Below are 139,801 nucleotides of genomic sequence, written 5' to 3' on the forward strand. Positions count from 1 at the left end.
TTGAGTTGCAGGTCAACTCTCTGCCTCATTAATTTGTGGACTAATTTGTGGATCAGGTTTCCTGGTCTCAGGCAGCTCGAGTTTCCTTCCAGGGCTTCTGGGCAGCCAGTACCCCTCACTGTCCTGAAGGAGCCCAAGGAGAGGCAACTTGCCAAAAATGCCTGCCCTGTCTGAGCTGATCCCCCCCACACCCAAGGTGATGCCCCCTGTCTGAGGTGATACCCGTGTTCAAGGTGATCCTCCACGTCCGAGGCGTCTCTTCCTTCCCAGGTGGAGGGTCTCTCATCGGTCAGGGTGTCATCCTGCTGGCCTTCTGGGCCATGGACCTTACCCGGGCAGGCCCCTGCAGCAGGCTCCCTGGCTCTGTCCCTCTCTGTCTAGTGTGCATCCTGCAAGGCTGTTGCCTCAGTGTGGTTCTGCCAGCATTCCTGGGGGTGTCACTGAGGGGTAGCCCAGTTGGCACCTGCAACCATGGACATCTTGGAGTCAGGAACGGGGGCCTTGCATGCTCTGGGGACCAACAAGGCCTGCTGTCATTAGGGTCCTTGATCCTGGGTGACACTAACAAGAATGCAGGAGCCCGAGTTTGGGGCTTCACATTCATACTTGAGTATGGCCGTCTGGCCCCCCGTGGCCTGTAAACAAGCTGTGATGGAGCACGTGCTTGCTGTGTTCAGGCATCACGCTTGGCGCTTGGCACACATTCTCTTCTTTCATCCTCACCATTCTATAGGACATGCGCCTGCATTCCATTGCCCCTTTGCAAAAGACATTCTCGACACCACGACGCCAAAGGAATCCTGTGTGTCTGTGTTGTATGTCATCAAGGAGAAACCACCTTTGTCTGCAGAAAGATCTCATGGCCACCCTCACCACCCTGCCCCTATGAAGCCTGAGAACCAGCTGGCTCAGCAGGGAAGGCCGCAAAGGCAGGAGCGACCAAAGTCCAAGCTCCAACGTGCCTCTCGTTCTCCAAACATTCTCCCCACCCAAAAGCTCCTCTGTGACTTGGCGAATGCAGGTGCTCCCTGCGTTCTATTAATATAACTCCGCTCTGAGTCCACAAGGACTCACAGGTGGGGATGGCTGGGGTGCAGGTCCATCTTGGGGATCACCAGCCCACCAGCGATGCCAGCTCACAGTGCCCTCCTTGGGAGGGTGAAGGCTCAGGCCTGTGCACCTGCCTTGCCCTCTGCCTGCAACAAGCACTGCTTCTGTGGCGCACAGAGTGTTTCCTTTGGTGTTTGGGTGTCTGTTCTCTCCTGCTGGCTTCTCCCTGGTGCCCAACATGGAAAAACATCACTTGTCCCTAAACGGAGTCTTGTTGGTTGGAAGCAACAAAGTTGTTGTTGTTGTTGTTCTTCTTCTTCTTCTTCTTCTTTCTTGTTCTTCTTCTCCTCCTTCTTTCTTCTTCTTCTCCTTCTTCTTCTTTCTCCTTCTCCTTCTTCTTCCTCTCCTTCTCCTCCTTCTCCTTCCCCTCCTTCTTCTACTTCTTCTCTTTCTCCTCCTTCTTCTTCTTCTTTTAGAGATGAGGCCTTGCTGGAGTGCATTGGTGCAATCATAGCTCAGTGAAGCCTCGAGTCCCTGGCCTCAAATCGTCCCCCTGCCTCAGCCTCCCAAAGCTCTGGGATTACAGGGATGAGACAGGCAAAGGGGTCTGATTGGGTTACCTCAGGGTGGAGGCATCCCCTCGAGCGGTGAGTGACCGCTTTCCTGGCTGAGGGCAGAGGCAGGAGCCCGAGTGACTTAGACCTGCGACGGCAGTGATTGTGGGGCCTGAACTGTGGTGGTTCCATTGTGAAGAGCAGCTGGGAGCGAAGACTGCCCGTGTACTCATCTTCTCGCTCCTCCTCAACAGATGGAGTCCTGCAATGAGGAGGAAGGGAAATTGGGAGACACCCTACCCACTTCCCAGGCCACCACTGAAGCTGGGGAGCTTTGCTACAGGGAGGAAGCCATGTGTAGGTGGACTGTTGGGGTGCACAGAGGAAAAACGGGCTCCCTCTGGCCCTGCTGCCACCCACACCTGGGGAACTCTTTGCAAGCATGGATGGTTTGTTTGCATGATGAGGGGTGACACGTGCTGCTGAATGAAGCAAATGGTGGGTCAGGGGATCCACACAGCACCCCTGCTGCAGAGTCAGTTGTGTGCCCTCCTGCTGCAGAGTCAGTCGTGTGCCCTGTGACCACGGACACAGGCAGACATTCTCGGGCACTTCTCGCAGTGGGTGCTTGATGACCACGGTGTGGCGGCCCCAGGGGGGGTTCCCTGAGACCTTGAGCATAAACCCAGGCATCCCCACCGAGGCTGCAGCCACCATGGAAGAGCTTGCTGGGCTCACGTGGTCGATGAGAACGCAGAGAGAATCCCTGCCAGCACCACACTCTGGGCTCAGAAAGTGCTGAGCGGTTCATGGCAGGCAGGGCCCTCCTCGCGGGGGACATCTTCAGCTTGATTCCTCTGGGCACTGCCGGGCTGGAGCAGTTTTTCCAGGCTGGTGTGTGACTGGCCTCAAAGGAAGAGTCACAAATAACCCCCAAAAGGGGTTCAGATCTCTACTTGAGACAGGAACGAGGAGCAAAGAACAGGGAGGACCTGAGGCTGCACTGCCAATGCAGACCTTCCACCACATCCACCCCGCACATCCACCCCGCACGCTCTGCGGCTGGCCAAACCCTAAACCAAAGAAGGCGAGAGGACCAGGAGAAATGACAAAGGAAAGGGGCTCTCGGGAGGAAAGGCATTGTATGGAGAAGGTGCTGGAAGAATAGTGTGAAAACTGGAGAAGCTATCAAGAGGAGGAGCACAGGCAGGAGCCTGGGGCCAGGAGTCCCCCAGGCAGGGAGCTTTGAGACCAGAGCCTTGCATTGTCACCTCCTGGTCCACCCGGCAGGGCCTCTGAATCCTCTGAGAAGGGACTCAGAGAGTGAGTGAAGACACGATTGAAATGGGATTCCTAAAGAGCACTCTTGTAACGCTAGGGTCCACCCTGTGAGGTTCGCCTGGATCTGGGCTTCCCCACACCCTGTTTGAGTCTTTCAAACCACAGGAAGATGAGGAATGGGACCCTGTTCCCCGAGCTACCTGCAGGGCAGTGGCAGACTGTGTGCCCTGGACCACATATGCTGGAAACAGAAGGGGGCCCAGATAGTCCCGGGCTTGTTAGACACGGTAGCCTGGGTGGCTGTCACTGCTGGCCCAAGAAAGGCCACTGCCATAGGTGCTGCCAGGGCTCTTCCCAAAACCTTTCAGTGGGAGGCAGGAGAGAGCCAGTGGATAATACCCTTACCCTTTGCCCTCTGTTGGGCCAAAATCCAAGGCATGGTTTCCCAATGGGCCAGGGCATTGGCGTTCACAAGCTGCATGAGGACATGCCGAGTGTCTGGCTTGCCTCGTGTGGCTCATCAGGAAGCAGCAGCCAGCATGGGGATGCCTCACCTTGCCTTTTCTTCCTTTTTTCTCCACTCTCCCTGCCGTGGGATTGTGCCTCCCAATAAAGCTTTTGTTCTTTTTTTTGTGTGTGTGATACGGAGTCTCGCTCTATCCCCCAGGCTCTAGAGTGCAGTGGCATGATCTCGGCTCACTGCAAGCTCCGCCTCCCGGGTTCACCCCATTCTCCTGCCTCAGCCTCCAGAGTAGCTGGGACTACAGGCGCCTGCCACCACACCCGGCTAATTTTTTGTATTTTTAGTAGAGACGGGGTTTCACCATGTTAGCCAGGATGGTCTCGATCTCCTGACCTCGTGATCTGCCTGACTCATCCCCCCAGAGTGCTGGGATTACAGGCGTAAGCCACCGTGCCCAGCCAAAGCTTTTGTTCTTAAGCCTGTTCCCTGGCTCTGTTTTCTAGGGAACCTAAACTAAGACACTGGATACTGAAAATGGTTTGACAAAGCAGACCCTCACTCAAGGCTTCACGTTGGAATCTATCTTCCCACCTGTTTCAGAGTCACAGGGTCTCCATACCTCTGGTAAGTGGGATTGTAATGACCAGGGGTCAGCAAACTATGGCCTGTTCTTCCATGGCTTGTGGGCTAAAGGGAAAGGGAGGGGGAAAAGTCAGAGAATATGCTGCAGATATCACACAAGGCCCACGAAGCCTGAATTACTTACTATCTGTCCTTTTACAGAAAAAGTTTGCTGACCGCTGGTGACCGTTCATCACACAGTGGCGTTATGGTGAAAACTGGAGTTTTCACCTGTGGTCAGTTATGATGGGTGCAGCCAGAGAGCAAGGCATTGGGTGGTGCTTCCTGAGTGGGAGACAATGATAATGATCATGATTATGCAGAAGGGTGGTGCCTTCTTATGTTGGAGCTGAACACTCAGAAGAAAGGAAACGGTGGGCTTGGGAGAGTTCATTGCCAACCTAAGACAAACTTTGAATGCCCAAGGGCCTCACTGGCAGCTCAGGAGATTTACATCTCCTACAGCCACTGGGAAGGAGAAATCACTGTTGCAAATCGGCCAGGCACAGTGGCTCACGCCTGTAATCCCAGCACTTTGGGAGGCCAAGGCAGGGGGATTACCTGAGGTCAGGAGTTCGAGACCAGCCTGGCCAGCATAGTGAAAATTAAAAATTAGCCATCTCTACTAAAAATACAAAAATTAGCCGGCCGTGGCAGCGTGCGCCTATAATCCCAGCTACTCGGGAGGCTGAGACAGGAGAATCGCTTGAACGCGGGAGGCAGAGGTTGCAGTGAGCGAAAAAGAAAAAAGAAAATCAGACCTTGAGGCTGGGCGCAGTGGCTCACATCTGTAATCCCAGCACTTTGGGAGGCCGATGGGGGCAGATCACTTGAGGTCAGGAGTTCGAGACCAGCCTGGCTAACATGGGCAAAATCCCCCTCTCTACTAAAAATACAAAAGCTAGCCAGGCGTGGTAGTGCATGCTTGTAATCCCAGCTACTCAGGATGCTGAGGCAGGAGAATCGCTTGAACCCAGGGGGCGGAGGTTGCAGTGAGTCGAGATCACGCCACTGCACTCCAGCCTGGGCAACAAAGTGAGACTCCGTCTCAAAAAAAAAGAAAAAAAAGAAAAGAAGACCTCAAATTTGATAAGGGTTGAAGGCTACAAAGGAGACTAAAGTCACAGCCTTGACAGGCCTGCTGCATCAGTCAGGAGCCAGATAGTGAATGGTCCTGAGACCATGGCTATGGACAATTGAGTAGATAAGCTGAGAATCTCAAACCCCCAAATTCTCAGAAGCCTCCAAGCCAACAGAAGCAATTACTTCCTCCTTGCCAGAGAACAGGTTGTTCTTACGGAATACCTTACCTGTGGTAGGTGTCCTGCAAGGTGTTTGTTCTCAAGACCTGCCCTCACCACTGCTCCTTGATGCCAACATCCGGGGCAGGCTTCACCATAGCTAGAGCAGAGAGGCATATGCTCAGCTCTGGTCAGAACTGTCCTATTCTCCAAAGGAATTGCAAAGCTAATGTGTGCCAGCAGGAGCTGAAGGAACACAGGTGACGCTGGTTCTTCGCAGTGTGGTGGCGGAGGAGCATAACGCTAGATGGGTGGCTGGAGAAGAATTCATTGGCACAGGGGCAGTCATCTGTGATTTAAAACTCGATGCTTTGGCAAGGACACCAGGAACTGATTCCAATCATTTGTTGGGCTGACTCCAGTGGTGTGCTAGTTAATGTGTAACAATTGGCTCTCTGGAAAAATAAAAAAAAAGAAAGAAAAAATATGTAGCATTTATCTATTTCTGTGACACAGATACGCCCACATGGCCAATTTCAAGCTCCCACCACGACCCCCGGTGAAAGTGGTGATGCATGTAGGGCCACATGCATGGAGGGAAGAAGCCTGCCCTGCTTGCCCTGGGTTCAGGTCAACGTGGCCAACCTAAGCGATTCCTTAGAAAATAGAGTTTTGATCTGCCCAGTTACAAGGAGAAATGGAGTTCTCAAAGTTCGACATCTAGAAGACTATTTTTCTAAACTCTTTGTTAGAGGATTTTAAAAGGGGCTGTTCTTACCAAATCTCAATAAAGTGTCCATTGTAAGATATTTCTCAAGGTTATTAAGGCTTCTTATAAACTCCTTTTGCTATAAGTCAGTTCATGTTGGAAGCCAGCCACAAAAATTATAATTTTGGATTTGTAATCATTGCCATTGAGACATTGTTTGTGGTAGGGACTGGCCTTTCTGTGTTAAGCCACTCCTCCTCTTCGTGGCCTTAAAATCTACCATCAATACAAAGGAGGCTGTTGTCTGCTGAGCGAGGGCCTGGGTAGGGCAGCGTAGCTCTCCCACATATTGATGTAAATCATTAGGGTTCCAGTGGAAGATGCAGGTTCTGTCTGAGTGAGGAGAGCCAGAAGTCCGGGCTGACATATTGATGTAAATCATTAGGGTTCCAGTGGAAGATGCAGGTTCTGTCTGAGTGAGGAGAGCCAGAAGTCCGGGCTGACATATTGATGTAAATCATTAGGGTTCCAGTGGAAGATGCAGGTTCTGTCTGAGTGAGGAGAGCCAGAAGTCCGGGCTGACATATTGATGTAAATCATTAGGGTTCCAGTGGAAGATGCAGGTTCTGTCTGAGTGAGGAGAGCCAGAAGTCCGGGCTGACATATTGATGTAAATCATTAGGGTTCCAGTGGAAGATGCAGGTTCTGTCTGAGTGAGGAGAGCCAGAAGTCCGGGCTGACATATTGATGTAAATCATTAGGGTTCCAGTGGAAGATGCAGGTTCTGTCTGAGTGAGGAGAGCCAGAAGTCCGGGCTGACATATTGATGTAAATCATTAGGGTTCCAGTGGAAGATGCAGGTTCTGTCTGAGTGAGGAGAGCCAGAAGTCCGGGCTGACATATTGATGTAAATCATTAGGGTTCCAGTGGAAGATGCAGGTTCTGTCTGAGTGAGGAGAGCCAGAAGTCCGGGCTGACATATTGATGTAAATCATTAGGGTTCCAGTGGAAGATGCAGGTTCTGTCTGAGTGAGGAGAGCCAGAAGTCCGGGCTGACATATTGATGTAAATCATTAGGGTTCCAGTGGAAGATGCAGGTTCTGTCTGAGTGAGGAGAGCCAGAAGTCCGGGCTGACATATTGATGTAAATCATTAGGGTTCCAGTGGAAGATGCAGGTTCTGTCTGAGTGAGGAGAGCCAGAAGTCCGGGCTGACATATTGATGTAAATCATTAGGGTTCCAGTGGAAGATGCAGGTTCTGTCTGAGTGAGGAGAGCCAGAAGTCCGGGCTGACATATTGATGTAAATCATTAGGGTTCCAGTGGAAGATGCAGGTTCTGTCTGAGTGAGGAGAGCCAGAAGTCCGGGCTGACATATTGATGTAAATCATTAGGGTTCCAGTGGAAGATGCAGGTTCTGTCTGAGTGAGGAGAGCCAGAAGTCCGGGCTGACATATTGATGTAAATCATTAGGGTTCCAGTGGAAGATGCAGGTTCTGTCTGAGTGAGGAGAGCCAGAAGTCCGGGCTGACATATTGATGTAAATCATTAGGGTTCCAGTGGAAGATGCAGGTTCTGTCTGAGTGAGGAGAGCCAGAAGTCCGGGCTGACATATTGATGTAAATCATTAGGGTTCCAGTGGAAGATGCAGGTTCTGTCTGAGTGAGGAGAGCCAGAAGTCCGGGCTGACATATTGATGTAAATCATTAGGGTTCCAGTGGAAGATGCAGGTTCTGTCTGAGTGAGGAGAGCCAGAAGTCCGGGCTGACATATTGATGTAAATCATTAGGGTTCCAGTGGAAGATGCAGGTTCTGTCTGAGTGAGGAGAGCCAGAAGTCCGGGCTGACATATTGATGTAAATCATTAGGGTTCCAGTGGAAGATGCAGGTTCTGTCTGAGTGAGGAGAGCCAGAAGTCCGGGCTGACATATTGATGTAAATCATTAGGGTTCCAGTGGAAGATGCAGGTTCTGTCTGAGTGAGGAGAGCCAGAAGTCCGGGCTGACATATTGATGTAAATCATTAGGGTTCCAGTGGAAGATGCAGGTTCTGTCTGAGTGAGGAGAGCCAGAAGTCCGGGCTGACATATTGATGTAAATCATTAGGGTTCCAGTGGAAGATGCAGGTTCTGTCTGAGTGAGGAGAGCCAGAAGTCCGGGCTGACATATTGATGTAAATCATTAGGGTTCCAGTGGAAGATGCAGGTTCTGTCTGAGTGAGGAGAGCCAGAAGTCCGGGCTGACATATTGATGTAAATCATTAGGGTTCCAGTGGAAGATGCAGGTTCTGTCTGAGTGAGGAGAGCCAGAAGTCCGGGCTGACATATTGATGTAAATCATTAGGGTTCCAGTGGAAGATGCAGGTTCTGTCTGAGTGAGGAGAGCCAGAAGTCCGGGCTGACATATTGATGTAAATCATTAGGGTTCCAGTGGAAGATGCAGGTTCTGTCTGAGTGAGGAGAGCCAGAAGTCCGGGCTGACATATTGATGTAAATCATTAGGGTTCCAGTGGAAGATGCAGGTTCTGTCTGAGTGAGGAGAGCCAGAAGTCCGGGCTGACATATTGATGTAAATCATTAGGGTTCCAGTGGAAGATGCAGGTTCTGTCTGAGTGAGGAGAGCCAGAAGTCCGGGCTGACATATTGATGTAAATCATTAGGGTTCCAGTGGAAGATGCAGGTTCTGTCTGAGTGAGGAGAGCCAGAAGTCCGGGCTGACATATTGATGTAAATCATTAGGGTTCCAGTGGAAGATGCAGGTTCTGTCTGAGTGAGGAGAGCCAGAAGTCCGGGCTGACATATTGATGTAAATCATTAGGGTTCCAGTGGAAGATGCAGGTTCTGTCTGAGTGAGGAGAGCCAGAAGTCCGGGCTGACATATTGATGTAAATCATTAGGGTTCCAGTGGAAGATGCAGGTTCTGTCTGAGTGAGGAGAGCCAGAAGTCCGGGCTGACATATTGATGTAAATCATTAGGGTTCCAGTGGAAGATGCAGGTTCTGTCTGAGTGAGGAGAGCCAGAAGTCCGGGCTGACATATTGATGTAAATCATTAGGGTTCCAGTGGAAGATGCAGGTTCTGTCTGAGTGAGGAGAGCCAGAAGTCCAGGCTGACATATTGATGTAAATCATTAGGGTTCCAGTGGAAGATGCAGGTTCTGTCTGAGTGAGGAGAGCCAGAAGTCCGGGCTGACATATTGATGTAAATCATTAGGGTTCCAGTGGAAGATGCAGGTTCTGTCTGAGTGAGGAGAGCCAGAAGTCCGGGCTGACATATTGATGTAAATCATTAGGGTTCCAGTGGAAGATGCAGGTTCTGTCTGAGTGAGGAGAGCCAGAAGTCCAGGCTGACATATTGATGTAAATCATTAGGGTTCCAGTGGAAGATGCAGGTTCTGTCTGAGTGAGGAGAGCCAGAAGTCCAGGCTGACATATTGATGTAAATCATTAGGGTTCCAGTGGAAGATGCAGGTTCTGTCTGAGTGAGGAGAGCCAGAAGTCCGGGCTGACATATTGATGTAAATCATTAGGGTTCCAGTGGAAGATGCAGGTTCTGTCTGAGTGAGGAGAGCCAGAAGTCCGGGCTGACATATTGATGTAAATCATTAGGGTTCCAGTGGAAGATGCAGGTTCTGTCTGAGTGAGGAGAGCCAGAAGTCCGGGCTGACATATTGATGTAAATCATTAGGGTTCCAGTGGAAGATGCAGGTTCTGTCTGAGTGAGGAGAGCCAGAAGTCCGGGCTGACATATTGATGTAAATCATTAGGGTTCCAGTGGAAGATGCAGGTTCTGTCTGAGTGAGGAGAGCCAGAAGTCCGGGCTGACATATTGATGTAAATCATTAGGGTTCCAGTGGAAGATGCAGGTTCTGTCTGAGTGAGGAGAGCCAGAAGTCCGGGCTGACATATTGATGTAAATCATTAGGGTTCCAGTGGAAGATGCAGGTTCTGTCTGAGTGAGGAGAGCCAGAAGTCCGGGCTGACATATTGATGTAAATCATTAGGGTTCCAGTGGAAGATGCAGGTTCTGTCTGAGTGAGGAGAGCCAGAAGTCCGGGCTGACATATTGATGTAAATCATTAGGGTTCCAGTGGAAGATGCAGGTTCTGTCTGAGTGAGGAGAGCCAGAAGTCCGGGCTGACATATTGATGTAAATCATTAGGGTTCCAGTGGAAGATGCAGGTTCTGTCTGAGTGAGGAGAGCCAGAAGTCCAGGCTGACATATTGATGTAAATCATTAGGGTTCCAGTGGAAGATGCAGGTTCTGTCTGAGTGAGGAGAGCCAGAAGTCCGGGCTGACATATTGATGTAAATCATTAGGGTTCCAGTGGAAGATGCAGGTTCTGTCTGAGTGAGGAGAGCCAGAAGTCCGGGCTGACATATTGATGTAAATCATTAGGGTTCCAGTGGAAGATGCAGGTTCTGTCTGAGTGAGGAGAGCCAGAAGTCCGGGCTGACATATTGATGTAAATCATTAGGGTTCCAGTGGAAGATGCAGGTTCTGTCTGAGTGAGGAGAGCCAGAAGTCCAGGCTGACATATTGATGTAAATCATTAGGGTTCCAGTGGAAGATGCAGGTTCTGTCTGAGTGAGGAGAGCCAGAAGTCCGGGCTGACATATTGATGTAAATCATTAGGGTTCCAGTGGAAGATGCAGGTTCTGTCTGAGTGAGGAGAGCCAGAAGTCCAGGCTGACATATTGATGTAAATCATTAGGGTTCCAGTGGAAGATGCAGGTTCTGTCTGAGTGAGGAGAGCCAGAAGTCCAGGCTGACATATTGATGTAAATCATTAGGGTTCCAGTGGAAGATGCAGGTTCTGTCTGAGTGAGGAGAGCCAGAAGTCCGGGCTGACATATTGATGTAAATCATTAGGGTTCCAGTGGAAGATGCAGGTTCTGTCTGAGTGAGGAGAGCCAGAAGTCCGGGCTGACATATTGATGTAAATCATTAGGGTTCCAGTGGAAGATGCAGGTTCTGTCTGAGTGAGGAGAGCCAGAAGTCCGGGCTGACATATTGATGTAAATCATTAGGGTTCCAGTGGAAGATGCAGGTTCTGTCTGAGTGAGGAGAGCCAGAAGTCCAGGCTGACATATTGATGTAAATCATTAGGGTTCCAGTGGAAGATGCAGGTTCTGTCTGAGTGAGGAGAGCCAGAAGTCCAGGCTGACATATTGATGTAAATCATTAGGGTTCCAGTGGAAGATGCAGGTTCTGTCTGAGTGAGGAGAGCCAGAAGTCCGGGCTGACATATTGATGTAAATCATTAGGGTTCCAGTGGAAGATGCAGGTTCTGTCTGAGTGAGGAGAGCCAGAAGTCCGGGCTGACATATTGATGTAAATCATTAGGGTTCCAGTGGAAGATGCAGGTTCTGTCTGAGTGAGGAGAGCCAGAAGTCCGGGCTGACATATTGATGTAAATCATTAGGGTTCCAGTGGAAGATGCAGGTTCTGTCTGAGTGAGGAGAGCCAGAAGTCCGGGCTGACATATTGATGTAAATCATTAGGGTTCCAGTGGAAGATGCAGGTTCTGTCTGAGTGAGGAGAGCCAGAAGTCCAGGCTGACATATTGATGTAAATCATTAGGGTTCCAGTGGAAGATGCAGGTTCTGTCTGAGTGAGGAGAGCCAGAAGTCCGGGCTGACATATTGATGTAAATCATTAGGGTTCCAGTGGAAGATGCAGGTTCTGTCTGAGTGAGGAGAGCCAGAAGTCCAGGCTGACATATTGATGTAAATCATTAGGGTTCCAGTGGAAGATGCAGGTTCTGTCTGAGTGAGGAGAGCCAGAAGTCCGGGCTGACATATTGATGTAAATCATTAGGGTTCCAGTGGAAGATGCAGGTTCTGTCTGAGTGAGGAGAGCCAGAAGTCCGGGCTGACATATTGATGTAAATCATTAGGGTTCCAGTGGAAGATGCAGGTTCTGTCTGAGTGAGGAGAGCCAGAAGTCCGGGCTGACATATTGATGTAAATCATTAGGGTTCCAGTGGAAGATGCAGGTTCTGTCTGAGTGAGGAGAGCCAGAAGTCCGGGCTGACATATTGATGTAAATCATTAGGGTTCCAGTGGAAGATGCAGGTTCTGTCTGAGTGAGGAGAGCCAGAAGTCCGGGCTGACATATTGATGTAAATCATTAGGGTTCCAGTGGAAGATGCAGGTTCTGTCTGAGTGAGGAGAGCCAGAAGTCCGGGCTGACATATTGATGTAAATCATTAGGGTTCCAGTGGAAGATGCAGGTTCTGTCTGAGTGAGGAGAGCCAGAAGTCCGGGCTGACATATTGATGTAAATCATTAGGGTTCCAGTGGAAGATGCAGGTTCTGTCTGAGTGAGGAGAGCCAGAAGTCCGGGCTGACATATTGATGTAAATCATTAGGGTTCCAGTGGAAGATGCAGGTTCTGTCTGAGTGAGGAGAGCCAGAAGTCCGGGCTGACATATTGATGTAAATCATTAGGGTTCCAGTGGAAGATGCAGGTTCTGTCTGAGTGAGGAGAGCCAGAAGTCCGGGCTGACATATTGATGTAAATCATTAGGGTTCCAGTGGAAGATGCAGGTTCTGTCTGAGTGAGGAGAGCCAGAAGTCCGGGCTGACATATTGATGTAAATCATTAGGGTTCCAGTGGAAGATGCAGGTTCTGTCTGAGTGAGGAGAGCCAGAAGTCCGGGCTGACATATTGATGTAAATCATTAGGGTTCCAGTGGAAGATGCAGGTTCTGTCTGAGTGAGGAGAGCCAGAAGTCCGGGCTGACATATTGATGTAAATCATTAGGGTTCCAGTGGAAGATGCAGGTTCTGTCTGAGTGAGGAGAGCCAGAAGTCCGGGCTGACATATTGATGTAAATCATTAGGGTTCCAGTGGAAGATGCAGGTTCTGTCTGAGTGAGGAGAGCCAGAAGTCCGGGCTGACATATTGATGTAAATCATTAGGGTTCCAGTGGAAGATGCAGGTTCTGTCTGAGTGAGGAGAGCCAGAAGTCCGGGCTGACATATTGATGTAAATCATTAGGGTTCCAGTGGAAGATGCAGGTTCTGTCTGAGTGAGGAGAGCCAGAAGTCCGGGCTGACATATTGATGTAAATCATTAGGGTTCCAGTGGAAGATGCAGGTTCTGTCTGAGTGAGGAGAGCCAGAAGTCCGGGCTGACATATTGATGTAAATCATTAGGGTTCCAGTGGAAGATGCAGGTTCTGTCTGAGTGAGGAGAGCCAGAAGTCCGGGCTGACATATTGATGTAAATCATTAGGGTTCCAGTGGAAGATGCAGGTTCTGTCTGAGTGAGGAGAGCCAGAAGTCCGGGCTGACATATTGATGTAAATCATTAGGGTTCCAGTGGAAGATGCAGGTTCTGTCTGAGTGAGGAGAGCCAGAAGTCCGGGCTGACATATTGATGTAAATCATTAGGGTTCCAGTGGAAGATGCAGGTTCTGTCTGAGTGAGGAGAGCCAGAAGTCCGGGCTGACATATTGATGTAAATCATTAGGGTTCCAGTGGAAGATGCAGGTTCTGTCTGAGTGAGGAGAGCCAGAAGTCCGGGCTGACATATTGATGTAAATCATTAGGGTTCCAGTGGAAGATGCAGGTTCTGTCTGAGTGAGGAGAGCCAGAAGTCCGGGCTGACCTCAGCATTTTAGTCCTGAACTTATTCCAACTCTTGAGGTCAAAGGTCAAGAGGAGGTCCCAGGAAATCTGGGAAGAGTTTGCAGTGTTCCCGATTGTTTCCTGGATGCAGGAAGGGTGAGCGTTGTCAGCCACGGACTTGGTGGGCATGAGACCCTGCTGATCTTTGTGCCTCATGTTGGCCTGAGAAACCAAGATTTGCAATTTGGTTTGAAAAATATGAACTTACCAGCCAGGCACGGTGGCTCACGCCTGTAATCCCAGCACTTTGAGAGGCTGAGGTGGGCGGGTCACCTGGGGTCAGGAGTTCGAGAACAGCCTGGCTAACATGGTGAAACACCATGTCTACTAAAAATACAAAAAATTAGCCGGGCGTGGTGGTGCACACCTGTAATCCCAGCTACTTGGGAGGCTGAGGCAGGAGAATCACTTGAACTCGGGAGGCGGAGGTTGCAGTGAGCCAAGGTCGCGCCATTGCACTGCAGCTTGGGCAATAACAGCAAAACTCTGTCTCAAAAAAAAAATGAACTTACCTTATAGAGGAGGTGTATGAATTAACAGATAGGTTTTTAGGGGTGTGCCTTCATGTCAGTGTATATCTGGAAGAAAAACCTGAAGGAATGCCTAAACTTTCATAGTGCTTTCCTCTGGGTGGTAGAATATGGGTGACATTAGTTTTCCTCTTTATATATTTCAGTATCCTTCATATTCTATAATAAGCATTTACAATAATTTACATAAATTATAAATTATATGTAATATACTTTTATATATTATAAGCATTTGATAATTAGAAAGCATAAATATGGTAATGCTATAGACTATTAAATGTAAAATAAGAAACCTATTTTGAGCAGGATATTCGGCTTAAAATGGCTTGCTTTGTTAATAGAGATGGAGAACCTGCATAGTAAAAAGCAAAAGCATTAAATTTTTTGTATTGTGAAGTTATTTTTATTTGACTTCTATTCATTTCCAGTCTTTGTCTTTAGTAATTAGATATGAGTTTCATGCTATTTTGAGCAACTGTTGCTGGAGGTTTACCAAGCTTATGTTTATCATCCAAACCTCTGTAGAGATTATAAACAAATAAAGTAGTCTATAGAGCAAAATTCAGATGATGAAAACAAATAAACCACAGAAAGCAATTCAACAGATACAGACCAGGCATGACTGTGAGGGCAACAAATAGCTAACATAGGAGCCGTGAGCACTCAGATGGGATTGAAGATATTCAATATTTGAGGGCTTTTCAGTCAAATCGGCACAAAAATGCTACAGAAAAGTAAAACATAAAATAATGGGCATGGGCATATCTGTGAAGCAAAACAAGGCAGAGGTGGCAATGTTGCTAAAAGACAAAGCAAAACATGTGCTTTTCTCGGCCAATATCCTATTCTGACAGCCAGAGAAAAGAATGTGCCAATGGAAAGCCCCAGAAGGGGAAATGTAAAAGTGTCTATTTCCATTGGGGTGGAAGGAGGAATGTGTCTTCCTTGCTTGTTTTCTCAGCTCTCCACATGGTCTTCCCGCTTTGCTCAGGTGGACTCCCGTGTTCTTTCTCACTTGGATTAAAAACAATAACAACAACAACTGTTTTTTTTTTTTTTTTTTGAGATGGAGTCTCGCTCTGCTGCCAGGTTGGAGTGCAGTGGCATGATCTCAGCTCACTGCAACCTCCGCCTCCCGGGTTCAAGTGATTCTCCTGCCTCAGCCTTTCAAATAGCTGGGACTACAGGTGTGTGCCACCACATCCAGCTAATTTTTGTAGTTTTAGTAGAGACGGGGTTTCACTATGTTGGCCAGGATGGTCTTGATCTCTTGACCTTGTGATCTGCCCACCTCGGCCTCCCAAAGTGCTGGGATTACAGGCGTGAGCCACTGCACCCGGTCACAACTACTTTCTAGGAGTGTCTGCTTAAAGGCCATGTATCTCTGAGATGTGGCGGTGAGGGTCTTCCCAGAACCGTTGGGGCAGTGTGGAGGGGTGGAGGGGGCCCTGCTCCTGCTCAGGACTCTGGATGTCGCCCCCAGCCAGGTCACTGTGCCCTCTGGGGCAAGCGCTTGTTCAGGTGGTTTGGGCCCTTCCTCCTCTGATGCCCAGAGGCGCCCAGGTTTGAATGTGGGGCTGCCCTACCAGAGCTCATGTTTTCCTATTGATGAAGATGAGGCTGGGCCCTGTGTGTCACCCGGTGCAGACACTGAGTCCTGCCACCAGGACGTCCATCTGTGCTGGACTCATTAGAGTCCTGGCCCTCATGGGATGAGAAATGACTTCCCCTGTCCCCAGCGTTCACTTCCTGCGTCCCCAGCATTCACTTCCTGCTAGCACCTGAGACCAGCGACTTGGGTCTCATGGTGCCTCCCACTCTAGTTTTCCAGCTCCCATTCTTCTTCGTCGTCTCCATGCGCCCGCTCAGGACTCCTGAGTTCTCAAAAACTCAAAACTCATCACACAACTGTCCCTCCCAGGCAACTTTTGATGGCATCCCATGACAGGGATAGTGGAGGCTTTTTTATTTCTAGGAATTAAGTTCTTGTCATCTTGGGCTACAGGTTTAGGGCTTCTCCCCAAAGCAGTTCGGAACTCACTCAAAGTAAGAATCATTTCCCCCTTCTCCCAAGGATGCACTTCACCTGATCCTGTCCAGGGCTTCTCATGGTTGTTTTTACTCTTTTCTCCCCATTTCTCCTCCCTCTCCCCAATATTCAGGACATAAAGGTTTCAGGCCATATTTATCTAACTCCAGAGATGACTTTCCTTTAGGACATCTTATGTCGGCCAACAGAGTGCAGCGGCATTTGCTGCCTCATCTGGGGAGGGCTCCCTGCAGACCTGTGGGCGGAGCTTCTCCTACTGGGAATTGCCCCTCCAGGGCATTGGAGGGGAGGCCAAGGCCTATGACACCCAGAAAAGCCGTTTCTAGCCCTGGCAGCTCTGTACCAACAGCTGCATGGCCCAGTGTGGGGTGTGTGTGTGTGTGTGTGTGTGTGCTATCAGCAGGGACCAGCATCTTTCACTGGCGTCAAAAGACTGACCCATTTTCAGCAACAATATTTTTGCAGCCGACGAAGCCTTTGTTGGGTTTGTATAGGCGACCAGTTGAGCCGGGTTTGTGTTTTAGAGAAGTGGTGAAGTCTTAGCAGGTGGGAAGGAAGCTCGGCCATGGCTCTCCAGTGAACTCCCCCGTCCTTTCTTCCTGGAAAATTTCCAGGACCCCATCTGAAGCGTCCCCTCCCAGGACTGACTCTGGTTTGTCTCTTTGCTGGGTTAGGTAGGAGGAAGGCTAGTGGGATGACCATAGCTGATTTTTGTCATCTACTGCTCAGTCTGGATTCCCCACTTCCTCTGCTAGCACCTCTGCTGCGCTTGGGCACCCACCTGGCAGGAGGACACAAACCCTCATCCCAGCCACTACACGCTCTTCAGGCTGCAACTGCTGTGCTTGTCCATTTCCCACCAAAACTGGGCAGGAGCATGCCAAGTGATGCCCCAGAAGCCAGCTGTGTGCCAGGGTGATTCTCCTCCACCCCGGTTCCAGCAGCCCTTCCTGCTCTTGAGGATCAGGGCCAGTCACCCCTGCTGGGACACCGACTCCTTTCCTTGCTTGCTGGTCTTTTGGCACAGAGCCTGAGTGACCAGTGACAGCCATCGCTTATTGTCCACTGGATCCCCTGGTGGCAGTGTTCCCCCTCTGGAGAACAGGCCTCTAGACCTGCAAAGCACAACATGGAGGGGACGAGAAGTTCAAATTCACCAACTGGATCCCTGGAGGTCATGGTTAGGGGGCTGTTCCTGCTTCTGCTCCTGGGTTCCCAGACCCATGCCTTTCATCAGTTGGAGATGGCAATTTATGATGGTCACTGATTTAGGGTATATTTTGTGTCTTAAAGGATGGAATCCCATCCTCAAAGGGTATTTTCTCCTCAGCAGAGCTAACAAGAGGACCACTCCATCACTCACCCAGATGGGCAGCATCTGAACGGCATGGTAAGGAATGGGCCCAGTGGAGCCCACGGTCATGTACCCAACACCGTAGCTCCTTTGCTGCAAAGTGAGTCTTTTTGGTCCAAAGCAATGTTATGTGGTATTCTATATCCATCGATCAAACATTTTATAAACCTCCAGATAGTGTTCGTAAGGGCAGGAAAGACAAATCCACACTTGGGATATCCAAATCCACACTTTGGGTCAGTCAAAATGAATCACTGCCTCACCTTTAGGGCAATATAATTGAGTTTAAGTCCAATGTAATCAACCTTCCACCTAGTGGCCAGTTGAGTTCCTCCCGGTGGCACTCTGCTGGGAGCTCAGCTTTGGTGTCTTGCTGTTAAGCTGGATGTTTAGCAGTTGCTGGAACTAACTCAGCCTTGGTGAGTTGGAGGCCATACTGTCAGGCCCACACCATCCTGCCTCCCTGCCACTACTGCTACTCACTGAATGGCCTATGACAGAGGCAGGCTGACTCCGAACGGTCAAAGCATCTTCCTACATGGCTGCTGGGTGCCTTTTCTGTGGTGGTGCTCTCTGGTGGCTGCGAGCAGGGATACAGAGACCTTCACATGCATGTCCACTCCCATGGTCCTAGCTGCATGCATGACCCTTCCACTAAACTCCTGGTCCCCAACCTTTGAATTTTCCAGGCCCAGAGCAGCAACAGCCGAGTCTTTTGCCGCTGTCCATGGGTCTGAACATATTCTTATGCCAAGCCACTTCTCTTTCTACACAAAATGGAGAGCTACATGTACTGCCTAAGCATGGTGGGCAGAACGGTGGGCCCCTACACACGCCCATGTCTGGAACCTGTATGTCTGTTTTGGTACAGGGTAAAAGGGACTTTGCGGATGTCATTACATTGAGGATCTTGAGATGGGAACATTATCCTGCATTATCTGGGTGGCCCAATGTAATCATAAATGTCCTTATAAGTGAAAGAGGGAGGCCGGGTGTGGTGGCTCACGCCTGTAACCCTAGCACTTTCAGAGGCTGAGGCGGGTGGATCACCTGAGGTCAGGAGTTCGAGACCAGCCTGACCAACATGGTGAAACCCTCTCTCTACTAAAAATACAAAAAAAATTAGCTGGGCGTGGTGGCGGGCACCTGTAATCCCAGCTGCTCGGGAGGCTGAGACAAGAGAATCACTTGAACCCGGGAGGTGGAGGTTGCAGTGAGCCAAGATGGCACAATCGCACTCCAGCCTGGGCAACAGAGCGAAATTCCCTCTCAAAAAAAAAAGTGGAAGAGGGAGCCAGGAGGGCCAAAGTCCGAGAAGGAGGCGTGGCCATAGAAACAGACGTTAAAATGGTGTCGTTTCTGGAAAGGGTGCATGAGCCAGAGAATGCAGGTAGCTTCTAGAAGCTGAAAAAGGAGAGGAAATGGATTCTCCCCTAGAGCCTCCAGAAGGATTACAGCCCTGACCACACCTTGACTTCAGCCCAGTAACACCCAGTTTCAGCTCTGACCTCCAGAATTGTAAGAGATTCCATTTGTGTTGTTTTAAACTCCCAAGTTTTTGGAAATTGGTTACAGCAGCAACAATGAACTAATACACCAAGTTTCTGTCCATGGAGAGATTGGGAGAGGCAGTCTGTCAGCACTGCCTTTCAGGGAGGCCCCGGGGTGAGGCTGCAGTGCAGCAGCTATCTATTTTTAGGCATTTTTTGCATCCCACACTGAGCCAACCCATGCATGAACCAAGCTCGGCCTATTTCTTCCTCCACTAGGTGGTCATAAGTGACACCGCCACCCAACACAGCAGTGATGAAGCTGAGGGACCTCCAGTGGTGCAAAAGAGGCAGATGATAGGAGGGTCTTGTGCAGTTTATCTGTGGCTCTGGCCCTGCATAAGCCCAGTGCTGGATGTGCCCTTTCATCTTATCATAGATTTCTGTCGAGCATGCCTGACCTATGCCCTGGAGGCCCTGGCAGAGCCCGGCTCAAGGCAGGCAGCTCTAGTGGTGTGATCACCGCTTGGTGTCTCCCGCTCTGCTAGGGTGCAGAGGCATACCAGCATCTGTCTTCCTTTGCTGCAGATAGTGTGGCCTTGCTCCAGAACCCCCAGGGTCCAGGTTGTGATTCTCCCACTGGGGCTTTGCCATGAAGTTATCACACACTCAGAGATTTAAAGCAACAAGGCATCTTTTCCACCATAGGTATCTCTAGAACCATAGAATCTTCCAGATCATTTGGCCTAATTTGCTGGGCTGCTAGCACCATAGCCTGTGCCTGCTGCAGCGTTCTTCCCCATGCTGGCAGCCTTTCACACCACCTGGTAAATGTGACCACACAGTATTCCCAAGTGTGGCACGTGCTGCCTCCAGAACCCACAGAGGCGACCAGTCCTCGTGGTCCTTCTTAGTGGTGGGAAGTACACAATGTAGTCCTTCCTTCACTGTGGAGATGCCTGTTAAGCTCCAACCACTGGGCCCCTAAAAACTTCACCGATGCAGCAGACGCCTGGAACTTCACAGGGTTTCTCTCCCACCCTCTGCAGCACACGCACCTTAATAAGGCCTCTGAGGTTTCTCCTCGTCAATCTGGTCATCCAGTTTAATTAATAGGATATCAGTATACTGAACCAATGCAGCATTGTGCAGAGTGTCTGGTCCATCCAGACTATATTAGGAAAGAGGGAAGAAAGTTAATATGGCCCTGGGGTGAGACAATCAGTGTGTATTCTTCTTCTTCTTCTTCTTTTTTTTTTTTTTTAAGATGGAGTCTCAATCTGTTGCCCAGGCTGGAGTGCAGTGGTGCAATCTCGGCTCACTGCAACCTCCACCTCCCAGGTTCAAGCGATTCTCCTGCCTCGGCCTCCTGAATAGCTGGGATTACAAGCGCCCACTGCACCCGGCTAATTTTTTGTATTTTTAGTAGAGATGGGGTTTCACCATGTTGGCCAGGCTGGTCTCAAACTCATGACCTCAGGTGATCTGATGATCTGCCCACCTCAGATCCAAAGTGCTGGGATTATAGGTGTGAGCCACCGCGCCCGGCCAGTGTGTACTCTTATCCATCCTAAATGAATGTAAGCGGCTTCTGGTTCTCCTCTTAAGTAGGGATGGAAATGAATGTATTGGCTTCCTACCATGGACTTGAGATTGTGTTGACCTGCTATAGCAAAGATACCACAATTGGGGCTCCTATTTGTTTGGGTTTGCAGTATTCCACTGTCAATCCCCAGGATCCATGTGGTTTTTGCAGGGGTTTGACTAATTAAATGACTCTATAATGGGGAGAAAGTATACCTGCATCCTTCAGGTTTTAACAGTGGAATCTATTCGTCCCTTATAATTGCTGTAACTCTCTTCAGCATGCAATATTGGTTTTTATTTACTGTCTTGGCTGGGGGAGGGGCAGTGTCAGGGATTCCCACTCAGCTTCCCAGGTCTATAGCTCTTATTCCACAATCCCAAGTATCTGGCCAACATGGGGTTACCCCATATGCCAAGTGTGTCCACTTCAATCATTGCATTTGAGGGCTTGGGAAATGACCACCAGGTGGCTCCATGGACCCTGTGGACCTACCAAAATCCAAAGTGGGGCTAGGGCTCTATCACCTGACCCCGTATGCCCTCCCTTTAACAGGAGTCAAGATGATGCTCCATGTCCCCAGGATTCTGTGTGCAATAGTCCTTGAAATGGTTCTGTATTCCCCCTCCCTGTGTATAGTTACTTGAATGAGTGGCCTTAGGTTTCTTTGGGGAAGGACTGTGGGGGAGATTTTGGCTCCCTGCACCGGCAGTGATGTTGGGAACCTGGCCTTTCAATGAGTTCTAGGTCCAAAACCAGGCAAGGGATTGTAGCGGGGGACTGGGGCAGCCACTCTCAGCCTCCTGCTCATCCATGTTTGATTTATTTTAGTTTCGAAAGCTCAGCCACACCCTTGCTGACTGCTCATTCCCCTGGTCCCTAGGAACATTTTGTTGTATTATCCAGCCGCATAGCTCTCTGCATGTCAGGTCTTCCTGGCTACCACTCTGACCTTGCCACTCTTGGCTATAAAAACCAATATTACATGCCAAATATTGTCACTTTGGTAAATGAAGTGACCTCTGAGCCCTCTCACAGGACACAGTGGGCTGGTAGGTTTGCTGGCCCAACATCACGTATGTGCTCTAGTAGGCTCATTTCCCTACCATCCTCCATGGTGGGGCTGGAAGTTTTCCTTCACTTAGTGAAGGCCATAGCTCTTTGCAGGTGTCCAAGAGCCATTCTAACAGCCCATTAGCACTGTCTCCCTGGGACCCAGCCAGGGTCACAAGCTTCTATCACGGAAAGTCCTCCCACATTCATCAACTCTTGTCTTATCCGTCTTTATATTCTGTCCCCTGCTGGGTCCAGCACTCTTGGGATGCAGTCCTGGATGTGCTCTCCTGGATCTTGCTGGTCCATGCTAGGCAGATCCTGCAGTTCCTTCGGAATAGAGTCCCTTCCTCCCTTAGCAGGCCAGCACGTCCTAGCTAGGTTATGTTGTTGTTTGACCCTCATGATTGGTCTGGTGTCAGGAGGGGGATATTGGCATAGATCCTGAAAAACGCATGCGTTGTCTTGCAAGGCAGACATCTCTCTCTCTCTCTCCCCCCTGCCCCCCAACTATAACACACACATTCTCTCTATATAAAACACTTCAAGAAAGGGGGTGCTAGCCTTAACAGGAGCAGTGGGCCTCCTCTGTAGGTCCAGATGATTCAGGAGAATCTGGGGATTCTAGTTTGTTTGTTTGTTTGTTTGTTTGTTTGTTTGTTTGTTTTTGAGACATTGGTCTCTCACGCCCACCCTGGGGGCTTCAGTTGAGCTGGTCAGTGGTGATTCAGCTCCGAAATCTCAATTTAGGGTCCATTTCCTCAGACCACTTCTGAGAGCAACTCTCTTGGGTAGAGATCTCTGGGAAACTGGGTTTGCACCCCCAACTCCATCAGTCCTTGAATGCGGGTGCCCATAGGGAGCAGGAGGCACAGTAGGTCCCTTTGGCTAAGTCTCCCCAGAAGGGAACCTGGCTGTGAGCCCACAGGGATCACTGCTTCTGGCAGCTGGGGCAGTGTGGGCCTCAGCCCTGAGTGGCACAGCACCTACCACAGGGGCCAAGGCAGCCATAGCTGAGAGGGCCACGCCTTTTTTTTTTTGAGACGGAGTCTCGCTCTGTCACCCAGGCTGGAGTGCAGTGGCATGATCTCAGCTCACTGCAAGCTCCGCCTCCCGGGTTCATGCCATTCTCCTGCCTCAGCCTCCTGCGTAGCTGGGACTACAAGCGCCCGCCACCACACCCGTCTAATTTTTTGTATTTTTAGTAGAGATGCGGTTTCACCGCGTTAGCCAGGATGGTCTCGATCTCCTGACCGCATGATCTGCCCGCCTCGTCCCCCAAGAGTGCTGGGATTACAGGCGTGAGCCACCGCGCCTGGCCAGGTTTTGTTTCTGGCGCCTGGCTGCGCCGCTCCTTTTTAAAGACTTCCTCCTTCCTCCTTCAGGCACCCACACGTTCATGCAGCCAGTATTCATGGGGTGCCCTGAGGAGACATATGGACCCTGTCCCAGCCTTCCTGGACCTTGTGCACTAGCTGGGGAAAGCCATGCCCTTGTTTAAGCATGGGCCAGGGGGAGCTGGACAGCACCGCTGGAGCTTGGAGGAGGACTCCTGGGGTCAGTGGGAGTCAACTGCAGGCTTTCAGGGAGTGGCAGGTGGGATATTTCAGGTTGGAGGGCTCAGTCAATTAACCTTCAACAAAAGTGCCAAGAGGCCAGACGTGGTGGCTCACACCTGTAATTTTGGTATTTTAGGAGGCTGAGGTGGGAGGATAGCTTGACCCCAGGAGTTCAAGAGCAGCTTAGACAATATAGCAACATCCTATCTCTACAAAAAAAATTAAAAATTAGCTGATGGCCGGGCGCAGTGGCTCACGCTTGTAATCCCAGCATTTTGGGAGGCTGAGGCAGGTGGATCATTTGAGGTCAGGAGTTTGAGACCAGCTTGACCAATGTGGCGAAACCCCGCCTCTACGAAAAACACAAAAAAATTAGCCGGGCGTGGTGGCGCATGCCTGTAGTCCCAGCTACTCGGGGAGGCTGAGGCAGGAGAATCGCTTGAACACAGGAAGTGGAGGTTGCAGTGAGCCGAGATCGCACTACTGCACTCCAGCCTGTGCAACAGAGCGAGACTTCATCTCAAAAACAAACAGACAAAAAATTAGCTGAGCATGGTGGCACACGCCTGTAATCCCAGCTACTTCGGAGGCTGAGGTAGGAGGATTGCTTGAGCCCAGGAACTGGGGGTTACAGTGAACTATGGTTGTGTCATTGCACTCCAGTCTTGGACGCAGGGCAAGTGACACTCTGCCTCAGAAAAAAAAAATGCCAAGAACACACACTGGGGAAATGATGATTTCTTCAATAAATGGTGTTGGGAGAACTAGATCCATATGCAAAAGAATGAAACCAGACCCTCATCTTGCACCATATACAAAAATCAGCTCAAGATGGATTAAAGACTTAAATTTCAGACCCCAAACTATAAAACCATAGAAGAAAACATTGGGAAAAACCTTCTTGACAGTGGTCTGGGCAATGACTCTTTGAATAGGACCCCAAAAGTACAGGCAGTGGAAGCAGAAATAGGCAAATGGGATAATATCAAACTAAAATGCTTCTGTACAGCAAAGGATACAATCAGCAGAGTGAAGAGACAATGAGCAGAATGGGAGAAAATATTTGCAAACTATACATCTGATAAAGGGTTAATATCCAAAATATATAAAGAACTCAAACAAGTCCATGGCGAGGAGAACAAATAACCCAATTCAGAAATGGGCAAAGGACCCAAATAGGCATTTCTCAAAAGAAGGCACACAGATAAATGGCCAACAGGCATATGAAAAAATGCTCAATATTACCAATCATCAGGAAAAGGCAAATTAAAACCACAAGTCATTATCATCTCACACTTGGGAGAAAGTTATGATCAAAGAGACAAAGGATAACAATGTCAGTGAGGATATGGAGAAAGGGAACCCCATACACTGTTGGTGGGGATGGGAATTAGTGCAGCCATTATTGAAAACAAGATAAAGATTCCTCAAAGAACTACCAATAGAACTACCTTATTTTATTTATGTATTTATTTACTTTTGAGACTGAGTCTCACTCTGTTGCCCAGGCTAGAATGCAGTGGCATGATCTCAGATCACTGCAACCTCCACCTCCTGAGTTCGAGTGATTCTCGTGCCTCAGCCTCCCGAGTAGCTGGGACTACAGGCGCATGCCACCATGGCTGGCTAATTTTTGTATTTTTAGTAGAGACGGGGTTTCACTCCATTGGCCAGGCTGGTCTCGAACTCCTGACCTCAAGTGATCCACCTGCCTTGGCCTCCCAAAGTGCTGGGATTATAGGCATGAGCCACTGTGCCTGGCCAAAAAATAGAACTACCTTATGATCCAGCAGTCCTACTTCTGGGTAGATGCCTGAAGGATATGAAATCAGTATGTCAAAGAGGTAATTGTACTCCCCTGGTCATCCCAGCATTATTCACAATGGCCAAGACATGGTATGAACCTAAGTGTCCATTAGCAAATAAATGGAATACAGAAAATGTGGGATTTACACACCATGGAATACGAGTCAGCCTTAAAGAGGGAAATTCTGTCCTTTTCTTGGATGTTTGAACATAGAGGACATTATGTTAAATGAAATAAGCTGGCCAGGTGCAGTGGCTCATGCCTGTAATCCCAGCACTTTGGGAGGCTGAGGCAGGCAGATCACTTGAGGTCAGGAGTTCAAGACCAGCCTGGCCAACATGGTGAAACCCCGTCTCTACTAAAAATACAAAAATTAGCCAGGCGTGGTGGCGGGCACCTGTAATCCAAGCTACTTGGGAGGCTGAGGCAGGAGAATCACTTAAACCCAGGAGGCAGAAGTTGCAGTGAACTGAGATCACACCACTGTACTCCAGCCTGGGCGACAGAGCGAGACTCCATGTTAAAAAAAAGAAAGAAAGAAAGAAGCCAGAAACAAAAAGACAAATATTGCATGATCTCAACTCATATGTGGAATCCAAAGTTGAACTCATAGAAGCAGAGAGTAGAATGGTGGTTGTCAGGGACTGGGGAGTGTTTGTGTGTATGAAATGCGGATATGTTGGTTAAAGGGTACAACATTTCAGTTGGACAGGCTGAGTAAATCCTGGAGATTAATGTATAGCATGGTAACTCTAGTTAGTAATAATGCATTAATTATATACTTGAAAATTCCTGAGAGAGATCTTACACGGTCTCACTGCAAAAAAAGATGAGAGGAAATGGATATATGAATTTGCTTATTTTAATCATTTCCCAATATATACATAAATCAAAACATCATTTTGTACACTGTAAATATATACAATTTTTATTTGCCAATTATACCTTTGTAAAGCTGCAGGGAAGGGGAAGAAAAAATAAATAACATGGCAAAAATATAAAACTAAATTACAAAAATAATAAAACGTGCTCTGTGTAACTTAATCAGAGTGGAGAGTATCTGCCAGGAGTATAAGTAGGGGCTCCCTTGAGACACCTGAAAACTTCTTACTCATGGTGGTCTCTCTTCTCAGATGTGGTTGGGGCCTGTGGCGTGCAGGATCCCCCAGCTCCACCCTCCTGGTGTCATCTTTACATTGACTGGGGCAAAGGAAGGGTGTCTTGGGCTGCCTGGGGAGGCAGAATCTTACACCCCTCACCCAAGAGTGGCCACTTACCAGCAGAGCTTAAGATTGTTGGGAAATTGGCATGGGTGGCTCAGAGGCCTTTGGTGGATGATGGGACCCAGGCCCCTGCCCCTTCAAAGTCATGGGACCCTCCTGGAAGGGCCTGAGGGCCTGTGAGAGGGAGGGTAGTGAATCTTTCCCTCAGACTGCCCATGGGGGAAAGCTCCAAGTATTATGGCCTGCTCGCTATGTATTGCACCCCCATACTCTTTGTGGGACCCAGAGGGCCGTCCAGCTTGCACAAGGCAGACATAAAGATTCAGTGGCGGGGGTGGGGGGGGTGAGAATATCTGAGCTGGATTTCAGAAAGGTGGGGGACCTTCTTTTGTACCCCAAGCTGGGGAAGCAGATGCGACAGTCACAGCAAACACTTCCTGCTTGTGATGGAAATGTGTTTCTGCTGGGCCTCTTGGGCCTAGTTCCCCTGTCTCTGCCCAGTGGACATGCATTTGCTCCATAGTGACCCCCCACCCCACTCCCTTGTGGATCCAGGGCTGGTGAGCCCATCTGCAGCTCTGCACTTCTCTGACCTGGTATCTGCTCCCCAGCCCTTCCCAAAGCCTGACCCACATCTTGGGCTCTTGGTAGAAATGGAGTTCAGGGTGGGGCCAAGTCAGCCTCCCCAGGCCTTTGTCTCTGGGAATGTCTGCCTCCCGGTGAGGGGAGGCAGGGCCTGGAAGACACATTGGAAGCTTTGTGGCTTCTCTCTCCTGGAGCGAGTCAGGGCCATGGTTATCATTCATTCAGAAACTGTTCATTTCAAAACAGCTCCTGCCAGCCTTTTATGTTTCCAACACTTTCTTTGCTGTGATTTTCTATAGTTGTTTAATCAATTATCTTTTTTTTTTTTTTTTATGAATGACTCTTTTTTATGTTCTCTGCCTTTCCCTCTGATGCTTTTAGGACTCTGAGAAGCTTAGGGGTAATTTAGGGTACATCGTCCCTCCTACCTGGTACCTGGCTTGGAGCCGTTAGAACTGGAGGCTTCAGGCTGCCCTCTGCACCCTCCTGCCCTGGGAGGCCCTGGTTGCAGGTCTCTTTCTTGGAGTCAGGAATCCTTAGCTGCCTCTTCTTAGGCCTGCTTTCCAAGCACCCCGGATGCCCATCCGCCCTCCCGCTCTGTGCGGAGGGTGAGGACTCACCTCGAGGCAGTGTTGGGGCCTCATGAGACACAGTGGGTGGCATGGAAGACAGTCCATGCTCCTCAAGCACTGCACTGTCCAGGGACGCATGTCCACTCCCTGGCCACCTCCCCGCCTCCGTAAGGATCTCGGTGGGAGTGGGTGACTCTGCTCCCTTGTCCCAGATCTTCTCAGAGCTCCTGATGCCCAGGTGGGCAGGAGGCTCTCTGATGGCTCACAGTTCCAAACAGCCAGGCCCTGTGCCCTCAAGGCCTCCACAAGGCCTTGGCCCACACGGCTCCTGCTCTCCATAGGCTGGGGGAGAGATAGGAACCAGCTTCCCCTTTGGGCAGCACTGGTTCAGGGTCCCTGGCAGAACCTCAGGGGCCCAAGTGTTCTCCAGGCCACACCTACCTCTCCCACCACTCAGGCTGGCCACTGTCAGACAAGCGGGTTTCTGGCTATCAGGCCCAGAGGAGGATACTGCCCCGATGGGACTTTCTGGGGCGGGGGCCGGGGAGCTCTGCTCTTGGGAACATTGTTCCGAAGGCAGGGCGCTTGTGGTCTCTGTGCTCCTTCCACCGCTGCTCAGGCTGATCCCAGCCAGCTCAGAGCTCAGAGACGGATGGGCCCTTGCAGGAGCCTCTTGGCTCCCAGCTTGGCCATGGTGGGCAGATCAGGGAAGGCGGCCCAGCCGGGCTTCCTCCAGTTTGGGAAGACGCTCCCGCTTTCAGCCACCACAGCATCACCTGCATCTGGTGCAGCACCCCTGAGGGCCCTGTCGTCCTGTGAAGATGACCGCCCTCTCTCTAACACCTGGGAGCAGGAGGCTGCTGCAGTCTTGTCTAAGGGCTTCATCGTTTCAGAGCTTTAGGCCAGCCTCTGCGAAATGAGGGCCCAGCCACGAAGAAGTACAGTCTCACCATGCTCCTCCCCTATAAAGACTTTCAGGGAGGCCTGAGGAGAGGTTGGGTGGTGGGCAGGAAAGGTGAAATGCAGGAATGAAGGGAGCTAACAGCATTCTCCATGTTCATGGGAAGTGTTAGTTTCACTGGGTGGGGGATGTTGGCAAATGACAGGTCAGTATGGAAACTGTTTATTTTTCTTTATGGGGTTTGATGAACTGTGTAATTAATGCTTGTTCTTGGGAAGGAGGTACGTGTGTGATAAGGACATGTGTGGACAATCAGGAGAAGAACGGGAATTTGGGAGCCCTAGAAGGAGCGTGATTCAGTGATTCAGTGTCCACCGTCATCCTGGACTGTTCCAAGGGACTGCAGTGCCAAATGTCACAGTGGACTGTCCTGCAGAGGTCCTTGGGATGGTGTGAGTCTGCACTGGAGACCATATACTCTGGGAAGTGTAGTGCTGAGAGAAAGGGGATGGATGGAAGATCACAAAAGCTTCTGTGGGTTGGGAGTGGAGTTTCCAGAGTCAGGAAGATTTCATGAGGCAGGAGTCAGAGGCTGGTGGTGCTCTGGCCAAGGAGTAGGGTTATAAACGGAGAGCAGCCAAGATGGAATCCCTCTGAGGGTGCAACTCTTTGGGGGCTTGTTTTCCCCACGGAGCATGGGATGGTTCTATATGGTGAGTGTCGTTAAATTCCCTCTATCATGGGCTGTCTCTCTCTTAGGTGTCTCCCAGCCTTTTGACCGAGTCTCACACAGCCAGCCCACCTGCAAGGTGCAGTGTAGGAGGAAGCAAGGCCAACAGTTAAAAGGAGATGAGCCCTGGCCCCTTTCATCTGGCCTCTGTCTAGGTGACCAAAGCTCACTTGGTCCTGGATATAGTTAGCAGCATGAGGAGTGATGTTCCTAGGACCAGCGGACAGCATGGACGCTGCCTTCTAGAAGGTCTTAACTCCCCATTAAATCCCCAGCACTCAGACAGTAATCCATACATAGCAGTGATTCAGTAAATGCTTGAATGATACTTGATGTGGTATCTTCACTAGAGATATATGAATATTTAGCAAGGGCAGGGAAATATGCTCAAAATCACTAATCACTACAGAAATGTAAATAGGAACCATAACAAGACACCATTCCACACCCGTAGAAAGTTGAACATTAAAAAAGACTGACAGGGGCCGGGCGCGGTGGCTCACGCCTGTAATCCCAGCATTTTGGGAGGCTGAGGTGGGTAGATCTTGAGGTCAGGAGATTGAGACCATCCTGGCCGACATGGTGAAACCCTGTCTCTACTAAAAAATACAAAAAATATCTGGGCGTGGTGGCAGGCACCTGTAGTCCCAGCTACTCAGGAGGCTGAGGCAGGAGAATGGCATGAACACGGGAGGCGGAGCTTGCAGTGAGCCAAGACGGTGCCACTGCACTCCAGCCTGGGCGACAGAGCAAGACTCTGTCTGCGGGGTGGCGGGGGGGGGGGGTGCAGGTGGGAAGACTGACAGGCTGGGCACAATGGCTCACACCTGTAATCCCAGCACTTTGGGAGGCCAAGGCGGGCAGATCACCTGAGGTCAGGAGTTCGAGACCAGTCTGGCCAACATGGTGAAACCCCATCTCTACTGACAATACAAAAATTAGCTGGGTATGGTGGCGGGTGCCTGTAATCCCAGTTACTCAGGAGGCTGAAGCAGGAGAATCACTTGAACCCAGGAAACAGAGGTTGCAGTAAGCCGAGATCATGCCATTGCACTCCAGCCTGGGCAACAGAGCAACACTCCATCTCAAAAACAAACAAACAAACAAACAAACAAAAAAACAAACCAAAAACAAAAAGAAGAAGAAAAACAAAAAGACTGACAATACCAGATGTTGGCAGGGATATGGAGTAACTTGGGATTCAATATATTGCTGGTGGGAATGAATGATGATGCAGCCACTTTAGAAACAGCATGGTAGTATTTGTAGAGTTAAACATATTCTTACCCTACAACCCAACAATTCCAATACAAGAGAAATGAAAACTTTCACAAAGACTTGTAAGTGAATGGTTATAGCAGCATTTTTTTTTTTTTTGAGACAGAGTCTCACTCTGTCACCCAAGCTGGAGTTCAGTAACACGATCTCAGCTCACTGCAACCTCTGCCTCCCAGATTCAAACATTTCTTGTGCCTCAGCCTCCTGAGTAGCTGGAATTACAGATGCACCCCACCACGATTGGCTAATTTTTGTATTTTTAGTAGAGACAGGGTTTCACCACGTTGGCCAGGCTGGTCCTGAATCCCTGACCTCAAGTGATCTGCCCACCTTGGCCTCCTGAAGTGCTGGGATTACAGGTGTGAGCCACCATGCCTGGCCAGAAGCATTATTCATAAAAAATAAAAAACTGAAAGCAACCCAAATGTCTATCAACTGATGGATAAACAAATTACACTATGAAATACCATTCAGCCACAAAAAGGAATGGCATATTAATATACGTGTAACAATATGAATGAATCTCAAAAATATTATAAGAGAAATAATGAAATACAAAAGACTATGTACTGCATGATTCCATTTATATGAAACTCTAGAAGAGGCAAAATTATAATGACAGAAACCAGATTAGTGGCTGCCTGGGGCCAGGGTGGGGAAGGAGATGGGCTGCAAATAAGCAGTAAGAAATGTTTTAGGGTGCAGGGACTGTTCTATATTTTGATTGTTGTGGTGGTAACATAATTGTATATAATTACCAAAATGTATCAACCTGCACACTTAAAATGTGTGAATTTTATTGTATGTAAATAATAAAATATAAATTTTAAGTAGAAGAGACCCCCACATCTAGATATACCATGTGCAAACTTCTGGCAAACCAATAATAAAAATAAAATCTTGAAGGCAGCCAGAAACAATAGACAGAAGAACAAAGAATTACGGAAGACTTTTATTCAGAAACTATGCAAGCCAGAAGTCAACGGAGTAACATCCTTAAAGTACTGAAAAACAAAAACAGTCAGTCTAAAATGCTACACTTCTCTTTTTGTTTGTTTTTGTTTTTTAAAGACAGAGTCTTGCTCTGTTGCCCAGGCAGGAGTGCAGTGGTGCCATCTTGGCTCACTGCAACCTCCAACCCCTGGGTTCAAGCGATTCTTGTGCCTTAGCCTTCCAAGCAGCTGGGGTTACAGGCACACACCACTACGCCCAGCTAATTTTTATATTTTTAGTAGAGACAGGCTTTCACCATTTTGGCCAGGCTGGTCTCAAACTCCTGACCTTAAGTGATCTGCCTGCCTCAGCCTCCCAAAGTGCTGGGATTACAGGCGTGAGCCACTGTACCCCTAGAATTCTTTTTTTTTTTTTTTTGAGACGGAGTCTCACTCTGTCACCCAGGCTGGATTGCAGTGGCATGACCTCGACTCACTGCAAGCTCTGTCTCCTGGGTTCAGGTGATTCTCTTGCCTCAGCCTTCCTAGTAGCTGGGATTACAGGCGCCCGCCTCTGCACCCAGCTAATATTTTGTATTTTAAGTAGAGACGGGGTTTCACCATGTTGGTCAGGCTGGTCTCAAACTCCTGACCTCCCAACCCTAGAATTCTATACTTCTATGCTTAATAAATATTTGTGGCTGAATTTATTGGAGGTGGTTATAGTGGGACATGGAAGGAAAACTATAAAAATGCAATTTAGTATTTGTTGATAAACCATACAGCCTGACTGGCATTGAAATTGGTTGTCTGTATAACTTTTCCATTACCAACTGAACTGTGCTAGAAGAAATATTAAAGGAAGTTCTTCAGACAGGAGGGATATGACACCAGATGGCGATTTAGATCTCCACAAAAAATGAGGAGGCCTGAAAATGGTAAAAATGAAGGTCAATTTAAAAGTTATAATGGGGGCGGGCGCGCACGCCTGTAATACCAGCACTTTGGGAGGCCGATGCGGACGGATTGCCTGAAGTCAGGAGTTTCAGACCAGCCTGGCCAACATGGTGAAACCCCGTCTCTACTAATAATACAAAAGCGAGGCTGGTGTGGTGTCGGGGGCCTGAAGTCCCAGCTACTCATGAGGCTGAGGCAGGAGAATCACTTGAACCTGGGAGGTGGAGGTTGCAGTGAGCCAAGATCGCGCCACTGCACTCCAGCCTGGGCGACAGAGTCAGACTTCGTCTCAAAAAAAAAAAAAAAAAAAAAGGTTATAATGATGTGCTCATTAGAAGAACTACAGACCCCAGAGCTCTCAAATCGCCAGAAGGATTTCTGCGGTAGGCCTGTGCATGATGGACAGAGGACAGGTGGGAAAGAATCACGGACACCTAGTAGGACAACTAGGCATGGCTTTGTCCCGGTTTCAGAGCACCGACACAGCATTTAGTCACCATTTACCTTCCTGGGAGGTGGGTTAGGCAGCGGGCACACTAGTCCTGCTTTGTGGGAACAGAAGTGAAGTCTCAGAGAAAACAGGTGACTTGCCCAAGAAGCCTTATTAATTACCAGCCAGGACAGCGTATTTTCTATTCCGTGTGTTTTGGGATAACTTAGTGCCGTCCCCTCCGATGAACCAGTGCCTTCGAAAGCCCTTGAGATTTGGGAAACAGGCGGCACAGATCTTGGAAGTTACCTTGTTCTTAATCAGTCCTCAGGCAGTCGCCTCTAACGCGAGCGAACACCCGCTTCCCGAGGCCGTCGCTCGGCAGAGGAGGGGCCAGGCGCCCGATCCCAGATCCCCTTTCCCCGTCCCGCCGCGCCCCGCCTGCGCTGGCACAGCCGCACTCCCGCAAATCCCTCCCGCGGAACCCCCAGTCCTGCCTGCGCGGGTGCTGGAAGGCGGGCAGGGGGCGGGGCGCCGCGGCGCGTCCGTTGCTAAGGCCGCGCAGCCCTAGTGACCGAACGCCCGGCGGCGGCCGCGCAGGCGCTGTGGTGGGCTCCGGTGCACTGTGGGATGGAAACCGGAGCGGCGCGTCCTGGCGGGACCGGGCGGCGGCGGCGGGGCCGGCGGCGGCCAGGGACCCGGGCTTAGGCTCGGCCGGGCCGGCTGAGGGGCGCGGGCGGCCAGCGGGCGGCGGACGCCGTCATGAACGCGGCGGTGGTGAGGCGGACGCAGGAGGCGCTGGGGAAAGTGATTCGAAGGCCGCCGCTGACAGAGAAGCTGCTGAGCAAGCCCCCGTTCCGCTACCTGCACGACATCATCACGGAGGTGGGCGCCGGGGGCCGGGCCCGGCCAGGTGCGGGTCGGGATTCCGGTGGGCGCCGAGGTCAGGGCCCGGGCCGGGTGGCGCCGGGTGCGAGCCGGGCTCGGACTCGGGTGCGGGTCGGGGGCCGGGGCTGGGCCGGAGTCGGGGCCCGGGCCGGGTGTGAACCGGGTGTGGGCCGGGCTTGGGGTGCAGGTCGGGGGCCGGGTTAGGGCCGAGTGTGGACCGGGTGTGGGCCGGGCTCGGGGTGCAGGTCGGGGACCTGTTCAGGGCCGGGTGTGGGCCGGGCACAGGGTGCGGGTCGGGGGCCGGGGTCAGTTCCGGGGTCGGGGCGAGAGTTCTGTGCGGCCCCTGCCTGGGAGCCCGGCCTGTAGGCCCAATTCCGCGGCGCCCTCGGTGAGGAGGTCCTGCCCCTCCCCCGGCTCCGGGCCGCCGCTTACAAGGAGGCTCCGGGCCTTCAGGAGCATTCTTACTTCGTCCCTGCCTGCCCGTGTATTTCCTTAGAGTGCATCTTCCATTATTCCTGGCAGAGCTGCTTCTGTGACTCCTGCCTCGTCTAACCTTGCAGAATCCCTCTCGCTTGCCCTCAAGTATGTAGCACGTGGAAGGCACTCCCTAAATCCTGGGAGAATGGAAATAATATTTTTTATACAACCCTTCTGCCCCAAAGTTTCCCTGCATACCACATTTTGGGTGCTTAATAAATGCCTGCGGGTGAATTTAGTGGAGGTGGTTGTAGGGAGACTTGGCAGGAAAAACTGTAGCAGAGCTGCACACCCTGCCCTAAATTGAGATTGGTGGTCTCTGTAGCTTTTCCCACTTGCGGATGGTGTGCTTCTCCGTGACGGAGACCCTGGCTTGCTTCTTAGCATGGCTCTGGTGATCTGCACTGGGTAAGGTACATAGAAATTGCACAACAAACATCCCCTGTTGAGTGGGACCTGTCAAGGCTCGTGGTAACTCCCTGGTAACTCTCAGGAGCGTCACTGCAGCGGGCGCAGCACCCATTTCCATGGTGGACCCAAGGGCACGTGGGAACTCAGAGGTGTGTTTTGGGATTTAGGATTCAGGTTGGACTTGCAGACTTCCAGGGCCTCATGACCTCACCTGGTGATGGTCCTCAAGCTCTGTTTCTCACTCTTTTCAACAGGTTGGGTGCCTTATTCTTGCACAGACTTTGCTTTACTGGTTCTGCCCTCCTACCTTAGCTTATAACGTGTGGTCTCCTGGAGCGTGTGCCTCTGTGTTAAAACAGTGCCTAAAAATGCTCTCGAATCCACCCACATCCCAGGGCCTCGCCAGCCCTGGTCATGTCCTCCCAGCTGGTGCAGCACTTACAGCCTGTCCTGGACAGTGTGTGGGGAGAGGACCTGCTGTGTGGATAGCCCGGTGGGAGGGGGACAATGTGCCGCATCACCACCGTCCCGTGAAGTAGGCGGGTACCCGTCCTCTGACCCAGAGGGAACAAGAGCCAGTGTGAGCCCAGCCCACTCTAGCTGTGGCTGCCAAAACCTTTATTCTCCCAGTCCTGTCTGTCCCACTGAAATGCAGAGCCCAGGAGGGAGGCGCAGGGAGTGTGCCTTATCCTTGTGGGGCAGTGATGGCGCTCAGCTCACGGTGGCTGTCCAGTCACTACCGCATAGTTGGTCAGAGGAATCCTAATGGGAGAGGAGGAGGAACGTGGCTGTGGCTCACGCCTGTAATCCCAGCACTCTGGGAGGCCAAGGCGGGCAGATCACTTGAGCCCAGATGTTCAAGACCAGCCTGGCCAACATGGTAAAACTACATCTCTACTGAAAATACAAAAATTAGCTGAGTGTGGTGGTGCACCTGTAATCCCAGCTACTCAGGAGGCCGAATAGGGAAGATTGCTTGAGCCGGGAAGGTTGAGGATGCAGTGAGCCGTGATTGTACCACTGCACTCTAGCCTGGGTGACAGAGTAAGACCCTGTCTCAAAAAAAAAAAAAAAAAAAAAGAATTGCCTTCTTGGCCAGGTAGATAGGGTGTGTGGAACGAGTTGCATGTTCCCAATTAGGAACGACTGGTCTGCTCTTCTCCCATAGACTTCCTCATCTAATGCCAAAGTTGATTTCTCTCCCTGTGTAAAGATAAATAAATTATGACCTACTTGATAAAGATGTTAGAATGACTGACATATTGGAAAGGATTTTCAGATAATAGGTGGAGAGCCTCTTATGAAAATGGTTTACTGTACTGAATATTATACACACATTACTATATTAGTATTTTAGCTATAGCTAAACTAACCACCCCGTTTCATTAAGCTAAGTGTGGATACTGTGACGTTAATGTCTCTTGTCACTTACAGTTATTGCTCACAATTTTTTTTTTTTTTTTTTTTTAGAGGGATTCTTGCTCTGTCGCCCAGGCTGGAGTGCAGTGACACAGTCTCCACTCACTGCAACTTACGCCTCCCAGGTTCAAGCAATTCTCCTGTTTCAGCCTTCTGAGTAGCTGGGACTACAGGCACATGCCACCATGTCCAGCTAATTTTTGTATTTTTAGTAGAGATGGGGTTTCGCCATGTTGGCCGGCCTGATCTCGAACTCCTGACCTCAGGTGATCCGCCTGCCTCGGCCTCCCAAAGTGCCGGGATTACAGGTGTGAGCTACTGTACCCAGCCTATTGCTCACAATTTTAACTGCCAGCATCCTGGGAAAACCTCAGCAGGGACAAAATGAAAATGTTCCAGGAATGTTAAATGCAGGATGCTCTTAATATTCTACCTGTCATCTCAAGAAAAACAGTAGCATAGCTCTTACATAGTGTGGTGTGGAATGAAAACTCCTAGATTCATTAATACCTAACTTGATGCAAATTAAGGACTTGTGGCTTGATTCCAGAGGAGGCTCTCATTAGGGTGGGACTGTCTTGTTTTTAAAACATGTCTCCCCGTAATCAATATGCTTTATTAGCTGACCTAGGATATGTGGCTATGAGCATACCTGTCCTTACCACATACCATGCAGCCTGCTGGTAAGGGTCCCAGCTATTCAAAATGCTTGTTGCTACAAATTGTATTGATTTTACAGTAACCTACCACATTTCAAAAAACTGCAGTCTGAGACAACCCAGGACCCTGGCTGGGTGTGGTGGTTGAGGGGAACAGGAAAAATAATTGTCCTAAAAGCTGGTTTTAGGGCTAATTAGGAGGTACAGGTTACCTGAGGGAAGGGATGATTAGGGAGAGAACCAAAGCATGAGGTGTGGAGCCTGCCACCGTCTTAAGAAGTGAGTAGTGACACGTGGTGAGGAGAAAGACCCTTGCAGAACTTCTAGTCTTAGAAAACTAGGCTGAGAAATTCCTTTTCTTTTCTTTCTTTCTTTTTTTTTGAGGCAGAGTCTCATTCCGTTGCCCAGGCTGGAGTCCTGTGGCGTGATTCCGACTCACTCCAACCTCCACCTCCCAGGTTCAAGCAATTCTGTTGCCTCAGCCTCCTGAGTAGCTGGGATTACAGGCACCCACCACCATGCCCGGCTAATTTTTGTATTTTTAGTAGAGACGGGGTTTCACCTTGTTGGCCAGGCTGGTCTTGAACTGCTGACCTCAAGTGATCCACCCACCTCGGCCTCCCAAAGTGCTGGGATTACAGGTGTGAGCCACTGTGCCCAGCCAAAGTTCCTTTTCTTTTTGGAATCTGTTCCCTCCATTGCACCTGAAGGACTCTTGTAAAATGCCGTTCCAGGTCCTCCTCGTGGTCCTTCGGCTCAGTTCATGTCCCTGAGTGGCTTCACAGGGCCTCTGCACCAGGCCCCGAGTGTCTCTCTGGCCTCAGGCTCCTGCCGTCCTACATTTCTTTTGATCCCTTGCACGGGACTCTGTGGGTCCTGGACCTTGTGTGGACTTTCATTTTCTTTTTTTCTTTTTTTTGAGATGGAGTCTGGCTCTGTCGCCAGGCTGGAGTGCAGTGGTACGATCTCGGCTCACTGCAATCTCTGTTTCCTGCTTCAAGTGATTCTCCTGCCTCAGCCTCCCGAGTAGTTGGGACTATAGGCAAGCACCACCACACCCAGCTAATTTTTGTAGTTTTAGTGGAGACAGGGTTTCACCATGTTGGCCAGGATGGTCTCGATCTCCTGACCTCGCGATTTGTCCGCCTCAGCCTCCCAAAGTGCTGGGATTACAGGTGTGAGCCACCACACCCAGCCGTGTGGACTTTCTTATGTTTGGCATGTGCATCCGAAATGTCCCCTTGCCCAACTCTTCTGTAAGCCTGGTCCCCATCTAGGTATGATTCCTCCAGGAAGGGTTCCCTGCCACTCCTGCTCCCTCCCGGATTGTGGATTAGGTACCAAGCCTGAGTGCTTCCTTAGTACCTGCATGGTGTCATCTTTACCCATCTGTCCACACAGCCAGACTAAGTTCTGAGAGGATCTGGCTGGCTTCTGCCCTGCACAGCACGTGTAGTAGACATCAAATATTTCTTAAGTGGATGATTCAAATCTGGGCTGCTAGTCAATTCGGACATCTCCCAAGTGTGGAGTTGAGTGGATGAGGCTGATGAGGAGGCTGTCTGTGAGGTGACATGGTGGCCTTTCTTTCTCTCTTGAAGGTGATTAGAATGACCGGTTTCATGAAGGGCCTCTACACAGACGCCGAGATGAAGTCTGATAATGTGAAGGTGGGTTTGAGTCGGGCTTCTCCTGTTGACTCCTCGCCTTAACGGATGGGATTTTTTGTAGGCCTGGTAGTGTGGCGTGTGTCATTTCTCTGCCACATGTGGTTGGAATACAAGGTCAGTGAATTCGTAAATTGGTATATATACCCTTTCTCATTTCATTTTCTCACTGTGGCAACTGGATGTCATACTAGTTTTATTCACTGAAAAATGGGATTAGTATTTCAAAGGTTAATGCTAGCCCATCAACTAAATTAAAGGCTTTAATGAATTGTTTTTGTTTTGTCAGTAAAAGGTCAGTATTTCTAGATTTGTTATATATCTAAAAACAGCTTTGTATGTAAACAAAAACTATCCTATGCCTGGTAAACATACTGAAGATAATGCACACTCTTCAAAGTATTGTAATATTTGTATTTTCAATGGAAATGTTTCAGGATAAAGATGCAAAAATTAGCTTCCTACAAAAGGCCATAGACGTGGTTGTAATGGTGTCGGGAGAGCCACTGTTGGCCAAACCAGCCCGAATCGTGGCGGGGCATGAGCCTGAAAGAACAAATGAGCTGCTCCAGATAATTGGAAAATGCTGTCTCAACAAGGTACTACTGCTGTCCTGGCATTTTGAACTTACTTAGTACTTGAGTAAAAAGTAGTCGGGGGTGAGGGACTCACATGTGCGGGCGGTTTAGGGAAGGAGTTTCAGTGGTGTCTGTCAAACACTGTGCTTTGAATCTGATCCCACCCCTTCTGGAGCCCCAGACATACAGGAGGAGTAATTTAATACTGAATGATAAAACAAATAAGGGTATGTAATACGCAAGTTCTGCAAGCTTTCAATAGAAAATTGGGAACCCTTCAGGCACACTGTGCCTGGCTGGAGGCTGGAGGCTGCAGGCCCAGGCTTCCATGCCCTCTGGCTTTCTCCTTTCTGAGGCTCCCTTGAGGACAGGTGGCTGCTTCCAGCCAGGGCTGCAGTGGCTGCAGGAGCTGCTTTTCTTCTTCCCTGGGTCTTAATGGGGAGTCTCTGTTCTCTTCCTCCATCTTCAGCCTCTGGTGTCTGCTTGCCTGTCGCCCTTCCTCTCTCTCTTCCACCTTTTCTCTCTCTCTCGGTTGCTGTTTCAGTTGTACGGGGAGTAGATTTTTTCCTTCTTGAGCTTTTCACTGTGGGCTAGAAACTTGGGTGTCAGGCCTCAGGCTTCTCTGGTTAGGTCCAGCCTGGGCCATGTTTGCCCAAATGTTGGAGAAGGTCTTTCCCCAGGGTCTTCCTTCTTTTGAAGGCTGAGTAGTGCCCTGTGGAGGAGCAGGTTGGACTTGTATTGAGAGTGTAATTAATATAGTTTTTCACATACCTAGTGGGTGGTTGGCTGGGGGCTAACCTTAAACGTGACCCAAATGGGAAGAGGTAGGTTTCAGCCCCCTCAACAGCAGTGGGTCGTGGAGGTGCATAGTGGTATCAGGCCGACTCCTAGGAGGCCCCCCACCCCATTGCAGGTCCAGCATGCAAACTTAGAGACTTGGAAGCAGATCTTGCCAGTACACTGGCCTCTGTCCCTAGGCTCCCCAGCTCCCCTTCCCGGGTCCTTTATGTTTCTCATCTTTCTAAAAAGCACATCTGGCTCCTGTCTCCTCTGCTGAATCATCTCCGGCTTCCAGTAGCCTCGGGGCTGGGCCAGCTCCATGGCACAGCTTGTGAGGCTCCTAGAGACCTGCTGCTACTTCTCTCCCTTCAGATCCTTCTCTCGTTTCCCATACCTGAGCCCTCCATTCCAGTCGCCACGCACCCCTGCATTCGGCCCTGGCCGGCTGTCTCCCGTCAGCCACTTGCCCTGGTGCCTGCTGGCTTCTTGGTGCCTGAGCTGCCTTCCTCCTCCAGCCTCACCCAGCAGCAGTGTGGCGTCTGTGAGTGCTTCCTTGAGCCTGGGCCTCTCCTCCCTCCCAGGCTGACTTAGGTGCCCCTGTAGGCTTCCTATAGGCTGTTGTTTAATTGTTGTGTTTATCTGTATCCCCAGTACACGGTGTGTCTTTGGCCTAAATGGAGCCTGGCACGCGGCAATCACGCAGCATGTGCTTGTGGAATGAGTGTGTGAGTCAGTGGGACTCCTGACTGAGGTGTCCTACACTCTGGATGGCTGTCAGGGATGCTGGAGAAGGAATTTTTGCGTTTGATGGGGCTTGAATCAGATCAGTGGTTTTTTCCGCATAATTTTATTATTGTGTTAAAGTCCATAAAACATAAAATTTGCCATCTTAACCATGTTGAAGTGTACACTTCAGTGCTGGTAAATTCATTCATGTGCAGCCATCGCCACCTTCCATCTCCAGGACTCTTCTCCTTGCAAAACAGACTCTGTCCCCATGAAACACTAACTTCCTCTTCTCCCGTACCCCGGCCCCTGGCATCCTCCATTCTACTTTCTGTCTCTATGAATCTGACTACTCTAGGGACCTCGGATAAGTGGGGTCATAGAGTATTTGTCATTTTTTTGACTGGCTTATTTCACTTAATATAATGTTCTCAAGGTTTATCCATGTTGTGGCATGTATCAGAATTTCATCGCTTTTTAGGGCTGAATAATATTCCATTGTAATGGATATACCATATTTTGTTTATCCACTCAACTGTCAATGGTACAGTTTGCTCCCACATTTTAGCTATTATGAATAATACTGCTATGAACATGAGTATACAAATATCTCTTCAAGACCCCGTTTTCTATTTTTTTGGATAAATACCCAGAAGGGGAATTATTGGGTCATATGGTAAATCTGTGCCTAATTTTTTGAGGAGCTGTTATACTATTTTCCATAATGGCTGCATCATTTTACATTTCCACCAACAGTGCATGAGAGTTTCAGTTTCTCCTTATCCTTGCCAATGCTTGTTGTTTTGTGTTTTTTTTTTTTTAGGAGCAGCCATCCTAATGGGTGTGAGGTGGTTAGATAAAATCTTAAGGCACTTATGGCTGGGGTTCTATGATCCCATTAGAAGTTTAAGGTATTTGTAGTAGAGTTGCATGGGTCAGCTTTATTAACCTTGAACACACACATTCACATTTGACAGCTTGGGTAGACTTGAACCAGGATTCATTTAGCTTGGGTGGACGCTACTGTTAGTGACCAAAGTGCTGAAAGTAATAGTTATCAAGATATGCTGTGCTTTGTATGTGATAATAACATATTCAAAAAATATTTTATCCTTTGAATTTCATTGTAGACAGAGAATCTGTCTCATGAGCTATCTTTGAATGGCGATGTTCTATTTGTTACGTGTGCGGATCTCATTTCACCTAACACCTCATTTCCTTCCATTTGGACGACAAGCTCTCTAGTGACGATGCGGTGCGGAGGGTTTTAGCTGGAGAGAAAGGAGAAGTGAAAGGCCGGGCCTCACTGACCTCAAGATCTCAGGAATTGGATAATAAGAATGTGCGAGAAGAAGAGTCCAGAGTTCACAAAAATACAGAGGTGAATTCCAAGTCGCACATCTTTGAAAATGAAATAGTGAGTCTTTTTGTAGTTTAGGTAAAAACATTCATAAATGATTTTATTTTTATTGCGTAGGATAGAGGAGACGCTGAAATAAAAGAGAGAAGTACAAGCAGAGATCGAAAACAGAAGGAAGAATTGAAAGAAGACCGCAAGCCAAGAGAAAAGGACAAGGACAAGGAGAAGGCCAAGGAGAATGGCGGAAACAGACACAGAGAAGGGGAGAGAGAGAGAGCCAAAGCCCGGGCCAGGCCAGACAGCGAGCGACAGAAAGACAGAGGCAACAGGGAGCGGGACAGAGACTCCGAGCGCGAGAAGGAGACAGAGAGAAAGAGTGAGGGGGGGAAAGAGAAGGAGAGACTGAGAGACAGGGACCGAGAGCGCGACCGGGACAAAGGGAAGGACAGGGACAGACGGAGAGTGAAAAACGGGGAGCACTCCCGGGACCCGGACAGGGAGAAGAACAGAGAGCATGACAAACCCGAGAAAAAGGTAAAGTCTTGCTGAGAACCTCGCCTTTTGCTTAGCAAGAGTTTGTGGTGGTCTCAAACATGATTTTTATCTTTCTTACAATATGACTAGGAAACTGGTTTTCTTTTATGCCTATTTAAAATGATGACAATCTTGGATTCTCAATAGAAACCCAAAGAGATACTTATTTCTTGTCAGTTGTGTTTTGGGTTTTTTTGTTCATCCCCTAATAGAAGTTTATTGTTCAGCCAATCATTTATTAAGGCATTATTCAGTGAGTTTTTAACCATTTCCTACTTCATGTCCAGGGAGAATTCTGTTGGATTGTAAGCTCCCTAAGAGCAAAAGCCAGAGATTTCACTCGTGTTCACTGTTGGATGCCCAGTCTGATGGAGTGTCTGACACATAGCAGCTTTGCAGTAAATATTTGGTGGTGGAATGGATTGAGCATCCAGGCAAGGGGTGATGGGCTTTTCAGATCATGAAACACTGGATGGAATTGATCAATTGATGGTGGTTTCTGAGGTCTCCCTTTATGGAATTTTGATCTGGGAGTGGTAGAAGATAATTTGAAGGGGGATGTCAGGAAAATATTAAATGCTTGCTCTTTTTAGGGTTTAATGATTCCCCACCAGGCATGTAGAGAAATCAGTGTTTTTCAGAATTTGAGCTGATTTGCCAAGTTGCTCTTGTCCTTGTCTTGCAGGCGTTTTAAGATGTGTTGCTTCTCCCGTGCGTGTCGTTTGTGTCATTTGTGTCACTCTCAGTATTGCTCTGAAGGCTTTGGAGCAGCCTCCACCTTAGCATTGCAAGCAGTGTTTATGCGCAGTCTGAGTTGTGCATGTGGTGTCTTTAGGAGCATGGACATTGCTCAGTTATTAAGGATTAGGGCTGCTTTCAAGGGCTTTTAGGCATCAGCAGATAAGTACAATAAGACCTGAGTTTACTGTAATTATTGTTTAATTAAATTTTCAGGTAAATTTAGGGTTTGCCAGAAAATCCTGTTGGTTTCAAACTGTTTTCTAAATGTGTGAATTCTTTCTGGACCCACCATGTGTGTTGGGGACGTTTTCCCAGACACACATTCTTTGGGGGATGTCAAATTGTAAAGCATCCCGCGAAGATATTGGAAATCATCTTGTCTCCAGCTGCTAGGAAGGAGGACGCTGAGGTCGGGAAGGGATCCAGATCTGCCCAGTTGATCCGGCCGGGCAGTGAGGGGCAGGGCCTGAGCTGGTGCCATGGCCTCTTCCTCCCGGGACAGCCATCTTGTCTTGTGGCACTGCGTCTCAGGGTGTGCCTGCCCAGGGGAGGTGGGTGGGCGCCACAGGACTGACCCTGAGGGAATCCTGTAAACCAGGCTTTCCTGTGGGGGTCAGTACAAGCCCGTTTTGCGATCTGTGGGTCACAGTGGGATGGGGGGTGCCTATTGGGCAAGATTGTGGTTTTGTTAGTAATTGAACGTAGTGTTCTACAAGGCACTTTGGAGTTTTACTATTTAAAATGTCACTCTTTCCCCCTCCACTGCACATCCTGGAGTAATGTACCCAAAGATATGTGTCATACCTGGCTTTCCTTATGAGTCTTAGAAATTACAAAGACATTCCCCATCTTTTGCTCCTTTTTAGAGGTGTAAGAAAAAGTATTTTTCATGGACCTGATTTTTCTGAGGCACTAGTATATTCGGGTGTATTTTGCTGTGCATGAGGCATCCTAGGAAGGGGTCAACCTTCCTCAGCTCACAAGGCCTTGGGATTGAGGGTCCCTACGTTATGTTCCCTAAAACTGCTAATGAGGTGACTGGCTTTTTAAGTAGAGAGAAACCATTCCAAAGAAATTCTTAGAGGCTCGGCCGGGCATGGTGGCTCACGCTTGTAATCCCAGCACTTTGGGAGGCCGAGGCAGGTGGATCATGAGGTCAAGAGATCGAGACCATCCTGGCCAACACGGTGATGAAACCCCATCTCTACTAAACAAAACAAAACAAAACAAAACAAAACAAAACAAAAACAAAAATTAGCTGGGTGTGGTGGCACGTGCCTGTAGTCCCAGCTACTCAGGAGGCTGAGGCAGGAGAATCATTTGAACTCGGGAGGCGGAGGTGGCAGTGAGCTGACATCACGCCACTGCACTCCATCCTGGGTGACAGAGCGAGACTCCGTCTCAAACAACAACAACAACAAAAAGAAATTCTTAGAGGCTGATATTTGGGAACATATCAGAGCCAAGTATAATGGTGGTTTTGTTTAAAAGCGTCTGAGACCATGGCAAAGTGATTTTTTCCTACTCGAGGCTGTTGCTTACTTGGCTGCCGTGAGATTTGCGTGGATCTCGCATGGTGGTTTTGCTTGCCAGGCTCTTCTGTGGATGATCTGGGGGCTTCTTCATTGAGCCGCATAGGTCTGGGAGGCAGCTGCGTCCTTTCCTCTGGTAAAAAGCGCCAGGCAGGTGTGAGCTGCTGTGAGGCATCTCCCGAGGAACCCCTGTTCCCAGGGACCTTACTCACATCTACGCTGGGGAGGCAAGAGACTCAAGTTCTAACCCCGGTTCTGCCTCAGTCATTCTTTATCCTCTTCCCCATTTTATTTCTGTCTAGTAGAGAGGCTGATGAGATCCTAGGCTACCTCATGGGCTTTTGCGAAGAAGAGGTGAAATAGTAGATATGAAAACACTTGGAAAATTAAGAGTGCAGTTGAGAGGCCAGGTGCTAAGTTAGACTGGCCATGTGGGGGTCCCAGGCCCCCCCTTTACTGCCTCTTTTATGGATAGCACGTGTGCAGTGCCCAGCTTGCAGTCATGGGTAATTACTGCTGATACAATCTGATACCTTCATAATTAACTTATGAGGACACTGAATTGTTGAAATATTGAACAGGCATTCTTTGCTTTTCAGTCTTCCTAGAGGAAAATCTCAGTGAAGATAATTGTTCTACTCCTTCTACTCTGAGATATGTCTTCTGGAGAAGTGGTTTAAGGCGTGAGATGAGATGGTGTTTACGGTTTTCATGCAGTTTATGTTATGAGAGTGCTTTCCTCACTTAAAGTCTGAAGCCTTTGCATAAAAAGAATTGCCCCATTCTATAAATAAAGTTAGCCCGTGATCAGCAGAGGCGGCTAGGAGCAGTTTCTCCGTGGGTGTTGGAGGTTTATATTGTTCATTCCCTCCCTCACTTCCAGATCCCCGGGTTTCACCGCGATATGTTTCCAGGAAGTTCGGTGTGGTGTAGGGATTTGTGTTCCGTGTAGCTTCCTGAGAGGCAGGAGTATTTGAAGTCCTTGCCCACCTACTCTGCCCTTATGGGAAGAGATCTATCTCCCTGCCATTGGCTCGGAAGACTCTTGGGGAACGCAGGCAGCAGTAACAATTGTGGCAATCAGAGCTGGACTGGCGATGTGGTGTTCTCATGGGAAGAATGATTTCACTGTTGGTCAGTGTTATAGAAAATAACTTGGCATATTTTTAGATATTATGGATTGGAATAATTCTAAAGTTTGAATTTTTTTTTTTTAATAGTCAGCAAGCTCAGGGGAGATGTCTAAAAAGTTGTCAGATGGAACTTTTAAAGACTCCAAGGCTGAAACAGAGGTAAACTTTAAAAAATAACTTTAAGAGATGTCAACTTGTAGCTGTGTTGAAATAGTGAATGCTGTGCGCTCCCCGGGTCCACTGAGGCGTGGAAGGAGCACATGGTCTGGGCCTATCTGTAACAGGTCCATTTTATTTGGTTGTAAAATTAATCAGTTAAATGCTTTACCTCCTGGTAAAATAGATGGGTGTGTGTATTCTCTGATTTTCTGTGGGGCACTCCTGGGTTTACTTATGCCTTTATATGACAAGTGTGATGTGTGGTGTGATAGGGTTGTCATTTCGGGGAGAAGGGGGAGGTGGCACTCAGGATGAGTCTGGAAGAGGCAGGCGTAAGTCACCAGACAGACGGGGCCAGTGGGAGGGACCCCTCCAACCTCTGGTTGGCCTGTTCAGGACTCCGCGATGCATTTCCTGGGGCTGGGTGTGGTAGAAGCTCATCATCCCCACGTGGGCCATCTTGTGGAGGTTACACTCATCCCAAGCAGTAGGGGCCACTGAGAGGTTGAAGCCAACTTTCGTAATCCAATTCGCATTTCAGGAGGTATTCAGGAGGTTGCAGGGAGATGGGTTAGGCATAGAGTAGAGGCTGGGAGGCCAGTTAGGGGAGAGAGGTGGTGAGACTGGAACTGTGCCAGTGGAGGGAGGAATAGGATGTGCTGTTTCCTTTGATTTGTGTTCTGTTTAAATATATGTAAATTTTTACCTTCCGAGTTGCTTACAAGTGCATTTAAGTAATTAAATATATAGCAACAGAAGTGGAGTCCTCATAAGCACATCCAATAAGACAGTGTTTCTCCAAGTGTGGGGAGCAGATTGTTGACCTTTTTAGGGCTGTACAGAATGATGGAATTCTAAATATAGTGTGAAAAGGGTTTTGGCCTCCGTGTAATTCACAGTCTCAGGTCTTGAGTCCTTAGTGGTATTGAGTTTTTAAAGCATATGGGCACTATTGCTGGATTTCATACTTGTTCTTCCTCAAGAAGAGCTTGAAAAATAAACCTGCTTATGATACTGCTGTGTAATACATCAATTAATTTCTTTTCATTCTTTTTTCTTTAAGACTGAGATTTCCACTAGAGCTTCCAAGTCATTGACAACAAAAACATCAAAACGGCGATCCAAAAATTCAGTGGAAGGTACTGCAAAACTTATATATGTAGCTGAAAATATGGATATTAGTTTTTTTTTTTTTTTGTCTTAATCTCAATGTCTAGTAGGAAAGAACTCCTATGGCTGGAAAACAGACTTGCTGTGTCTGGGAGTGAACAGCGTGTGGAAATACTGAAGATTTGTGGCTGTTACATACACATGCATGTGTGCACAAGTGTGTGAGCTGATGACATCAGGGCAGAGTAGCCCCTCTTTGCTGGAGATCTGTGTTGAAATCTAAAAGTTGTGATCAAATTTTCATTTTCCAGAAATACTTATCAGCCATCTTCATTTCAGTAGTTCTGTCCTTTGCGTTGGCAGTCTGCATTTAATCCTCATGCAGGTTGGATATAGAGCATGTAGGCAGATAATGTTTATGTGTTTAAAAACTGCAGAAATTATGATTGGAAGCCACGCTAAAAGCCGAACGTACAGGCCTGGCCTGCGGTCCACTGAAGGATAGTACCTCATCATCTTGCCTAACATAAGAGTGTCAGGCAAATGCAGGGAAGCCCTGTTGGAGGCCACTGGCATTGGAGGCTTATTTTTCATTGAAGTATGAAGTTACTTTGAATGAGCAGTGCTAGTTTCTGAAAAATCATCCTTTTCCTAAAGTGTGTAAGTTAAAGAAGGGTGGCAAGACGTAGTAGTGGGAATTTTTGCCTTAGAAAGGAGGCTTAGATGGTAGGTTCCACGTGTGCACAATAATTAGTAATGCGTTTGTGACCAGCTTAGTGCCAGAAGCCTTTGCTGTCTTTTGGTTGACCGCTGTGGGGTGGGTTTCCAGAAGCGCAGTGGCTGGCACAAAGGGTGTGGCATTATGGCTACTGCGTGCCCTTAATGGCCCTTCACTCCACACCTTCTCCAGTGTTGTTAAGGCATGCTGATTTTGATGGACGAAAAACAAAAACGTTGATGACCAGTGAAATGGTCCTTGTCATCGCATGTGAGTGTTTTGGGCGTCTCTGACCTGCCTGTTCTTTGGTTTCTCTGGGTTCTTACTGATTTGCTTGCACGTGCTGTATGTTAAGGACATCTGCCAATTTGCCAGTTTTTGCATGAGTGTTTCTTTTTCAGTTTGTTTCTACTAATTATATTTGGTTTGGTTTCTGATTTGCCTAAGTGTTAAACTGTTATGTGCTTGAGGCCTCTAATCTTTTTTTTGGTAATCTGTCCAGAGATTTGAGAGGTGAAGATTTGTGCTTTATCATACATTTTTTTTTACTTAATTTCTTATGTTATCTCTTACTTTAATTCATGGTATAAGGTGAGGCTCTGAATCTATTTTGTCAGAATAATTCATCCGTGGTTCCAGGATCACTTATTCATTGAATGCTTCTCTCCTGCTCTGTGATGCCTTTTGTAGTCTGGGTTACGGGCTTTTTTGTGTGTGGTGTTTTTTACTTCCACTTTTTTATTTTTACTATTAGTTTTCTATCATTGTTCTTTTCCAAAAAGTTTTAAGCCATCGTATTTGCTTATTCTTCCGGATGAATTTTAAAAACTCTTCATGACTCAAGAATTCCACTCTTGCAAAATAAACAAACCAACGTCTCAGAATTTGATAGGACTTGTGTTAAATATATGCTTTCATTAGTTTAGGAAGATTAGGCACCTCTAACTTCAGCTTAGTGAAGGTGTCCCCCTCTTCCGAGAACACGTTGCGTGTACTTGGTTGCGTATGTTGGTCACAGTGGTTGCTCGCTGGTTTATTTTTTTTATTTATTTATTTATTTATTTATTTATTTATTTATTTATTTATTTTGAGACGGAGTCTCACTCTGTTGCCAGACTGGAGTGCAGTGGCGCAATCGTGGCTCACTGCAACCTCCGCCCCCCAAGTTCAAGTGATTCTTCTGCTTCAGCCTCCTGAGTAGCTGGGATTACATGTGTATGCCACCACGCCCAGCTAATTTTTTGTATTTTTAGTAGAGACAGGGTTTTACCATGTTGGCCAGGCTGGTCTCGAACTCTTGACCTCAAGTGATCTGCCCGCCTCAGCCTCCCAAAGTGCTGGGATTACAGCCGTAAGCCACTGTGCCTGGCCTGTTGTTGCCTCTTCATCCAGTAGTTCTTCTGTTGATTCTTTTGGCTTTCCTAAGCAGACAGTTGTATCATCTGCTCTTCTTTTCTAATTGCTTCCGATATGTGCATCTGTGTTTACTGGTGAGCTTGTGCTCTAGGGTTCTTTTGTATGGTCTTAAGAGATTTTATTAGCAGACATTTATGGGCTTTTTGACACTGAGCTTCCCTGAGCTATCAACAGCTCAGTGGACTCTTGTCTTCCCCTCCTGCTAGCCGGGCACACCTCCCTGTGGGTTCCCCAGCAAAGCTGGCACTCTGCCGGAACATTCTGCCTCGCTTAAGTAGGTTCTCATTTGGGCAAATGCCCAGTACCCAGAGGTGTGTGACACACTGGACCTCTGTGTCTTGCTCAAGGGGATGAATGAGACTTTACTACAGGGTGTGAGGGTATCACATTGTTAAACATATTTAGACTCTTAAAGTCATTCTGGAATCCCTGCAGAATCCAGAAAGCATTCTGCCTGAGAATATTATAATTTTTGCTTATTTCTAAGTAGTGCATACAGAGCTGATCACTTTGACTTAATGAGTACATTTTAATTTCATTTGTTTGTTAACTGCTTTACATTACATTACAGATTAAGTTTAATATATATTTTCATTGTGCAATTTTATGTCAGGAAGAAGGGACCCTAAAACCAGTGAAAATAGTCTTTCCCCTGAAAAAGAACATAACTTTTCCTACTATAAAGCTAAGAAGGAACATAGCATGAAACAGCTTGGTAAGCTAAGTGAACCATAGTGGAGGCTGTGAGTGAATGTTGAGAGTTGAAAGCTTTACTGCCTGGTCCTGTGCTTCTGCTTGGTCATTGAACATGTGGAAGTTTGTAGGGGTGGTTGGCATAGGTGTGGCCCTGCTTGACCTGGGGCCTGAGCTCTAGAACACTGCCTTCTGGCCAGGGTGGAGAGGGGGCAGAGGGACATGTTGGCCCCATGCAGGGCTGCCCCTGGCCAGGTGAGGATTTCCTACCCTGAGTCAATCACAGGCTTAAATTGTCCATTTGAGCCTTCCTTCACTGATTCTGCAGACATTTATGATAATAAAGAGAACACAGGGGTACATATGTGCATGTTAGTTTGTGATGAATCTTCAAGGAAAATGAAGCCAAGAGGAGCAGGAATGAGGGGCGTGAGCAGGGAGGGCCTCTCCGAGGGAGGACATCTGGACAGAGAGCTGACTTGGGTGAAGGAGGACATGCAGGTGTGTGAGTGGTGAGGTGGGTGGAGAGAGGAACAGTGATAGGGGAAAGGGCCGGGCCAGGAAGCAGGGCCTGGAGCTGCTGGTCCTGGAGCTGCTGTTCCCGGTCCACAGCAGCTGCGTGGTTTACAGTGAGTGCACGCAGAAGTCCTTGAAGAGTTTGAAGCAGCACCGAGGCAAGATTTGACTTAGGTTTTAGAAGGCCTCCTTTTAAAACTGGAGTGGCAGGAGTAAAGGCTGCAGCGCAGCGAGGAGGGGGCCATGGCATCTGGATAAGAGGAGGTGATGGTTCGGACCAGAGTGCCAGTGGTGACAGCAGAGTGGGTTTACTGTGCTGGCAGGTTGGATGCCACTTGTTTGAATGGAAAGGAATCAAAGATGAGATTCATTGTGGGAGGGGTCTGGGCTCCTAGGGGGTGGCCTTTATTGACATAGACGGTTCTGGGAGACACTGGTTGGTGGAATGGGTGGCAGTGTTAGGAACTCTGTGTTGGACAACAAATTTGAGATGGCTATGGACCAACCAAGTAGAAACATCTAGTTGACAGCTGGATATATTGACTTGGAGATCAGGAGAGAGCTGGAGAAACCAAAGGGAAAAACAAAAAATGGAGAGTTCTAGCATACAAGTGATGTTTACGGACATGGACCTTTGCGCAGTAATTAGTCCAGGGGCGTGTGTAGGTAGGAAAGGACGTGGTGAACTCCAGAGCTTGCTGTGGTCCCCCAGGTCAGAAGAGGAAGAGGAGGAGGAGGAAGAGGTGGAGGGAGGATCATCCTTGCAAAGGAAACAGAAGGCCAACAAGTTGGAGGAAAACTTGGAGAGGAAGAAAGTGTTAGGGAAGGAGAGGGGGCTTCTTGTCAAGCTCTAATGAGGGGAGTCATGTGGAGGCTGAGAATTGACCATTTAGTTGACAAGACAGTTTGCTGGTGACCTTGGTGTAACCCTTATAAATCCCAGCTAAAACAACCAAACACAAAATCTTTTATAATATTTTAATCTGTTGTTAACTATTTTATGTCAGGAAGGAAGGAGGATAATATTTCAGCTAAAAGTTTAGACTCCATAGTGTCTGGAATAAATAATGAGCCAAATCAGGAAACGACAACTTCAGAAATAGGTAAGAAAAATATATTCTTTAGTTTAAATTCCTCACCACTTTAATGTGAATGGTTATATCTCAATGTGGTTATACATTGTTAAAAAATTATTCTAACTACTTTAACGTTCATGAGACTTTTTCATCATGTATTGAAGACTGGACATAACTTGAGGTTTTATTTGCTTTAATATGCTAAGTTATGTAACTTTATTAACTCAGCTTTTAGTTAATTTTATGCCTTTTTATACATAGATTATTTTTACATTTCAGTCAAAATGCTTTCTTAATCTTGCTGTTGGGATCTCACAGTGGTGTGGCTGATGACACAGAGAAACGGTTTTTATGTCTTCATCCTGCTCTGCTTTATTCTACTCAGAAAATGCTCGCAGTAGAGATGTTTAAAGTGCTAGTTAGGCACGTTGGGGAAGTTGGCCTGTCACAGCCAATCACATTCAGTCCAGCCGTGTGGTGGGTGTGCCCAGCCCTCGTCCTGCTGCCTCAGAGGGGGTGGTCCTTGGTTCAGTATCAGTAACCACTGTCATCTGTGACTTCAGATGGAATTGTTCAAAATGCTAGAATTCTTCATTTGCACTTAAGGTAAAAATAGTGTAAAATTAGACTTTAGGGGAAGAGGAAATTTTTGCTGGGCCCAACTTGCCTTGTATCTGTCTGACTTTTACACGTTCTGGAGCGTAGCTGGAATACCGATGAGCACATCCTTCTCTCTCTGTGTGCGTTCCCCTCAGAGCTGGCATTTCCAGGAGTGGGCGCACTTGGTACAGCAGCCGCAGTGTGAAAGATGATCTGTGGTTATTTTATTCCAAGTAGGGTGACTATATGGGAGTTGTCTGGGTCTTCAGTAGCATGGGATGGCGGAGTAAAAGGTGACTGAGCTGGAGCAGGGTGTTTCCACTGAAGAGAGCCCCTGCCATACAGGCATGCATGTTACCATTCAACCACATCTTGGTGATGTATGTTTTCTTTTTGTGGGAGCTTTCCTCATCCCCAGGCGCCTGGGGGGAAACACCCAGGCACACTGCAATCCTGCACTGCAGGAGAGGGCAGCAGGCAGTGGCGAAAGCCTGAGGGGTGGACTCCTGGTAGCCCCCACCCAGATAGCTAGGACCTCATCTCTGAGGCCACAGGGATGACTCCCCACCTCCTGCTTACCTGCCTCATGGCCTTGAGCCAGCCACGTGAGTGAGTTCTCTGAGCCACAGTTTCCTCGTCATAAATGGGCATAAAGATACCTGCCTTGAGGGTGAACGAGGTGTCCATTAAGTGGTGGCTTGCCCCAGGCACGCCGCGGTCTAACCCGCTTTATCACGAATCACCTCTGCTGAACTGCCAGCCCTGGATCAGGGCAAGACAGTGCTCATCCTGAGATGGGCAATGGATTTAGAACAAATTGAAATCATTCTCCAGACACGTAGTGAGGACTGTATAGGTAATATCGACAAGTGTGAAGATAACACAAGCCCAGGCAGTAAGAAGCACAAACTGCAAACGTGGTTTCTGGGTTGAGCTTTTTGCAGAGATTGGGATGGAGCCTGATGCCACCTGCTGGGGAGCAGAGTCTCCTGCTGTCCTTGGGTGGCAGTGTGGGGTGGGTGGCGGGGCGGGGGGTTGGGAACAGTGGCCAGGAGCAGAGTCTGGGCTCTGGAGAGACTCCCGGTCCCTTGTCTTTCTCCTCCCCCCGACCCTGGCCCTGCTCCCCTAGGGTCCTGCCACAGCACGGACCTGGGGTCTCTGTCCTCGCAGTTGCAGGTGTTACCTTGCACTGGTCATGGTTTAACATTTGGAATTCAGAGTTTGCTGGCAGTTGTTACAGTTCCTTAATTTCTTCATTGAGGGTGCACTGCTATTGGGTCTGGTTAATGAGCTGGTCCTCACAGTACCTTTCCTTCTTAGTGCTTCAAAGAAAAGTCCATGTTGTCAAAGCCAGCCTTTGTTGCACTGACTGACCCGGCCCTCGTGAGCCCTGTGCCCATAGCCTGGGTCATCATCAGAGAATTTGTGGGTTTTATTGTTACCATTTTGATTTTTTGGGTGGATTAAAGAGTTCAACAAGGAATTTATCCATTTCTTTTTCAAAACATGAACAATTTCTTCCTGTACTCCAGTTGTTATGCAAGCTGTAAGGCGTGCTTTGTTCGCTTTACAATTGTGTGACAGTTCCAGGTTTTTCTGGAACATTAAGTCAGGTCTTTATTTTGCTTAGTTTCCCTCATTTCATTTTTGCTTACTTCTCTAACTGTTTCTATTGTGAAAAATATGGAAAAGTAGAAAGAATAGTACAACTAGTGCCCATATACCTCTCACCCAGATTCACTAGTTTTACGTTTGCCATTTTGCTTAATGTACAGTTATGCATGTGTGTGTGTGTGTATATATATAGAGAGAGAGAGAGAGAGAGACAGAGACAGAGTCTCACTCTGTTGCTCAGGCTGGGGTACAGTGGCGTGATCTCAGCTCACTGCAACCTCCGCCTCCCAGGTTCAAGCGATTCTTCTGCCTCAGCCTCCTGAGTAGCTGGGACTACAGGTGTGTGCCACGATACCCGGCTTCTTATGTGTATTTTTGAGACAGGGCTTTGCTCTGTCACTCAGCCTGGAGTGCAGTGGTATGATCATAGCTCACTGCAGTCTTGAACTTCTTGGCTCAAGTGATCCTCCTGCCTCAGCCTCTTGACTAGCTAGGACTACAGGCATGTGTCACCATGCCCAGCTAATTTTTTTTTTTTTTTGTAGAGAGAGCATCTCACTTTGTTGCCTAGGCTGGTTTGAACTCCTGGGCTCAAGTGATCCTTTCACCTCAGACTCCCAAAGTGCTGGGATTACAGGCATAAGCCAGCACACCCAGCATATAGTTACATATTTTAATGAACTGTTTCAAAGTATGTTAAAAAATATCCTAACACTTTATCTCTAAATACTTCGACATGCAGCTTTAAAAAAAAGTACATTTTCCTACATAGCCAGAAAAGTATTGTCTATCTGAACTCAGTTATTGCTTCCTGATAGCATCTAAAACCCAAGTTATATTCTAATTGTCCCAGAAATGTTTTTCTATTCTTTAAAAAAAAAAAAAAACTGGCTATTTGATGACATTTAACTTAGTGTAGCTAAAATTTGCGCAGAACACTGGCCGAATGATGGACCTCTTTCAATTGTATTTATGGACCGTACGTCTGATTAGTTTCAATAACAGTGACTGATAGGGACTGGCCCCTCCCAGCCGGGCACAGTGCTCCTTGCTGTATGCACAAGATCTCATTTGACTCAGGATGGCTCTGTGAGGCGGGGCAAACTGGGCAAACTGCGGCTCAGGAAGGCTGAGGGACCTGACCAAAGCATAGCCCATGGAGAGAGGAAGCGCCAGTGTTCTACCCTAGGGTGTCTTGAGCCAGGGCTCACATTCTCACCTACAAGGTTCATTGGTTACCAGGTAGCTCTAGACAACAGATTGTGCTTATGCTGTGACTCTTTTTTTTTTTTATTTTGCCTATTCATTTTTATTTTATTTTATTTCTTTTTTGAGATGGAGTCTCACTCTATTGCCAGGTTGGAGTGCAGTAGCATGATCTTGGCTCACTGCAACCTCCACCTCCTAGGTTCAGGGGATTCTCATGTCTCAGCCTCCTGAGTAGCTGGGATTACAGGCGTGTGCCACTAGGTTCAGCTAATTTTTGTGTTTTCAGTAGAGATGGGGTTTCACCATGTTGGCCAGACTGGTCTCAAACTCCTGAGCTCAGGTGATCCACCTGTCTGGGCCTCTCAAAGTGCTGGGATTACAGGTGTGAGCCACCGCTCCCGGCCATCATTTTCATTTTATAAGTGCATTATTTATTTGTTTAAAGCTATTATTTGACAAATTGGTTAGTCCCTTCTCTGTGATTATGAATTGATTCTACAGTGTGGTATAATTAGTGAGCTATAGTCTGTTTTCATGTTCTTTCTCTCGGTGTGAACTTGGGGTTTAGTAAAGCTTACATAAGAATACCACTAGAACTTTGAAAAGGTAAAATTGTGAAAGTGTCATTGGTCTCTGAACTACAGAATGAAGATAATGCATTTATAATTTGCTTACTGTGATGGTGAATATGGTAGAGTATGGAAAACATTTGACACTTTGAAATCAAGTACACAACTTAAAACGATTAGAGTGTTTTCTTCTAAAGTTGAGCATCTGCAACCGCCAAACTTATGTTTATTTTTAGATTTTTTTTTGTTAAGAACTTAATATTTCATGTTTATTCTCTGGTTACCCTGAGTAAAATATAAATAACTATTTGAATCAGACTATTTAAGTCAGTATCATTTTCACATATTGATAAAAATGTCTTTGCAAAATTATGTGTCATCTATTTTATGTAGTTCTATTGCATTATAAATAAAACAGTTATATGATAGTTAATGTCAGGTTGATTCTGATGTAAGCTGTTTTGAATAGTTTTAAGAATTATAAGATTGTGTTTCAGGAAAGGGAACATTTTACAATTTTATTTTTGTCTCTCAGTTTCGTTTTAGAGTGGTAGGTCCTTTGACTGAAGCTAGTTTTCCAGCTCTGGGTCCTGCTGTAATATAGAACCTATTCCTCTAGCCCCTCATCTGGGCCCCCTATCTTTTTTTTTTTTTTTTTTTTTTTTTTGAGACAGAGTCTGGCTCTGTCACCAGGCTGGAGTGCAGTGGCACGATCTCGCTCACTGCAACCTCTGCTTCCCGGGTCCAAGAGATTCTCCTGCCTTAGTCTCCCGAGTGTCTGGGACTACAGGCATGTGCCACCACACCTGGCTAAATTTTCTATTTTTAGTAGAGATGGAGTTTCACCATGTTGGCCAGGATGGTCTCGCTCTCTTGAGCTCGTGATCCACCGGCCTCAGCCTCCCAAAGTGCTGGGATTATAGGCGTGAGCCACCACACCCGGCTCCTACCCTTTTTTTTTCAGACATGATCTCGCTCTTACACGCAGGCTGGAGAGCGGTGGCACGATCATGGCTCACTGCAGCCTCAACCTCCTGGGCTCACGTGATTCTCCTGCCTCAGCCTCCTGGGTAGCTGGGACTACAGGCACCTGCCACCATGCCTAGCTAATTTTTGTAGATATGAGGTTTCGCCATGTTGCCCAGGCTGGTGCCTGCCTTGGCCTCCCAAAGTGTTGAGACTTCAGGCATGAGCCACTGTGCTTGGCCTTTTTTTTTTTTTTTTCCCCGAGATAGGGTCTTACTCTTTGCCCTGGGCTGGAGTGCAGTGGCATGATCACAGCTTATTGCAGCCTCAAACTCCTGGACTCAAGTGATCCTCCCATCTCAGCCTCCTGAGTAGCTGGGACTACGGGTGTGTGTAACCATGCCTGGCTAGCTTTTTAAATTTTATATTTTTTTGTGTAGACGAGTTCTCTCTGTGTTACCTAGGTTGTCTTTACTCCTGGGTTCAAGTGATCCTCCCACCTAGGCCTCCCAAATTGCGGGGATTATAGGTGTGAGCCACTGTGCCCAGCCTGTTTTTTTTTCACAGCAAAAATATTTTCTCAGGTATTTGATATTTGTTCTATCTTCATAAACTTTGGAACATCAGTCAGTAATTAGTAGACAATATGTGGAAGTTTTCAATATGGCCAGGACTGTGCACTGTGTCCAAAATATTTTTCTTTTCTTCCTGCATTCCTGAAACAGCCGCCTACTTGCAGCCTCTCAGCTGCTGGGTCTGGCTCTAGTGGGGAGGTGAGTGGAGACTGGCAGTGTCAGGTAGCTCCAGAAATGGGGGGCGGGGGCAGTCTGCTCCTCCTGGCCTGAGTAGACCAAGGATCCACTCATAGTCTGGGGTGTCCTTTCCCTTTCACCCCAGAGCCGCCCATGGGGGAGGAACATTCTAGATGCATGTTTTCTAAAAGCTGCCTTTGGTCAGTCCTTTGTCAGTCCAAACTTGCAGTGTGGGAAAACATAGATAAGTAAGTGTGCTCTATGTTAATGAAGCCACTGATCACTGGCCCTTTGGTATACAGTCTTAATGACTAATTTTAAACTGTTTTATGTCAGGAACAAAAGAAGCTAATATTAACTCAACTAGTATTTCAGATGATAATTCAGCTAGTCTGCGGTGTGAGAATATTCAGCCCAACCCTACAGAGAAGCAGAAAGGTAAGAATGGTCCCGTTTCGCCCTTTCCTGGCAAGAGCAGAGTGAGCCCTCCAGAACCTTCTTCCCAAAGGGCCGCAGCCCAGAGCCCGAGGTTTTCCTCTTGGGTCTGAACGTGGCAAGTGATTCACTTCTGCCTTTTTGCGTAAACTAGAATCGAACATGGTGGTTTCTTGGTAGCATGGGACCCACTCGTGTGCTCCCCCGTGCTTTGTAAGTGAGAGGAGGTGGCATGTTTCATCACTTGGGGGGTGTCATGAGTGGTCCCTGAAAAGTTTTGGGGTCACTACTTGGAGAGCCCCACCAGTCAAGAGGTGTACCCCCCAGACTTCATGGTCACCGTGCTGTGGCCACCATGATTTTTCTGTCTGTCATTTTCTTTGAGTGTTGAATTATACCTCAGTGAGATTTTACTTTCACCATAAATTTTCTCAGCCTTAAAAAAAACTTTGGTAAAATAGCCATTCAATGTTTGTGTTTTGAGGCCTTGGAGCTCCTAACAGGCCTGCAAGGGTACCAGTGCCCAGGTAACCAAGGCTTGTGCAGGTGGCAGCGGCAGGGTGGGGTGTGGCCAGGGGAGGGCTGATGTTTGTTGATTCGTTCAAACAGAAAATTATCTGTTGAAGGCCTACTGCATGTCAGCCCTGAGGCTGGGAGCGCATGAGCCAGTGAAGTCAGGCTGGCCTCCTGCCTTCCTGGTGCAGATGAGGCTCGAAGATCAACCGAAATCGTTTGATGGGGTGGCAGTCTGGGACGGGAGGGGCCTTGGTTGGTGAGGGTGGCCCAGAAAGCCTGCAGGGCAGAAGGGGCTGTGTAAACCAAGATCCCAGCTGGGATGCGACTGCAGCAGGGCTGGCTCAGCCCAGAGGAAGGGCCAGAGCCAGGTCCCTGTGCCAGCTTATGGAGTTTAGCCTTTATTGGAAGAGCAGCGGGAGGCTAATTATATCTTTAGGAGGAGCAGTATAATGATATTTAGATTTTAAAGAGTGGCCATGTTAATTAGGGAGGGTTAAAGATTGTGCAGAGAAGAGAGAGAGGCCTGGACTGTGGAGGCGCCCTGGGAGGGGAGAAGTGGTGGGATTCCAGGGCTGCTGGCACGTGCTGGGGGAGCTGGCATGGAGCGTAGAGGGAAGGCCCAGGCTAGAGAGGAGCTGTGAGAGTTGCTGGCGCTGGGTGATGGCAGGAGCCTGGGTGGGGACTAGGTCACCTAGGACGAGATTGTGAGTGCAGGAGCTGGCAGAGCACTGGCACCGTGGAAGCACAGGCGTCGGGGAGGATGGTGTGGGCCATGTGGCAGGTGCCTTGGGTTCTGGGTAACGGGGACTGGATGTATCCATTGAAAGGTAGAGAGTTCACTGTGCTGACTTTCCTTCTGGGTATCGGCCTTGTGGTTGAATAACTGCACCTCTCAGGCACCTTTTTGAGTGCTGTGTTAATCCAGGGTCTGTTCCCAACACCCTGGTGTTTTGAAGAAAGAGCCGGGGATTTGAAACTGTGTCTGCTGCCTGCCCCCAGGTCGCACGAGGACTCTCAGTGCTGGTTTCTGCTAAGCACACGCTCCAGGCCGCACAGCCATGAGGAAAAGATCTTCTGCCACCTGCTCTTGGTCCCCAGCAGTCCCATCCCAGGGTTGAGCTGAGTCCTCTGCCCCCATTGGCCCAAAGTGCTGGGGTCTCTGAAACTGCCCTTGTAGTGGCACTATCTGGAACCACATTCTCCCAGCCCCTGCTAACCACTGTGCCCTCCAGTCCCCTAGGCCCTGGTGGGTGCCAGGCTACCCCCTGTGCTGTGGTACTTTGTGGGGTGTGACCTCTGGAGGTTCCCAGGCCCATACTAATAGAGTCCTCTAGAGCCTCCCGGTTCCCCTTGATCCACAAGCTTGGCCCCCTCTCTCCCTGCCAGAGCCACCCTCTTAGGGCAGCATTTATGAGCTCTTGGCTGTTATGCTCACAGAAAGTCCTCCTGTGAATAAACGAGCTAGAGGTGTCTGTAGAGTGCTCCTCACTCTGCTCGGTGTGGACCCTCACAATAACCCAGGCTGATTTCTCGAGGCTGCGTGAACTGTTCCTGTCTGAGGCGGGGCCGTGTTAAATGAGGCGCTGCATCAGGCCCTGCTGCCTCCTCTCTGCCCGTATAGTGTGCTGGGCTGTCATGTGAATCCATGCGCTTTCCGCTCTTCTGCAAATGCGTTCGTGCATCTTAAGAGTGTGAAACAGAGATTTCCCACCTGTGGTTTTGAATCCACCCCACCCCTGTGGTGCCACTGCTCATTTACTTTGACCGTTTAGGTCACATTTGTCCTCAAGACAACACTTGAAGAAAAAGGATCCTGGGTGAAGGTGCAGAGGTGGGCCTGTGTTGAGCTGGAATTTTCTTCTGCTTTCAGGAGCTGATGGAAAAATGCTTACCAATCATGTCTATAAGATGGGCTGTTGTTGACTGTCTCCCAGTCTTTGGAACGGCCCGGGATTTGGTTGGCCAGGTTCAGACTGTTGCGTCGTTCCCTCACATTTGGATGCGCTTTTTCTGTGGCTCTGGCTTTGTCGATTCTTGTCTCATGAACTTGTTTACTTCCTCTCCGATGTGCTTTCTCCACATCCCTGTGTCCTGTTTCTATTTAGTACCATTTTATGATGCACAGTTTGTTTGCTCTTTGTTTTTCTATCTTTGAAAATAAAACAAAATGGCAATAGGGACATTAGAAAAGCGGCTATGAGGAAATGATCTTTTTTTCTTAGCAGACATCCAAAATTATGTACAGTGTGTTTTTTCTCCAATTCTGTTCTCATCATTTAATGTATTGAGGTTGACTTACACAAAAGCTAATTTTCTGATGTGCTTTTTCTTTAGGTGACTCCACCAGTGATGCAGGTGAGGAATGGCCTTAGATACCTGTGTGTCATATCAATTGTATGCATGTGTATGAATGTAAATGTGGACTCTCAGATTCATGCTTTATAAAGTGCATTAGTGAAAGTAACTTATTTTATGGAAAAAGATCATAACTACCCTAATTTATTTATTTATTTATTTATTTTTTGAGATGGAGTTTCACTCTTGTTGCCCAGGCTGGAGGGCAATGGCATGATCTCGGTTCACCGCAACCTCTGCCTCCCGGGTTCAAGCAATTCTCCTGCCTCAGCCTCCTGAGTAGCTGGGATTACAGGCATGTTCCACCACGCCCAGCTAATTTTGTATTTTTAGTAGAGACGGGGTTTCTCCATGTTGGTCAAGCTGGTCTTGAACTCCTGACCTCAGGTGATCCACCCGCCTCGGCCTCCCAAAGTTCTGGGATTATAAGTGTGAGCCACTGCGCCTGGCCAACTACCCTAATTTAATTTGAAATTTAATTTATATGTTTTAAGTTTGAAAACAATACATTTCAGGATTTTTTCCAGAATATAAAGTATATTTCTAATATTCAAATTCTGACTATTTTCTGAAGTGTTAATTCCTTTTACTTTAAATAGTGGAGTAAACTTGTCTTAATAGTTTAGGCCTTGTTATTTACTGATTAATTCTTTTTATCAAAATGAAGAAAACTTTGTTCAGATTATAAACATAATATGGTATACCAATGTAGAAAAATTTAAAAATGCAAAAAAAAAAGAACAAAAATTAAAAGCACTGGTAATTCTACTGCTTATAACTTAAATGAATATTCTTCTAGAACCCTGTATATATATATATGCATATGTATATAATTGTTAGCTATATTACTGTACTGGATTGTTTCACACAAAAGGGGGCTGACATGTGACTGTACCATAATCTACTTAGTTACTGATTGATTGTCAGTATTACCAGTGACGATGGGTGAACATCTTGACATGTGTCCATTTCTCCTCTTGGGTTGTATTTCCTTTAAGTGTTGAGTTGATCGGCCTGCCTTTTGAATTTTATTTCTGAAGTAGTTGAACCAGTTTGTATTCCCTGGGTTTGAGTGTGCCCATTTTCCCAAATCTTCACCGAGTTTAGATATCAGACATCGATTTTCTCTTCATCAACATGATTGATGGAAAAATTGCTCATTTGTATTTGCAGTTACAAATGTATTTGATTGCAAATAACTGCAAATACAGATGCAAATAGTATTTTCAAATAGTTATCTATGTGTGTTTTCCTTTGTGAATTGCTAATTGATTGTCATTTGTTTAGAAGGAGATGCTGGACCTGCTGGCCAAGATAAGTCTGAGGTGCCAGAGACTCCAGAAATTCCTAATGAGCTTTCATCCAACATCAGGTCTGTGTGCTTTGAATCCCTTTCCCTCAGCAGAGTGATCACACGTAGGACACTGCTGTGCTTCTCTTTCTGGCTGCTGCTATTTATTTAGTGCTTGAGCTAACTTATGAGGAATTACTTATACAAAGAATACAAGAAGTATATCAGTTTTCTGTACTGGAGTTCTCACTATATAGTGATATAATATTTTGGAGATTTAGGGGAATTCAAAATTATAGCTGAATTATGTGATGTTTTGATTAGTGACAGTTGTTGGTATTTTGAAATTACTGAAAATACAAGTGGAAAGATGGACACTTTCTGGTTGGTCGGGTTACTGGGACGTTCCTCCTCTTCTGCAGAGTAGCGCGTCCTAACCAGCACATTGATTATGGCCTGGAGATGAGAGTTAACATTCACCTGGGCTTTCTTTTCCAGTTTGAAATGTATAAGCCTTTCATACTTCTTTTTTGGTTTTCCAATATTTGGGTTTAGAAGAATTCCTCGGCCTGGGAGTGCAAGACCAGCCCCTCCCCGGGTCAAACGGCAAGACAGCACGGAGGCGCTACCAATGGATAGGTAAGGCTGGCTCAGCAGGGCAGTTCCAGCCACACAGTGTGTTCTCCAGTGGGCATGGTGCCTCCGCTAAGAGAAGGGGGAGGGAAGCAGCACATGGTGCTGGAAACGTGCTATTGAGGAACAAAAAGTGAGGGTAGGCCCTCGCCTCACACCATAGGCCAACAGACATGTCAGATGGATGAAAGAGAAAAACCATGCATACATGTAAAATACATCTTCACATCTATGGGAAAATGTTGGACTGCATTTCTCTGACCCCTAGATTGAAGACTTTCTAAGCATGAAAACAATAGGGGAATTAGGAAAAAATAGGGGAAAAAAATTAGGGGCTTAATTGCAGAAAAATTAAAAATAGAAGGTGATCAAAATGTTATAAGCAGGCTGGGCCTGGTGGTTCACGCCTGTAATCCCAACATTTTGGGAGGCCGAGGCGGGTGGATCGCTTGAGGTCAGGAGTTTGAGACCAGCCTGGCCAATGTGGTGAAACCCCCGTCTCTACTAAAAATACAAAAGTTAGCCGGGCGTGGTGGCATGTGCCTGTAGTCCCAGCTACTCAGGAGGCTGAGGCAGGAGAATCACTTGAACCTGGGAGGTGGAGGTTATAATGAGCTGAGATTGCACTGCTGTACTCCAACCTGGGCGACAGAGTGAGACTATCTCAAAAAAAAAAAAAAAAAAGTCATAAGCAATATAAAGACAAACAACAGATAGGATGGATCAGAGTGGGTTTCAGATCAAATAAGAGGCAGGAATTGGAGGCAGGAGTAGATGTGTTTTTCTAGGAGTTTTGCCACAAAGAGAAGGGAAGGAATAAGACTAGAAAGTGGGAAAGGTGGTGTCAAGGGGAGTTACTATTTTTCTAATGATGGGAATGATCCAGTGGAAAGGGGAAATTGATGACGTAGGCGACGTGGGACAGGGGTTTGGTGGAGCAGAGTCCCCGTGTGGGTGTGGGAACGGGCGTGGAGGTGGAGTCGGCACATGGTGTGATGCAGATTCTTAAGGTGATTTTCTGGTACTTATTTTTCTCATGAGTCATAAGAGGGTCTGGGGGAAGAGGAGTGTCAGAGGAGAGAGGGGCTGGGTGAAGTCGCTGTGCACGAGAGTGGGCTAGTGAAGAGACTGGAGCAGAGGTTTTCCTCTAGGGGTGATCCTACTTTGGGGACACTGGGCCATGATCTGGAGACATTTTCTGGTGTTCTGATGAAGGGGAGGGGTTAGGGCAGGGCAATTGCTGAACCTCCTGCAATGCATGGGACAGTCTCCACCACAAAGGAGGATGGGCTGCCTGTCCATAGTGCCTGGGCGGAGGCCGTGGCTGACAGCTGACTTCAGGGCAGCATCTGGTGGACTTGGGCGTAAAGAGACAGAAGATGATGTGGCGGGGCCTGTTCTGCAGCTGCAGTTGGCTACACCTACAGGCACTGGGGGGCACAGGCTGTATTAAACAGGGCTCGGCTCTGCCAAGCAAGTGCACCGAGAGAGAAGGGAAGGAGTAGGAGTATGTGGAAGCGCCACGGTCATGACCAATGTGGGATTTATGCCAGTGAGTGAGGGAGGAGCCCTCGGGGTGAAGGTCAGGAGGAGGCATTAGGATTGAGAGGCTGAAGGTGCCGGATGGATAGAAGGATTGTTGGAGTCAGGCCCTAGGGCGGTGAGCTGGGAATATAGATAGTGGTGGTAAAGGAGTGGGGCGCTTGGATTTGAGGTTGGGGCTTGCTGTTAGTGGTAGTGACAGGGGTGCCCCTGGGAGTGGGCGTCGAGTGTGGGAGGTGGGATCATCCCAGCAGGGTTCAGGGACCCAAGGCCAGGATTTTGGAAGGATCATTTCTCAACACTTGAAATCACAAGTTAAGACAGGAGCACTGTTGGCGAGAGTGGCGGGTCCAGGAGGACTGGGTTGGCAGCTGATGGCAGCAATGATGGGGTCGAGGGTGACAAGATTTAAAGTTGGCAGTTTTTAGGGAGAGTGATCTGGAAGCCGAAGCAAGCATAAGGAAATTACTGACCTTCCCTCAGGGCCTGTGACAAGAGGCCGGTGGGAGGAGCAGCAGCTGCAGCTGAGGGCTATGGGGAAGCTGTGTCCTGGAGAGCAAGGCGGGACAGAGAGGGCCTGCCGATCACGGCAGGCACAGGGGCGCAGGTGTTGGGGAGGTGGAACGTGGGCCACAGTGAGGGTGTGCTGGGAGCGTGAGAGACGAGGGACAGGAGCCTGGACTTCCTGGTACTGACAGAGCAGCGGGTATGAAGTGAGGTTGGTCCTGGCGGAGCCACACGGATGGTTGTTGTCTCAAGGACCCAGTTGAGGAAGTCGAGGATGTCTGGGGCAATGGATGTTATTTTCAGAGGTCGTTCCCAAGTGTCTACATTCCCTCTGGACCTTGTGCATGGCACTGAAGCAAGGGAGGGTTTTGGGGGGTGTGTGTGTGTGTATGTGTGTGTGCGTGTGCGTGCTTGTGCTTGTGTGTATGCGTGTGTGTGTGTGTGTATGCATGTGCACGCATGCAGCACTGCGATAACGGGGCAGGGGAGTTAAGTGATTGCTTAAAGCACGAGTGTGTAGGGAAGAAACAAAGGCAGGAGGGGCCATTAAGGAGCCGGTAGAGTGTTTGGGTCGGGGGCTCACATTTGTACAGAGTGAGCTGACAGTGGCCTGAGTGAGGAGGAGTGGGGCAGCTGTAGGTGGGGCAGTTCTAGTGGGTGGCCCTGGAGAGCATGAGAGAGCCCTTGGGTGAAGGCTGTCACCAAGGAGGACAAGGTCTGGGGCTGGAGGGCCAGGCTATTGGACGCTGACTTGCCCAGAATGATGTGGACTTGGGTGGAGCGCAGTGTGTACGTGGTGCTGAGCGGGACATAGGGCAGCCACTGTGACTAGGAGTTGAATGAGGGGCCTCCAGCTGGCTGTGTGAAGAGAGGTCTGGGGTCAGCCCTGGTCAGTGGGACCCCAATGTGGCCCCTGCCCTGAGGTTTGTGACCCGGGGCAATAAGCGCCTCCAGGTAGAAAGCAGCAGGTGAAGGGCTGGTGTCACTGAGAGCGCAGTCAGGGGAGAGGCGGAGGCCCTGAGGGTCTTTGTGCAGTAGAGGGCATGGCGAGGCTGTGGGGACGGGAGGCCAGGTGTGGACCAGGAGGCCTGGGCAGCACAGGGACGTGGGGAAGCTGGGTGGGGGTGGAGGGTGAGGCTCACAGGGACTCAGGCCTGGAGGGCTTGCAGAGGACACTGTTTGCAGACAGTCCATCTTAGCTTCAGCGGGTAGCTTGAGATGCAGTTCTAGCTAGAGATGGTTGGTGATTAGATTCCTCTCTGCCGACCTCTGACACAGTTTCAGATGCTTGGGACTGATGAAAATGTGTAATTCTAATTTAATCTAATTTCTTTTTATTTAGGTCAGGGAGTGGTAAAACCGTTTCAAATGTGATTACAGAGTCCCACAATTCTGACAATGAAGAGGATGATCAATTTGTGGTGGAAGCTGCCCCTCAGCTCTCTGAAATGTCAGAAATTGAAATGGTTAGTTAACCGAAATATGGTGTTTTTTAATAATAATGTTTTACCTTCATTGAGATTAATAGTCTAGCTTTTAGATTTATGTAGACAAAAATGTCCTGTAATTTTTCAGTTAGTTTTCTACCTTCGTTAATTTTGTTGTTCTTTTTTTGAGATCCACAGAAGCATGATCTTTAGAATTCAACAAGCCTGAATCTTCTTTTTCCCCCTTCCTTTCCTGCTCAGGTAACAGCAGTGGAACTAGAAGAAGAGGAGAAGCATGGTGAGTCCTGGGCACGAGTGTGCATGTATGTCCATGTGTGTGTGCTCATGCACCTTCTCCACGTGTGCCTGGAAGGATCCAGTGCAAGGGACTGTTGTGTGCCAGGTTCTGGTCTGGGTCACACTGGCAGGATCACACTGGTGGTACATAGGACCCTGCGGGCATGGATTACTCTTAAGGCGATGGCTGCTGCTCCCCATCCTTAGAGGAGCGGGAGGGCACTGTTGGAAGCTGGAAACTCACTGGCAACTGTCCTGCAGATGACATCTCGTCTCTTCTGTACGATTAAATTGTGGAAGTAGATGATCTCTGAGGCCCTTTGCAAGTCTAGTTCTGGAATGTTATTGTTGGTTTTCTAGCTGGACAACTCAGTAGTGCAAACCCCGTTCCCCACACCAGGGTTTGAGTATCCTGGAACACAGTTTCTGCAGAAGAGGCAGGCTGAGTACTTTCCTTTATAGATCTGTTCTCACAATATGACTTTGTTTCCTGGCACCTATCACAGGTGAGTAACGAGGGCTTGTTGGTTTTGGGGGTTTGGGGTTTTTTTTGGTATCTATATGAAGCCACCCTTTTTTATTTGAGGCGGAGTCTTGCCCTGTCACCCAGGCTGGAGTTCAGTGGTGCGATCTTAACTTACTGCAACCTCTGCCTCCCGGGTTGAAGCGATTCTTGTGCCTCAGCCTCACAAGTAGCTGGGACTACAGGCGTGCACCACTATGCCTGGCCAATTTTTGTATTTTTAGTAGAGACAGGTTTTCGCTACGTTGGCCAGGCTGGTCTCCAATTTCTAACCTCAAGTGATCCACCCGCCTTGGCCTCGCAAAGTGCTGGGATTACAGGCATGGGCCACTGTGCCCAGCCTAGTCACGGATTTTTAACATAGTGGATGTGTTTCATTTCAGCCCATCTCAGTTTTTCTTATTAATGTTCAGATTGCCCAGTATTTGACCAGGGGAACCTATTGGAGTTATTTTCTGGGGGCCTTTAGACACATCCCAGTACACTCTTTAGCTTTCTTGTTTTCTGATACGACAAGGTGTTTCCGGCTTATTTTGTGTACTTCCTGCCCCATAACTGCCTCATTTCTTCAAGGCACCTGGCCGCTTACTGCTCTGGGTTGCTTCTTGTTTCCGGGCATTTTCACTGCAAAAGCAGGGATATACTTTTTTAAAATAAGAAAGTATATTCTGACTTCGTGATGATATTTCCAATTCCGATTTAGGATTGTAGGGTTTTGCCTGCATTCTTTGGTTTTATATATGCATCTCTTCCATCTCATGCCAAAAAGCCTGGCTCCCAGCAACAGCGGCTGTCCCCACCATGCTTTATGATCCTTCATATGCTCACACAGCAATTTTAGAACACCACCACTGGTTTTTAACAACAATAGGATTACTGGAAACGCTGAAGGATTTTATTTTATTTTATTTTATTTTATTTATTTTTATTTATGTATTTATTTTTGACATGGAGTCTCGCCCTGTCGCCCAGGCTGGAGTGCAGTGGCGCAATCTTGGCTCACTGCAACCTCTGCCTCCTGGGGTCAAAAGATTCTCCTGCCTCAGCCTCCCGAGTAACTGGGATTACAGGCGCCCACCACCACACCCAGTTATTTTTTTGTATTTTTAGTAGAGATGGGGTTTCACCATGTTGGCCAGGCTGGTCTCGAACTCCTGACCTTGTGATCCGCCCCCTTGGCCTCCCAAAGTGCTGGTATTACAGGTGTGAGCCACCAAGCCCAGCCCAAGGACTTTTTTTTTTTTTTGGTAGGTATGTCTGCCTGTTTGTTGGGTATATCCTATTAGGGATGTACAGTCAGTTACCCTGTTTTAAAGTTGTGAAACAATTATTCTGTAGTGGCGCATGCTTGCCAATTGGATATCACTAAGTTTATTTCATTTTGCATTCAACCTTTAGGCATTAGTGTTGTTTACCTTTTTAATGTAAGATAATTCACATGATTTTAAGGTCAGATGTACAAAACCAGGTAGAATCAGAAATGTGGGGCTTTGACCCGTCTTCTCTACCCTCTACTCTCCCTGTCTCCTGTACCCTCTACTCTCCCTCTCCCTGTAGGTAACAGTAAAATAGGGCTTATACTTCCATTTGAAAAACAAACAAATAAATAAATGCATATGCATGTGCATGTGTATTTACTGATACCTGCACTTATTTGCATCTTGCTCTTTTTGATTTGACAGCAGATGCAGGCTTTCATTTTGCAGCAATGCAGAGAAACCATCCTCATTTCCTTCATAGCCGCGTCGTCCTCCACCGTGTGGACGTACCCTCGTTTATTCAGTCAGCCTCGGGCCGATGTATGCTTGGGTGAAACACTATTCCAAAAAACTTCACATGATATTTATCCCATGAGGAAATTCTGAAAGAAGTGGAATAGTCTTGCCCCAGTGTAAAAGAAGTATCCGTACTTAGAAGCATTTCTTGTTATTTCTGTTTGTAATAAATGGCTATATTTTTGGATGTCAATCTGCACTCCTTCTTAATCTTTGAAAATAGAAAATCTATTATATTTCTAAAGCTTTTTACTTTTCAAGGAGCTGATTTCCCTGAAACACTTTGAAATGTGATAATTTCCACTACCAGCTCTCTATCACTCTTGTGTACTATCTCCTTAACAAATAAAGATTATTTGAAACTGTTTCAGCATAAAAAGAGGATAAAAACTTAGTGTTTTTCCCACCATCCCACCCATTTAGAATAGGTTTTTGGGATAGAGAATAAACTTTTAACATAAAATCACTGATTTTTCAACAGGTGGACTTGTGAAAAAAATTTTGGAGACGAAGAAAGATTATGAGAAATTGCAGCAGTCACCCAAACCTGGGGAGAAGGTAATGGAATGATTTCCATAAACACTGGCATTTTAGCAGTCTGTTTCATTCATTTACAGACTTTTACACGTTGGAGCATCTTTCAAATATTACCATTATCAGTGATGTCTGTTTGCATATTTAAATGCCATTCCTGGCCAGGCATGGTGGCTCACGCCTGCAATCCCAGCACCTTGGGAGGCCAGCGCAGACAGATTACCTGAGCCCAGGAGTTCGAGACCAGCCTGGGCAACATGGTGAAACACTGTCTTTACAAAAAATACAAAAATTACCCGGGCGTGGTGGCGCATGCCTGTAGTCCCAGCTACTTGGGGGGCTGAGGCAGGAGAATCGCTTGAACCCGGGAGGTGGAGGTTGTAGTGGATTGAGATTGTGCCACGGCACTCCAGCCTGGGCGACGGAGTGAGACCCTGCCTCAGAAAGAAAAAGAAAAGCCATTCCTCCCTCCTCCCGGTTGGGAGGATATCAAGTGTGGGACTTCCTCTGTGGGGCTACTTCCCTGGCCTGGTATCCAGCCCCGTCTTGGGAGGGGGCAGCGGCTTACTTGGGGAGCTCAGGAGCCAAGAGCCAAAGGCCTGTTGGGCTCTGACTCCCTGACTCTCCCCTTCTGGCCTTGCCCATCCCTTCTCCCAGGTCCTATTTGCAGACTGGGAGGCTGGCTGCCTGATCCTGGCTGATTGCAAAGTAAGAGACTGGGAATTTTTTTTTTTTTTTTGAGGTGGAGTCTCACCCTGTCGCCCAGGCTGGAGAGCAGTGGCGCGATCTCGGCTCACTGCAAGCTCCGCCTCCCGGGTTCACGCCATTCTCCTGCCTCAGCCTCCCGTGTAGCTGGGACTACAGGTGCTTGCCCCTGCTCCTAGCTAATATTTTGTATTTTTAGTAGAGATGGGGTTTTACCGTGTTAGCCAGGATGGTCTCGATCTCCTGACCTTGTGATCCACCCACCTTGGCCTCCCAAAGTGCTGGGATTACAGGCGTGAGCCACCGCGCCCGGCCGGGAATGTTTTTAAGTCTTTTTTTAAAATACGTGTTCTATTGTACCTGGTTCCCCGCAGTCTCCCTCACACATGTGTGATTGATGTGCTTTTGTTGGGACCTGTGGCCTCTTGCCAGCCACTACCCTTTCCTTGGGCACATGACCACTAGGGCGGGCACCTGTGGGCCAACAGGGTGTGTCTCAAATGCCACAGCCAGGTTTCTCTTACAGTCACTTTAAAGAGGAAGAAGAATTTTTTTTTCTTTTAAACAGAAGTTTCTTGGATAGTTAGCCTAATAACTCAACAATTTAAAAAAGTTTTATATGTAGGGATGTGTGCACACATAATGTACACACACATGCACACCTATATGTATTTCTCCCCAGCTGAATTAATGGTTGTTTTAGATAATTCTGCTTAACATGTCCTAGTTTGTCACAAAGCTAGGGCCTGAAATAGCCAATGAGAACTGTGCAATTGAGACTAACAGTAGAGGGAGCCCTTTTAACAATAATAACTGGAGAATGTTGTCGGTGGAGGCTTTGCTGACAGCACCACTGTTTGCCTTGCTGAAAGGAGAAATGCCTTCTGCAGTTTGTTTTTTCATTGATGGAATGTTAATACATTATAGTCCTTTCTGTATGCATGAGGGGTTGTCCTGGTGTCCCTGGTGGTATTTCTGAGACCCAGTCGAAAACCCTGAATGTGTCCCTCCAGGCTCCTAGTGGAGGTCACCTTTGAAGCCTCCATTGGTTTCAATTTTATAGCTATGATTTTTACGCAAAGCATGTTAGGATTGTGTTTCAAAGTCTCCTCGGAAGAGTAAATTATTTCAGATTGGTAAATCTTTGGGCTTCAGAAGATAAAAGGAAAAGTGTCCTTTTTTGGTGAACATCTGCTGTTTTGAAAAAGAGTGGTCAGTGAGAACTTCAAAGTCAGGAGTGATGTATGTTACAGTTAGGGGAAAATCAGCAAGTGTCTGTATGATTTTCTTTAGGATATTGATAAACATCAGGCTTAAATTTAACTTGTTGGTCTTCTTAAAACATTTTTGTTACTTTTTTTTTTTTTTTTTTGAGTCAGAATCTCGCTCTGTTGCCCAGGCTGGAGTGCGGTGGTGCGATCTCGGCTCACTGCAAGCTCCGCCTCCCGGATTCACGCCATTCTCCTGCTACATTTTTTTTTTTAATAAATAAAAATGTGGCCAGGCGCAGTGACTTACACCTGTAATCCCAGCACTTTAGGAAGCCAAGGTATAGCTATGATTGCTTGAGGCCATGAGTTTGAGATCAGCCTGGCCAACATGGCCAGTCCCCTTTCTACCAAGAATGCAAACATTAGCTGGGCATGGTGGTGCACACTTGTAGTCCCAGCTACTCAGGAGGCTGAAGCACAAGAATCGCTTGAGCCCAGGAAGCAGAGGTTGCAGTGAGCTGTGATTGCACTGCTGCACTCCAGCCTGGATGACAGAGCAAGCCTGTCTCAAAAAAAACATGTAGGAAGAGCCAAAGTCCTTTTTCCCCCTGCCCCAGTCCTGTTCCCCCGAGGGCAGTCCCCAGGATGAACTTGGTGTGTATCTCTACTTTGGATGTGCCTCGTGTTGTTTTGCGAGTTTCTAATGTCACCCTAGTGTTGATCTGTTATGCAGGTTGCTTTCTTCATGCAGCAGGTTTCTCTCTCTCATGTTTTGATACATGTAGATGTAGTTTATTCATTTTAATTGAAGCCTTATAGTCCATTATTTGCTTATTAATTACTCTATTGATGGACATTTAGGTTTTTCAGCCATTTCCTTTCATAGACAATGCTTCCATGGCTCCTCTCCATGCCTCCTAGCATTCAAGAGCCAGTGTCTCTTCCAGCAAGAATCAGGCCGCTTTCTGTAAAGGGCCAGATAAAAATACTTCAGGCTTTTTGAGCCAGATGGTCTCTTGCAACTATTGAATTCTGCCGATGTGGCATGAATGCAGCCGCAGCATTAGACCATGTAAATGAGCATGTGTGGCTGTATTCAATAAAACGTACTTTACAAAAACAAGGTCCAGGCTGTGGGCTATAGTTTACTGATTTCAGCTTTGGGGGTATGCCCAGGCTTAGAAGTGCTGTGCCAGGAAGTACACAGATCTTTAGTTTCACCAGATAGGCCACTTTCCTCCTCAAAGTGGCTGTACCAATTTATTCTCCCAGTACAATGAACATCTGTTTCCATACATCCATGCCAACGACAGTCAAGATAGTGAACACACTCATCACCCTCCACAGTGTCATGTGCCCTTGGTGAGCCCATCCTCCAGCCCATCTCCATGTTCCCCTTTCCCCACACCCCACCCCCAGCAGCCACCCCTCTGCTCTGGTTCACTGTGCTTTAGTTTGCATTTCCTAGAATTGTGTTTAAATGGAATCATGTGATGTGCACTCTTTTGAGGTTTTTTTTTCAGTCTGGCCGTTTTTATTCAGCATAATTATTCTGAGATTTATCCATGTTGTTGCAGCATGTATCCATAGTTTATTCGTTTTTATTGCTGAGTAGTATTCCATCGTATGGATATACCACAGTGTGTTCATCCGTGTATCAGTTGATGAACATTTGAGTTGCTTCTAGTTTGGACTATTATAAATAAAGCTGCTGTGAACATTAATGTTCAAGTCTTTGTTTTGACAGATACTTTCATTATGTTGTGTTAATACAGTAGAACCCCTCTTATTTGCAGGGGATATGTTCCATGACCCCTAGCGGATGCCTGAGACTGTGGATAGTACCAAACCCTGTATATACCATGTTTTTTCATGATACGTTCCGATGATAAAGTTTACTTTATGAATTAGGTTCAGTAAGAGATGGACAATAACTGATATTAAACAGAACAATTTTAACAATATGTCAGCACCACTCCCGTGTACTTAGGGGCCATTGTTAAATAAAATAAGGGTTACTTTAACACAAGCACTAGGATACTGCCACAGTCTAGACTATCTGATAACTGAGAGGGCTACTAAGTGACTAACAGGTGGATGGTGTGTACAGTGTGTATATATACTGGACAGAGGGATGATTTATGTCCTCAGCAGAACTGTGCAAGATTTGATCACCCTACTCAGAATGGCATGCAATTGAAAACTTATGAATGAATTGTTTATTTCTGGAATGTTCCATTTAATATTTTCAGATTGCAGGTAACTGAAACTGCAGAAAGTGAAACTATGGGTGGGGATAGGACTGTTGTACCTAGAAGTGGGACTGCTGAGGCATATGGTAAGTGTGTGCTTAACTTTTTAAGAAACTGCCAGACCATAGGGCTGGGTGCTATGGCTCACACCTGTAATCCCAGCCCTCTGGGAGGCCGAAGTGTGAGGATCACTTGAAGCCAGGATTTTAAGACCAGCCTGTGCAACATAGGGAGACCCTGTCTCTACAAAAAAACAAAAACAAAGATTGCCAAACTGTGTTGCAAAGTGGTTGTATCATTTTGCATTCCTACCAGCAGTGTATAAGAGTTTCAGTTCCTTCACATCCTCGTCAGCACTAGGTACGGTCAAACTTTAAAATTTTTCAGCCGGGTGTGGTGGCTCACACCTGTAATCCCAGCACTTTGGGAGGCCGAGGCAGGCAGATCACGAGGTCAGGAGATTGAGACCATCCTGGCTAATGGTGAAACTTTGTCTCTACTAAAAATACAAAAAATTAGCTGGGCATAGTGGCACAGGGCTGTAGTCCCAGCACTCAGGAGGCTGAGGCAGGAGAATCGCTTGAACCCGGGAGGCGGAGGTTGCAGTGAGCCGAGATTGTGCCACTGCACTCCAGCCTGGGGGACAAAGTGAGATTCCGTCTCAAAAAAATTTTTTTTCATAGTTGTAATTTGCATTTCCTTAATGGCTAATGATGTTGAATATCTATCCTATGGTTGTATACATAATATATAATGACACCCTTGTGTCTCATATGTTGTAAATATTTTTCCAATCTATCGCTTGTCTGACTTTGCCTTTTTATTTAAAAAACTTTTTTTTTTTTTGAAACAGAGTCTGGCTCTGTTGCCCAGGCTGGAGTGCAGTGGTCTGAATCTCGGCTCACTGCAACCTCTGCCTCCCAGGCTCAAGTGATCCTCCCACCTCAGTCTCCCGAGTAGCTGGGACTACAGGCACACGCTACCACACCTGGCTAATTTTTGTATTTTTTGTAGGGGGATTTTGCTATGTTAGCCAGGCTGGTCTTGATCTCCTAGGCTCCAAGCGATCCTTCTGCCTTGGCCTCCCATAGTGAACCACTGCACCTGGCCAGACTTTTCTATTTTGATGTAAAATTTAAACAGCCTTTTTCTTTATACATTATTTATTTTTTTTCTTTTTGTTTTGGCCAAGAGTTTAAGGTGCAGTTATACTTTATTTTTGATTTTGTCTGAAGAAGCTGTCCTATCCTGGTTGTAAAGGTAGTCTCTAGTTTAGTCTTCTTTTTCACGTCTAGGTCTCTGCGTGGTCTGGAAGTGTGATTTTCTGCTGTGTGGTAGCCAGCCGAGGCTTCCTTACCCCGCCTTTGTACCTCCACCTCTCTAGGGAGCCCAGGCACTACGTGTTTCCGGGCTCTGCTGTGTCTCTCCTTGTTTCAGCACTATGGTTTTACGTCTGGGAAAGCCTTTCTAAATGTTCCTCCACTCCTCCCCCACTCTCCAGGTTGTCTTGATTGTGAGTAAGTCTTTATGGCTTTATATAATTGTGGGATCAGTTTGTGTGGTTCCATGAAAAACCTTGTTGTGATTTTGACTGGAATCGTATTGATCTTTGCTTGACTTGACTTTTACCACTAACTTCCACTCCATTGCCTTGCCTGTCTTTGTAGCAAAACACCTTAAAATAAACGCTTATCTTTTGCTGTCTACAATCTACCTCTTCCCACTCTCTCCTAACCCCATTCCAGGGAGGCCGCTGGCTCTCCACCTTCGTCCGAGTTGCCTGAGTTGCCCTCGGCAGGGTCACCTGACCTCTCAGTTGTTCTATCTGCTGGTTATGTCTGTGTCCTGCGACAGCGTTTTGATGCTGTTGGCCACTCTCTCCGTCCTTGGCATGGCCTCCAGCTACAGCACTCTCCTCTGGCGCCCCTCCTGCCAGGCCAGTCCCCCTTCTCTCTGTCCTTTGCTAGTTCCTTCTCTTTTCATTCTTTTCTTAGTATCACCATCTTAATGTTATTAGCTGTCCTTTCAAACTAATTTTTTTTTTTTACTAAGTCAGTTTCCTTAGTGGTTATATTCCATTTTTCTGCTTTTTCTTTCTTATTTTGGTAATTAATGTTTGAATCTGTTAGGTTTAGATTTACCTGCAAGCAAAAGAAAGCTAAAACCTTAGTGGCGTAAATGAAGTGTTTTATCTCATGGGTCAGTCTAGAGGTAGCCATCCAGGTGGCAGTGACCCTGACGCCTTCTGCCTCATTCCTCCACAGCATGATGTGACCTCCCTTCCTCAGGGTGCCTCACAGGCCAGGATAGCTTCAGCTTCCAGCCAGCAAGAGGGAGAAAAGGGAGGAAGGAGAAGGCCTGCCCTCCTCCTTCAGGATATTTACTGGAAGTTGGACAGCACTTCCACTTACATTATGTTGGCTAGAACTTAGTCACAAAGGAGACCATGAAGTGAAATCTCTATTGTAGGCATCCATTTGCATAGCCAGAAATCAGGAATTCCATTATCACAAACTAGAACGTGTCAAATTTTCTCAGTGCCTGCCATGCTCAGAAAATGGTAGTGCTTGCAAGGCACATGGGTAAGTGGAAGAGGCTGCCTCCCTGGCTAGAGGCCGAGGGTTCCTGGACCCAGCACACGTCTCACATGTGGGCCGCACACAGTGGCGGGAAGCTTTGCCAAAGCGGAGATCAGAAACAGGGTCGACCAGCTGTCTCTTCCACAATGTTTCTCTAGGAAATTGTTTATTTCATTCATGTCTTACAGTCATGGCATAAAGATGTTTGAAGTAGCCTTTATGATTTTAAAATATCTTATCTATACTTAGTTTTTCTTTTCTTCCCAAAATTTTGTGTCTTTTTATTTCTTGGTGAGACTTTGAAAAAACTATTCAAATAAACACTCTCTAGCAAAGAATCAACTTTCAGTTTTATAGATACTCACTTTTGTTTTATTTGATTAATTTCTACTCTGTTATTCCTTTTAATTTCTTTGGGCATTGACTTTTCCTAGTCTCTTGAATAAAGCACACAGCTCCTTTATTTTGAGTCGTTGTCGTTTTAAACCTACATATATTTCCGATTGCACAGCTCCTTTTAAGCATGGTTTATCCTTGACTTCTAAATTCCTTGAATATTGAATTTGATATTGAATATTAAAAATTCCTTGAATTTTAATATGAAGTACTTTGTTACAATTTTAACATATGGGCAGTTGGGATTCTTTTTTTAGTTTTTTACACATAAAGATTTTTAAAAGTCTTTTTAATGATAACATCTAATGTAATGAAATTGATTATTTGGAATTGATGAGACTTTTAATGTGGCCTATTTGGTGGTCAGTTTTGTGTTTCGAAGTGCTTGCAAAGCTGCTTACTTCTAGACATACTTCAGGTCCAGGCTTCCACATACCGTTGTTGATTTCACAGAGAGGCAAATGTAAGACTGTATCCTCAGGCCAGGTGTGGTGGCTCACACCTGTAATCCCAGCACTTTGGGAGGCCGAGGTGGGCGGATCACGAGGTCAGGAGTTCAAGACTAGCCTGGCCAACATAGTAAAACCCCGTCTCTACTAAAAATACAGAAATTAGCCGGACATGGTGGTGTGTGCCTGTAGTTTCAGCTACTCAGGAGGCTGAGGCAACATAATTGCTTGAACCCAGGAGGTGGAAGTTGCAGCGAGCCGAGACTGCACCACTGCATTCCAGCCTGGGCAACAGAGCGAGACTCTGTCTCAAAAAAAATAAATAAATAAAAATAAAAATATATCCTCAAAGCATGTATGCTGAATCTATCATCATTATCGATTTATACATATTATCATAATAATTGCTTATTTTCTCTCTGTCTCATTAAAAAATACAAAACAGGTGTTTTCTGTGCTTTTTCACATAAATTGTGGTGTGCCCTTCCTTAGTCTTGATACTTTTTATTTTTTTGGAGGATTTTTTCAATGCTAAAGACATGCATATTTATAATTTGGGCCTCTCTCCAGCCTGTCTTTGAAGTTGCATTGGAAGTAAAGCCATTTCTTATTGTACTAATGGACTTGAATAATACATTATAGAATAAATATGTGAATCAGATTGCTTTAAGCGTTTTCTTCATTATCCTGACTTGTTTGCTCTCTTTTCAAGAGGAAATATAAACTTTGTTAATAGTAAGATATTAGCTCCTGCCAGCGTTTTTTTTTTCTTTCTTCAGGTTTATGAAGAAGTTTTTGAAAAACCATCAAAAGAACCATTTTATTACAGTGTTTCTTACGCTTTCTAAAGGTTTATATATGAAGATGCTTTAGGCTAATGGCCAACAGTTTCGAAGACTGTTCACTCACTTTAAAGTATTTAAATATTTCTCACTCCTAATTTTTCAGTCTCCTTTTACATGATCTTCCCTTTGTTTCTCTTTTTCATTTTATATCTAATTATTAATAAGTATGATTTTTAGATGCTTTTTCTTTGCATTTAAATTTTTTATTTTGAAATAGCTATTGGAGTACTTCTTTTTGTAGATTTCCTTCTTTCTTCATTTTAAGGTTTTGTGACTGCTCTCTTCTCTACTTTCTTGATCTTGTAAACCGTGCCTTGTTCTGGGACTGCTAGACGTCACGCCCATATCTTGTCCTGGTGAGAGCAGGTGGGCATGTATTGAATTTGACCTGCATGTATGTTTTTTGTTGCCATTCTGAAAGAAAGTTGTAATAAGCAAGCAAATATTTCTAGAATGACTAGCATGGATGACTGTCTTAAAGAGGCATTTATTTGGGAATGTGAGAACTTCTTGTATCTTGAAATGCCTCTTGATGGATACAGTGACCTTATCGTGAACAAGTTATGTTTTAATTAAAGTCAATGGCATATAACAAATAGTATTTAGCTAAATTGTTGATGAAAGTCAGGGATTTGAGTCTTAAATTATTTCACTTTGGTGATAGGAATAGATCCTCAAATTTCTCTTTTTGGTAGGTAGATGGTGCAGTTTCATCACAAATACTATAACTCTTTCAGAAAAATGCTATTCAGAATCTCTCCTTACCTGAAATTCTACACCTGACAACAGTATTTTTAGTTTGGATATTTTTGGTCCTAGTATTATTGGATTTTTCCTTTGCTAGGAATATTGTTTCCATTGAAATTGTTGTTAAAGAAATAAAAATGGGCCAGGCGCGGTGGCCCACGTCTGTAATCCTAGCACTTGGGAGGCCAAGTCAAGCAGATCACTTGAGCTTAGGAGTTAGATACCAGCCTGGGCAACATAGCGAGACACCATCTCTACAAAAATTAAAAACAATCAGACGTGGTGGTGCATACCTGTGTTTCCAGCCACTCGGGAGGCTGAGGCAGAAGGATGGCTTGAGCCCACAAGTTTGAGGCTGCAGTGAGCCAAGCTCGCGCCACTGCACTCCAGACTGGGTGATAGTGTGAGACCTGTCTCAAAAAAATAAAATAAAAATAAAAATAAATAAATAAAAATAAAAAGAGACATACTCTGTTGGTAAGACTTTAATAGTTAAATTGGGAACTACTGAAATTGATTCTAATCATGAAGGGTTATATGGTGGGGTTTTTTGTTTGTTTCTTAGAGGTTTTGTTTTTGTTTTTAAAGAAATAAGGTGATAGTTTTATGTTCCCAAGTAAAATCTCTGAATGCAGTATCTTACAATATGCAGGCTGGAGATTTTAAGTTTTGGATATAAAATTTGTTACCACCCTATTATCTTATAAAAAATCAGACACCGGCTGGGCGCAGTGGCTCACGCCTGTAATCCTAGCACTTTGGGAGGCCGAGGCGGGCAGATCACAAGGTCACGAGATCGAGACCATCCTGGCTAATATGGTGAAATCCCATCTCTACCAGAAATACAAAGTGGTGGCAGGCGCCTGTAGTCCCAGCTACTCGGGAGGCTGAGGCAGGAGAATGGCATGAACCTGGGAGGCGGAGCTTGCAGTGAGCAGAGATCGCGCCACTGCACTCCAGCCTGGGCGACAAAGCAAGACTCCGTCTCAAAAAAAAGAAAAATCAGGCACCAGCTATATCATTTAAAATATTTATAAACATATGCCATGGGTGTATTATAGACCACAAAAATGGTTTGGAAGCCATTAAAATATTACATGTATATGAACTTTATAAAGATAATTAGGAGGAGATAGGCCTTTTCTCTATAGACAAATAAAGTTCATGATAAGGATAAAATATGAGTTATTTAACTGAAAAAAAAATAGATACACATATAAATGACTTAAGAAAACTGTATTATAAAAATGTGTTTGGCTGTATTGTCACAAACATTTCCAAATTGATATGCCCATTATCTTCTGGTTCATGATTACTCAGCGAATGATAATATAATCAATAAAGATTTTATTTTTACTGAAAATGTCACTGAAATTCATAGTATGTCCTCGGTTTTTTAGATTTTAGTCAGTTGTGGCCTGATAGGTTATTTCTGGTCTTAATTTTGCCAGTACCCTTTTCTGTGCTTTGCATAAAAAAAATCTTTATTTTGATTGGTTTTGACAGCCTGCCTTGGATGTCAATTCAGTTTCTAAGTAGTGTAGACCCTGGTGTTTAAATACACTCACTGTGACACATTAATGGATATATGAGGGAATGATGTTGTGTTAGCCCCAGGATGAAAATTAGTGGAGGCTGGGTGCGGTGGCTCACACCTGTAATCCCAGCCCTTTGGGAGGCCGAGGCGGGCAGATCACGAGGTCAGGAGATCGAGACCATCCTGGCTAACAAGGTGAAACCCCGTCTCTACTAAATATACACAAAAATTAGCCAGGCGTGGTGGCACGTGCCTGTAATCCCAGCTACTCAGGAGGCTGAGGCAGGAGAATCGCTTGAACCTGGGAGGCAGAAGTTACAGTGAGCCGAGATCGCACCACTGCACTCCAGCCTGGGTGACAAAGCAAGACTCTGTCTCAAAAAAAAAAAAAAAAAAAGAAAAGAAAATTAGTGGATAAGGATTAGAATTAAATAGAATTTAGTCACATTGACTACTAAACAATGCCCCAGCTCAGTGGAGAGAAGTGTAGGAGGTATCTGGAGAGCAGTAAGTAGAGAAATCAAAGGGGATGTGGCACAAGTTCCAGAAGCCTCAGCGCCCTGCAACAGAAGACTGAAGATGTGGATCTCACTAGTTTGAAGAGGTGTGAAGACTTTAGAAGCTACCCAGTGAGACATCATGAAATTGTTAAAATCTGTTAGTCATTAGGCCTTGAAAGGAATGGTTTAGAAACGACCTAGCTGAGCGAGTGGGCTTGGGCCTTTGGTGCACGCTTGGCATGGGCTGGGGTCCCCTTAGCATGTGGTGGTGGCTGTGACAGCTCTTGCTCCTCGTGGGACTGAGCTTTCTCAGAGAGACTGTGGGACACGGGAGAGACCGCGGTGGGACCGAGAGCCTGGGCCACCGAGCCCTCTCTGTGCAGGGCTTCCCACGCATGGCCTCCTGCACCTGCACCACAACTCACTGCTGAGGAAATTGAGGCTTAGGAGAGCCTGAGTCCCTTGCCCAAGGCCTTGCACTCCAGAGCCTGGATCCAAACTCTTATCTAGCCCCAAAGTACAGGTTCTGACCACAGGAGGGAGCAGCACCGCGGCTCCAGCATGCCCCAGGCCCGGAGTGTGTGCCTCCCTGTCTCAGTGCGGGGTGGGCGCGTTGAGCTGCTTTTTTTGGAGCAACTTATTTCGAGAATTATTTTAATCCTTAAATTCCATATTTATTCAGCTTCCCTTTGAAAAAAAAGGGAAATTTGTGTTTTTAAAAAGTGTTAGTTAGTATTTTTGTCCTTTCCAAAACATATTCACTTGTGCTTACTGTTGTGAGACACACATGTATTTTTCTAGTTCCCATCTATTATTCCTTGCTGTCTGTTTCTGACCTGAAAAGCAGCTTCCAGTGAAGAGCTATCACTAGAGGAACAGGACTTGGCTGAATGAATTAGGTTTTATTGAGTTTTTAATTTAATGTGGGTAAAGCAGGCTCAGGAGGGCTGAAATGGACGAAGCAATGGCACAACTTTATTACTTTTCTCCAGGGTATGGATTATAGGGGATATTTTAGAGTAAAGAAAAACTAAGATTCTTGGCATTAAAATGCTTCGATTTCCTATTTATAGCAGTGATGCACATATAATTTTTCATATTGGACTGTTATTAAGGTTTTTCTGATTGAAATCTCCGTACAGTTTCTTCTGGCCAGTAGACTTCCTCCATCCCCAGATGTGACCCCTTTTAGACTAATAAAACCTCTTGATAATACTTATAATACTTGTCACAGAGGGCAGGACTGACATTCACTTAGTGAAGGGCTTGTATTATACCAGGCTTTGCTCTATGTAAGTTTTGTATTTTCAGGAATATTCTTAAATCCCTTAAAGAAAAAAAATGAAAATAAAGTAGAAATACATTTATTTTAGGTATTGTTACTAATAATTTTTTTTTGAGACGGAGTTTCACTCTTGTTGCCCAGGCTGGAGTGCAATGGCGTGATCTCGGCTCACTGCACCCTCTGCCTCCCAGGTTCAAGTGATTTTCCTGCCTCAGCCTCCCTAGTAGCTGAGATTACAGGCGCCTGCCACCATGTCCAGCTAATTTTTTTTTATTTTTAGTAGAGACAGAGTTTCACCATGTTGGCCAGGTTGGTCTTGAACTCCTGACCTCAGGCGATCCACCCGCCTCGGCCTCCCAAAGTGCTGGGATTACAAGCGTGAGCCACTGCGCCTGGCCATTGATAAATACTTTGTAAATAAAATACACTGTGTCTATACTCTTACATGATGCACCATGTTAGTTTTTAAAACTTGGGAGTAATTTCTGTATATTAGTATTTTGGGTTCTGACTAGGTTTCTAGGTAGCTTAACAAAGCTTTTATTGTACTACAATAAAAGTACTTTGTACAAGTAGAGTTCATTTACAGTAAAAAATGATAGAAAATAATGCTGTTATTTTAATAGTAATAACCAAGCAATTAAAGTAAATATATATTTTTAACAATTTTGAAATTAGCTTTCTAAGAAAAGCGGGTTTAGAAGCAGGCAAAGCATTCACTTGTGAAAGACACTTTTGGGAACTTCAGAGCCTTCAGAGATTAATGGTAGTGATATTAAAAGTGGAGCGCGTTCCACTGTCTTCCATGCGGGAGCTTTCTGGCTCTGCTGCTTTTTGTTGCAGAAGCATCCAGTCCAGAATGAGTTAGGTGTTTTGTAAGTTTCTTTCAGTCTCAAACAGTCTGTGCTCTTCCCTTGATTTGGCCTTGACAGTTTTGAACAGTACAGCTATTTTCCTGACTGGCCCCCGGTTTGGGTTTGTGTGGTGTTTCCTTGTGATGAGAGTCAGACTTTGCATCCTGGGCCAAAACCTTCCAGAAACGAGGCTGTGCTGCCTTTGCTGCGTCCTGCTGAGTGGTTCAAGGTTTCAGATTGTTCCTGACTGCAGACGCTCTCCGTGGCCTCTCGAAGAGGATGCTGTCTGCCAGCTTCTCTGCAGTCAAGCTGCTCCTTTTCTCTTTGTAATTACTAGCATTTTGGAGGAAGTACTTTGTACAATCGAAGTACCCTGTGCTTCACTAAGTTTAATCCTTTGTTGGTATCATTATGGGCTTGTGCCTTCCACTTGGACTCTGTGGGCTGTAATCTCTTACTGCCATGATTTTCATGCGCAGATGGCCTCAGATTTGGCTCTGGAGAGCTCCTTCAAGCTGGCTTTGTGTCCTTTCAGCCTGCGCCCGGCATTCTTTGAGCTGTTCCTTGCTTTCTGGCTCATCCTGTTCTTTCCCTGCTCCAGCCCCAGAATCAGCCATTTCCCCAGGAGACCTGGGTCCTTTGATTGGAGAATGGAGTGTTTGCCACTTTTGGAGGTTCAGCTCTCAGGTCATCTCAGTGAACAGAGCTAGAGGGGGAAAATGTACATGTCTGTGTTTGTGTATATATGCGTGTGTGCATGTCTGTCTGTATGTGTGTGTATATGTGAATGTGTGTGTGTGTCTGTAAGTGTGCATGTGTATATATGTGTGTGCATGTCTATATATGTGAATGTCTATGTGTGTGCATGTGTGTTTATGTCTGTATTGTGCATGTCTGTGTATGCATATGTGTGCGTGTCTGAGTGTATACATGTATACGTGTGCATGTCTGCATGCATGTGTACATGTGCATATATGCATGGCTATGTCTGTGATATATGTGTATGTGCATGTCTATGTATGTGTGTGTACATGTGTATGTGCAAATGTCTATGCCCTCCCTACCTGGTCTCCCTGGCCGTGTGGGTGCCCTCTCCTTCCTGTGCTGGGCTCCTGCCTCCATTCTCCCTACCCCGGGCTCTCCCACCCCCAGCCTAGTGTACATGCTTCCCTGGCATTGTGGCATTGCCCACTTCATGGCTTCAGGACCAAATGGCTCAGGAGGGAAGATCAGTTACTGACTTTCCCCTGGAATGGGCATTTCATAAGGTGAAGACCAGTGCCTCTCATCTCCCTCTCGTGGCTAGCATAGCAGTGGACATTAAGTGCATGTCATCAACTGTTGAAGAGATGAATTTCATCGCCAGTTGAACAGAAGTTAGAAGAGAAAGGGGGAAGTGGAAGGGAATGAATGATAAAATGTGGGGAAGCACTTGCCAGAGGTGAAAAACGAAGCTATGTGCATTTAGGGGAATTACGGACATTTTTCGTGCTGTAGCCTCTGGTGAGCCCCATGCTAACACCAGGGGGTGCTTTAAACCCATCATGAGGCCTCTGAGTGCTAGGGAGCGGGCATAGTTCTCTTGTAATGTGGTTTTCTGCCACAATTTGGACATTTGTCGTTTGGACAGTAATATAGATTTCTGAGTAAAATGTGATAAGAACGAAGTTTACTAGCTTTCTGATCTCAGTTAATGCGACATTGAAAGTATGTTTTTTAGAGGTGCTTTGTACTTTTCGTAAAGAGCGTGAAGCTTGACCTTCTATGAGTCTGCACTTGAAAAGGGCTTTCATGTGCCAGGTAAAAAGGGAACTCACAATATTGGCAGTATTGTTGAGATCAGGTGTTTTTTTCGGTTTGTTTTTGTTTTTTTTGGTGGGGGGAACAACCAAAAACAATCCTACAAGTATATTGTACATCAAGAAAAAATAGGTTCTTTTGAAAAGAACCAAAGTCAGATTTGCTGTAGACTTCTCTGTGGCCCTAAATGCCAGAAGAAAAAGGAACAGTTGCTTCAACATTTGGAGAGAAAGAAACTGACCCAAGATTCTTACTATTTAGCTAGATTGTCATTTCATACATAAAAACAGTGGAAGACACATCCAGATAATGCAAGAGCTCAAAAAAAGATTGTTCTTATATTCTTCCAAACCTAAGCCTAAGGAAAGCCTGGGTGTGGGCCTGGGATGACCAGCACAGTGGCCACTCGCCCATGTGGTGGGGGTATTGGAAAACTGACGAATCCTAACTGAAATATATCCTAAGTATAAAACACACACCAGATTTCAAATATGATGTTGGAAAAGAAGAATATAAACTATCTCATTAGAAATTATTATATTGATTACATGTTGAAATGATTTTGTATATATCACATTAAATAAAATTTATTGAAACTAATTTCATCTGTTTCTTTTTACTTTTAAAGTGAAACTAGTAGAAAATATTAAATTACGTATATGGCTAGCATATTTCTATTGGGCAGCATTGGTATAGGTGAAATGAATTAAAATTGATTATTGAAACTGATAAAGCATATAGAATTGAGTATAACTACAGAATTGAATGCAAAATCCCTAAACTAGTTCTTGAAAAAATAGTTCTGTGGAAGAATAACATAATAATAATAGATGGTAGGGTTGAGGGAGTCAAGGGAAGTAAAATCACATTAAAGTAACATTCATTTAAAAGTTTTTTTCTCCACTTTCTTTTTCATTTTTATTATACTTTAAGTTCTAGGGTACATGTGCACAATGTGCAGGTTTGTTACATAGGTATACATGTGCCATGTTGGTTTGCTGCACCCATCAACTCGTCATTTACATTAGGTGTTTCTCCTAATGCTATCCCTCCCCCCAGCCCCCTGCCCCCCGACAGGCCCCGGTGTGTGATGTTCCCTGCCCTGTGTCCATGTGTTCTCATTGTTCAACTCCCACGTATGAGTGAGACCATGTGGTGTTTGGTTTTCTGTCCTTGTGATAGTTTGCTTAGAATGATGGTTTCCAGCTTCATCCATGTCCCTGCAAAGGACATGAACTCATCCCTTTTTTATAGCTGCGTAGTATTCCATGGTGTATATGTGCCACATTTTCTTTACCCAGTCTATCATTGATGGACATTTGGGTTGGTTCCAAGTCTTTGCTATTGTGAGTAGTGCCATAATAAACGTACATGTCCATGTGTCTTTATAGCAGAATGATTTATAATCCTTTGGGTATATACCCAGTAATGGGATTGCTGGGTCAAATGGTAATTCTAGTTCTAGATCCTTGAGGAATCACCACACTGTCTTCCACAACGGCTGAACTAATTTACATTCTCACCAACAGTGTAAAAGCATTCCTATTTCTCCACATCCTCTCCAGCATCTGTTGTTTCCTGACTTTTTAATGACTGCCATTCTAACTGGCGTGAGATGGTATCTCATGGTGGTTTTGATTTGCATTTCTCTGATGACCAGTGATGATGAGCATTTTTTCACGTGTCTGTTGGCTGCATAGATGTCTTCTTTTGAGAAGTGTCTGTTCATATCGTTTGCCCACTTTTTGATGGGGTTGTTTTTTTCTTGTAAATTTGTTTAAGTTCTTTGTAGATTCTGGATATTAGCCCTTTGTCAGATGGGTACATTGTAAAAATTTTCTCCCATTCTGTAGGTTGCCTGTTCACTCTGATGGTAGTTTCTTTTGCCATGCAGAAACTCTTTCGTTTAATTAGATCCCGTTTGTGTATTTTTGGCTTTTGTTGCCATTGCTTTTGGTGTTTTAGTCATGAAGTCCTTGCCCATGCCTATGTCCTGAATGGTATTGCCTAGGTTTTCTTCTAGGGTTTTTATGGTGTTAGGTCTAACATTTAAGTCTTTAATCCATCTTGAATTAATTTTTGTATATGGTATAAGGAAGGGATCCAGTTTCAGCTTTCTACATATGGCTAGCCAGTTTTCCCAGCACCATTTATTAAATAGTGAATCCTTTCCCCATTTCTTGTTTTTGTCAGGTTTGTCAAAGATCAGATGGTTGTAGATGTGTGGTGTTATTTCTGAGGCCTCTGTTCTGTTCCATTGGTCTACATCTCTGTTGTGGTACCAGTACCATGCTGTTTTGGTTACTGTAGCCTTGTAGTATAGTTTGAAGTCAGGTAGCGTGATGCCTCCAGCTTTGTTCTTTTGGCTTAGGATTCTCTTGGCAATGCGGGCTCTTTCTTGGTTCCATATGAACTTTAGAGTAGTTTTTTCCAATTCTGTGAAGAAAGTCATTGGTAGCTTGATGGGGATGGCATTGAATCTGTAAATTACTTTGGGCAGTATGGCCATTTTCATGATATTGATTCTTCCTGTCCATGAGCATGGAATATTCTTCCATTTGTTTGTGTCTTCTTTTATTTAGTTGAGCAGTGGTTTGTAGTTCTCCTTGAAGAGGTCCTTCGCATCCTTTGTAAGTTGGATTCCTAGGTATTTTATTCTCTTTGTAGCAATTGTGAATGGGAGTTCACTCATGATTTGGCTCTCTGTCTGTTAATGGTGTATAGGAATTCTTCTGATTTTTGCACATTGATTTTGTATCCTGAGACTTTGCTGAAATTGCTTAATCAGCTTAAGGATATTTTGGGCTGAGACAATGGGGTTTTCTAAATATACCATCATGTCATCTGCAAACAGGGACAATTTGACTTCCTCATTTCCTAATTGAATACCCTTTATTTCTTTCTCTTGCCTGATTGCCCTGGCCGGAACTTCCAACACTATGTTGAATAGGAGTGGTGAGAGAGGGCATCCTTGTCTTGTGCTGGTTTTCAAAGGGAATGCTTCCAGTTTTTGCCCATTCAGTATGATATTGGCTGTGGGTTTGTCATAAATAGCTCTAATTATTTTGAGATACGTTCCATCAATACCTAGTTTATTGAGAGTTTTTAGCATGAAGGGCTGTCGAGTTTGGTCGAAGGCCTTTTCTGCATTTATTGAGATAATCATGTGGTTTTTGTCGGTTCTGTTTATGTGATGGATTACGTTTATTGATTTGTGTGTGTTGAACCAGCCTTGCATCCCAGGGATGAAGCCAATTTGACCATGGTGGATAAGCTTTTTTTGATGTGCTGCTGGATTTGGTTTGCCAGTATTTTATTGAGGATTTTCACATCAATGTTCATCACGGATATTGGTCTAAAACTCTCTTTTTTTGTTGTGTCTCTACCAGACTTTGGTATCAGGATGATGTTGGCCTCATAAAATTAGTTAGGGAGGATTCCCTCTTTTTCTATTGATTGGAATAGTTTCAGAAGGAACGGTACCAGCTCCTCTTTGTACCTCTGGTAGAATTTGGCTCTGAATCCGTCTGGTCCTGGACTGTTTTTGGTTGGTAGGCTATTAATTATTGCCTTAATTTCAGAGCCTGTTATTGGTCTCTTCATATATTCAGCTTCTTTCTGGTTTAGTCTTGGGAGGGTGTATGTGTCCTGGAATTTATCTATTTTTTCTAGATTTTCTAGTTTATTTGTGTAGAGGTGTTTATAGTATTCTCTGATGGTAGTTTGTATTTCTGTGGGATTGGTGGCGATATCTCCTTTATCATTTTTTATTGCATCTATTTGATTCTTCTCTCTTTTCTTCTTTATTAGTCTTGCTAGCGGTCTATCAGTTTTGTTGATCTTTTCAAAAAACCAGCTCCTGGATTCATTGATTTTCTGAAGGTCTTTTTGTGTCTCTATCTCCTTCGGTTCTGCTCTGATCTTAGTTATTTCTTGCCTCCTTCTAGCTTTTGAATTTGTTTGCTCTTGCTTCTCTCATTCTTTTAGTTGTGATGTTAGGGTGTTGATTTTAAATCTTTCCTGCTTTCTCTTGTGGGCATTTAGTGCTATAAATTTCCCTCTACACACTGCTTTAAATGTGTCCCAGAGATTCCGGTATGTTGTGTCTTTGTTCTCATTGGTTTCAAAGAACATCTTTATTTCTGCCTTCATTTTGTTATGTACCCAGTAGTCATTCCGGAGCAGGTTGTTCAGTTGCCATGTAGTTGTTCGGTTTTGAGTGAGTTTGTTAATCCTGAGTTCTAATTTGATTGCACTATGGTCTGAGAGACAGCTTGTCGTGATTTCTGTTCTTTTACATTTGCTGAGGAGTGTTTTACTACCAATTATGTGGTCAATTTTGGAGTAAGTGCGATGTGGTGCTGAGAAGAATGTATATCTGTTGATTTGTGGTATAGAATTCTGTAGATGTCTATTAGTTCTGCTTGGTCCAGAGCTGAGTTCATCTTCACTTTCTTTATGGTGTCTTTCAATGACATTTTAAAGACATTTTTAATTTTAATCAAACTTTTCAATCTTTTCTCTTATGGTTAATGCTTTTGGCGAGTCGGTTAAGAAATCCTTCTGTATTCCAAGGTCAGAAAGATATTTACTCTTTTTAAAAAAGTAAAGCTTTGTTTTGACATGTACATGCTTAATCCACCTGGAGTTGATTTTCCTGTATTCTGTGGGACAGAAGTGTAGTTTTTTTCTCTCCTCATATGGATAACCAAGTTTTCCTCCTTTCCCCATTGATCTGCAATGCTGTCTCTGCTGAATATGAAAGTTCCATATGCGTGGAACTCTTTCTGTGTTCTCTGCCCCAGAGGTTAGCAAACTTTTTCCGTAAAAGGTCAGGTAGTAAATATTTTCAGCCATGAGAACCATGTAATCTCTGTTGCCACTACTCAACTTTGTTATTGTAGTGTAAAAGCAACCACAGGCAATATATAAATGCATGAGCGTGGCTGGTTTCCAATAGGGCTTTATTTATTTATGGACACTGAAACGTGAATTTTGTATAACTTTCATGTGCTGCAAAATATTATCCTTTAACTGGGTTTTTCAACTATTTATAAATAAAAAATCATTCTTAGCTCATGGGCTATAGAGAAATCCAGGTGGTGGGCCGGTCCACAGGCTGTAGTTTATACTGCTCCACTGGCCCGCGCTGATACCACCCTGCTATAATGACTGTAGCTTCAGAACAAGGCCTTGTGTCTGGTAGCAAAGCCCCTGCCGCCTTATGCCTCTTCCTCAGCTATGTTTTGGCAATTATTGGTCTTGTCCACTTCCATCTACATATTATAACCTGCTTATTGAGTGCCGTGAAAAACCCTCTTGGGATTTCAGTTGGAGTATTTATGAACAAAACTATCTCTCCATTTATTTAGACTTGCTTTAAAGTCTTTTAGTGAATGTTTATAATTTGATTTGTTAAGGTTGTTCATATCTTTTGTTAGATTTATATGTGGGTATTTATAGTTTATCTGCTATTATAAATACTGTATATTTATTTAAAATTGTTTTCTAGTTGTTGATTGCTGGTAGATAGTAGTGCTGTTGACTTATAACCAGCTTCATTTAAAACTGTTTGCTTTAAACATGTGTCTGTTGAGTCTTTTCTGTTTTCTTCGCTGTAATAGCGGCAAACACCTAATAGTGCACGGTGTGCAGGCTCTGTTCTAAGACAGCTAATAACATAGGTCATAGTGAGACTCGGGCACTGTTGTTACCCATTTTGAAACTGGGGCATTTGGAGGTTAAGGAACGTGTCCGGGGCCGTATGAGTGGTGAGTGGCAGAGGAGGGATTCAAGCCCAGGCAATCGCACCCAGAGTCCATGCCTTTAGCCCAAGCTCCGCACCATTGTCTGTGTCATCTGAAAGTCCTGATGGCTTCATTTCCTTCTTTCCAGTCTTAGGCATTTAATTCCCTCTTACTGTTGCGTTTCTGTGGCTAGGCCCTCTGCTAGAGTAGGAATAGTAATGGTGATTGTGGGTAACCTCGTTTCCTTCCTTCCTGATTTTCTTTTTCTTTTTTTTTTTTTTTTTGAGACAGGGCCTCCCTGTCACCCAGGCTGGAGTGCAGTGGTGCAGTCATGGCTCACTGCAGCCTTGCTTTCCTAGGCTCAGGTGATCCTTCCTCCTCCCAAGTAGCTGGGACTGCAGGCGAGTGCCACTCTGCCTGGCTAAGTTTTTGTAGGTTCCCCCCCACTGTGGGGCTTGGTTATTAATGCGTGTTAAATTTTACTAAATGCTTTTTCTGGGTCGATTGAGATGATTCTATTATATTCCTTAATTCACTATATGATTGTAGCTTTTCTAATATGAAACAGTCTTTCCATTCCTTGGATCAAATCAATTATGGTATATTATTATTATTTTTAATCCACTGTTAAGAGTCTAGTTGCTAATTAGTATTTTTCCATTTATATTCATGAATGAAATGGACCCATAATTTTGTTTTTCTTGTATGATCCTTATTTTTTTTAGTACCAAGGTCAAGAATGAATTGAGGATAGTCTTTGTTTTTATCTGTTCTGGAAGAGATTGTATATGGTTGGAATGTATTTCTTGACAATTTGACAGCTTCACATGTAAAACCACCTGAGCTTGGTGTTTCTTTGTGGGAAATACTTAAACCATTGTTTTCATTTTTGTATTAATTATGAGAGTATTCAGGCTTTTTAAAATGTGTTTTCGAGTCCATTCTGACTGTCAGTTTTTTGAAAATTTTCAAGCTTATTGGAAAAAAGCTCTTGCTAGAACTCTTTAATATTTGCTCTGGATGTAGTTTAGTTTAGTTTAGTTTTTTTTTTTGTTTGTTTGTTTTTTGCTTGTTTGTTTTAACCAATATTACTTACTTAGGCATTTTTCTTTTTTTAAATATATTTTTCCAGAAATTTGTCTGTCTGTCTAAACCCCACTGGCTTTTGGCTTTGTTGTTCTCTTTTTAATCTTTGTTTTTCTTTTCATTGATATCTCCAGTTTTATTTAAATTTTCTTCCTTCTCTACTATTTTTCTTTTTAAATTTATTAAGTTGGACACCTAAGTTACTAGTTTTTATTTAGCCTTTTAAGAATCTAAGGAAACTTGTTTTGTGACTATAAATTATCATGTTTTAAAAGTTAGCATTCATTCATTCACCAGCCATCTGGCACCTGCCATGTGCTAGGCACTGTTCTTGGCATTCAGTCAGAAACGAATGACAAGGTTAACAACTGTCTTTTTGGCAGCTGTTGAGATGTTCCTGTATTAATAGACTTCCTAATGTTGAACAGTTCTTACACACCTCAAATAACCTTTGCCTGGCCATCATCTATTATTTACCCAATATAAAACTATATTTAATTTGCTGACATTTAACAATAGAACTTCATCTCTATATTAAAGTGGAATTGGCCTGGAGTTTTAGAGAGAGAGAGAGAGAGAGAGAGAGAGAGTTTGTGTTTAGGTTTTAGAATCAAGGTTATGTCCATTTTATAAAATTAATTTGGGACCCTGCATTTTTTCCTGGGCCCTAGAACAGTTTAAGTCTGATGGGTGATCTGGGTTAAGGGAACTTTGAGGCTGGGCACTTTCTTCCCAGTTTGATCTGAAGCCGGGACCCCCTCTCCAGGCCCCAGGCTGCTGGGTCAGAAGCCTCTTACTCACCATCACTTGCAAACCCAATACCATGAGGCACTCAAGTGGTTTTGCGGTCAGTCTTTGCTGACCAGTACCAGGTTGCTTCTACTCTTGCCTTCAGGGGAGGTGGGTCAGGAGTAGAAAGGCCCCAGAGGGTCCGGTCCTTCTTTGGTGCCCTCTGTGGGACTCAGCGTTCGGTCCCCACCTCAGGCAGCCTGGCGCTGATGCTGATGCAGCCGCCCTGTGTCAGGTGCTCAGTGGAACCCCAGACTTGTTCTCCTTGTTTCCTGTCGACTCACTCTTTGGTCGTCTGTGTGTCACTGGGGGCCTGTTTTCTTGCAGTCCGAGGTTACCTGGAGGCTGCTGGTCTCTTGGGCCGGACAACCCCCACCCCATTTAAGTCCCTGCCCACGAGTCTCCTCTTCAGAGAGGCCTTTCCTGTCCACCTAGCTGTGTGGGGCCTCAGCCGCACACTCACCATCTCTGACCCGGGCTCTGCTATCCTCACAGCATTGGTCACTGACTGAGACCATGCGACTGACTGAGACCATGCAGCTGGCTGTCAGGATGCTGGTGGAGGGAAGAGTGAGGAGTGCCAGCTTCAGCAGAACTCCTTATTCTGTCTGCCTTGGCAGCCACAGACACCTGCTCGCGTGAAGGCGGCCGCGTGGTGCCATCACTTGGGTATTTGGAACTTGACCATCCTGTATGTGAATTTTCCTTTGCTCATCCAGTCCTTAGACTCACTTCTTCTATTCATAATTAATTCTGTGACACGTGTTTTCTGCCGAGGACCTCTGACCTCGTGGCCACTTCCTGCTGCAGGTTTAGACGGTGGTTTCCTCCCCCGCTCACATGCCAGCCATTCAGTTCAGTGGGTCTCTTGTTGCCCAGTAACTGCCTTTTATAGCTGCTATTTTTGGAGTGATTAAATATGTTAAGAATTTAGAAGGCAAAATGTGTAATAATAACACTGGAGCCAGAATGATAAGGAAATACTGTAGCAATAGGCTCAATAGAAAATGATTAATATTTTAGTAAGACATTTAAAATAGCAAATCCAATTAGTTAGTACAGAGGTGGAAATAAAAAACAAAATAATTGAATAATCACCTCACTGGCCATTTCCAGCATTGATGGAGAAAGACAATTTTAAAGTCCATTTTAAAACTTAGATTCTTTTGCTGCTGCTGCCTATGAGATGGAAAGGGATTCTAAAATGTAGAGAAAGTGAACTTTACAACCTTATGTCCTTTGAAATTTGCCTAGAGGTTCATCTGCTCAGAGACGTCTACGTATTAGAACCATTCAGAGAGTGTTTCTGAAATGCTGGTGCCCAGGCCCCTCCCCTCTCAATTAGGATCAGTCTCTGGGCAGGTGCTGGCGCTGGGTGTAAAATTGCTCCCCAGGTGACTTCGTATGCAGCTGGATCCCTACGGTGCCTTCCAGCTTCTCAGAGGGCCTCTCTGAGCCCTGCAGGAGCCACGTGGAGAAGCTGCTTACCTGGGCCCTTTGGTTCCTGTGCACGACGACTGATCCTGTTAAACCCAGAAAATATGGTGTCTTCATGCACAGGAAGGGAAGGGCCTCTCCCCCGGGTCCCTGAGTGGTGGGAGTGTCCTCTTGGATTTGGCTAATTTGAACAGGAAGCTCTGCAGTTGAGGCAGATCTTGCAGTATCCCCCTAACCGATAGGAAACATGCACTGCTGCCCGACCCAGTGGCCCAGCCCGGCCACTCACAGCATCTTCTTCTTGAGCATGTGGATGGACTTGGAGGCTTGTTTCCAGGCTGTTGTGGAAGAAGCAGATCCTGCTCTTCCTGAGCTCAGCCTCACCCTGAGCAGCCTCAGTTACCTGTGATTCACCCCCGGCCCCAAGGTGAGATGACCCCAACAATATTTTAAAGGAAATGCCTGCATCACACCTTTTCGTCTTTGAACTCCTGAAAAATCAAAATAACAGAAACACTGTTGTAAAGTGATTAGAAGAATGCAAGAAAATGAGGTAAAAGCATGTTAGCAACCTTCATTTTCATGAAGGTGTGTGAGTCAATGTTTAAATGTGAGTGCTGTACCCATAAAACAAGGATGGAGAGCAAGGATCCTTCCTGGGAATATCTTCCATAGAGACTTAAGTTCTTTTGAGTGCTTGAAACCAGTTTTTCCAGATCTCTATTGAGTCTGACTCATTTGTTTTGGTTCCTGAGGATACTCTCAAAAGGCTTCATCTGTCCTATTTACAGAATAGCAACTATTTTTCTTGCCACAATGACGGGATTTGGGTAGGATGCTTGGGGTTTTTTTTTAAAATTATTTATTTATTTATTATTTTTTTTTTCAGAATTCTGTTTCCATGGAACTCCTGGGTCAGCTAGGGTAGCTTGAACCCAAGTTTATCTTCCCCCTCTCAGAATCCCAGTGAAATGAATGGAACATAAAAATGGGGCAAAAACCAGTGAGGGTTGCACCCGCATTCCAGAAACTTTAGAAAAGTTTCTTTGGGACTTGCAGATGGGGCTGGATTCGAGGAGGGCCTGTAGGGCCCACTGAACCCCACTGACACCCTTGGAGGCGGCCATAGGCATGGGTGGCGGGTGGGGTGCTCTTTGATTCTTGCTCCCTGCTGTGGCATTTGGAAGTGGGCCCTGAGATGCTCCCAGGTTCAGGCAGGCTTGCTACCACGCTGGAGGCCGGGAAGGTGGGGGCCAGTCCTGTGCCTGCAAGCAGCACTGTGTGGAAGGATGCTGGCCAGGGGCTCCTCCAGTCACTGAAGAGAGATGGACCGAAGTTCCCTTGTAGACACCACCCTGATGGGCCACTGCCCTGCACTTGTCCCTGATGGGATCCTCGAAAATGGGTATAAACATTCATTTGCACCACTGTTCCAGGTAGTGAGCAGAGAGAGGGTTCATGAAGCACCCCACGTGAGCAGAACTGATGGGGACCTTTGAGGAAAGCTCGTCGTGGGCGTGGGGTGGGATACTTCTGTAAATATGTTCATCATGCTCTACGAATTTAAAAAATGCCAATGATTAAGCGAAAAGCAAAAAAATGACATGAAGACCGGCTGAGAAGGAAAGGGGCTGGCGGGTAGGAAGCCACAGATGGGGAAGAGGAGCGCGCTGAGTCAAGGAGGGACTGTTATGGAGGCACACGGATGTGATCAGAGGAACAAAGTATTTACCTGAAGCCGTAAAGAAGCAGAATCGACACAACAGAATAAGCAACCAGTGATGTTTGGGGCAAACTTGAGAAGCCTTTCCAGAATATGAAGAAGGAAACACCAAAGCCATGGGGACATGTGAGAGAGGAGATGACAGAAAGGGGACAGAGAGCCCGGGTGTGATGGTCGGCATTCATAAGGAGGATACGAAAACAGGCGAAAAAGATGCCACAGTGGTTCTCCTGCATGGAAGACCTGAGTATGCAGACAGGAAGGCACTCCCTGAGTGTCAGCTAAAAAGTACCAATATGATACTGAGACACATCCTGGTGGAATTGTTGACTGTCAAGGATAAGAAAAGAGCTCTGCAAAGGACCCAGCCAAAAAAGCTGATAAAAGAACAAAAATCAGATTGACCACAAACTTTTGCAACATTAAATGTTGAAAGAATCCAGAAAAATTTCATGATCGTAAAGGAAACATTGCAACACAAGAACTTTATATAGCAGCTTAAGTTGTCATTTGCATCTGGAGGCAGTGAAATGGTGTGTTCAGATCAGCAGGTCGGGGAGGGTGAGGGACATGTGGATGTCTGCCTCCAGGCAGGCCTTTTCCTGGGAGCGGCACGTCTTCCCGTGGCACCCCATAGATGTCTGAGGCTCAGCAGCTCACAGTCGAGTGTCACCAGCTTCCTCCCAGACAGACCTCCTTTGCTGGCTCAGCATAGGGCATCACTGTCCCCCAAGTTGCTCAAGAGAGTCCCACCCCTCCCTCCCTGCCCCTCCATCTCTCATAAAGCAAGAAGCCTGCATGCTTCTCTCTAGTCCTGCTGCCATCCTCTCCTGCCTTCATCAGTTCCCTGGACGGTTGGTCACAAGAGCCTCGTTGCCTCCTCTCTCTCTCTCCCAAGTTGGAAGCCAAGTGTTTTTATTAAAACTTCGATCTCATTAGGTTTCTGTGCTCCTGAAATCCCTTTGTTGGCTTTTTATCGCCCATAGGATCAAGTCCGAAATCCTCACCACTCTCGGGCTCCAGCCACCTCCCTGCCTGTCTCTACACACTGTCCTCCAGCCTGCAGCCTTCCCTTGGCTTCCGGAACCTGCTGGTGGTTTTCATCTCTGAGGAAGTCTGCACCCAGCTCTCCCCTTTGTCTGGAATACTCACCCACTATAGGCCCACCTGCTGTAGGCTGCCCTCCAGGCAGTCTCCTACCACCCAGACTGTGTGGGGCTCTTCTTCCATTCCCCCATCTCCTTGGTGTCTCGGCAACTTGAATCAAACTTGTGGGTCTCTTTTCTGACTAGATTGTGAGAGTCCCAAGGGCAGTGGGCCCGGGCCCTGGCACACAGTAGGTGCTCAGTAAGTGCTGTGAGTGTGTGGCTGCACATAATGGTGCTGTCCAGCATAGGCCTTTGGAAACTACCTATTAATGAACAATCTGCATTGAGTCTGTCAGTCATCATCCAACAGGTGAATGCTCACTGTCCCACTGCACAGATACACCGTGGCGTTTCCCTAGGCCCCTGCTGACTTTGGTGCTGGTGTGCTTACAGGCTTTTGCTATAATTAGAAATGCTGAGATGAAAAATCTTGCCCATGTATTTTTTAGCACCTCTCTAACGTTTCCTAAGGGTAAATCTCAGAAGTAGAATCTTGGGTCGTCTAGATTGTCAACATCTTTCTGTCCCATACCTGAATGTGTTCATTTCCTCATTCTAGCAAACACTGGACATCTTAATTGATTTTGGATTCCTTGCTAGGAGCTAAACCCGTTTTATTACTTTTCATGTTGCAAATTGAGGTGAATAACTTTTTGTTTGTGCTAGTTGCATTTCTCTTTTTGTGAATTCCTGTTGTTATTCTTTGCATGGTGTTCTAATTTAGTCCGTTTACATTTAGTGCAGTTGTTGATATAGGGAGGCTTAAGTCTGTCATCTTGCTCTTTGTTTCACATATCTCCCCTTATGGTTTTTGTTCCTCTTTTGCTTATTTACTGCCATCTTTGGGGTTGACTATTTGTTAGTTTTCTACTACATTTTGTCCACTGGCTTGTTCTCTGATTCAGCTGTGGTCCTGCAGGGCCCCCCATCTGGATGCATCCTCCTTGGCTCAGTGGCACCCTCATGCTCCTCCATGTAGACTCAGCTCTGTGCCCTGGTCAGGCTGTCATCCCCACACAAGATCTGGGGCACTGGTGGGCTGGCCTCCTGAGTGTCCCTTGTCTCGGGGCTCTCACTTGTATGCTGCCTCCGCCCACGGCTGACAACAGTTGCCTCTGATCTTTTGTTCTGTTTTACACTTGTTTGCTAGTCTGGTTTCTCCTTTTCTAATCTGTCCAGAATCAACGTGATGTATGTATGTATGTATGTATGTATGTATGTATGTATATATGGAGTCTTGCTCTGTTGGCCAGGCTGGGGTGCAGTGGTGTGATCTTGGCTTACTGCAACCTCTGCCTCCTGAGTTTAAGTAATTCTCCTGCCTCAGCCTCTGGAGTAGCTGGGATTACAGATGCATGCCACCCCGCCTGACTAATTTTTTTTTTTGTATTTTTTTTTAAAAATACATTTTACCATGTTGGCCAGGCTGGTCTTGAGCTCCTGACCTTGTGATCTGCCCGCCTCAGCCTCCCAAAGTGCTGGGATTACAGGCGTGAGCCACCGCGCCTGGCCTGATGTCCTTTAAAAAGGATTACAGAATCCTAAAACTCTATGGCTAGAATGGAGTTTAGAGATTTCATTTCAGCAAAGATGAAGAAATTTGAACAAAAGTGAAGGTTAAGAATTGCTAGTAATTTTTCCTAAAGCGTGTATTTTATTCTATAATCAAAAGTGAGATAGAAGATCTTCTAGGATGGAAACTCTGTTTCCTGTTAGATAAATGTATTTGTCACTAGCTCCCTTAGCAGTTTCTCCAGTATTTTCTCCTTCTTCATGTAGCCATGGCCAGGGAAGAGCCAGTCATTTCAGTTAAGAAATTCAAGTCAGTTGTAGCTTTTTATTTTTCTTTCTTTCTTTCTTTTTTTTTGAGACGGACTCTCGCTCTGTCGCCCAGGCTGGAGTGCAGTGGTGCGATCTCGGCTCACTGCAAGCTCCGCCTCCCGGGTTCACGCCATTCTCCTGCCTCAGCCTCCCGAGTAGCTGGGACTACAGGCGCCCGCCACCACGCCCGGCTAATTTTTTGTATTTTTAGTAGAGACGGGGTTTCACCGTGTTAGCCAGGATGGTCTCGATCTCCTGACCTCGTGATCTGCCCGCCTCGGCCTCCCAAAGTGCTGGGATTACAGGCGTGAACCGCTGCGCCCGGCCTGTAGCATCGTGTAAGTGTTGACTACTTACCTTACATTTAACCAAGAAATTATTCCTGAACCGGATAAAATCACTAGTCAGTGTACTTTCTCTTAAAAATAAATGACTCATGTAAAATTCAATATCCATTATACTGAAAACCTGTAATGAACTAGGAATAGAAAAATACTTCTTTTTCATGAGAGAGAGAAAACACCTGTGTCAACAGTCAACATCGTATGTAATAGTGAGTGGCTGGAGATATTTCTCCTACAGTCAGGAACAAGGGTGGGTACCATGACCCTATTTAGATATTCTACAACAGTGGTCCCCAACCTTTTTGCTACCAGGGACCGGTTTCGTGAAAGCCAGTTTTTCCGTGGACTGCTAAGTCTGTTTGTACAGAATTCTTTTGGCCTCAAACCCACCTCTGGTGATGAGAATGTTTCTTTCCTTTTGGTGCAAGGAGGGCATCTCCTACATGGGAGTTTCATCACCTGCTTTTAAGAAGAAAGGGGGAAGTCAGACTGGCCTTCTTGCACCGCTGTTTTTTAAGTGCCTTTAGCTCAAAATAATGCTCCTGCCAAAGTAGCATATTTTTGGGTGGGATAGTCTGTCACCCTTCAGTGAACAGGTGATTTTAATAAATATTTCCCTTGTCGAAGTCAAATAAAATATAGAGACAAATCTTGAAATTTAAAACATTTTATTCGGGAAGAAAGAATTACAATTTGGGGTATACATGCAGACCAGATGGTCTTCGGTATGTCTGAAGAACAGAGCAGGTTGGGAGTTTTATCAGAAAGAGAAAGGTTACGTATTGTCTTGGAGGAAAACTCATTGGCACTAGAAAAGTTTTGGGGAGCTGGCAAGCTGGGATTGGTGAGTGACAGTGGTAGGTAAAGCCGGTCTTAGAGTCACAGAGGGTTGTTTCAGTGGCTTCTAGATAAAACTGGTCTTAGAGTTACAGCAGGCTGTGTCAGCAACTGGGCTTCTGAAAAATATAACTCTTAAACTTTTTTTCTTTTTATTTTTGTGACAGAGTCTCACTCTGTCTCCCAGGCTAGCGTGCAGTGGTGTGATTTTGGCTCACTGCAACCTCCGCCTCCCAGGTTCAAGCGATTCTCCTGCCTCAGCCTCCCAAGTAGCTGGGACTACAGGTGTGCGCCACCATGCCTGGCTAATTTTTGTATTTTTAGTAGAGACGGGGTTTCACCATGTTGACCAGGCTGGTCTTGAACTCCTGACCTCAGGTGATCTGCCCGCCTGGGCCTCCTAAACTGCTGGGATTACAGGCGTCAGCCACTGAGCCCGGCCAAAATTTAACTCTTGAAGTAGATGCCCTGAGTGCTTTTTCCCCTCAACCCTATCTCTGATTTAGTTGGGTATGACAAGAATAACCCAACTCATAAAATCAATTTTCAGACCATTTTAAGGTCCATCAGAAAGGCCAGTTTGAAGATTTCTCTGTTTTGTGTTCTGATCTTTTGCCTTGACCGCAGTGACCCATTGGGGCTCATGCCAAGCTCACTCACCCTGGCTTAACACATAATTCTAAGAGGGTTTCTCATTCATCTTCCAAGGCCATTCACGTTTATCTGTAAAAGTAGCTAACATTTAATGATATTTTGCTCTGTATGCATTTTTTCTCCTATAGAAATTTACCATTAATAATTATTCATTATAGACAATATAATTATTCTAACAGCTAACATTTATAGAGCACTTACCATGACTAAGGAATTGCATGTTTTATTTAATACGGTCACCTACAGATGAGATAGGCGTTACACCCATTTGCTAGGTTAGGAAAATGAGGCACAAAAGTTACCTAGTCCAAGATGATATAGACAGTAAGTCCCAGAGGTAGGAGCTACCCCAGATCTGTTGGGCCCCGATCTGGGCAGTTAGCCCTCATCCTGTCCAGCTTCTCATACATCCATGCTAAAGGCTTACCATCCATGTGTAAGTAGTTGTAAGTAATTCGTCTAATGAGCAGCGGTCTGTTATTTGGAAGGCTCCTTTTAACAGCCTATTCCTGACTTGGAGTAGCAGTTTTCTAGCTGCTGCCAGATAACAGTTCAGTAGTTATTATCTTCAGTTGTCAGATTGTAGAAATGGCATGGGAGTAGAGCTAAAGCTTCCTTTATAGCCTAGAAATAAGATAGTGATTAATGAAAAATAGTTGATGTAAATTTCTAAAACTATATGAAAACGGTTTGGCATTACATCATAAAGTTGAGAACACACACCCTTTGACCCAGTAATGCCACTTCCTGTTGCATACCCGACAGTCACGTGCTCATCTCTATTGGGACATATATAAGATTATTCAGAGTTGTATTTTTTTGTAATAGCCCTAGACAAAAAAAATAACCCAAATGTTGTCCGTCAGTGGCAGAATGGATGAATAGTGGTATTTCATTCATATAATAAAACACTATTCAGAAACGCAAATGAACAAAATACATGTAACATGGTTGATTCTTAAACATAATTTTGAGGCTGGGCATGATGGCTCATGCCTGTAATCCCAATGCTTTGAGATCTAAAGAGGAGGATCACTTGAGACCAGGAGTTCAAGACCAGCCTGGGCAACATAGCAAGACCTCGTTTCTGCAAAAGTAAAAAATTAAAAAAATTAGCCAGGCATGGTGGTGCACACCTGTATCCCAGCTACTTGGGAGGCTGAGATGGAAGGATTATTAAGCTTAGAAGTCCAAGGCTGCAGTGAGCTGTGATTGCACCACTGCATTCCAGCCTGGGTGACAGAACAAGACTCTGTCTCAAAAAATTAGTCGGGTCCGGTGGCTTATGCCTGTTATCCCAACACTTTGTGGGGGCCAAGGTGGGTGGATCACTTGAGGTCAGGAGTTCAAGATTAGCCTGGCCAACGTGGTGAAACCACGTCTCTACAAAAAATACAAAAATTAGCCTGGCGTGATGATGCGTGCCTATAATCCCAGCTACTCGGGAGGCTGAGGCAGGAGAATCACTTGAACTGGGGAGGCGGAAGTTGCAGTGAGCTGAGATCGTGCCACTGCACTCCAGCCTGAGGGACAGAGGGAGACCCTGTCTCAAAAAAAAAAAAAAAAAGGATGTGTTTGTAGGCTGTTTTGCTTGTGTGTTCAAGGGATCCAACTTGACCTACATTCGAGATGAACATATGAAGAAGTTTGGTGATGGAATATTTCTGGATGAACAGGACACTTAGAATAATTATTCAGTCATTCTGTGCTTTTCTTTTGTAAATTGAATGCAGGTATTCCTCCGTTTATGAAGAACACAACTTTTTTTTTTTGAGACAGAGTCCTGCTCTGTTGCCCAGGCTGGAGTGCAGTGGCGTGATCTCAGCTCACTACATCCTCGACCTCCTGGGCTCAAGGGCATCATCTTGGCTCACTGTAACCTCTGCATCCTGGGCTCAAGCAATCTTCCCACCTCAGCCTCCTAGGTAGCCAGGACCACAAACATGCACCACTATGCCTGGATAATTTTTTATAGAGATGGAGTTTCACCACGTTGTCCAGGCTGGTTTCAAACTCCTGGGCTCAAGCCATCTGCCCGCCTTGGCCTTCCAAAGTGCTGGCATTACAGTGTGAGCCGCTGCGCCCAGCCTAGAAAACAAACTTTTGACAGGTTGCATATAAATCAATTCCTGAGGTCATGAGAGAGTATGTTATTTGAAGCAAATACATACTCTTTTGATTTATTGCCCACCTCCCCACCCTACAGTTAATCAGGCTTTTGTTTATTGGGTTTGCTTAATGTCGGGTAGAGCCCTGCTCAGGAGTGTGGCTGAGCAGTCACATCCAGCAGCGGGGCAGGGCAGGGGTCAGAGGCCTCCATTCCCGTGTGCCCTGGATCCTGCTTCCGAGAGGGACTTCTGGCAGCATTAAAGACCAGACTTCTGAGACATTTTTTTTTTTACATTTTATTTTATTTTAGATTTGGGGGTACATGGGCATGCTTGTTAATGGGTAGGGATTTGGCTTCTGGTGTACCCATCACCCAGTAGTGAATGTTGCACCCAGTGGGTAATTTTTCAACCCTCCCCCTCCCAACCCTCCCGCATTTTGGAGTACTCAGTGTCTATTATTTCCATCTTCATTTTTTAAATTTTATTTTAAGATATTTTAAAAATAATACTTTTGGCCGGGTGCAGTGGCTCACATCTGTAATCCCAGCACTTTGGGAGGCCAAGGTGGGTAGATCACTTGAGGTCAGGAGTTCAAGACCAGCCTGACCAACATGGTGAAACCCCATCTCTACTAAAAATACAGAAATTAGCCAGATGTGGTAGCAGGCACCTGTAATCTCAACTACTTGGGAGGCTGAGGCAGAAGAATCTCTTGAACCTGGGAGGTGGAGGTTGCAATGAGCTGAGATTGCGCCACTGTACTCCAGCCTGGGTGACAGAGTGAGACTCCATCTCAAATAATAATAATAATAATAATAATAATAGTAATAATTCTCTTGAAGGATTGCAGTTGAAATTCAAATAAATCTCTAAGGTCAATAATGTGTATTTATATGACTTATAATCAATAACTATAAATTTAAAAATCACTAGAAGTGCAAATGCCCATGTTTCTGAGGACAAGTGTGTGTGTGGTAAAATGTAAATAAAATAGTCCCAGAAATAACTGTTCGCCTGAGAAATCTTGGAAGCATTTTCTGAAAAGTGTGTGCGCACGTGAGCACATGAAGTGGCCCAACGCTGAGCTGCCTTGCCAGAGGCCTTCCTGCCAGAAGGCAGCTGAGTAAACAGTCTTTAGCCCGCAGGAAAAGGGAGGCCAGCCAGGTAGGAGGCAGGAGGGGACAAGAGGGGTGACTTTGTGTCCCCTTGAAACACACGTGGGCTGCCACCTCTCTGTTTGCCTAACTTGGAGAAACTGCCTTTAGACACTGGATCCATGGTGAGGGTGCCACAAAAAGGTGCCGTGGGTGGTTCTGCGATGTTCACAGCAGACTTCCTCTGAGCTCAGGATCACCAACCTTTCAGCGGAGAAAAGAGCTTTGAGATGAATTTCATAGCTGTGGGTTATTTATATTCTTAAAATGGAGATGGAGAAGGAAGTGTGTCGATGAGGAAGGTAAATTACATTTTAATGAAAGAACTTGCCTGGACATGACAGCTTGTTAGGTGGTGCTGATAATATCTATAAATACTTTTTTCATTGTGCGCTAAAGTATTCCAAACATGCCTGGCTAAGAATCTTTCATAGCCAACAAGTTGACAGGAGGTAAAATAACTGTATCAGTGCACAGGAAAAAGCACCCATGCTTTGTCCTGGGGGCACTTGCAACTTGCTTCTTTCTGGGGAATAAATTTACGATAATGGTTAACATCTATTTGAGGGTTTACTATGTGTGAGGCACTGAACTGCTTACTTTATATTATCCCATTTAATGTTACCTGAAGGATAAATATTATTATTTCCATTTTATTGTGAGGAAGCTGAGGTACAGAGAGGTCATTCCAAGGTCATAAAGTTAGGAGGTGGTGAGGCTGGGTTGGCACCAGGCCCTGGAACCACAAGGCACTGACTGCGGGTCCTGTTGCCCCCGAATCCTCCTATGGTCTAGGTGGTTTTAGGTCATATTTTGTGTAATGACAGATTTCCTTTCCTTTTCTTTTCTTTTTTCTTTTTTGAGAAAAAAGGGTTTCGCTCTGTTGCCCAGGCTGGAGTACAGTGGCACAGTCTTGGCTCACTGCAACCTTCTCCTCCTGGGCTCGGGCAGTCCTCCCTGCTTAGCCTCCTGAGGAGCTGGGACTACAGGTGTGCACCACCACGCCTTGGTAATTTTTGTATTTTTTTTGTAGAGGCAGGGTTTCACCATGTTGGCCAGGCTGGTCTCAAATTTCTGGCCTCAAGTGATCTGCCCACCTCAGCCTCCCAAATTGCTGGGATTACCGGCATGAGCCAACACACCCAGCCATGACAGATTTTCAATAATTAACACAGCAGGGGCAGTCATCTAATTCCTGTGTGGGGGTAATAGATCCTCAAACTACTATTGGATTAAAACAAGGTTGTTTTTATCTGGAAAATTGTTGATATATCTACATGAGCAACATATAACTCGAGGTCTGTCATCAGAGAGGTGTGCTTTTTAAAGCAAATAATCACGGCTTGATGCATTCACCCTGCCCCTGCTGTGTTAAATGAAAGCTTGAAAATTGCCAGAGTGTTGGTGTTTTGCAGCAATGTATTCCAGTGCCTTTATGCTAATAATAAAACCTGTCCTGACTATCACAATCCCAGCCCAAGTGTACTTATTTTAAAGTCTTAATCTCTTAAAAATAAAATTATAAGCTTTAAGATTAGTGTTCCAAATTCTGCTTGGTCCTGTGCAATAGAAATATGAGGAGTTTGGCCAGATTACCTCTTAGTGTCTTTTTCTACATTGTAACTCTCCAATTTTGTAAGATATTTGTTCATATTAGTCTCCTACCTTAAGGTCCATGCCCTAAACATTTTTATATTAGAGTTAACACGATGCCAAATGCACAGGAATTACTTGATAGTCATTATGAATGGGTTTTAATAGAAGTTTGAATTTCTTAACTAAGTCAATGAGACATTTACTAATTTGTGTATAATAAAGACAATATATTTTTCTCTTGGGAAGTAGCTTATTTTATTGAATTCATTTCAGTCATTTAGCATCTTAATTTAAAGGCATTTTATATAGCCTTTTAGAAATTAAACGTTTTGATATAACCATAGATTCATATCCAGTTATAAGAAATAATAGACGCCCAGGTGTGGTGGCACGTGCCTGTAGCCCCAGCTACTTTGGGAGGCTGAGGCAGGAGAATCACTTGAGCCCAGGAGTTTGCGTTCAGCCTGGGCAACACAGTGAAACCCTGTAAAGAACAAATAGTAGAAAAAGAAATAATAGAGATATACTGTATGCCTTTTGCCCACTTTCCCCCAGTGATAACATCTTACAGAACCATAGTACATTGTCAACCAGGATATTGACAATGAAACAGGATCCAGAACATTTGTATCACCTCAAAGATCCCTCTTGTTGCCTTTTTATAGCCACACCCTCTTCCCCCACCTTGAACTCTTCCTTCACCCCCAGCTACCACCATCAGTTCTCCATTTCTGTAACTTTGTCTTTCAAGAATCTTGTGTAAAAGGAATCCTACAGCATGTAACCTCTTGGGATTCACTTTTCTTATTCATAATCCTCTGAGGGCCATCCAGTTTGTCCCATGGATTAGCAGTCTGTTCCTTTTTTTTTTTTCTCGAGACGGAGTTTTGCTTGTGTTGCCCAGGCTGGAGTGCAATGGCGTGATCTCGGCTCACTGCAACCTCGCCCCCCCACCCGGGTTCAAGGGATTCTTCTGCCTCAGCCTCCCGAGTAGCTGGGATTACAGGCATGCGCCACCACGCCTGGCTAACTTTGTATTTTTAGTATAGAGGGGGTTTTGCCATGTTGGTCAGGCTGGTCTCGAACTCCTGACCTCAGGTGATCCGCCTGCCTCAGCCTCCCATAGTGCTGGGATTGCAGGCATGAGCCACCGTGCCTGGCCAGTCTGTTCCTTTTTATTGGTAGATAGTTTTCCCTGGTGTGGATGCACCACAGTTTAGTTAACCAACTACCTGTCGAAGGACACGGGGGTTGTTTCCAGTTTGTGGCTACTTTGATTAAAGCATCCGCATGCATTTGTGTACAGGTTTTTCTATAAACATGAATTTTCATTTGTTTGGATAAGTGCCCAGGAGTACAACTGTTGGTTGATACTGTAGTTGCATGTTTAGTTTTATAGGAAACTGCCAAACTGTGTTCCAGAGTGGCCATATCTTTTTACATTCCCGTCAGCAATGAGTGATCCAGTTTTCCCTAACCAGCATTTGGTGTTGTCACTATTTTTTATTTTAGCCATTCTGATTGTTGTGTGGTGATGGCTCATTGTGGTTTGAATTCGCATTTCCCTAATGCCTAATGATTTCAAACATATTTTCATGTGTGTGTTGGCCATCCTTATATCTTCTTCAGTGAAATGTGTCTTTTGCCCATTTTCTAATTGAATTATTTGCTTTCTTGCTGTTGTGTTTTAAGAGTTCTTTGCATATTCTAGCTATAAGTCCTTTATTGGATGTGTGATTTGCAGTTGTTTTTGCTCAGTCTGTGACTTACCTTTGCGGCTTCTTCCCAGGGTCTTTCGCAGAGCAAACATTTGAAATTTTTGTCATGCTTTTGGTGTCAAGTCTTCGAACCCAAAGACTTTTTCCTCCTGTGTTTTTTATCTTAAAGTTTTATAGATTATATTTAAATCCATAGTCCATTTCGAGTTAATTTTTGTTTAAGATATGAGATGAGGTCAACGTTTTGTTTGTTTGTTTTTTGGCTTATGGATGTCCACTTAACCCAGTGCCAAATGGTGCAAAGCTCTCTCCGCCACTAAATTGCTTTTGTACCTTTGTCAAAGATTGCTTGGGCATATGGACATATTCGTATGGATCTACTTTTGGATTCTGTGTTCTGTTCATTTGATCTATGTCCCTCTGTCAATACTGCACTGTCTTGATTACTGTAATTGTATAAAAAGACTTGAAGCCTACGCGGTGGCTCACACCTGTAATCCCAGCACTTTGGGAGGCCGAGATGGGAGGATCACCTTAGCTCAGGAGTTTGACACCAACCTGGCCAACATGGTAAAATCCCATGTCTACTAAAACAAAAATTAGCTGGGCATGCTGGTGTGCGCCTGTGATCCCAGCTACTTGGGAGGCCGAGGCAGGAGAATCGCTTGAATCTGGGAGGCAGAGGTTGCAGTGAGCCAAGATCACACAACTGCACTCCAGCCTGGGCGACAGAGTGAGACTCCATTTCAAAAAAAAGCCTTGAAATTGGGTAGACTGGTTATTTCTGTCTTTATTCTTTTTCTGAAAATGTTTTAGCTATTGTAGTTCCTTTGCCTTTCTGTATACATTTTAGGATAATCTTGTCTATACAAAAACATTGGCTGCAAGTTTGGTAGGATTTGCATTAAACATGCGTATCGGTTTGGGGAAAATTCATGTCTTTACTGTGTCGTGTCTTCCAATCCATGGACACAGTGTGTCTTCTCATTTATTTAGATTTCCTTTGATTTCTTTCATCTGCATTGTTTCGTTTTCCATTTCCAAGTCCTATACATGTTTTGTTAGATTTACAACTAAGGATAGTCTTCTATTGAACAATTGTCAATGGCATTGTATTTTTAATTGCAGTGTCCATGTTTTCATTGCTCATACATAGAAATATAGTTGATTTTCATATGCTCATCTTGTATACTACAACCTTGCTGAACTCACTTATTAGTTGTATGAGTTTTATGTTTTACTTAAAGTCCCAATTATTTAACACTTTCTATGTGCCAGGCATTATGCTAAAGCTTTCTTGTACTTGTCCAAGCCAGTAAATGGTGGAACTAGGATCTTCATACATAAATCATTTATCCACTTCATTAGTTCATTTCACAAATTCTTAGGCAGAGCTTATGTGAACCGCAGTGAATCTAGGCACAAAGTCCTGCCCTCCTGAGCCCACAGTCTGAAACTAGCAGAAGTAATGCAAGTGATTATGTAGCTATGATACGTTCAAATTAAATAAGTTGATTTGTTACAACTGAGTGCATTTACTAGCTCATTCTGTAAGTGGGTGATGCAAGGAAGGGCCCCTTACCGGTCTGGAGTGGGGTGGGGGTGTCCAGGGAGGGCTTCCTAAAGAAACAGTGTTGCAGGGCATGATGGCTTACATCTGTAATCCCAGCACTTTGGGAGGGCAAGGCAGGAGGATCACTTGAGCCCAGGAGTTTGAGAGTAGCCTGGGCAACATAGTGAGACCCTGGCTGTAAAGAAAGAGAGAGAGAAGAAAGAAAGGAAAGAAGATAACCATCTGATCTTTGACAAACCTGACAAAAACAAGCAATGGGGAAATGATTCCCTATTTAATAAATGGTGCTGGGAAAACTGGCTAGCCATATGTAGAAAGCTGAAACTGGATCCCTTCCTTACACCTTATACAAAAATTAATTCAAAATGGATTAAAGACTACATGTTAGACCTAAAACCATAAAAACCCTAGAAGAAAACCTAGGCATTACCATTCAGGACATAGGCATGGGCAAGGACTTCATGTCTAAAACACCAAAAGCAATGGCAACAAAAGCCAAAATTGACAAATGGGATCTAATTAAACTAAAGAGCTTCTGCACAGCAAAAGAAACTACCATCAGGGTGAACAGGCAACCTACAAAATTAGAGAAAATTTTCACAACCTACTCATCTGACAAAGGGCTAATATCCAGAATCTACAACGAACTCAAACAAATTTACAAGAAAAAAACAACCCCATCAAAAAGTGGGCAAAGGATATGAACACACACTTCTCAAAAGAAGACATTTACGCAGCCAAAAAACACATGAAAAAATGCTCATCATCACTGGCCATCAGAGAAATGCAAATCAAAACCACCATGAGATACCATCTCACACCAGTTAGAATGACAGTCATTAAAAAGTCAGGAAACAACAGGTGCTGGAGAGGATGTGGAGAAACAGGAACACTTTTACACTGTTGGTGGGACTGTAAACTGGTTCAACCATTGGGGAAGTCAGTGTGGCGATTCCTCAGGGATCTAGAACTAGAAATACCATTTGACCCAGCCATCCCATTACTGGGTATATACCCAAAGGATTATAAATCATGCTGCTATAAAGATACATGCACACGTATGTTTATTGCGGCACTATTCACAATAGCAAAGACTCGGAACCAACCCAAATGTCTAACAACGATAGACTGGATTAAGAAAATGTGGCATATATACACCATGGAATACTATGCAGCCATTAAAAATGATGAGTTCATGTCCTCTGTAGGGACATGGATGAAACTAGAAACCATCATTCTCAGCAAACTATCGCAAGGACAAAAAACCAAACACTGCATGTCCTCACTCATAGGTGGGAATTGAACAATGAGAACACATGGACACAGGAAGGGGAACATCACAATCCGGGGCCTGTTGTGGGGTGGGGGGAGGGGGGAGGGATAGCATTAGGAGATATACCTAACGTTAAATGACGAGTTAATGGGTGCAGCACACCAGCATGGCACATGTATACATATGTAACAAACCTGCACATTGTGCACATGTACCCTAAAACTTAAAGTGTAAAAATAATAAAAAAATTTAAAAAAAAAAGAAAGGAAAGGAGAAAGAACTGATAGTAATTTTCCCAAGCTTATTGATTCTTATCAACTCACATCAGTTTCTGACATTCAGAGATGTCTGTGATCAAAGCTCATATGAAGAGAATTCTAAATGTTGCATGGCAAAGAACCCAAGAACTCCTGGCCCAAAGCGCATGCAGCTCTGCACTCGTCTCTGCGTCCTCCTCACCTCCTTCACCTGCTGCTGTCTCAACTTGACCCCTTCCATCTGGCCCCTGACCCCTGGACTCTGTGGCCTCCCTGAGCGGCCAGCACAGTCACGTCTAAGTCGACCTGACCTTCTGCCTGCTGGGTGCTGCTGGCTGCTGCTGGCTGCTGCTGGGTGCTGCTGGGTGCTGCTGGCGCTGGCTGCCCTGCACATTCTCCATGCCCTCCTTTCCATGGCACCAGTTTCTGCCTCTCCTTTGGGTTTCTTTCCCCTTGCCCCCTGGCAAGCTGGGTTTTGAAGTCATTTGGGATGGAAGATGGACCATTTGAAGAGCTGTAGGGTCAGGCCCTCATTCTGCCAGTCCATTTGGGAAAAATCTTCCATGTCACTAAGCTCTTGTAACAATAGCTACAAAAGTTTCTTGTTAGTTGGGAACTGAAATCTGCCTGTATAGAGATTTGCCCTCAGATGGATTTCCAGGTAAAGACAGACCCCCATCCCCATTGAGCAGGGAAGGAGCGGCCCCTCCCTGGCAGTGCTGTGTCCTCTGATGGCGTGCAGCACTTCAGAGTTACTCTGTTAGGCAGCGTGGCTCTCCCTTTGCATGGGAGTGAGTGTCCCACAACCAGCACTGTCCCTGCCTGCGGGCCTTTCTTCCCAGCCCCATGGCTGTGTGCTGAGTGCACCGGCCCTGTTCTGCCTTTGGACTGAGGAGGCGTGTTCCTCTTCCTATGTCTCCCTGACTGTAGGAGCGATCTCTCTTTGAGTCGGCATGGAAGAAGGAGAAGGACATCGTTTCCAAGGAGATAGAGAAGCTCCGCACTTCCATCCAGACCCTGTGCAAGAGCGCACTTCCCCTGGGGAAGATCATGGACTACATCCAGGAAGACGTGGATGCCATGCAGAATGAGCTGCAGCTGTGGCACAGCGAGAACAGGCAGCACGCCGAGGCCCTGCAGCAGGAGCAGAGGTGGGGGGTAGTAATGGGGAGGGGGCCCTGCAGCAGGAGCAGAGGTGAGGGGTAGTAATGGGGAGGGGGCCCTGCAGCAGGAGCAGAGGTGGGGGGTAGTAATGGGGAGGGGGCCCTGCAGCAGGAGGAGAGGTGGGGGCTAGCAGGGGGGTAGTAATGGGGAGGGGGCCCTGCAGCAGGAGCAGAGGTGGGGGGTAGTAATGGGGAGGGGGCCCTGCAGCAGGAGCAGAGGTGAGGGGTAGTAATGGGGAGGGGGCCCTGCAGCAGGAGCAGAGGTGAGGGGTAGTAATGGGGAGGGGGCCCTGCAGCAGGAGCAGAGGTGGGGGGTAGTAATGGGGAGGGGGCCCTGCAGCAGGAGCAGAGGTGGGGGGTAGTAATGGGGAGGGGGCCTTGCAGCAGGAGCAGAGGTGGGGGGTAGTAATGGGGAGGGGGCCCTGCAGCAGGAGGAGAGGTGGGGGCTGGCAGGGGGGTAGTAATGGGGAGGGGGCCCTGCAGCAGGAGCAGAGGTGGGGGGTAGTAATGGGGAGGGGGCCCTGCAGCAGGAGCAGAGGTGAGGGGTAGTAATGGGGAGGGGGCCCTGCAGCAGGAGCAGAGGTGGGGGGTAGTAATGGGGAGGGGGCCCTGCAGCAGGAGCAGAGGTGGGGGGTAGTAATGGGGAGGGGGCCCTGCAGCAGGAGGAGAGGTGGGGGCTAGCAGGGGGGTAGTAATGGGGAGGGGGCCCTGCAGCAGGAGCAGAGGTGGGGGGTAGTAATGGGGAGGGGGCCCTGCAGCAGGAGCAGAGGTGGGGGGTAGTAATGGGGAGGGGGCCCTGCAGCAGGAGCAGAGGTGAGGGGTAGTAATGGGGAGGGGGCCCTGCAGCAGGAGCAGAGGTGGGGGGTAGTAATGGGGAGGGGGCCCTGCAGCAGGAGCAGAGGTGGGGGGTAGTAATGGGGAGGGGGCCCTGCAGCAGGAGGAGAGGTGGGGGCTGGCAGGGGGGTAGTAATGGGGAGGGGGCCCTGCAGCAGGAGCAGAGGTGGGGGGTAGTAATGGGGAGGGGGCCCTGCAGCAGGAGGAGAGGTGGGGGGTAGTAATGGGGGGGTGCCCTGCAGCAGGAACAGAGGTGGGGGATAGCAGGGGGATAATGGGGAGGGGGCCCTGCAGCAGGAGGAGAGGTCGGGGGTAGTAATGGGGGGGTGCCCTGCAGCAGGAACAGAAGTGGAGGGTAGCAGGGGGATAATGGAGAGGGGGCCCTGCAGCAGGAGGAGAGGTGGGGGGTAGTAATGGGGGGGTGCCCTGCAGCAGGAACAGAGGTGGGGGATAGCAGGGGGATAATGGAGAGGGGGCCCTGCAGCAGGAGGAGAGGTGGGGGGTAGTAATGGGGGGGTGCCCTGCAGCAGGAGCAGAGGTAGGGGGTAGCAGGGGGATAATGGGGAGGAGGCCCTGCAGCAGGAGCAGAGGCGGGGGGTAGCAGGGGGGTAGTAATGGGGAGGGGGCCCTGCAGCAGGAGGAGAGGTGGGGGGTAGTAATGGGGGGGTGCCCTGCAGCAAGAGCAGAGGTGGGGGGTAGCAGGGGGATAATGGGGAGGGAGGCCCTGCAGCAGGAACAGAGGTGGGGGATAGCAGGGGGGTAGTAATGGGGAGGGGGCCCTGCAGCAGGAGGAGAGGTGGGGGGTAGTAATGGGGGGGTGCCCTGCAGCAGGAGCAGAGGTGGGGGGTAGCAGGGGGATAATGGGGAGGGAGGCCCTGCAGCAGGAGCAGAGGTGGGAGGTAGTAATGAGAGGGTGCCCTGCAGCAGGAGCAGAGGTGGGGGGTAGCAGGAGGGTAATGGGGAGGGTTCCCTGCAGCAGGAGCAGAGGTTGGGGGTAGCAGAGGCAGGGAGTAGTGGGGAGGGGGCGCTGCAGCAGGAGCACAGGTAGGGGATAGCGGAGTGGGGGGAGTAATGGGGGAGGAGGCCCTGCAGCAGGAACAGATTGGGGTGTGGCAGGAAGGTAATGGGGAGGGGGCCCTGCAGCAGGAGCAGAGGTTGGGGGTAGCAGGGGGATAATGGGGAGGGGGCCCTGCAGCAGGAGCACAGGTAGGGGATAGCGGAGTCGGGGGAGTAATGGGGGAGGAGGCCCTGCAGCAGGAACAGGTTGGGGTGTGGCAGGAAGGTAATGGGGAGGGGGCCCTGCAGCAGGAGCAGAGGTTGGGGGTAGCAGGGGGATAATGGGGAGGGGGCCCTGCAGCAGGAGCACAGGTAGGGGATAGCGGAGTGGGGGGAGTAATGGGGGAGGAGGCCCTGCAGCAGGAACAGGTTGGGGCGTGGCAGGAGGGTAATGGGGAGGGGGCCCTGCAGCAGGAGCAGAGGTGGGGGTGTAGCGGAGTGGGGCAGTAATGGGGAGGAGGCCCTGTGGCAGGAACATAGGTGGGGGGTAGTGGAGGGGGGGTCCCCGAAGTCAATGGGGACTTTGCTGCATACCTCCTTGTCCCAGAGGCTGTTCTGTATGTCATTTAAGGACTTCAAGATTATCATTGAAGAAATATTAACTGCTGCTTTTATAAATCTCATGTTTGACTTCACTTTTGGTTGTGGCAGGGGTTGTGAAAATAAGAAATAAATATTATCCTTTTCTTTGGATGAAATGAATAATTTACTTCTGTTGTCTTTCAATGTCTTAATTAAGAAGCCAACACACAATGAGATGAGAGAGTGATGAGCCGCTGGTTTTGTTCTCCCTCAGTATCACAGACTGTGCCGTGGAGCCCTTAAAGGCTGAGCTCGCGGAGCTGGAGCAGCTGATCAAAGACCAGCAAGACAAGATCTGTGCTGTGAAGGCCAACATCCTCAAGAATGAAGAAAAAATCCAGAAAATGGTATATAGTATCAATTTGACTTCGAGAAGGTGAACACTCAAAAGTTTCAGAGATGAAAAGTCACCTCAGTTTAAAAGCAAAAAGGAAGATAGAAAATCATTATTACTCTTTTAAGTTCCAGTTTGCTAAGAAAATGAACAGTTTACAATGTTATTATCCAGCTAATTTTCAGAGCTTTAAAACTGTAAGCATGTTAAGTGTATTAAAAAAACCATGTTTTCTTACCTCCTTCCAGATGGAATACTGGCTAGTTATAAATAGCGCTTCCAAACACCTCTGTGAAAAGTTTTTTTGAAAGCCTGTTCTTTGTGTTTCTGCTGTAACCTGTTTAGTTCTGTACCAGAACTCTCTAGCAGGTAAGTGGTGTGGGCATACCAAGGGAACAGTAGTCCTTTATTTTGGTTTAGTGGAAAGACTTTCAGAGGTCAGTGCCGAATGAAGGATGACTGTGTACTTTTTGATAGGCACTTGATAAGTAGAGTGAGGCCTGAAAATGAATACATTATATTTTTAGTTAATTTCCATTGGAAAGGGCTAACCTCAGCCTGTCTCCATATCAGGTACCTATCAACTGGATTGTTTTCATTTTTGTTTTTTGACCTCTTTGTAATTGCATGTACTTCTCTATGTAATTTTCCTCTTGATCTCTACTATCTTTTGCTTGTGTTTCTAGTCCTTAAAGTTCATAAATTTAAAAAGGAGATTTCAGGATGGCCTTTATGGACATTGTCTGGACATACATCCTCACTTTCTTCCGCAGTTTACCCTGGTTTTCCTCAGACAGAGGCTAGCGCAGCCCCCCAGAGTCCTTGTTCTCCTCAAGAGGGTCTCGCTCTGCAAAGCATTGGCCCCCTGCCTTTTCCTTTGCATGGGTGTGCACACCCAAGAGACAGGCAGCTTAGGAAAAACAACATAAGGAAGACTTAAAAGGATGCACTGATTTACGACGTTTTTTGATGTTAGCCATTTTTTTGGAAATTGTTTTTTAAAGCAAAAGTTTTTTAAAAACATGGTTTATAGTTTTTCACTTACATATACTATTTTAAATACTTAGCAGAGTCTTAAGTTACTGTATAAAACATTTCATTGTGTTTGAAGACATACTTATGGGTCTTGAGGTCTGGGTCCTAATACTTTTAAATAGTGTATTTATTATGTAAACTGAGGAGTGCCATTTAAAGTGTGAGGATTGCCTGAAAAGGTTTTGTTTCTTTCTTTTTTTTTTGAGATGGAGTCTTACTCTGTCACCCAGGCTGGAGTGCAGTGGCGCAATCTCAGCTCACTGCAACCACCGCCTCCCGAGTTCAAGTGATTCTCCTGCCTCAGCCTCCTGAGTAACTGGGACTACAGGCACACGCCACCACGCCCAGCTAATTTTTGTATTTTTAGTAGAGATGGGGTTTCACCGTGTTGACCAGGATGGTCTCCACCTCCTGACCTCGTGATCCGCCTGCCTCGGCCTCCCAAAGTGCTGGAATTACAGGCATGAGCCACTGCACCCGGCCAGGTTTTGTTTCTTTAAGGATTAGCACAAATGGCACCGTTGGGTTTTTCTTCACACAATTTCCAAAATAAATTCTGTACTAAGGTTGTTATATGATTTTCTGAGCTGAATAAGTTCAGGAGCAGATTATTAAGATCTGCCATTCTGAAACGCTGGTCTTTTTCTCCTTCCTATAGTGCACCATAAAATTCTGTTTGATCAGATTATATTAAATACATTTTGGGGGAGTGGAGGGACATGAGTTAAGTAGCCCTTCATGTATTTATAATCTCTTTTCTACTGAATCAAATGACTTAGCCATGACCCTGAATGGACCTTGTTTTACTTCAAGTTAAGATGTCTGCCTTTTATGAATTTGTATATGTGAATAGAATTTGGGGGTTGCAAAAAATTGCATACGTTGTATGTAAGTAAAATTTTTTATGAAGTAGTCTGTCAAATTGTATCATAAAGTTTATTTTTCTTTTATACGTAAATCATTAAAAATAATCACATATTTTTTCCATAAGTGTATGGATTGTGCAGTTTGATTCACACATGGAAAAATCATAAGCATTTGGATTTTTTATTTTCAAATGTGTGTGTTTTGTTTTTCTCGTGAGGAAAGTTCAGGGAAATACATCTTTTCATTCATATTGTGACACATCTCTTTTCAGTATGAATTGAAGTTTTATAAGATAGGTAAGCATTTATCAGAAATTGTAAGATCATTTGTGAAGTTTTAGAAGGTCTCTACACGTGATTGTTACTGTATCTTATCCTACACACTAGATCCTGATCTTATTTAATTTGAGAAATTTAATTTTTCTCTTATTTTGAGACAATACACAAATGGGATTATTAAGTATTTTTCTATACTTTGGTTAATAAGTTTTCAGGGAGTACTGGAGTCATACTTCAGGAATTTGAATTTAAAAGTTGAGCTGATGATAATTTATATTCAAAGGAAATGCATAATAAACCTTTGGAAGAAATAGTTCAAGACTAAAATGCAGCTTTCTACTTTGATATTCATCCTTATTTTTCTTTTTAATAATCAACTTTTAAAAACTGAAATCTGTGAAGAAAAATGATGTCACTTGGTGACATGAAGTGCTACTTAGGATTTGGGTGATATGGAATTCTAGTCAGTGTATTAACAAGTGCCCCCGAACTATTCCGGTGCTAGTCTTCTGAGCTGCCCTGGACTGATGGGGTTTATCTTCTGTTGGTCGATGTGCACAGTGTCATGGCACACGAATAAGAGAAAAGATGGCCAGGGCCTTTGAGCAGCTTTGGGATCAGTAGCCAGTGTGAGCCAGCAGCAAGCAGGATGAGCAGCCTGTTTGAGCTTCCGCAGGAACCTGCTTCAGAAGGAGGCCACGCCCAAGCAGGATCAAGGCTCAGCATGTCACCATCAGGGAAGACACTAAACACTCAGACCTGGACTTGGCTCCCCACTCTGGACTCTTCTTTCCACACCCGAAAATGCAGAGAGTAAATAACCTTGTTCATGGCGCCTCTACGTAGACCACTGTGGGCTCCTCTGAGGGGCTCTCCAGCAAAGACTAATGTAGCAAAGCAGAAGTAAGAAAAATTCTAAGTCAAGCATGAGCCAGCCTAAGTCGGAGGGGAAGGAATAGCTGTTCTCAGTGATTCTCAAATGTAACTACTTGCTACATTTGGGCTCTGAGTTTAACTCTATCCTAGGATACACTTTATTAATAAAAATGTTTTATATTTTTCTAAAAAGTGTTTCAATAAGTATGGTTTATGCAAGCTTTACATTGGGGCATTAGTGAAGCCCCCTAGTCAGAACCCCTTTTTGATTATGTGTATTTTCATAAAGGGATATTGGGAGGGACTTTGGTTTCTTTTAAATTCAGCAAGAGAAATTTAAATGTCTTTTAAAGCTGTAGAACTTGACCGGGTGTGGTGGCTCACGCCTGTAATCCCAGCACTTTGGGAGGCCAAGGCAGGCAGATCACCTGAGGTCAGGAGTTCGAGACCAGCCTGGCCAACATGGTGAAACCCTGTCTCTGCTAAAAATAAAAAATAAATTAGCCAGGCGTGGTGGTGGGTGCCTGTAATCCCAGCTACTTGGGAGGCTGAGGCAGAAGAATTGCTTGAACCAGGGAGGCAGAGGTTGCAGTGAGCCAAGATTGTGCCACTGTACTCCAGCCTGTGTAAAAGAGTGAGACTCTGTCTCAAAAAAAAAACTATAAAACTTGTTTTGGCCAGCCGTGGTGGCTCATGCCTGTAATCCCAGTATTTTGGGAGGCCGAGACGTGAGACTCACTTGAGCCCAGGAATTCGCGACCAGCCCTGGCAACATAGTGAGTGAGACCCCATCAAAATAAACAAAAAAGCCGGGCATGGTGGTGTGTGCCAGTAGTCCCGGTTACTCAGGAGGCTGAGATGGGAGGATCACTTGAGCCTAGGAGGTTGAGGCTGCAGTGAGTCATAGTCATGCCACTGCATGCCAGGCTGGGTGACAGAGCAAGACCCACTCTAGAATAATAATAATAATAATAATACACAAAACTTGTTTTTAAATCCATATATAGAGCTGAATTCCAAATTGGTTATCAGTTTCTTAAACCAAGCAAATTGGTCGTTCTGTTAAGAAAATGGAATTCAAAAGAAAGTTAAATTACACATATTACAAGAAGGTTGTACTCTGGTCAGTCAGGGCAGAATCACATCCTTGTAAATGAATGCAGTCAAATGTGTGTGTCCAGCTTGGCGGGCGTGTGGTGTTGGCGAAAGCACCATAGAAACCTCTGGGTGTCTTCTGATGAAGCCGGGCACCCAGAGCCATGTGATTCCAGGAGATGCTTGTGGAACAAGGCTGGGCTGGCCCTGCCCCACTGGGCACACCGATGGTAGGGTCTGATTTATGTTCTCCAGCAGCCAGGCATGACACTTTGCGGATAGTGCTATGTGTAAGTTTTTAAAGAAAATTATCCTTACTGTCAATCATGTATCAATATCACCCTTAGTCGTGCCAGGTATTCATGTTGGCATAACTAATTCATATTCCTAAAGTATTCATTTCTTCTTATTTAAAGGACTTTTAATGGAAGAGGTAATATATTAGCATGGATGCACAATCACGGTTAGCTGAAAGGTTCCTCTGTGAGAGGTCCCCTCCCGTGGTCCCTGTCTGCCTTGCTGCTCCTTGCCCCTGTAGGCAGCCATTTGCATTAGACCCTTGTACAAGCAGATAAGAATATTTACTTTTATACCCCTGCAACATACAGTTTCACAAAAGGTCATAGTCTATACCCTGTTCTGAACCTTGGCTTTTCGGATTTATGCAGTCTGGGGACCTCAGAGTGTCCACCCTAGACACCGTCCTCACTTCTCTCCAGGCTGCGTGGATCTCCCCCTGCGGCTGCCTGGCTTCTCCTGCTGGCTCCCTGGTGCTCAGTCGCGTGGTTTCTAGTCTTCCGCCATTAAAAGCAATGCCGCCGCGAATAGCTTTGTTCTCCCATCATTTCTTCTGTGTGGAGAGATACCCGGAAGTGAGACTGCAGGGTCAAAGCACAGTGTGTCGCCATATTGGTGGGTGTTGCCAGATGCTGTTTGTGGGATGGTTCCATGTTCCTGCACCAGAAAATATGTGGAAGTGTCTTTTCCCTGCAGCCTTCCAGCAGCGGATGGCCACACGTAGAGATTTCCACTGCTCAGGCAAGAAAGAGGATCTCAGCATGTTTTCATTTGCACTTTCGCATTTTCACTGAGTTGGAGCCTCTCTTGATGTGTTTAAGGGTCATTTGCTTGTTTGCTTTTCTGTTCTGTGAGCTGACTGTTCAGCTCATTTGCCCTTTGTTCTGTTGGACTCTTGGTTTTCCCTCCTGGATTTCTAGAAGCACTTCGTGTTTTGAGTTCATATTATTCCCAGATTGCCTTTTGACTGTGCTATAGCTTCCTTGCCCCAGTGCGATGCTGGACAAATACGAAGGACAGTCCTTGTGATTTTATAATTGGTCCGATGCTGCCAGGAACGATGGCGACGGCTGTTTTCTCGTGTTAAAAACAGACTCTTCTGATCCTGGTTACAGAGAACCTCTAGCAGGAATGGATGTTGAATTGTTCTTGTGATCGCATTTTCTCTCCTTTGGCTTAGTAATGTGCTATCCTCGATTACCCAACATGAAAATATCCTGCATTCATAGATGAAGTCTTGCGTGCTCAGGCGGGCTGTTCCTCCCTCGTGCTGAGTAGTTCTGCCGCACATGCGTGAATCCACTGTTTCTTGCTGCCCGGTGCTTGTCAGCCGGCAGGGGGGTTGAGGGCATTACTCTGTTGTTTGATTAACCCCAGTCTTAGGTAGACACCGTGTCCCCGGGTCTTGGCTGTAGCTGGGTTGGGGGCATACTCTGTTGCTTGATTAACCCTAGTCTTAGGTGGACACCGTGTCCCTGGGTCTTGGCTGTAGCTCTGGAACCAGCTTGCATTCCTGCCCCTCCCCCAGGAGTCAAGGTCTCCTATTCCTTCCCAGCTACAGGGGTTCCCCCAGTGCCCTAAGGCTGACAGGCTTCTCAGCTGCCCCTGCACCGTATTTTCTGTCCCAAAGGGGAGAAGATTCCAGCAGTAGTTCTGTGCCCTCCAGCAATGACTACCGTTGGAAACTTCTCCCCTCTGGGACAGAAGACACCGTTCAGGGGCAGGTGAGAAGCCTGACAGTCTTAGGGAATGGGGAAACCCGCCGGAGCTGGGAAGGGAGTAGGAGACAGGGCCCATAGGGAAGAAGGGTCTTTCTCAGGTGTGCACAGCAAGGGACACTTCAAACTTTCTCCAGTCTTTCCTGAGAGGTTTTGTGGAAACAGCCTTGGGGAGGCAGCTGACCCCTGTTGAGGCCCCGGGGGCTTTGCATTCTCTCTCCTGGAGCACACTTGTCCTGCAGCCGCCCCACTGAGCTTTGCTCCCCAGGTTGGCCTGCACTCCCCTGCCCCCTCTGGCAGCTGGCTGTCTGTCCTTAGGTTTGTCCAGCTGTTTTTCATCTGAAGAAACTCCAGCCAGGCACGGTGGCTCACACCTGTAATCCCTGCACTTTGGGAGGCTGAGGTGGGCAGATCACCTGAGATCAGGAGTTTGAGACCAGCCTGGCCAACATGGTATAACCCCGTCTCTACTAAAAATACAAAAATTAGCCAGGTATGGTGGCACGCACCTGTAATCCCAGCTGCTTGGGAGGCTGAGGAAGGAGAATCGCTGGAACCCAGGAGGCAGAGGTTGCAGTGAGCTGAGATCACGACACTGCACTCCAGCCTGGGTGACAGAGTGAGACTCTCTCTCAAAAAAAAAACAAAAACAAAAAACCCAGAGTTTAAATTCTGAAGTCGCTGCTTACTACTTCTGAAGGTGTTTCCTAGGTCTTAACCCAAACTGGGTTGAGAGGCCCTTGACACAGATTGACTTTGAAAGTCTGGCCCAAAGCGGTGCCTCGCTTTTCACCCCTGGCCTCTGTATCTTGTTCATGGATCATGTTGCATTGTTTCTGAAGCACAAACAAGGTTTATTATCAACAGTAAGTGGCAGATCTGCGTGGGGTTCAAGCTTGAACAGGAAGTAGCCGAGGCGAGAACCACAGTGTGTGTGCCCCGCGGAGCCCACAGCATAGGCCCTGACTGCCAGGCCTCCTGTCCCACCACCGGCCTTCTGGGGGTTGTGGCTAGACCCCTCCTCCCCTGCCCAGTTTTGTGGGTGGTGGGCGTAGCTTCAGGCCTTCTTTCACCTTTTGGGCTTCATTCCTCTCCCCTGCCAAACCGCACCCCTGCAGGGTAAATTTTGCCCCTTCTTGAGGTGGTGTGGAAGGACACGGAGTGTGGGTCAGGACACCTTCCTGTCAGGTGTGGATGTGTGATTTGGGGTGCTTCTGTCTGTCTGTCCTTTGAGCCTCAGTTGTCCACTTGACAGGTCATCTTAGCCACGGGGAGCACACGTGGCTCATGGGTGCCTGGTGATTGTTGGTGTGCGGTGCGCTGGCAGTGTGTGCTGTGCTGTCCCTCACCTCGGCGGTTGGCTGGCGGGGCCTGGGGGCTCCTGCTCAGCTCCGACCCTTCAGGACCAGCTGCCTGTGGCCCTGTCTTGGTGGATGGTCTTACATCTCCTAGGCAGAGAAGCTGATGGCTGAAATGTGCCATAAAGACACAGTGACATTGAGAAATGCCTCCGCCATGTTTGGATAGCTTGCTATTAGCATGTTCCCGTGAGGGACGGAAACAGCAGCCTAAGCTGAGGACTCATGAGGAAATGAGAGCCCAGGCCCCACCCCTGAGGACGGACGAACCTCAGGGATGGGCAAGTTTGCCTCGGCCTCGGCCTCTGGTGGGGTGGGGGGCTCAGGCCTGTGGGTCGGGGGCTTGGCCTCTTGGGAGGGGGGTTGGGCCTCCTAGGTAGTGGCATTGGGATGAGAGAAGCGCGTGCTAGAAATTTGTGGTTTCAAAGCCGGGCATGTGACCCTTTAGAGCTAATGGGCCCTGACAGTTCTGGGAAGCATTTGTTTTATTTTCATAAAGTGCATAAAATCCTTCTGACTTGAGCAGAAAGAAATTGGCGGTGCTGCTGCAGATGCTTCCCCAGGCTGCCCACCGTCTGCCAGACCAACCGGTGAGGACAGGCGGGGCCGATGGCTGTGGGGAGAGGGTGCCTAGGGCCAGCTTCCCCTGCACCTTGGGCCGAGGGACAGCCCGAGGAGGAGGAGGAGGAGGAGGGAGAGGCTTCAGGTGAGGCAGTGAGGGACCCTCAACAGGACTAGACTCCCAAGAGGACTGGGTGGTGTCTGTGTCCAATTCTGATGTGGGGACGCGCAGTAGTGAAACCTCCCAGGCCCTTCTGTCTCCCTGTCCAGGGGACCTGGGGTGAGAGGGACCCTGCCCTCCTGCAGCCCAGCCTAGGATGCTAGTGCTAAATACTTTTTGGGCTGAAGAATTTCCTTAAAAAGACACAATTTCCAGAAGCCACAGATGAAAAAAAAATGGACACTTTGCTCCATTAAAAAGTGAAACTTTCTGTATTCCAAGCAAAAGTAAAAAACAACACATTGGGATAAACTTGCAATGTATTTTAAACTCTGTTTAAAGACAGACTTTCTAATAAGAGAAACAGCCCAATTGAACGATAGAAGAAAGGAATAAATAGGCAATCAAATAATCACAAAGCATGAGAACCCAACTTTGCTGTCGAGAGAGAAGGTGGCAGAGATTTGGGAATCCAGACTGGAAGAGGAGTTACCTGGGCTTCCCAGCGGCGCAGGCACTGCCATGCCCTTGGCCTTGGCTGTTGGCTTAGGTAGGTGGCCTGACTCTGGCCTCCCTCTCCCACCTGCTTGGTTGGATTCAAGAGTGCTGGCCTCACCTTGTCATCAGAGCATACGCGCAGCATTAGGTGGAAAGTGCGAAGGGCAGCCCTCAGCACACAGCACATGGTGCTCTCCAGGCAGACCCTGGCTCTGGTTTGTGATCTGTGTAATGTAGGTTAATATCACAGTTGCACACATCTTTCGATTGCCAAAAATTTAAAAATTGATAGTATTTGGAGTGGCTGAAGATGTGGGGGTGTAAATTGTGTGAGACTTCTGGAGGACATTTTGGAAGTACTTCTCAAATTTAGAAATATTTTGCTGGCACAAGAAAAAGCTGGAGCAGGGACATGGCCCCCTATCTTGAAATAACAGGTCTGGGGTGGAGGGAGGGTTGAGCCTGTTCTCTGTGGCGCTGGAACCTATGGGTGGGAGACAAAGGGAGACTGATTTTGGCTCTGTGTAAGGAGGGAGCCTCCGTTCCAACAGGGTTCAAAGATGACAGGACAGCCCCTCATCAGGTAGATGGTGAGCTCCTCGTCACAGGAGGCGTGCAAGCAGGCCAGATCTCCATGCCCCCATTGCACTTTCTACCAACTGCATCAACACGTCAGCACCCACGTAGGCTTCAGGCCTTGGCAGACATGACCTTCAGGAGCCCCCAGGCAGATGGAGCCTGGGCTGCAGTTCCTGCCTGCCCCTATCCCCCAACCCTTGGAAGGCCTCTGAAGTCTCCAGCGCCCCCTCACTGCTCAACGTTTGCCCAGGGAGTCCTGTCCGGCCCCCAACTTGTCCTTCTTCAAGCTGGGGAATGAATATCATCATTCCCTTTTGAATAGAAACCACCTTTTGGGGAGGTTCCCCACGGTGCAAGGACACGAGACCACCTTGCAGGCAGCCTTCAGCGGCCTGCCCCTCTTTGAGAACAGACTGCATTTGCCAGTTTTCCTACTTCACTTTCAAGGAGGCTATGTAAGACCCCTTCAGAATTGGGGGTCTTCCAAAAATTTTATTCAAACCCTGGGCAAAGTTACCCTCTGTGACTGTGTGCCTGACACTGGCCGCCTGTGTTGGCCGCAGCTGCCCTGCAGTGTTCCAGGGCTTGGCACCTCAGGACTTGAAATTCCCTCTGTCGGGGAAGTCCCTCTGCTGTTTTGTTGGAGCTGCAGGGAAGAAAGAAAAGCCTCCTGGCGGGCGGTTGTTGAGGAAAAGCCTCCTGGCGGGCGGTTGTTGAGGAAGAACTTTGGCGCCTACTTTCTCAAGTGAGCCTCCCCGGGGCTGGGAGTCAGGCCATAGCCAACCCACAGATGAGGAAACCGAAGCTCAGAGAGCAAGGTACAGTCCCTGCCAGCTCTCGGTCCCTGGCACGATGTCCTTTGGGATTTAGGGGCCTGGCTGCATTGGCTGAGCACATGGCTGGCCCGGGGCCCCAGGGAGCAGTTCAGGAGAGCATGGCCTGCCCGTGCCTGGGATTTTTCTGCTTGAGTGTTCTGTCGTCTGCATGAGCACACAGCTAAGAAAGGGCAGGTTGCTGAGTTGAGATTAGCGTGACCCCTTTTTTGGCTGATGTGTGAGTGAGTGAGGATGCTTGAGAGGGCAGAATCAGACAGGCGTTCCTGCTCTAAACAGTTCCACTGGGCTGCATGGCCACCGTCCGCCCCAAACCATGCACCTGAACCAGGATCTTGCTACTTGGCCCATCCTGCCCCGAGGGTGCAGCCGCTGATTGTGGGAGTGTCCGCAGGGCCGCCAGACCCATTAAGCCCAGCAGGCGTGGCGCCAGCACCCACGGCGCTTTCCACAGCCCTCGAAAGTGTTTTCATTTCTTTCATAATCAGAAGAAAAAAATGAACTTTTAGGTCAAAGTCAATGTAATATACAATATTAATATATTCATCTTTACATCAATGCCATCGTAAAATAGAATTTTAAATATTTTTTATGGAGGTAGGGCTCCTGAAAGTCGTAATGCAGCCCCGAGCCTTGGCCAGTCGCTTGGACTCGCAGCCGTCCCCCGTGTGGCTTGGACCCACCGCGAAGCTGACCTCATTCTACTCTGCGGCCCAGCATGCGCCCAGGGAGAGGAGCAAGCTCTCATTCTTCTGGTGGGTTTTCCATTTCCAGGGATTATGGCTCTAAAGAAAAGCGTCTTTGGGACAGTTTCAATACAAACACCAGGATGCTTTTAAAAATAGAACTTTCAAATAATATCTCTTAAACCATGGATTTTAAGCATTAATCTCGTTCGATAGTTGCAAAATCAAAACCTTCCGTCAGCACGTCGACCTGGATCTTGCAGCCCGCGGCGCTGTGCAGGGAAGCTCTCCTCTCAGACGCCCCTTGAGCTGCGGTTGCTTCTCAGCCCCTGTTCAGAGCATAGTCACATGGGCGAGGCTTGTGAGCTTGTGAGCCAGGCCTTTATTCCTCCACGAGGGCTCTCTCCCATTGCTTGTAAAACTGCACACCCGTTTATCTCTATATTTTCCCTATTTTTACACCTGCCAAAACATCCATTTGTGGTGGTAAAATACTTGGACTCCCTAGCAGTGAAATGAAAAAGGTTGCGATTTATATAAAGAGCAGAGTGGCCTCTGGGGTGAGTTGGGCTGAGTTAAGGTCCCTGTAACCTCCAAGATGAGCCTGGCAGGACGCAGCTAGTGGGGCACGTCCATGGCTGCATGGTGGCCTCCAGGCCATGCTTACCCACTCTCCTCTCCAACCCCCAAAGCCTTCTGCTACTGGCTGGCATGGTGAGTGCCTGGGCACCAGGAACAGGGCACAAGGGGCACTTGTGGGCTGGGGCTGGCTGTACAGTGAGAGTTAGACATTCAGGAATGTTACGAGCCATTACATTAAAATACAAAGGTAAGGAATATGGAAAACTAATTTTTTACATTTTCCTTGTGTCCATGCCCTGAGGTGATTTATATCTTGGACCTCAGGGGGAAATCCTGGGGTGTATGTGCGATTGTGCATCTCTTCTAACTCCAAGTTGGGTGAATTCACATTCGCTGAAGGCGAGAGTATTTACACCACGGAAATTGACAGATGCTACAAGTCAGGACTTGACTTGTTTTGTTATTTATCTAATTTTAAGAAAGTGATAGCGTGAAAGTGAGTGGAAGGAATGCTCGGTAAACATGAAGTAAATGTCACAGCCAGCCGGGTGCAGTGGCTCACACCTGTAATCCCAGCACTTTGGGAAGCCAAGGCGGGCAGATCACCTGAGGTCAGGAGTTCAAGACCAGCCTGGCTAACATGGTGAAACCGCGTCTCTACTAAAAATACCAAAAAATTAGCTGGGCGTAGTGGTGGGCAATCCCAGCTACTCGGGAGGCTGAGGCAGGAGAATCGCTTCAACCCGGGAGGCCGAGGGTGCAGTAAGCCAAGATCACACCACTGCACTCCAGCCTGGTGACAGAGCAAGACTCCGTCTCAAAAATAAATAAATAAAACCAAATGTCACAGCCGTGTTCACAGTCATTCCATTGTGACGAGCACAATGCAAATGGAGGAAAATTCTTCCAATATTCAGAAACTTATCCAATTCAACAAAGAAGTCCCTCGGGTCATGGCCAAACAAGTGCAGTTCCTATGTAAGTCTTTATTGTTTCACTTTACTCTTACTTGTTAAAAGAAATGAAAATAACCAGCATTCGTGTCCGAACTAAACTTGTCAATTGGAACCATAGGTTCACTATGAATACAAGAGTTCAGCAAAAATCAAAAGCGTTCTGTGAGAATCAATCAGCTATATGGAATTTGTAATAAAGAGTATTGTATATTTTGTCACAATCATGTGGCATACAATTCAGTGAACAAGGGACAGCATATAGGACGGTGGTCCCCTTAAGGCCATAAAGGAGCAAATCTAGAAACCTGATATATTGCAGTTGATAATGGGCATTGCAGATCAAGTAGGGGCAATGGTTGATATTCAGTAATGGTGCTGGGACATTTGTTTTTTCCATATGAAAAAATATATACACAAATAAGAATATATGTACCATCTAGGTTTCTGTAAGTATGCGCTGGTGAAATTTCATATTTATTATTAATATTTCTAGGCTGGGTGTGGTGGCTCACACCTGTAATCTCAGCACTTTGGGAGGCCAAGGTGGGTGGAACATGAGGTCAGGAGTTCGAGACCAGCCTGGCCAATATGATGAAACCCCATCTCTACTAAAAAAAAATACAAAAATTAGCTGGGCGTGGTGGCGCATGCCTGTAGTCCCAGCTACTTGGGATGCTGAGGCAGGAGAATCGCTGGAAGCTGGGAGGCGGAGGTTGCAGTGAACCGAAATCGTGTCTCTGCACTCCAGCCTGGGTGACAGAGCAAGAATCTATCTAAAAAAAAAAAAAATTGTAATTCCCCTCCTCCTAGAAGAGGAGGACACTGTCTCTGGTTTCGGTCCTCTCCTACTGGAGAGCTGCGACAGGTGCCGTTGAAAGCTCTAGCCCTCACCCCTGTGGGGCAGGTGGGGGGGGGGTCAAGGAATTCAGGCCCCTGGAAAAGTGAAACCTTCTGCTCCAGAGCAGCCCCTGAAAATCCTCTGGGTCGCTGGGGATTTGCCCTCCTTTCCAAGATCATCTCCTAACAACAGGTTCTTCAAGTTACACTTCTCCCTGAGTCCCCAAGCCCGTGTAAATAGCCGGTTCCCTGGATCTGGGAAGGCTGGGCTGGGGCTGTGGATGGAAGGTATGTTGGTTGCTTTCCAAATGACTACACCTGTCCTGCTTCCCCATCAAACAGCCTCTGTGTTTACAGCTCCTTCAGGCTCTGTTTTTGTGAACAGGCACATTTAGGGGCTTTGGATGTGGCCTTCCTCCCCGCGGTTCAGCGGGCTCCAGGGAACTGGGTATTGAGGTGTTCTCAGGGGTCCAACACCTTCAGCTGGGGGCTCCAGAACCAGCGAAGAGCCTGAGAACGGGGGCGGGGGATAGGGGAAGGAGAGTGAGAGGCCTTGCAGACAGATCAGAACTGGCCTTGGCGAATCTAGGTACAGAACCCAGGCTGCCCCTACCCAGGGTCCTGCCGGGTGGCATGCCTCACCGGGGAAGGCAGGATCGGGGGGTCTCTGGTGTCTTTCCCTGGGCACCCAGTGTCCTGTGTTTTATTGTGTTCGTGTGATGGGCGTCAGTCCTGCAGCAGCACTGGGAGGACAAGAGGCGGGCCCTGGGGGCTTGTGTTTCCCAAGCCTCTGCTGCTGTTATCTTAGTTACCTTTATTGTTTTCCTTTCTGATAACCGAATTCATATTAATTCATCTAGAAAACCACACGAAGAAGTAAATAAACATCACTTGTAAATCCCACCTTCCAAAATTGACCACAATTTCTAATGCTAGTTGCTAGTATGTATTAATTTTCTCATCGTGTGTGTGTGTGTGTGTGTCTGTGTGTTTTACAGTCTTGTCTATAACAATCTGTTGTCCGTGTAACATACACAGAAGCACCCATTTATACCATTGGGACTATGCTGCTTACAGTGTTACGTAATGTTGACTTCTTTTTATTTCCCGTAAACAATTTTACTACATTTCTTCCCTGTCACTAACTGATGTTCTCTTAACCATGATTTTAAGTTTCATTGAGTGGGCACCTTATTGTAGTTCAGTTGCGTATATTTTCTCATTTCTATAATGATTTCTTCTTTAGTGCATTATGAAATACTTGCTTCTGGTTTTTTCTCCTGGGTTATCTTTTTATTATTGATTTCTGATTTGATTGCATCTTGGTGAGAGAATGTGGCCTGCCCAACACCAGTGCTTTGAACGGTGTGGAGGCTGCCCTGATGGCCCAGCACGTGGTCACTTTCATAAAAGCGCTATATATTTTTTTCACAACTGAATTACTTTATTGGGCTTAACAAATAGCATTTCCTGCTCGCTGTACTAAAATTGGAATGATACAGAGAAGATTAGCATGGCCCCTGGGCAAGGATAGCACAAAATTTTTGAAGCATTTCATATAATTAAAAAAATAATATTTTGACATATCATTATATTTTTTACTATAAAATACACATAACAAAAATAACCTTTTTTTTGAGACAGAGTCTCACTCTGTTGCCCAGGCTGGAGTGCAGTGGCACGATGTTGGCTCACTGTAACCTCCACCTCCCAGGTTCAAGTGATTCTCATGCCTCAGCCTCCTGAGTAGCTGGGACTACAGGCGTGCACCACCACACCTGGTTAATTTTTCTGTATTTTTAGTAGAGACAGGGTTTTGTCATGTTGGCCAGGCTGGTCTCGAACTCCTGACCTCAGGTGATCCACCCACCTCGGCCTCCCAAAGTGCTGAGATTACAGGCGTGAGCCACCCTGCCTGGACTACCATCTTAACCATTTTTTAAGTGTATAGGTCAATGGCATTAAGTACATTCATACTGTTGTGCAGCTGATCCCTAGAACTTTTTCACCTTCCAAAACTAAAGCTCTGTATCCACTAAACAGTAACTTCCCATTCCCCGTACCCCCAGCCCCTGGCACCCACCATTCTACTTTCTGTGTTTATGAATCTAACTGCTCTAGGAACCTCTTATGAATAGAATCATATAGTATTTATCTTTTTTGTGACTGGCTTGTTTCACTAAGCATAATGTCCCCAAGGTTCATCATGTTGTAGCACCGGCCAGCATTTCCTTCCGTTTTAAGGCAGGGAATAATATTCCATTGTATGTATATACCACATTTTATGTATCCATTCATCCATCAGTAAATGCTTGGGTTGTTTCTACCTTTCAGCTATTTGAATAATGCTGCTATGAATATGGATATGCAAATATCCTTTGAGATCCTGTTTTCAGTTCTTCTGGGTGTACGCTCAGAAGTAGAATTGCTGGATTGCGTGGTAATTTTAGATTTAATCTTTTCAGGAACTGGTATACTGTTTTCCATAGTGGCTCCAGTACTTTGCATTCCCACTAGCAATGTACAAAAGTTGCAGTTTCTCCATATCCTCACTAACGTGTGCTATTTTCATGGTCCCTATAATTTTGAAAAGGACCTGTACCTTCACATGGTCGGGCACGGTGTTGTATCTATATATGCCCATTCTGTCGAGCTTGTAACCGTTTTGTTCAAATCGATATGCTAATAGATGTTTTTTCTATTGGATTCACCATTTAATGAGAGAGGTGTTTTAAAGTTTCCCGAGTACTATGATGAACAATTTATTTCTCCTCGTAGTTTTTTCTGGCTCATATATTTTTCCATCCTTTAAATCTTTCAGAATTCTTATATTTTAACTGTGTCTTTATAAACGTTGAGTCAGGGCCAGGTGTGGTGACTCATGCCTGTAATCTCAGCACTTTGGGAGGCTGAGACAGGTAGATTGCTTGATCTCAGGAGTTTGAGACCAGCTTGGGCAACATGGCAACACCCCATCACTACTAAAAATATACACACAACACACACACACACACACACACACACACACACACACACACACACACACACAGAATACAATAGCTGGGGTGGTGGTACATGCCTGTGCGGTCCCAGCTACTCTGGAGGCTGAGGTGGGAGGATTGCTTGAGCCCAAGGTGGGAGTGGGTATGGGAGGGGGCCAGGGGTGCAGAGGTTGCAATGAGCTGAGATCGTGCCACTGCACTCCAGCATGGGTGACAGAGAGAGACCTTGTCTCAAAAAAAAAAAAAGAAAGAAACATTGAGTCAGTAGTCTTTGTTTTTACCTGGAGAGTTTATCACATTTGGATTTATTATACTATCTTATTAAGTGCTATTTTTCCCACTTTTTGTTTTTCCTCAACCTCATTTTTCTGGACTTCTTTGGGAGACAAAATCCTCTTATTTTTCCTAGACCTGTCTAGTTTGGAGTTTGTACATTATATGACTGTTATTTTAATAGTTACAGTAGCTACTTTAACACTGGTAGTTTACAAAGTCTAAGCTTAATTTCTTTAGCTTTCTTCAAATAATACAAGGACAATCCCAATTTATATGCTATATTGTCCAGTGTTTCCATTTTATCCTGTTTTTAAATTCACAAATTAAACACTCTATTGTTTAGGCAGCCAAGGTTTGTTAAAATTTATCTACCTACTTACCAATATCTGCTCATCATTTCTTTTAATTTTTATGGGTATATAATAGGTACATATATTTATGGGGTACATTTATCATTCCTTCTTGCATCAAATACTCTCTATCTGGGATCCTTTTCCATCTTTCTAAAGTTGATCCTTTAGAATTTCCTTTAAGGGATACAGGATACAACAAGCAGAATTGTCTGTAACTAGCCCTAGAAGCTCACTCAGGGTGGCCTGGATAAAGAGTAGGTTAAAACCACCGCTGCCCCCACTCAGCCTGCCTTCTTTCAGTGAGGGGGAGTGATGCAAGCTTGACATCCCGTGGGGCTCAGGTGTGGGGCAGCTGGCTTTCTCAGCAATGAAAACAGCTGGCACCCAGGTCCCAACTGCTGCTGCCTCAGCAAGTCATCCCCCTCCTAATAGGTCACTTCCTGTTTGCCTCAGAAGGGTAGCAACAGGGGCCGGTGCTTCTCCCTGAAAGGTGAGCTGTCTCTGTGTGAGCAGAACGAGGCGAGGTTGGGGTTGCAGGCTCCCTGCTTTTGTGTCTCTTGCTGCCACTTGCCCATGTAAGCTTCTGATGCAGGATTTTTCTGGGCTGCTTTGCCAGCTGGAGACCTCTGGTCAGCCACACCTCTGCCCGGGCCTTGCTCGGCCCCAGGTTTGCCACAGGAGGCACCCTACCCACTCAGTCCACTGGGCCGCATCTGGCTTGCACACACCAGTGCAGACCCCATGACCACCATGACTGAGTGCTCAGCCCCCGGCTGGAGGGTGTGTGTGGGCAAGTGAGTGTGGGGTCCAGCACTGGCACAGGAGTGGGCTCTGTGTGGGGCTTGTGGCTGGACCAGGCATGTTGCAAGCTCCTGCAGTGAACTCTAGTGTCCAGATGAGGAGAATGCGGTGGCATCGAAACAGGGAGGGCTGCAACCTTGAAGCTCCAGAGGCCACACTACATGGGCTAACAGGTCTTTTAGGCCTGCCGCAGCCCAACAAACAGGGGTATATTAACATCTCTGTCAGTCCTGTTGCCCTGCTCCAGCCCATGGCTCTGGGGCTCACCCAGCCCTGTCGCTGCTTCCTGTTGGTGTGGTGCAGCTGCTAGGCATTGATCATGGGTGGGGAGGGTAGAGGGCTACAGTGTTACTGCCGTCTTTGTACCCGAGTTCAGCGAGGTCCCGAGTGCTTGTCCCACATCCAAGAATGAGATTACACTGACAAGTGAAGGGTGAGAAGGGCGGAGAACAGTTTTACTGAATGATGAAACAGCTCTCAGCAGAGATGGGATTCAAGGATGGTCTCCCACCAGAAGTCATGTGGTCTCTCTGTCAGTGTGGCTGGGTTTGGGGCTTTTATGGGCTCAGAATTGGGATGTGTTATTGATTGGTTTGTGAGTATCCAAAAAAGGCTAAAACAAAGGCACAATTCAAAGGTGGGCATGACAGTGTAAAAAACCAATTAGGGAAGGGTAGGTATATGTAAAATAGGTGAAGCGTGGGGATCAATCAGAGGAAAGTGCGCCAAATGGGAAGAGAGGTTCTCAATCCGGTCCGTGGACTTATACAAGACTGGTAGCTTGGCTTTTGGGCTTTAAACTGTCTTTGGTTTGAAGGTGGGGTTTCACTAGGGACCTGCCCCCAGTCTGCCTAAGAATTTGTCTACCTCCTTCTGCTATCACTTCCCTGATAAAGCTTATTCCTTAATCTATCCTGTGTTTTGTTGGGAAATCATCTAAGATCTGCTTCCTGGCAGGTGGTGACCACCAAGAGACCCATCTTTTAGACAGTGCCTTTTAGTGATAAACTTTGTCTATTTTGTCATCATACCTGAAAGGTAGTTTCCCTGGGTGTAGAATTCTAGGATGACAATTGATCTCTTAAAGCACATTGAAGATGTCATTCTAGTGCATTCTGGCATCCACTGATGCTGTTGAGAAGTCGGCTTTCAGTTACATTTGTTTCCTATGTGGTCTGTCTTTCTCTGGCTGCTTTTTGAATCTTTTTCCTTGGTGTCCTGCAGCCTCAGGACTTCAACATGCATTGAAGTGTGCCTCTATTTAAATCTTGCTAGGGATTTACTGAGATACCTGGATTTCTAACTCTGGAAAAATTTCATTCCTATCTCCTTTAATATTGCTTCCTCTCTTCTCTGTTGATTCCCTTCTTGAACTCCAGAGTAGATGCTCCTTAGACCCTCCTACCCCAGCCACCACGTCCTTCACTTCTTGTCTATATTTTTCTATCTCTGTCTCTTGGTCCTATAGTTGGGATGATTTTTTAAAATTTTTTAGATTTCATTTATTTTTTAGAGATGGGGTCTCACTCTGTCACCCAGGCCAGACAGAGTACAATAGTGGGACCATAGCTCACTGCAGCCTCAACCTCCTGGGCTCAAGTGATCCTCCCTCCTCAATCTCCTGAGTAGCTAGGACTACAGGCACATGCCACCATCCCTGGCTAGTTGTTTTTTTTTTTTTCTTTTTGTAGAGATGGAGTCTCATTCTGCTTCCCAGGCTGGTCTTGAACTCCTGGCCTCAAGCGATCCTCCCATCTCAGCCTCTTGAGTCTCTGGGATTACAGGTATGAGCCACCTTGCCTGGCTAGGATGATTTCTTGAGCACCGTCTTTAAGTCCACAACCAATTGCCTCTTTAGACATATCTAATATACTTTTCACTGCAACCGTTTAGTATGTTTTTTTCGACCACTGTGTTTTTAATTTCATTTTAGAAGTTCTGTTTAATTTTTTTTTTCAAATATACTGGTTCTTTCTGTGAAGTCTCTTGGCCCTTGTTCACATTTTCTTTTTTTTTTTTTTATGATCTTGTTGCATGCCAACTTTGTTCACATTTTCAGGCTTCTCTTTACTACTTAAACATTAAAGTTGAAATTGACACCTTCCCCAACCGGGCACTCCCTGTGCCCTTCTCCTGCATGTGTCTCCCCAGCCTGGCACTCCCTGCGCCCTTCTCCTGTGTGTGTCTCCCCAGCCTGGCACTCCCCGCGCCCTTCTCCTGTGTGTGTCTCCCCAGCCTGGCACTCCCCGCGCCCTTCTCCTGTGTGTGTCTCCCCAGCCTGGCACTCCCCGCGCCCTTCTCCTGTGTGTGTCTCCCCAGCCTGGCACTCCCCGCGCCCTTCTCCTGTGTGTGTCTCCCCAGCCTGGCACTCCCCGCGCCCTTCTCCTGTGTGTGTCTCCCCAGCCTGGCACTCCCCGCGCCCTTCTCCTGTGTGTGTCTCCCCAGCCTGGCACTCCCCGCGCCCTTCTCCTGTGTTGTCTCCCCAGCCTGGCACTCCCTGTGCCTTTCTCCTGTGTGTGTCTCCAGGGCACAGGTGTGTCAACTCCATGGCAGCCGGGACTTTTGTCTGTTTATCTCACTTTTGTGTCCACTTCCTTGAACAGGGCTCAGTAAGCCAGCACTGGTTGGATAGACAGTAGCTTCATATTCGGTGTCTCATCAGTGTTTGAAGCCTGTGAAGGACCCTTTTGCTGACTCTCCTTCTGTGTGCACTTTGCTATTTCTGCCCCAATGAGAGGTTATTTTTCTTGGAACTTGATCTGTGGGAATTCTTTGAGGCCCAGGCTGAAGTGGTCTCTAGAAAGGAACTATATTTGCTTCTGCCAGTTGCTTGGGGCACTATCAACCTAGAACTGCTGTCACTTAGCTTCTTTGCTTGAGAGTTTTCAGAACACTAAAGTGTGAATTTCGGTGGGATTTTTGATCTAAACTTCATGTGAGGCCCAGGCTGGGCTAAGGTTGAGATGAGCAGGCTTTTCTGCTGAGCCAGTATTTTAGTTCTTGTTACTTCTATCTCCACCTCCTCCTCAATGTTATCTTTAAAATTTTTTTAAGTTGTGACAAAATACATGCAATATATAATTTACCATCTTAACCACGTTGAAGTGTATATTTCAGTAGTGTCAAGTGTGTTCACATTGTTGGGCAACTGATCTCTAGAATGTTTTCATCATAAAAATGGAAACTCTATACCCATTAAACACTAGCTCCCCATTTCCCCTCCCCCAACCCCTGGCTGAATTGCCATTCTTTCTGTTTATGAATTTGACTACTCTAGATACCTCATGAGTGAAATCATATAGCATCTGCCCTTTTGTGTCTGGATTATTTTGCGTAGCATAGATGTCTTCAGGATTCACCCACATTGTAGCATGTAACAGGATTTCCTTCCTTTGGAAGCCTGAAGAATATTCTATTATATGGACATACAACATTTTGTTGATCCATTCATCCACTCATGGATGCTTGGGTTGCTTCTACCTTTTGGCTGTTGTGAATAATGCTGCTATAAATAGATATGGGCGTACAAATGTCTACGTCCCTGCTTTCAGTTCTTTTGGGTATACTCAGAAGTGGAATTGCTGGATCACGTGGTAATTCTGTTTAATTTTTTGAGGAACCACCATACCATTTTCCATAGTGCCTGTACCATTTTAAGTTCCCACCAATAGTGCACAAGGGTTCCAGTTTCTCCATATCTTTGCCAACACTTGTTATTTTCTATTTTTTTCTTAAATAGTAGCCATCCTAATGGATGCAAAATGCTATTGCATTATGGTTTTGATTTATATGTCCATAAAGATTAAAGATGTTGAGTATCTTTCCAAATGCTTATTGGTATTGGTGTATCTTCTTTGGACAAATGTCTTTCAAGTCTTCTGCCTATTTTTTTCTCTTTTGGTAGGGTCAGGGTCTTGCTGGGATGCCCAGGCTGGTTGCAAACTCCTGAGCTCAAGCAATTCTCTCCCCCTGGCCTCCCAAAACACTGGGATTACAGGCATGAGCCATTGTGTCCAGCCATTTTGCCTGTTTTTTAAATGAGGTTATTTGTGGATTTTTTGTTGTTGTTCTTATTCTCGTTACTTTTTACACTGAGGGTGGGACTCTATGGGTGCCAGTTCTATGCAAGCATTTCGTATGAGACTCCTGCTCTAAATTGGTTTCTGCACCCTATGCAGTCATCCAGGTAGAACTTCAAGCTCTCAGCACACAGTTTGAGATGAGTGCTGGCTCAGACCCACTAAGCCGTCAAGGTTTCTGCCTTCTCTTTGCTTCTGGCCGCGATGGCAGCCTGAGGATGCCTCTAACAAGATGCGTTTTACATTTTCTCCAGCATTTTAGCTGTTTGTATCAGGAGGGCCGTCAGGCATCTAATCGCCCACACGGTAGAAACCGTAGCTCCCGGACACTGATTTTCTTACCACATCTTGACTTTTCTCTCTGCCATCAGAAGTATTTGCTTGTGTCTGAGAGAGCCCGAGGAATTCCGTATAGGTAAATGCATCATTAGGGTCATGACAGAAAGGAGAGCGGGGAGTAAATGTGTGTCTACACCATGATTTTGTAATTTTATATGCCTGTGAATAAGGGCATGAAGTTTACGTAGAGAAAGGAAAAGAGGTCATTTCTTAGACGGGTGTAATGGGGACAGCTTACTCTGCTTTTAAAAATGCACTCCTCCCTTCATCAGCCACGCAGTCAGTCAGTCAGTCGAGAGTGAGTCCTTGGCTCCAGCCCTGTCCTGGAAGCAGGAGACCCAGAGACTGAAGAGATTAGAAAGCGCCCGGTCCTGAGTCCCTGTGCTTGTGATGCTGGTTATGTACACAGTGAGCAGTGGCCTGCAAACGAAGTTAGGTGATGCAGTAATGGTATGCGGGTTAAACACTTTAACATTGGAAGGGCAACCTAAGAAAAAATCCCAGCAGTTTGGGAGAGAACGCCTAGTTCTCAAACAGATGTTTTCGAGGGACAACAGGAACCACTGGAAAATAGTTTGAAGTTGTGACTTTCCTTAGAGCGGTGAAAACAGGATTCCATTTTCAAAAATGTCCTTTTCACACCACTAAGAAATGCCAGCCACAGAGGGGATCTCAGCTGGGGGAGGGGGCAGAAGTGTGTAGGGTTTAGAGAAAAGCCCAGCCCCCTTAGGGCTTCCAAGAGCAGTTCAGAATTCCTATGTGGAAAAGGGGAGAGGGGCAAGTTCCCAGAGAGACGAAGGGCAGAGCAGCCTGGAGACTTCCTCTCCGCCGGGACACCGCCTGCTCCGGCTGTCGGCAGCCTTCTTCAGGTCCCCTGTCTTTGTAAAAAGTGCTGCTCAAAGCTGGGACTTAAACTAAACAGATTTCCTAGAGGAAACACACACACACCATCACACTCTGCTAACATTGCTTTTATGGACATTTCCCTGAGAAATATTTCTCTCTGGAAAAATAAATTCACAGGATGTAATGAAAACCATGATGTGTGTATGTTGGCCAGGACTCTTCTTAAGTGCTTCACCAAATGGGCCACCAAATAAAGCAATGAAGGCCGGCTTTGTTCACGTCGGTTAACAATGCTATTTATTAATTGTAACACAGGGCATTCTCTTGGTACTTTATGGTTTCAGAAACAGCCTTGCGGTTGGCCCTTGCCCAAGGCAGCCTCAGTTCTGACCCCAGTGTGACCTCTGCAGGGAGACACCGCGAGGGCTCCTCCGTGGCACCGGATGAGGCGACAGGCTCAGCTCCACCGACACGCCCATTCAGGCGTGTGTTTTCTGCTGATAACCTAGGGGAAAATACATTCCAAACATGAAAAAGTTCCCGAAAAAGAAACTGTTAGCAAAGCAGTGCTTTTGAGTAACAGGGCTAAGGGGAGTGAGGTCTTCTTACCCTCGGTGTGGCTCCTGGAGAGGCCTTCCCGCTCTCAGCCCGGGCTCTCCTGCTGGGTCCTCGCCACAGGGAGCGGCTGTAATTCCAGTTTCCTTACTGGATGTATGAGCCCTGAGGCTTCGGAAACAGTTCACCACAGACCCGTCTGAAGCCCAGGTGCAGGCAGGGCTGCGCTCCCCCCACCCCCACGTTCTAGGGGAGGGTTCTTGTTGCCTCTGCCAGCTTCTGGGGGCCCCAGGTGTTCCTCGGCTTGTGGCCACATCGCTGCACTCTCCACGCCCGTCTTCACACTGTCTTCTCTCTCTCCAATCCGCCTTTGCCTGTCTCCTGTAAAGGCAGCTGCCATTGGATTAGGGCCTGCCCTAAATCCAGGACCATCTAATCTTGAGATCCTTAATCGCATCTGCAAAGACCCTTTTTCCAAATAAGGTCCCATTCACGGTTTCCAGAGCTTAGACCGTGGACATCTCTGTTTTGGGGGCTGCCATTCAACACCCCCATGCTGGTCTATAGGTTCCTTGGGATGGTGTCCAGCTTTGCTCGCCCCTGAACCCTAGAACCCCGCTGCCCTGGTGTGGCAGTTTGTCAATTTCAGAGCATGAATGACTTTATCCATTGGTTCAGGAACAAGGCCTGGGCCAGCTCCTGTGACAGAATCAAAATACCCGTCCCACCAGAAGCCACTTTCGTGGAACCTAAGTGTCTGCCAGGAGAGATAGGCCAGCTCCTCCGGCAGCTGCAGTCAGGTGAGGAGAGATAAATGCTGCTGGGAGGACCTGGAACCAAGGCCCCAGCTGCGGGGCCCGGAAAGCGGGGGTGGGGTGGGGGAGGCATCTGGTGAGAGGGAGAGGTCCCCAGGACAGGGGTATGGGAGGGAGGGAGCCTCGTGCGCAGACCCCAGGGAGAGAGTGCTGGCCCTGGAGGGTCAGGTTCTAGGCAGGGAGCTTGGGAGCTGGAGGAGGGGAGGGAGGTTGGGGCTCTTCTCGGGAAGGGCCTCAGATGCCCAGGCTCCTCCAAGAGCCTATAGATGGGCATTGAGGGGACCGTGAAGGAGTCTGTGAGCCCGAGTGACAGACACCAACTGGTATGGCAGGAAAAGTTCACCTGGCGGTAAGGAGGGCACGGTGGGGCCAGCCCAAAGCCTCCAGCACTGCCGCAGGACAGGCAGGGAGCGGGGCTGAGGGCTGGGATAGGGTCTCCACTCACCCTGCTTTGAAAACTGGCAGCCCTGTGTTCTGGGGCCCACTCAGTGCTGGGCAAGCTGGGCTGTTGGTCCCCCTGTGGCTGAAGAGTCTCTAAAAATCTCCTGTCTCTGCTCAGTCTCTGGGACTGAGATTTCCTTACCTCTGACTCCTCCCCCTGTGGCAGTGACCAGCACATGGTAGTTGCCTTCCACAGGTGCTGCCTGGAGAGATGCAGGCCCTGGTAGAGGATGCAGGGGCTCACAGCACTGTGGCCTCCTGACACTAGTGGAGTTCTCGGTCACACCAAGGGAGGCAGCACAGCACCTGTGAGGGGGGCTGAAAGAGGGCACCCCCTTGGCAGGACTCCCAGGGCCCACACTGTCATCTGCAGTCCCCACAGCTGGGCTTCCCGGTCCTCCCTGGGACCTCCACTGCCAGGCTAAACCACATCCAGGCAGAGGCCGACCTGGCTGGAAGAGGGAGGCTTCGAGGGCTGCAAGGAACATCACGGCCTGGGCCCTGCCCAGCCCCACCAGCCCCAAGCTGAGGGCCTGCTGGGACACTGCCTCTACCCCTGAGCCCTGCTCTGTTCCTAGCTGGGCAGAGAAGGTGGGCTCAGTTTAGGACAGGGTGGGGTGGGGTGGGAGGCTGGAGGCGGGCGTGGCTCCCCTCAGCAAAGCCATGCCATAGCGTTAGCAGACATGGCACCGATGCCCACTGTGTCCTGAGGCTCTCTCTGCCCCAGGAAGCCTGTGGCACATTCTATGGGATTTTGTGTCTTTACAAAGCCTGCAAGGTGGGTATTATCAGCCCGATTTGACAGGGAGGCAGCTGGTGCTCAGAGGAGTCACCCTGTCCTGGTGACTCAGCTGGAAGGATGTGGATCTGCCTCCCTAGCTTGGGGCAGACACCCTGACTCTCTGCAGGTGGGCTCCAAGGCCTGAGACAGGGTCTGCGGGGCAGGGGCTGGTAAAGATGTTTCCAGGGCAAAGCCTGGAGGGTCAGCGAGCTGCCCTCATCTCGTGGCCTCACCTGGTAAACCTTCAGATCCCCTGCTTCCTTCAAAGCAGGAGATCCTTCAAAGGGGAAGAGAGGGCTGGGCCTCCTGGGAGGAGACACCCCAAACACAGGCCCACAGGGCCTAGGATCAGGAGAGATTCCCATTTCTGGTCCCTGCCTGGGTGACATCTGCTGCCCAATTCCCGGAGACAGCTGTGGGGGTTAAGCGACAGCAGCACCAGCACACCCAGGCCCAGCAGGATCCTCACCAGCCTGCAGCTGTGGAGCTCATGTTTCCAGCCCCCCCATATACCTGCCATGCTTCCAGAGGGGCCCCCAGTTCCCTACAACAGGAAGGATGAGGGATGGGGGCCCCTTCTCAGACCTCCTGAACCAGAAAGTCCAATGTTGGACATTTTTGTTATAAAATGATGGTAATGAGCACTAGTGTAGCTGAATCTCCCCCACATCTGATTATTTCCCTAGAATGAATGCCTGGAAGAGGCATTTCTGATCAAGGATTATTCATTCTTATGCTTTAGCTAGACTGCCAAATTTTCCACCACAAAGACTGGGCTAGGCTCCACAGAGGGGTCACTGGGGACACTTTGGGGGAGGCCTGAGCCTCCAGGAGGCAACAGGAAGCGACGGGTGATTTTAGGGGTGGGAAAACGGGAGGGAGCTACCGGGACCTGGAGGGGCAAGACAGCCCACTGCACTGGTCCTGTTGCTGCTGTGCTGGGCTGGGATGGCACTGGTAAATCCCTGTTGCTTGTAGGTGATGGGACCCAAGTTGATTCATCTCTAGCGGTCACTGAGTGTCCCTGTGTTGGTGGGTCTTTTGGCCTCAGAGGACCTGGAAGAAGAGGGACTCTGGAGAGGTGAGGTCTGAGGGGGCGACAGGCTGTGGGGCTGGACAGTCTGGATGTGATCCCAACTCAGCCACCTGTGGGCTGTGTGGTTCTGGGCATAG

General features: G+C 46.8%; 1 protein-coding gene and 1 non-coding gene across 8 annotated transcripts; both read left to right on the forward strand.

Moving 5' to 3' along the window:
- The first annotated feature begins 33,223 nt into the window (after positions 1–33,223).
- Positions 33,224–115,149, forward strand: TRAF3IP1 (TRAF3 interacting protein 1). Of its 7 annotated transcripts, XM_055109270.2 has the most exons (16): positions 33,224–33,474; positions 38,045–38,113; positions 38,548–38,709; positions 41,432–41,575; positions 41,672–42,088; positions 45,582–45,653; positions 46,717–46,792; positions 57,229–57,330; positions 60,178–60,198; positions 61,486–61,570; positions 62,045–62,128; positions 65,514–65,637; positions 65,860–65,896; positions 68,675–68,751; positions 110,086–110,306; positions 113,005–115,149. In XM_055109270.2, exons 1-16 carry the CDS (start codon positions 33,352–33,354, stop codon positions 113,168–113,170), a joined length of 1,980 nt encoding a protein of 659 aa, XP_054965245.1. In that variant the 5' UTR covers positions 33,224–33,351; the 3' UTR covers positions 113,171–115,149. The 7 variants fall into 7 exon arrangements, with proteins under 7 accessions (XP_054965245.1, XP_034811379.1, XP_063451416.1 ...); XM_034955488.4 differs by lacking the exon at positions 57,229–57,330; XM_063595346.1 differs by lacking the exon at positions 57,229–57,330 and having other exon boundaries at positions 62,048–62,128.
- A 12,652-nt stretch (positions 115,150–127,801) lies between these two features.
- LOC112439121 (U6 spliceosomal RNA) lies at positions 127,802–127,904 on the forward strand. The gene has a single exon (XR_003027427.1). It is a non-coding gene; the product is annotated as a U6 spliceosomal RNA (small nuclear RNA).
- Positions 127,905–139,801: the final 11,897 nt, after the last annotated feature.

The sequence above is a fragment of the Pan paniscus genome, chromosome 13 (assembly GCF_029289425.2).
Source record: "Pan paniscus chromosome 13, NHGRI_mPanPan1-v2.0_pri, whole genome shotgun sequence".
NCBI lineage: Eukaryota > Metazoa > Chordata > Mammalia > Primates > Hominidae > Pan > Pan paniscus.

Bases quoted from the DNA above. Each gene is read 5' to 3' on its own strand.
- TRAF3IP1 (XM_055109270.2), top strand. From the start codon at position 33,352: ATGAACGCGGCGGTGGTGAGGCGGACGCAGGAGGCGCTGGGGAAAGTG. The intron at 62,129-65,513 runs GTAAGGCTGGCT...CTTTTTATTTAG, and splicing joins GAGGCGCTACCAATGGATAG to GTCAGGGAGTGGTAAAACCG. The intron at 65,638-65,859 runs GTTAGTTAACCG...TTTCCTGCTCAG, and splicing joins AAATGTCAGAAATTGAAATG to GTAACAGCAGTGGAACTAGA.